General features: G+C 49.3%; 2 protein-coding genes and 1 non-coding gene across 4 annotated transcripts; 1 reads left to right on the top strand and 2 right to left on the bottom strand.

Moving 5' to 3' along the window:
- Positions 1 to 54864: 54864 nt before the first annotated feature.
- NSUN2 (NOP2/Sun RNA methyltransferase 2) lies at positions 54865 to 88490 on the bottom strand. 2 transcript variants are annotated; one of them, XM_061393895.1, is made up of 19 exons: positions 88309 to 88490; positions 88065 to 88222; positions 86646 to 86750; positions 79751 to 79856; positions 76630 to 76701; positions 75775 to 75859; positions 73808 to 74000; positions 71877 to 71951; positions 68675 to 68805; positions 65725 to 65798; positions 65006 to 65136; positions 64580 to 64676; positions 61383 to 61567; positions 61018 to 61110; positions 60154 to 60289; positions 58955 to 59035; positions 58597 to 58735; positions 57526 to 57565; positions 54865 to 55838 (listed from the first exon to the last, which is right to left on the bottom strand). In XM_061393895.1, exons 1-19 carry the CDS (start codon positions 88399 to 88401, stop codon positions 55499 to 55501), a joined length of 2334 nt encoding a protein of 777 aa, XP_061249879.1. In that variant the 5' UTR covers positions 88402 to 88490; the 3' UTR covers positions 54865 to 55498. The 2 variants fall into 2 exon arrangements, with proteins under 2 accessions (XP_061249879.1, XP_061249880.1); XM_061393896.1 differs by lacking the exon at positions 61018 to 61110 and having other exon boundaries at positions 88309 to 88482.
- LOC133233862 (small nucleolar RNA SNORA70) lies at positions 70695 to 70827 on the bottom strand. Its single transcript, XR_009731907.1, has one exon. It is a non-coding gene; the product is annotated as a small nucleolar RNA SNORA70 (small nucleolar RNA).
- Positions 88491 to 88740: 250 nt separating the features above from the next.
- Positions 88741 to 126539, top strand: SRD5A1 (steroid 5 alpha-reductase 1). Its single transcript, XM_061393897.1, has 6 exons — positions 88741 to 88757; positions 89089 to 89442; positions 113729 to 113895; positions 117274 to 117375; positions 119199 to 119349; positions 124441 to 126539. Exons 2-6 carry the CDS (start codon positions 89156 to 89158, stop codon positions 124505 to 124507), a joined length of 774 nt encoding a protein of 257 aa, XP_061249881.1. The 5' UTR covers positions 88741 to 88757; positions 89089 to 89155; the 3' UTR covers positions 124508 to 126539.
- The last annotated feature ends 10379 nt before the right edge of the window (positions 126540 to 136918 follow it).

Here is a 136918-nt window from a genome sequence, read left to right as displayed (position 1 = left end):
GTTATTGCCCTGTGTCACTTAAGCTTTACATTATGCAGATCCTAAAATGCCTTTTAAATCTCTAACTTCAAAGGATACTTCTAGCTACAACAGTCCAAAGTCTACCAGTTTTAAATAATACAGATAATTTTGCAGATAATCTCTTACAGATAATCTCTTCTAGGACCTGGAGGCTCCCAGGGTCTCCCTTCTCACCTGCTGGGGGATTGTGTCCTCTGTCCATCATCCTCAGAGCCCTGGACTTCAACAGCATCCAGGGTCCACCTTTCCCACATTCAAATGGCAGGAATAGAAACCATTCTTAGCAAGTTGATCGTATGGAGCTTGCTCAAATTTACTCCAGAAAGTTAGTGTTGGAAATAAAAGCAAAGGCTCTGACTTCAAATCTTCATGCCAAGTGTTTATTTAATAAACGAACTGGAAAGGGCCTCAGCGGTCACTGGAAATGAATGACCCGGTCATTTAATTTGGTTCAGTCTGCCCCAGGGGAAGTCCTCAGCCTAGAGCCTGTTCCCATCACATGGGGGTTTTGAAACTAGTCTGTCCCAGTGACTTCTCATAATGAAAGGACTCTGCAACATAAGAAGTGTAACCTAAAGACCTCACTTTTCAGAAGGATGTTTCTTAGCCATAGGAAAAAAGTGAAGTCGCTCAGTCATATCCAACTCTCTGTGACCCCATGGACTGTAGCCTAACAGGCTCCTCCGTCCATGGGATTTTCCAAGTAAGAATACTGGAGTGGGTTGCCATTTCCTTCTCCAGGGGAATCTTCCTGACCCAGGGTTCGAACTCGGGTCTCCCGCATTGCAGGCAGAGGCTTTACCATCTGAGCCACCAGTGAAGCTCATTTTAAATTAAATTCAGAGTCCACAGTTCTCATCCAATACATTAAGAAGCTGGGACCTGAGGTGGGAGCCTGGTTATTCTGGTCATGTTTTCCTAGATGTAAAGATATATCTGGTGCTTCCCTGGTGGCTCAGACAGTAAAAAGTATGCCTGCAATGTGGGAGACCCAGGTTCTATCCCTGGGTCAGGAAGATCCCCTGGAGAAGGAAATGACAACCCACTCTAGTATTCTTGTCTGGAGAATCGCATGGACTGAGGAGCCTGGCGGCTACAGTCCGTGGGGTCACAGAGTCAGACACGACTGAGCAGCTAACACTTCCATCTACACTTGTGTTTGATGCATCTGTTGTCTTGGAACATAAAGAATACGTAGATACACCAATAGGCACATAAAATGTAAATAATAGTTTCCCGGCTGCCATAACAGGTCATCACAAGCTGGGTGGATCCAAACAGCAGCAGAATGTATGCTCTAACAGCTCTAGAAGCCAGAAGCCCAAGATCACGGAGCTGGCAAGACCATACTTCCCATCACTGGTCTGGGAAGGTTCCCCTTGCCTCTTCCAGCCTCTGGTGGTTCCTGGGGTCCCCCGGCCGTGGCTACATCTTGCCAATCTCTGCCTCGATCTGTGCCAAAAAGCCCGCTCTGCCTCTTCTTTTCAGGGCACTTGTCATTTTGGGGGGACACACCTAAGTAATCCAGGATGATCTCATCTCAAGATCTTTAATCACACCTGCGAAGACTTTTTCCAATAAGGTTGGGACATGGAAGTAGCTTGTGGTAAGCGGCAGGTATCAACTCGCCCCAGGTGTCACTGCCAGTGATGCTGAAACTGGCACGCCCTCCATGTCCCGGCCTGGCCTGCCCTTGACTCTGGGGCTGAGCCCCCCACCGCTGAGTCTGCAGGTCACGCCATCCAGAGAGCAGCTCCCCCACCACCCACCTTCCACACCAGAAGCCTGAGCAGGGGTCCCTCTTCTCAGTATCCTGGCCCCGGCGTGGAGGGCGGTGGGAGGGATGGGGGGGCCTGAAGCTTCTCCAAGGAGAAGAGGAAGCAGGAGGAAGCCCACCACGGGTCCACTGGATCTGAGGATCTGCAGAAGGTACCTCGGGTCCGCACGTCTCATTAAGAAACCTACCCCCAATTGATTCCCTCGGACAAGTGAGTCACAGCTTCCTAAGGACACCTTTCCCCTTGAGCTGGATTCTCCCCTCTCAGACTCACTCTACGTACTGAACACCTGCGGGCAGCTGAGAGCTGAGTCACCAGCCCACAGCACCCGTTCTGCTGTGGGGTCCGCAGACGCCTCCCCGAAGCCCTGACTCCCCACCCTCCGCCCTCCTGGATGTGAACAGACACGTGTCTTCTGGGACCACAGCACACGCAGCAGAGAAACGGGAGGTATCTCTTCTCCAGGAAGGAGCGCCCCCAGCCCTGCAAATTCATTACCAACAGCTGTCAGGAAATACCGCCGCCCTCAGGGAAGCGACCCGGCCTAGAGCCACAGAGAAAAGCCCCTGCCCTCCTCTGAGCTTCTCTTGGCCACCTTGGGCATCCCTCCGCTCTCTCCACTGGCTGAAGGTTAAGACTGCTCCCAGACGAGTCAGTGTGGGATTTGCCCCCAGCATGAAACTGGAAAAGTAAAAGTGTTAGTCATTTATCATGTCCAACACCTTTCGACCCCACGGACTATATGTAGTTCACCAGGCTCCTCTGTCCATGAAATTCTCCGGGCAAGAATACTGGAGTGGGTCGCCATTCATTTCTCCAAGGGATCTTCAAAACCCAGGGATTGAACCCGGAGACCAAGGAGACCCAGGTTCGATCCCTGGATTGGGAAGATCCCCTGGAGAAGGGAATGGCAACCCACTCCAGTATTCTTGCCCGGAGAATTCCATGGACGTAGGAGCCTGGGTGGCTACAGTCCATGGGGTCAGGAAGAGTCGGACAGGACTGAGCGACTTTCTTTCTCCTACATCGCAGGCGGATTCTTTACCCTCTGAGACACCAGGGGAGCCCTGCACAGAATTGCCCTGTGTTAGTTATCCACCCCCCACCCGCTGCCACAGTGCAGCCCCCACTTGGCTCCATCTGCCAGGCACAAAGCGGATGCTCTAAGGTCTGCTGATGGGTTAACAGAAAGAGAGAGCCTTTTAACTGGAGGGAGGTGGGGGCCAGGGCCCGGACACAGAGAGGCTCAGTGTCGCCCCTTTCTCGGCCGCCGGCTTCGGAACGCCGTGTTCAAACGTGCGGGTGGTTCCGGGCCTTGCTGATCACTTTTTTCTTTCCGAAGCTCATCCAGGCTGGAACTCAATGAGACACCGAGTGGTACACACGTAATAATCAATCTGCCCTCGGATCAGAGTCTCTGCAGGGGTAAGTTGGACCTGGTTCTGACTGTTTCCACCAGAACCGATGACCCTGGAGACCAGGCCTGCTCAGAGCCCTGGGGGAGGATGTGTTGCTACAAAGGATTCGGCGGGTCGGCTAGTGAGATGAGACTGAAGGAGAAATTGGCCCTTCCAATTCCAAACCGAAAACAGAAGACTGCATTTCTCAACCACAAATAGCACATCAACCAGCCAAAGAGGCAGGACCTGTTCAGAAATATCCGTCTACAGTTGACCCTGTAATTTACTTTCTTTGTCGTAGGAAGAGATATATATATTTTTTTTTCCGAAGCTTCCTTCCCTTCCCCATAATTATGAATGTTGGATGGAACTAGGAGATGTACCAATAAAAGATTCCTGTCCTGCCCAGAGGCCTGGTCAGGGTCCCCGTTTCAGCAGGCCCAACAGGACCATCAGAACAAAGAGGCCTCGGCAGGGGGACTTCGTGGGCCAGAGGCATAGAGTTCACATAGATGGGCCCGAACTGCCCACTTGAGCTTCCTAACATGCTATTGGTGTGGGTTCTTTTTCTTCTTATTTTTTTTTTTTCCATTTTGGTAGAGAGGAAAAGCCATATATTCCCTACAGTTTTTTACTTTAAAAAAATATATATGAGAAGGCAGGAATGAAAAGGGAAATTCGTGGTCAGAGTGAGTCCCTGTGAACAAGAAGGGTGGGGCAGAAATAAAAATATTTAAAGTGCTATGGCTAAGGCATAGCATTGGCCTTCCTTGGTGGCTCAGTGGTAAAGAATCCACCTGCAATGCAGGAGATGCGAGTTCGATTGTTAGGTTGGGAAGATCCCCTGGAGAAGGAAATGGCAACCCACTCCAGTATTCTTGCCTAGAGAATCCCATGGACAGAGCAACCTGGCAGGCTACAGTCCATGGGGTCACAAAAGAGGCGGACATGACTTAGCGACTAAAGAACAACAGAGCAGCGGTGAAGCTGGGATTCTTCTTGCTCAGAAAGGACTTGATTTCCCCACAGCCCCAGGGCCCGGCCACCCACCCACCCCGGCCTGCAGACGCCCTGGGCCTCTCAGCAGGACCCTCATGTCACCGGACCACCCTGGGAGTGAGGGTCTCCAAAGAGCCTCCCTGCCTACTCAGGTAGCATCCCAGAATCAGGAGCAGTGGGAGAGGCCATTACAGGAAGGGAGCGGTGAGTGAACCCTGCCTCCAGGCTCCCCCGGAACGTTCCAGAAACAGCAGGCGGCAATTGCAGAGCACAGGGTTTAAGCCAGGCTGGCCACCACCGCTCTTGTTCTCCAGGGACCAGCATGATCAGCCTGAAATGGACGCCACGGTCTCCTCTCCCCATGTGGAAATGTGTCCAGGGGCGCAGCAGAGGCCAGCACAGGGCCTCTGGTTCTGGGGTAACTTTCCCCAATGTTACCCCAGACGCTCACCCCAGGTTGCTTTCCTTCTCACAGTGTCTGTGGGCAGGATTACAGAACCCGGAGTGGGCACCTGTCTCCCCCAGTAGATTTAAAGAGTTACTGAAAGCAGGGTCTGGCTGCTCACGGCTCAAAAGCCGATAAACAGGCCAGGTTGATGGAAGGGAAAACTTGCTTTATTTCAGATGCCGGCAACTGGCAGGTGGGGGGCGGTGGGGAGGGCAGACTTCTGTCCAAAGGCTGAGCCCCCACCCCAAACAATCAGCGGTGACACACAGAAACAGCACAGTCTGCTCTGACGGCCACCTTAAAACTGGCCGTCAGTGGTCTGACCAGCGTCATCTTGATGGTTTTAGGTACAGTTAATCTTCAGTTTCAGGGTCAGTTTATTTCCATTTCTTCAAGGCCAGTTCTCAAAATTATGGCAGCTTATGTCGAGGCTAAGTCTGGGCTCGTGTAGTTAACTCCTTCCACCTGGTGGAGTTTTCGGCATAAGACAGCTCACAGGATATGGCTCAGAATATTATCTACAGCCCTTGAGAAAGAGCTAACTGTCCTTGACTGTGCTTAACGACTACAGTATTATCATTTGGTCTCCTTTGACCATTTTATTTTGTTTCTGCATGTTGTCAAGTCTCTGATTAAACTTACTCTTTGGCTGAAGTTTTTTCACAGATAAAAGTCAGGCTGAGGGCCTGGAGGGCAGGGGCAAGGACCCGCTCTGTTTCAAAACCACTGGACCCTGTCCCCCAAGAGTGTTTCTCGCCAGTGAGATGTCCACCTGATGGGAGATGCCCACCCGTGGCACGTCCACGTTACTGAGTCTTTCTCCATCCCAATGCCAGAATGCGACTGGGACGCCTAGAAGCTTGGAAGAACTGTGCCCCGAGAATCACCTCTGCAAATATCTCCCCCAGCTGACAAGTTGGCCAGCGGCTGGGTGAGCTATGGCTGGAATGCTTATGAGGTTGGCAGACAGCTGGAGTCTGGAGGGAGCACTACTTCCACACGTCACAGGAAGAAGGCTCACAGGCAAAGCCAGGAAGCTGGAGTGCTGGCCCAAGCAAGCGAGGTGAAACTAACCCCACAGCACCGTAAAATCCTGGATCCGGGCTCAACGGATGGAGGCTGAGAGGCCACCTCGGTAATCCACGGAAGAGGAGGACCTGGGGTGGAGCAGGGTGACGCGCTTGCCGCCAGCAGCGCTCATGCAGGCGGCCTCCTTTAGATCTGGTCCACGGCTGGGGACAGCCACTGTGTGGGCGATGCTGGGACCACAAGAAGCAACATGATTCTAATTCCAGACTTGGCATTTCTCTGCTTGACAAAGTCTGGGAGAAGTGAAAACTGGGAAAGTCCTCCCGTTCCAATGGACCTGTGAAGCCTGCGTTTCGTAAATGCTGCTTAAATTGGGTTCATGCTTAGACTTCCCAGGTGGCTCAGACGGTAAAAGCATCTGCCTGCAATGCAGGAGACCAGGGCTTGATCCCTGGGCTGGGAAGATCCCCTGGAGAAGGAAATGGCAACTCACTCCAGTATTCTTGCCTGGAGAATCCCATGGACAGAGGACCCTGGCAAGCTACAGTTCATGGGGTCACAAAGAGTCGGACACAGCTGAGTGACTTCACTTTCTTTCACTTTGGTTAATGTTTAATTGCATAGTGTGGGACTTCCTTGGTGCCCCAGTGGTTAAGAATCTGCCTTGCAATGCAAGGGACACAGGTTCAGTCCCTGGTCTGGAAAGATCCCACATGCCTCGTAGCAGGTAAGACCATGCACCACAACTGCTGAGCCCAAGCTCTGGAGTCCATGCTCTGCAACAGGAGGAGCCACTGCAGTGAGAAGCCTGTGCACAGCCACTAAAGGCTAGCCTCCGCTGTCGGCACCTACAGAGAGTCCCCACGCAGCAGTCAAGACCCAGTATCGCCACAAGTAAATAGATAAATGCACAGTGAACATACAAGAAAGTAAGGATGGTTCTCAGAAGAAACAAATAAGGCGGAACCCCAAGTCCAGCCAGAGACGTGAACAGAGTGAGCCTTGAGGCCAGAGGCTGAGCCTGGACCCTCAGTGGTTCCTGTCCCCAGGGGTGTCCATTTGTCTGGATATGTGGGGACAGGACAGGAGCTCTTAGTGAGATGCCCCCATACTTCGAAGACACTCAAGGACTCAGCTCCAGTTACAGGTGAAGGAGGAAAGCTTGTTTAATTTTGTAAACATTACCATTGCTGGGTATGGATGTGAGAGTTGGACTATAAAGAAAGCTGAGCACTGAAGAATTGATGCTATTGAACTGTGGTGTTGGAGAAGACTCCTCAGAGTCCCTTGGACTGCAAAGAGATCCAACCAGTCCATCCTAAAGGAGATCAGTCCTGGGTGTTCACTGGAAGGACTCATGTTGAAGCTGAAACCCCAATACTTTGGCCGCCTGATGTGAAGAGCTGACTCATTTGAAAAGACCCTGATGCTGGGAAAGATTGAAGGCAAGAGGGGAAGGGGACGACAGAGGATGAGATGGTTGGATGGCATCACCGACTCACTGGACATGAGTTTGAGTCAAGTCCAGGAGTTGGTGATGGACAGGGAGGTCTGGCGTGCTATGGTCCATGGGGTCGCAGAGTCAGACACAACTGAGCAACTGAACTGAACCGAACTGAACTGTTACTGGTTTAGTGACATATAGTAACAGCCTACAACAGAAAGCAAATAAAAGATGATTTTACTAAAAACAAAAAACATATCTTGAGCCTTAGGGAGATTCCATTCCCTTAGGCCCCTTCTGTAGCCGTCATCCATTCCTGGGATTTTGAAAGGCCTCAAGTCCTGGCCATGTTAGGACCAGAAAGTACAAAGATCAGGAAATGCCTGTTTTTGAACCCTTTGCTCCTAGGGCTTGCATTCTACACCCTTCTCTTAAATTTGGTGAGAAAGTCAGTATAGACGGGATTGAGGAAGAGAGATGGTGGCAAACAGGCCGGTGTGGGTTCTAGGAGACACGGTGGAAGGCAGGTTGTTTGTTACGGGACCTGCGGGATTCTCCAGTCAAGCGAGCGTTTAGGATCTCCCAGCAAGGCAGGCATTATGGAGTCAATATTGGGGCAGCATTTGCCAAACTGCACGACAACTGGGAGCAACAGGCCAGGCGGCAGGGACTCACCCTGGACACAAGAGATGAGCTTGGCTCCTGCAGTGGGGAGATGGAAGAGTCCATAGGTCCTGGACACGCAGCATCCTGGTACCTCCATCACAAACGAACCAGTGTTTTAACTAAGAACCACACCTGCCCATTTCTTGAAATGTAAATTGGACCAGACCATCCAAGCAGGTTTGCAATTAGGTCAGCCCCTCTTCTGGGGGGTCCCAAGGTCACTAGGACCTCCTTGGGCCTTAGGTGAGTCCAAGTTGGAAGGAAGGGAACCTCCACCAAGCAAAGAGCAGGAATTAGGGCAAAAGCACAAAGTCTGTAACAGAAAGAGAGAGATGAGTGCCCGCCAGGTGGGTGCACGATGGTGGGGCTGGCGTGGGCACCAGGGGCAGAGGTCAAGAGGGAGCTCTCCCAGAGAGGGTCTCCTCAGGGCTGAGGACCCAGGACCAAGGACCCTTTCCTGGGTCTCTGGGTCCTGCCTCAGCCCACTAAGCGCTGAACAACTGGACGAAGCCTGGTATAGGTTGCACCATCCAACATGGCAGCCGCTTTGGCCAATCTAAACAGATGCTGCAGACTTCAGAGCCTGAGTGCGCCAAGAGGAATGGGAAATGTCCTAACCACAATCTTGATCCCGATTATGTGCTGAAATCGTGTTTTAAAATTTTTACTTGTTTATTTATTTGCCTGCACTGGGTCTTGGCTGCAGCACCCTGGATCTCTGCTGCATCAGGCAGGACCTTCTGTCTCGGTGCACAGGTTCTCTAGCTGTGGCTCAAGGGCTTAGTTCCTCTGAAGTATGTAGGATCTTAGTTCCCCAACGAGGGATTGAACCCATGTTCCTTGCCTTGCAAGGCAGATTCTTCATCACTGGGCCACCGGGGAAGTCCCTGAAATCATATTTTTAGATACATCTGATTAAATAAATAGTTCAAATTAACTTTACCAGTTTATTCTCACTACTTTAGCTATTTCCGACGGACAGCACTGCTCTAAGGCTTGTGGCAGCATCCTGGAGGATGGCCCAAGAATGCCCACCCCCTGGTACCCACGGTCTTGTGTAACCAACCCCCGCTCCCCACCCCACTCACGTGACCGCTTCAAGCCTGGGAACATGGCAACATTGAGGGAAAGTCACTTCCATGACTGGGTTACAAAAGCTGGTGATTCAATTTTGCTGGCCACCTCTCCCTCAGGTTCTGCAGGGGCTCATGTGGCAAGGACTTGAAGGCAGTCCCACCATAGAACTAACCCTGCCCACCACCAGTGAGGTCCTTCTCCATTGCAAGTTAGAGGCGGCTAAGGCCTCACGAACATCTTCATGGCATAAAAGGACCCAGCATAGCCAGGCCTGATTCCCAGCCCCAAGAGAGCGTCATGAAATGAGTGCATGTCGCTTTAAGCCACTAAGAGTGTGCTGAGGCACTCAGTCACGTCCAGCTTATTGTGAGCCCGCGGACGGCAGCCCTCTCCAGGCAAGAACACTGGAGTGGGTTGCCATTTCCTTCCCCAGGGGTTCTTCTCGACCCAGGGATCAAACCCAGGCCTCCTGCATTGCAGGCAGACTCTTTACCATCTGAGCCACCATGGAAGCCCTAAGCCACTAAATTCAAAGCTCACTTGTTACACAGCAACAGCTGACTAATAACAGTCCCCCACCCAACTTCACACGAGAACACAGGTTCCTCCTGTCTCAGGCCTTTGGACTTGCCTGTTCAGGGTTAAATACTCCAGACAAACAGTGCAGATGCAGCTCTGAGCAGGGATAAGTTGGTTCTCTGAGTAGGAGCCAGGCCCAGATGGCACCTTCCTTAGGTGGATTGTGATCCTCGGCCGCAGCTTTGCGGCTGCCCCTCAGCCTCAGGAAAGCTGCCTCTCTGTGAGCCATGGCCCCCTGAGCATCTCTGAGGCCTCAGGCATCACAGTTATAACAAGATGATTAAAGTAAATGAGATGCTCCACCCTGTTTCTAGTTCTCAAGCTCTCAATTACGACTCCCACCTGATGGGCTTGTCTCGAGTCCAGGGGACGTCAGTCCCCACTCTGGTTTCCTCTGCATGCTTGTGGTGCCCTGGAGCAGTGAGGTATTGGGCAGGGGGAAGATCCCGCACCAGTCCAGGGGGGCTGCAGGCTGGCTCTTGCCCGGGGCCCCCAAGGAGCTCCACACAGGCCCAGCGCACCACCCCGGCCAGCAGGCCCTCCAGATGCCCAGCTCGAGTCAGTGGGCCACCATGCTCGAGGGCCTGATCCAGTACACCTGCGAGGTCCCCAGAAAGGACCGTGGGCACACACATCCCTGACATATACTTACACCCCCAACATGCACACACACACACACATACATATACATACACTCCCAACATACGCACACACACACACACACACCCCTGACATACACACACATTCTGACATACACCCTCAACACACACACACACACCCCTGACACACACACACACACCCTTAACATCCATACCCGACATCCACACACACATGGTTCAGATTGTCTGCACCCCAGGCCATCGTGGACATCCCAGGAGTCATTCAATGACACTCAAACCCAAAGGCATCTCCAGGCCTCCCCTGGCACCAGGAGTCTGGCTGCACGCACTGCTGGGGGAAGGTGAAAGGGTGCAGCCTCCTGGGAAAACAGTCCGGCAGCTCCTCAGAGAGTGACACACGGAGCCACCTTGAGACACAGCCAGTGCACACTTGGGTGTACACACGATGGATATGCAACCATAGGCTCACACAAGAAGTTTAACACCACCACCCCATCAGCCACAAGTGAGAACAACCCCGATGTCCACCCAGTGATGAATGAATTTAAAAAGCAGTGGGTCCATACGATGCAATATTAGCCAGCAAAAAGCGGCAGTGAAGTATTGACGATGCCATAACACGGGTGAACTATGAAGACGTTATGGAAACAAACGAGTCTCTGTTTCCTCCAGTCCTGTGGGGAAGTTCTGGGATCAAATCTCGCTGCCCTTCAAAATCAGATTCCCCGGGGATTCCCAGTCCCTTTGTCCGACCCCCAGGCTGGGAAGCCTGTCATGGGGCTCAGAACCTTCCCAGCAGTGCGAGAACTTCTCTGGTATCATTGTTCTCCAGTATGTGGGTCGCCTACCTGGAGGGCATGGGATCTGATTTGAACGCGACTGCGCACCTCCGACCGTCCTGTTGCGGCTTATCCTTTGGCCTTGGACGTGGGGTATCTTTTTTGGCGTGTTCCAGTGTCCTCCTGTTGATGGTGTTGTACAAGCCTGCTTGAGCTCCCCCTGCGGCTGAGGGTCAAGAAGACATCACACCAGCCACGAAAGACCACGTGTAGGATGACTGCATTTGTAGGAAATGTCCAGAATAAGCGAATCTGTAGGGACTGAAAATAGGAGGAGAAGTTGTCAAGGGCTGGGGGAGGATTAGGGAGCCTGAAGGGGTGATGTTTAAAGCTGCAGGATCTCTTTGGGTTGATGAAATATCTAAATTCAATTGCAGTGGTGATGACCACACAGATCTGTGAATGTGCCAAAAATTGCTCGCCTTCGTCAAGGTCCTCAGAGAACAGAGCCAAGAGGGTGTGACTGTAGAGAGGGTTATTTTAAAGAATCTGCTTCACTCCACTGATATAAACATTAATATCAGCCAAGCAGCAACCTCACAGACACAACCACGATAATCTTTGACCACTCACCTAGACACCGTGGTCCAGCTGAGTCAACAGAGAAAACTGTCCAACACACCATCAGATCGTCGTGCACTTTAAATGACAGTCTGTATGGTAAGTGGTTGGAACTCAATGAAGATACTGCTTAAAAAAGACTCTGGCTGCATCTCCCACTGACGTCAGCCCCGGAGTGCTGAGCACACTGTGAGCCAGCCCTCCAGACAGCACCCCACACCCCCGAAACCCTGCTGGCGGTCAAGGGACCGGATGCCAGCCCTCCCACCCAGAGCTCACAGCATCAGTGCCTGCTGTGGCGTGGGCTGGCTCTGCTGTGGAGCCTGTAGAGACCGAAGGGTCGCACATCCAGCTGTGAAAACCCACTGGACATCAGGGCTGGCCGAGGAGGGCCGCTCAGTGGTCAGAGGAGTGTGTGAGAGCCTCTCACGTTGCTCAGGATGATGGTGGGATTTGATGGGGGTGGGAGAGAGGCAGGAAGGCTCTAAGCTCAACCACGTTTTAACCAGAGCCCCACTTCTCCTCTCTTTGATGATGTAAGGATGTTTCTGTAAAATAAGGTTGGAAAATGGTTTTTTCCATATTGGTAGCGCTGCTACCAATATGTGGGGCCGGTGGACAGGAGACGTAGGAGCCCCCCGCTTCACCACTGCAGCTGGGAGCACCAAGGAGGAGCACCAAGGAGGAGCACGTTGTGGTTGCTGTTGTCTATTCACCAAGTCCTGACGCCGTGGCCCATGGACCGCAGCCCGCCGGGGTCCTCTGTCCATAGCATTTCCCAGGCAAGAGTTCTGGTGGTGGTTGTTGTTCAGTCACTTGGTCATGGACAATTCTTTGCGACCCCATGGACTGCAGCCTGCCAGGCTTCCCTGTTCTTCACTGTCTCCTGGCGTTTGCTCAAACTAGTGTCTGCTGAGTCGGTGATGCCATCCAACCATCTCATCCTCTGTCACCTCCTTCTCCTCTGCCTTCAATCTTTCCCAGCATCAGGGTCTTTTCCAGTGAGTCGGCTCTTCCCATTTCCTTCTCCAGGGGATATTCCCAACCCAGGGATCAAACCTGAGTCTCCCGCATTGGCAGGCAGATTCTCTACCTCAGAGCCACCAAGGAAGTTCGTTGATCGTGGTTCCACCTATGATTTCAGGGTAGTCTCTACCCCCAGGGCGATCTCTTAATATCTAACCCCCCATCTCCAATACCCTGGGCATCCTTTGCCCAAAATCAAATCCACAATCTTTCCTAATGTGCTCTTCCCATTGTTTACCCAGCTCTCAAGCATAAAACCCATGTCATCTAAGCCTCCGTCTCTGTTCCTTACACCTCGCACACCAGTTACTCATCAAGAACTGTGTCTTGTGTTACCAGGATGTATCACTGTTAGTCTTAATCTTCCTTCTCCCAGTGTGTTTGCTTTTGGTTCAGCTACATATAACAAAAAACCTCCAAACAACAGAAATTAATTAAGCTTTCATTCTCTTGTACAAAATTAATTCAGAAGTATAGTCTCTGGCAGAAATCCAGACTTAGTTTCTAGCAGTAAAAGTCTGGAGCCTTCACAGTTCAGTTCGGTCGCTCAGTCGTGTCCGACTCTTTGTGACCCCATGGACTGCAGCACGCCAGGCCTCCCTGTCCATCACCAACTCCCAGAGCTTGCTCAAACTCATGTCCATTGAGTCGGTGATGCCATCCAGCCATCTTATCCTCTGTCATCCCCTTCTCCTCTCACCTTCAATCTTTCCCAGCATCGGGGTCTTTTCAAATAAGTCAGTTCTTCACAACAGGTGGCCAAAGTAATGGAGTTTCAGCTTCAGCATCAGTCCTGCCAATGAATATTCAGGACTGATCTCCTTTAGGATGGACTGGTTGGATCTCCTTCCAGTCCAAGGGACTCTCAAGAGTTTTCTCCAGCACCACAGTTAGAAAGCATCAGTTCTCTCCTCCCACCTCCCCAAATTGCCTAAGCTCCCACTGGGTCCAGCCCACCTCTGCTTGTGGTGACCTGGGACATGTGGTCCTTCTGGGATGCTGTCCGTGGGTCTCTGCCTGGTGGAAGGGTCAAGCAGGAGGCTGTGATGGATGGATGGGCCAAGACGGGGCAGGGCTGTCCCTGCTGACCTTCTCCTGGGGTCCCAAGCCAGAAAAGCCGATGGCCCGGCTCCCTCCGGGACTGCTTTTGGCTCTGATGGTCAAGAGGAACCAGTTCCTTCCCGAGACTCCTGAGCGGACGGCCTGGCTCTGGGCAAGTGCGTGCACATCCACCCACTGGGGGCTGGAAGCTGGAGCACGTGGTCTCACCACCCCCACGGGTCTCCCTACCTGGGGCTGCGGCAGGCATCACAGCCTCCACTTGGAGCTGCTGTCACTGCAGAGTGGGCCTTTGGAGAGTATTCAGAGCCAAACACCAGCCCAGGGTGCTTCCTTGTCCTGGACATTTTCCCCCAGAATACCGCATCACCTGGGCTGGCCGGCTCCACTCCTGCCCAAGGATGTGGGGACTTAGTCCTCAAGTTTCCCAGGGCCCCTGAGCAAGCTCTGTCATTCAGTGTCTGGGGACAGATGACAGGTGGGCCCCCCAACCACAGCAGAGGCTCCGTGGGCACCCCCAGGTGGCAAACTTGCAGCCTTAGTGCTCTGTTTTCCTTCGCCGCAGAAACACGTGTGGGCCACAGGCAAGACCCGGGCCCAGCTCTGACCTTCGTGTCTAGGACTGGTTTAACGAAGATGGACAATCACTGGAGGGCACCAGAGGGCAATTTTGTCCCCGTCTTCTAATAGAAAAGAGAAAACGCCAACAGACCTAATCGTGGTGCAGAGCAGAGTCTCATCAGAAATTTACAGACATGAGCTGTTCTCTTCCCCATGCGTGTGGTATCACTTATCAAAGGTCTTTGCAGCACTTTGCTTATGAACAATAGAGAATAACCCCAAACTCTCCCTCCTTCCAGAAAAGAAAACTGGGTTTCTCCCCACCCCAGACTCTTCCAGCATCACCCCCAGGGAGGACAGGATGCTGTGTCCCACTTTCGGGGTGTCTCTTAGCTTCTACCCTGCAGTTCAGCTCCTGAATTTCCCCCATCTTAAAGAGTGCCTCTCAAACCCTATGACACCTGCAAGACAGGTGTGTAGCTCTTTGGAATATAAGGTGGTTAATCTTAAGCGTCAAGTTGACTTGGCCACGGGGTGCTCAGATATTTGGTCAAATGTTATTCTGTGTATGTCTGTGAGGGGGTCGTGGATGAGATGTACATTTAGACTGTTAGAACGGATTAAGCAGATTACCCTCCCTAATGTAGGAGGACCTCACCCAATCAGTCCTGATTGGAACAAAAGGGCTGACCATCCCTGAGGCAAAAGAGAATTCTTCCTGCTTGAGGACCACAGAACTGGGTCATCAATCTTGTCCTGTTCTCAGATTCAAGCTGGAACACTGGCTCTTCCCACGTCTCCAGCCTGTCGACTTACCTGGCAGATCTTGGGGAGTGTCTGCTTTTACGATCATGTGGCCAGTTTCCTACAATAAATCTATGTCGGTATCCACTCACATGCTACTGGTTCCGTTTCTCTGGAGAACTCTGACAAATAGAGAACACAAGCAATTCCTTTGTTTCACGGCCTAAGAGCGGGCTGGGTTGGAACCTTCGGGGCGCTGGTGGGTCCACACTAGCCTCTGAGAGCCCCAGGCCTGGAATGAGGACAGCTCCAGCCTCCTGCTTCTTGATGGTCACCTTTCTGGGCCTCAATGCATGCATGGGAAGAACAGTCCTTTACATCTCTTCATGGCTAATGCTTTCTCTAAGGGTCACAAAGGCTGGACTCTGATCTGTTGTGTCCACTGCTTATTATCAAGCATCTGGCAATATCTGGGGTATATACTTGGTGCCCTGTGAGTAGTTGTTGGATGTTGCATGAGTTGGTGGGATGGATGGATGAAGAGATAGATGGATGGGTGAGTGGACGGATGGGAGGGTGGGTGAATAAAGGGATTAACGGGTGGGTGGGTGGGGGAATAAAGGGATTAACGGGTGGGTGGGTGGGGGAATAAAGGGATAAATGGACGGATGCAGCATGCACAGAAGGAAGGGTGGTTAGAGGGGTGAATGGGGGCCAAGTTGATGGATGAGTGGACGAACAATGTGGTAGCCAGCGTCTGTGTCAACCTGACTGCGTTACAGGACACACAGGTATCTGGTAAACATTGTCTCTTGGTGTGTCTGAGAGACACTTTCCGGAAGACATTAACATTTGAATCTGTGCAGTTTGTGTCACTAATCTCCCCTCTGCCTCTCTGTTCTGGGTGTTTCATGTAGATGGAATCACTCCATACACAACCCTGTGCGTCTGACTTCCCTCTCTGAGCACAGTGCTTTCAAGTTTCATCCACGTTGTATCAAGATCCCCATCCTCTTTGTAGCTGAATGTTCCATCGTGTGAACAGGCCACGTTTTCTCTGTCCACGTGTCCGCTGATGGTTGGCCGGTGGGCGTGTGGGCTCTCCCACCTGCAGGCTGTTGTGAACAGTCGTGCTGCAAACACTGTGCATTGCTGCTCACTTTGCTGCTTTCTAGAGGAAAGTGAAATGTGAAACAGTCTCCCCGTCGCCTCTCGCCCACACCCCCAGGCGCAGGTGATTCAGGGCAGCCCAGTATCCATGTGAACCCTCAGCCTCAGGAGGGCACCGGCGGCGCAAGGGGCAGAGTTTAAGGACAGTGTCCTTGTGGTGGGGTCAGGGCAGCCCGTCTTCCCTGGAAGCCCCCTGGGCATTCCCAGGCTCCACCCCCAGCCCCCCAGATCAAAAGGGGGTTGTCAAGGTTGCCCCAGGAGTCTCAGGGTTAGCCAGGTGAGGCGCCCTGGAAGAGAGGTCCAGGATTTGGGTGGAAAAGCATCTTGTGTCTCTCGGGCATCTGTAGGTGTAACAGGACTTACAGACCCCTAAGTTCTGAGTGAAGAATCTGCCTGCAGAGCAAGAGACCCAGGTTCGATCCCTGGGTCAGGAAGATCCCCTGGAGAAGGGAATGGCAACCCACCCCAGTATTCTTGCCTGGAGAATCCCATGGACAGAGGAGCCTGGTGGGCTACCAGGCTACAGTCCATGGGGTCGCAAAGAGTCGGACACGACTGAACAACTAACGCTGAGTATTCGATGCACACATCTCAAACTCCTTCCTTCCCCTCGCATTAGTCTGAGGTGTTTTCCAGATTCAGCAGGAGAGCACTTTGAAAGCTGCGGGGAATCAAAAGCCTGGGAGGAACGGAACCCCAGAGCCCCTGCCACCACTGGCTCTGCGACACGAATCGGGCTGCCCACCCCCCATCCCAGCCTCCTTCACTGTGCACCACGGGTCACAGACCCAGACTTTTAGAAACATGTCCACACTACGAACGCAATAAGCGAGGTATCGGCAAGCATGTGTATCTCTCATGACTTTGAGAAATGCTAATAAAGTGGCCATGTCCAGGTTATGGCGGGCCAGCTCCAATTTCCAGAGCAGCAGCAGAGGAAAGGAGAGAAAACTTTTATTACAAACTGGAAATTGGAACAGGTAGGAAATTATTTCTCAAAGTCTTCCAAAATGAATATTTTTCCTTTTCTACTGGAGCTGTGAACACAGTTTAGTAAGCTAAGGGAGGAAGTATTCTTCCTGGGAAAACAGCTTTCTTTCGATGCTGTCTTATCATTTCTGTTACTGTTCAGATGCTTAGTCGTGTCCAACCCTTTGCGACCCCGTGAAGTGCAGCACGCAGGGCATCCCAGTCTTTAACTATCTCCCAGAGCTTGCTCAAACCCATGTCCATTGAGTCAGCGATGTTATCCAACCATCTCATCCTCTGCCGTCCCCTTCTCCCCCTGCCCTCAATCTTTCCCAGCATCAGGGTCTTTTCCAATGAGTTGGCTCCTGGCATCAAGTGGCCAAAGTATTGGAGCTTCAATTTCAGCATCAGTCCTTCCAATGAATATTCAAGGTTGATTTCCTTTAGGATTGACTGGTCTGATCACATTGCTGTCCAAGGGACTCTCAAGAGTCTTCTCCAACACCACAGTTCAACAGCGTCAATTTTTAGGTGCTCAGCCTTCTTTGTGGTCCAACTCTCACATCCATACATGACTGCTGGAAAAAACCATAGCTTTGTTGGCAAAGTGATATCTCTGTTTTTTAATATGCTATCGAGGTTTATCAAAAGCTAAATGAAGCCAGAAAGTGGCATGAAAGTCTTTCAGTCATGTCTGACCCTTTGTAACCCCATGGACTATACAGTCCATGGAATTCTGCAGGCCAGAATACTGAAGTGGGCAGCCTTTGCCTTCTGCAGGGGATCTTCCCAACCCAGGGATCGAACCCAGGTCATTGCAGGAGGATTCTCTCCCAGCTGAGCCCCAAGGGAACCTCTGAGGTCATAAAGGCGGAGCCCTAATCTAGGACAGAGCCACCGTAAGAATAGATCAGGTCTCAGACATGCACAGGAGGAAGGCCACGGGAGGACACAGCAGGAAGGTGACCATCTACACACCAAGGAGCGAGGCCTCAGGAGGAACCAGCCCTGCCCGAACCTCCATCTCACACTTCCCGCCTCCAGAGCGGTGAGAGATGAAGCTCTGAGCTGTCAACTCCTGCACCTGCGGTTCTTGATTCCCGCCGAGCCGAGGTGCGAGGCCTGGAGCAGGGCTGGGAGGGTCCACTTGTGGGGCCCTGGCCTTGGGAGCACAGGGCTGGGGCTGCGGGGTGAGGGTCCAGGGACGGGTGCTTGTGGTGGGACGGGAGGATGCTGCATTTTGGGGGTGGGGGTGGGGGTGGGGGGTGGGCGTCACCGACAGGGGAGCGAAAGCAGAAAGGTGGCGACTTTGGCCTCAGGGGGTTTTCCACCCAGGGAGAGGTGAAGGGGAGAGCCGGCCCCCTGCTGGAGCGAGAGCCAGGGAGACCCAGGGGGCAGAGGAGGCTGACACCCCTCAGGAGCCCTGCCTTCCGGGCTCCCCGGGGTTGAGCCCCTGTGCCTGTTCCCGTCCACCAGCACTTCTCCTCTGATGGCACGGGGGTGTCCTTGGGACTCCGTCTGTCCCCCCAGCTCTGCCTTGCCACTGAGCTCCAGGGAGATGACCGCCCGTTGTTCCCACTCCCCCGGGCCTGCCCATTCCATAGCTCGTGTCCTGCCACCCAGCAGGTGCCCATCACGGAAAAGCCAAGCAGAGCCAGGGGTCCCCAGCCACCTGCTCCTCACCCAAGTCTGCTGGATCCCTCCTCTGGCCACCCAGACTCTCGGGCCCCTCACCCAGGTCCGATGGATCCCTTCTCTGGCCACCCAGACTCTCAGGTGGTAACTGAACTTGGGGTCACCTCCATCCCACCCAAGCCATGCCCACCAGTGTGAATGCCTGCTGGGCTGGACTCAAGTATAACCATCACTCTGCTTCTCCTCCTCCCGCTCCCCCACGGGCCTGGGCACTGGGAGCAGAGGTCAAGCCTCTAGGATCACTTTGATCACAGCAGTCAGGGCATCCAGCAAGCTGTCTAGCACCTAAGAGAGGTGCATCAGACAGTTCGGGAGGGGGGGAAAGTGAATAAATCCCCAAGAGAAGCTACAGTTCATTACTTCTAGACAATTCTGAAAACCGTGCATGAGCATTCTGCTGAATATTAACATTTTAATGTTTACATAAATAAAATATTGATTGCTTTATGGCTAAGAGACTTTCAAAGTGTCCAAGAAAACTAAATTCTGAGTGAGCTTTTTAACATTTCACAGTGTGTGTGCATGTGTGCTAAGTCGCTTCCGTTGTGTCCGACTCTTTGAGACCCCATGGACTGTACCCGCCAGGCTCCTCTGTTCATAGGATTCTCCAGGCAAGAAGACTGAAGTGGGTTACCATTCCCTTCTCCAGAGGATTTTCCCAACCCAAGGATCAAAGCTGGGTCTCCTGCTTTGCAGGAGGACTGTTTACCTGATGGCTCAGTTGGTAAAGAATCCTCCTGCAACACAGGAGACCTGGGTTGGGAAGATCCCTTGGAGAAGGGAAAGGCTACCCACTCCAGTATTCTGGCCTGGAGAATTCCATGGACTCTATAGTCCATGGAGTCGCAAAGAGTCGGACACGACTGAGCAGCTTTCACTTTCTTTCATCGTCTGAGCTACCGGGGAAGCCCCAGGACCGGGGGCTCCCAGAAATGCCAGTTCTGGCTGAACCCAAAACGAGCCTCAGCATCCAGGAGCTTCCAGTTAACACCTGGGGCCTGACCTCTCTCCCGCCCAAGCCAGTGACCAGCAGAGATGGATGGAGGGCACCGTCTCCGTGGAGAGGAGGCAGCCCTCCCAGAACCCCACTCCTGTCCGGGAGGGTTTGGGGTAAATCAACGCTGAGAGCAGCTTCATGATCCAGACCCGCCTGCCGCCTCCTGCCTCCTGTTTGAAGCAGGCCCTGGGTCTTGGCAAACTGGGCTGTCCAGACGCTGGGCCTCTGGCCGAGACGAGCTGTTTTTCTAAAGGATCTCGTGGCAGTCCGGGCAGAGATGAAAGAGAACAGCCTTCCTGCAGCCCGGCCTGCCCAGTAACGCTCTGAAGGGCCATTGACACTGAAAATTGCTTGCAAGGTTTCCTCCCACTAAGCCTTCGGGTGCCCTGGTTTCCCCTGGAAATCCCATCAAGGCTCAAGGTCCATGATACCAGGAATACAAGGAGGTGAAACCTGACCCGAACCTGAAATTTGTCCCGACTAGACTCCCACGGGGACCAGTCCCCCACCCCTTCCGTAACTGGTGCACACGTGATGAACTCAATCGTCTGCATAGGAGTTGCTGCATTGGCCCCTGGGCTGAAGTCCCTGCCCGCTGAGTGCTTGGGCCGGCAAGCAGGCGACACTTAGTGGAGGAACCCGGCGGGGTGGGGGAGGAGGTCGTCTCGCTGCTTCTCCCCGGGGCTGTGCAGGGGCTGGTCACCTCCTTCCCACCTTAGCTGAAAGGGGCCCTGGAAACACTGATTTTCTTCAGGGGATTTCAGGTTTTCCTGGGTGGGGAAGGCAGAGGTGAACACTAGACAGACAAACAACAGCTCTGCCCCAAAGGGAGAAGGCCCTTTAGCAGGAAACGGGTGCTTGGTGACTCTGCTGCAGGGGTGGGGTGGGATGGGGGGCAGGCTCCCCATCCCGGGATGGGCGGCAGCGGGTACAGGTGGCATCCTCGGGGTGCAAGTGGAGAACAGCAGGGAAAGCGCAGTTCCTGGTGGCCAGGGCAGCCATGTGCCTTCCCGGGACAGTAATCAGGGTGAGGGCCACAGCGTCCCGACGGGGGGCTGGGGAGCTTGCTGGGCAGGGGGCAGGGGTGGGGAGGTGGGGAATCGATGACTAATACCCTAAGGACGGGCTTCCCCGGTGGCTCAAGGGTAAAGAATCTGCCTGCCAGTGCAGGAGATGGAGTTCGATCCCTGGGTTGGGAAGATCCCCTGGAGAAGGAAACGGCAATCTGCTCTGGTAATCTTGCCTGGGGAATCCAATGGACAGAGGAGCCCAGTGGGCAACAGTCCATGGGGTCACAAAAAGTCAGGAGCAACCAAGCACACAGGCTTGCAACCTAAGGATGAGGGGGTGGTGGAACCCACCCCGGATGAGTGCAGGAAGCCGGCCTGGGGCGCTGAGCCTCTCCTTGGGAGTTGGCGGGGGAAGTCAGTTTCTTACCTGCCAGCCCCACCCCAGGGTCCTCTCCCTCTACAACCTCACTTGTAGGGCTTGCCCTGGTCTCCAAAGTGTCTATTTTCAGACCAAAGCCCCCCGTGTAATCTGTCAGGCCCCAGGGGTGGAGATGGGCAGAGAGCGATACCCACGCCCTCCACACCAAGTCTCGTGGTACATCGTGGTTTCCTGGAGGTAACTGCAGTCAATGCCTGAAGCCCCCTGAGCCAGACTCTACAGTCTCCCTGCAGCTCATCCCTGCTCCATCTGCCCCCGGCCACCACCCTCCCTCGGGTCCCCCCAAGCCCTCCAGCTGGGGGTTTCCCGGCAGAGAGATGGCATTCCCAGGCTGTGCTGACCCCCAGACCCCAGCTGGCACCATCCATCTGTCCAAGGTGCTTGGGGAACACGGGACCTGACGCCCTCCCTGCTTCTCCCCCGTCTCCTGAGTTCATAACGAGGCCTTTGGTGTCACTTTCAGTTTGGCTCGATGATCTAACCGACCACCTGGATACACTGGATTGCTCAACAAGCTCTAGTTTCTCACATCGACCTGGGGCCTCCAACCTCCCACGTTGGGGCAGAGATGCTAGGAGACCAGCTGATGGGGAACCAGCCTCAGGAGGGTGAGTGGGGAGCTTCCTGGGGCGGGCGTGCTCAGTGGTTAAGAGCCTCCTGCCAACGCAGGAGACACGGGGTCCATCCCTGACCCAGGAAGATCCCACGTGCCTCGGGCAGCTAAGCCCGTGCACCACAACTGCTGAGTCTGTGCTCTAGAATCCGGGAGCCCTAAGTATATATCCTAGCTCCCGTCCACAGCAAGAGAAACCCGTACAGCATAACTCAAGTGTAGCCCCCTGCTCGCCCCAACTGGAGAAAAGCTTGCAAGGCGACAAAGACCCAACACAGCCAAAACTAAATACAGTTATTTTTTAAATATAGAAGGGGAGCACTGTGGTCCCAGCTGCCCTGCATTGCAGCCTGAGCTGTTCAACAATAAAAGCTGGAGGAAATTGTCAACTAGTAAGTGTTGCTGAAACTGACATAAGAGCCCCTCCCCTGCCCACCCTGGAATCCGCCCAGTGAGCTGTTTTTGTTATTGTTCAGTTGCTAAAGAAAGATGAGCACCGAAGAACTGATGCTTTCGAACTGTGGTGTTGGAGAAGACTCTTGAGAGTCCCTTGGACTGCAAGGAGATCCAACCAGTCCATCCTCAAGGAAGTCAGTCCTGAATATTCATTGGAAGGACTGATGCTGAAGCTCCAATACTTTGGCCACATGATGTGAAGAACTGACTCATTGGAAAAGACCCTGATGCTGGGAGGTATTGGGGGCAGGAGGAGAAGGGGACGACAGAGGATGAGATGGCTGGATGGCATCACCGACTCAATGGACATGAGTTTGAGTAAACTCTGGGAACTGGTGATGGACAGAGGGGCCTGGTGTTGCACCAAGAGTGCAGCAAAGAGACACGGGGTCGCAGAGAGACTCGATTGAACTGAACTGAACTGAAGTCATATCCAACTCTTTGTGACCCCATGGACTGTAGCCCACCAGGCTCCTCTGTCCCTGGGATTTCCCAGGCAAGAATACTGGAGTCAGTCGCCGTTCCCTTCCCCAAGGGATATTCCGGACCCAGGGATCGAACCTACATCTCATGCTCAGCAGGCAGTTTCTTTACCTCTGAGCCACCAGGGAAGACCGCTGAGCTGTTTACTTCAATACAAATGAGTCGTAGCTCTTAGCAAAACGGCAGGACTCTCCTTTCACCACTTTGAGTCTCTTTTGAGAAATAGCGCCTGCACTGTGGGCCGGAGCAGAGAAGCCAGATCATTTAAGGCATCTTTAAATTTTAAAACTCCCTTTGCAACTGGGCCTGCAGGCTCCTCATAACAAATGCCTCAGAGAGGTGACTCCCTTTGTTCCTTAATACAGTATGCTCTGCTGGGCTCTCTCTTGGAGCAACATGAAACTATCTGCTCAAGGCCCCAATATTTGAGCAGGAACGGGTCGCTTTAATAATTGCTAATTAGATAACTTTAATATAGAATGAAGTCAGAGTGAAACAGAAGGTAAAAGCATGAGTAGAAATGAACGGGGTTAACAGCATTCCTGCAGAACAGTCTTCCAACTGCCCAGCTGGGCAAGAAAAGGCAGTCACTGCAGACTCCTTCAAGAGGGTCAGAGCGCAGTCAGTCAAGAGCAGGGAAGAGAGGGGGCAGTTTAATGCCCAGGAAGGAAGTTCGCTACACGTCAGCAGGGATTTCTTCTTCTGCATACAGAGCACAGACTGCGGCCTCATCTACAGGAAGGTTTAGGGCTTCCCCAGTGGCTTGGTGGTAAAGAATCTATCAGCTATGCAGGAGACACAAGTTTGATCCCTGGGATGGGAAGATCCCCTGGAGGAGGAAATGGCAACCCACTCCAGTGTTCTTGCCTGGGAAATCCCATGGACAGAGGAGCCTGGTGGGCTACAGTCCATGGGGTCGCAAGGAGTGGGACACAACTGAAGTGACTGAGCATGCGTGCATAGGAAGCCTTGGGGACGAAATGCTACTTCTAGTACCAGAAGGACCAATGAAGATATTTCCAGGAAATTCTGACAGCAGCCTGACAGCTCCGTGCAGAGCAGCACAGGATAAAAGGGGCGTTTTCTCGGGGTGGGGGTGATCAGGACTGTCTGGAAGACATTTCCAGCCTCATAACACGTTTCAGTCTTTCTCGATACACACCCGAGTCGAGAATGTCAATCTCGGAAGATGGGTTTGGAAACAGAGGCAAAACCACAAGATTTATAAACTGTGGGTTTGTTCCTGAGCTCCTTGGCATTTGGCAGCACAGCTAAAGTAAGGTTTTGCTCCTCTTTTTCTCTCTTTTCTTGAAAGTTGGACCTCAGATGCACAGAACTGGGGTCCGTGCATAAGCCCAGGTTCAAGTTAGAATGTCATCACTGGCCCATGTACGGCTGTCTTTGTTAGGTGTGTCTGTCTGTCTGTGTTACACACTGAACACCCTGAACTCACCAGCCACCCGCATGAGGCCGTTGCAGATGACTGACACCTCCAGACGTGTCCTTTTCCATGCGTGCTTATTACCACTTCGCCTCTTTCCTCAGATGCAGCTACTGCCTTGCATTTGGGGTTCCTCCTTGGTTGGGGTGGTGCCGGTGGTGGCGGTTTCGTCTCTAAGTCATGTCGATTCTTTAGATCCCATGGACGGTAGCCTGCCTAGCTCCTCTGTCCACGTCATTATTTTGCTTTAAAAAAAACTACTTTGTGGAGTAGGAAATGGCAAGCCACTCCAATATTCTTGCCTGGAAAGTTCCATGGACAGAGGAGCCAGGCAAGCTATGATCCACAGGGTTGAAAAGAGCTGGACATGACTGAGCACACGCATGCACACCCACTCCCCACCTTATTACTAAAAATTAAAAAGAAATCAAACGGGATAGGAGTAGCTTTGGTCATTACATAAAAATGCATTCTTGGTTCAGCCTCCTCATTTTGAAACTCACCTTAGAAAGTACCCCAAAGAGGCAGATATGTGACATTACAACACTTTAATTTGACTTTACAGAAAGACCCGAAATCCAAAGGCCTTCAGAATCTCTGTTAGTGAGCTCATTCGTTTGGCATAGTTACAGCTTCAACATTTGAAGCTTTTCATGGCAAGGAAGTTCCCTCTGTGTTACTTGGTATGAGGTAAGAGGCTAGCATGAATATGGAATTACCAAGTGGAAAGTTGAATTTCCCCCAGGTAATGGCACCCCACTCCAGTACTCTTGCCTGGAAAATCCAATGGATGGAGGAGCCTGGTGGGCTGCAGTCCATGGGGTTGCTAGGAGTCAGACACGACTGAGCGACTTCACTTTCACTTGTCACTTTCATGCATTGGAGAAGGAAATGGCAACCCATTCCAGTGTTCTTGCCTGGAGAATCCCAGGGACAGGGGAGCCTGGTGGGCTGCCGTCTATGGGGTCGCACAGAGGCGGACATGACTGAAGCGACTTAGCAGCAGCAGCAGACAATGCTTTCTACTCTCTAGTACAGTTATAAGGGAGAACTGGCCACAGAAACTTCTGGGTTAGTGGGCTTCTGCATTATTATGAGTAGAGATTTAAAAAAAACACTTTATTGAGGTATGAATTCATTTATTGTATAGTTCACCCTTTAAAGTGTCCAGCTGAATGAGATTTATTGTATTCACAGATTAGAGCAACCATCACCACTGTCATCTTCAGAACTTTTTCATCACCTGAAGAAGGAATCTGGGGGAATTCCCTGGGGGTCCAGTGATTAGGACTTGGTGCTCTCGTTGTGGGGGTCCAGGTTCAATGTCTGGTCAGGATTTAAGATCCTGCAACCCACTTGGCACTGCCAAAAAAAAAAAAAAAGGAAATCCTTTTAGCTGTTACCCTCCTATTCCCCTGCAGCTGCCCCGTCCAGTCCTAAGTGACCGCTAATACCATCTTAGTCTATGGGTTTCCCTATTTTGAACTTTCATAGGAATGGAACCATATGGAGTGTAGTCTTCTGTGACTGTTTTCTTTCCCTTAGCATGATGTTTTCAATATTCATCCATGTTGTTGCGTGTATCAGTACTTCACTCTTTTTTATGAGTGAATCATATTCCATTGTGTGGATATCCTATCTTTTATCTGTTCATCTGTTGATGGACATTTGAATGTTGCCACCTTTTGACTATTAGAAATAATACTGCTATGAACATTCATGTACAAAAAATAAAAAATACTCTGACTTCCACACGGAGTCCTAAATATTGTGTAGCTGTGCATTTTAAAAATTATATAAAAGGCTCTCTTACTATATGAAGTCTCTGGCGCTTGCTTTTTCATGGAACCTTACGCTTCCTCGAGGCATCATGTTTTGTGGGGTTTTGGGGGAGGGTTTTTTGTCTGTTTGCCTGATAGCTGTTAATCTTTGGCCGCACCACATAGCATGAAGGCAATCTTCGTTCCCTGACCAGGAATCGAGCCCAAGTCCCCTGCGGCGGTCCATTTCTCTGGACCGCTAGCCATCAAGCTTCCACTGTGGCTGCTCCTCATTCCTTTGTACCCTGGGCAGTAGTTTAGTGTGAGTGGACTCCAGTTTGTACAGGCCGTTGGGATGCTTCCAGTTTGTTGCTACTAGAAACAGGATTGCACATTCTTGTTCATGACTTGTTAAACACACTTTCGGGCAGCTCTCTTTTTTTTTCTTTCTTACTGTGTTGTTTTCCTTTTCTTTTTTTTTTTTTGTTTGTTTCCTTTTTTGTGCAAGTGAATCTCTTGATGCTTCCTAGGACTGGAATTGCCAGATTGTAGGGTAGACTAACTCTTGCCTGGAAAATCCCATGGACGGAGGAGCCTGGTAGGCTGTAGTCCATGGGGTCTCTGAGGGTTGGACACGACTGAGCGACTTCACTTTCACTTTTCACTTTCATGCATTGGAAAAGGAAATGGCAACCCACTCCAGTGTTCTTGCCTGGAGAACCCCAGGGGTGGCAGAGCCTGGTAGGCTGCCATCTATGGGGTCGCACAGAGTCGGACACAACTGATGTGACTTGGCAACAGCAGCAGCAGCAGCAGGGTAGATTAATGTCCAAATTTACACGATTGATTTCCCAAATGATGGTAGCGGTAGCAATTTACACTCCCACCAACAACATGTATATTCTCAGTCTGCTTTCTTTCTAATACTTGGTGCTATCAGACTTCATAATTTTGCCAAACATGGGTGTGCAATGCTATCTCACTACACGACAGGCACTTCCCTGATTTCTTAAGACATCTGTCATCTCCTTACAGTTTTTATTGGCTCCCTATATTTCCTCTTCTCTGAAAGGCCTGTTCATATCTTTCACTCACTTTTTAAATCAGTTATCTTTTTCTTATTCATTTCTTAAAAAAAAAAATTATCCTTTTATTTTTTTCTTTTGGCCAAGCCCCAAGGCATTCGAGATCTTAGTTCCCCAACCAGGGATGGAAGCTGTGGCCCCTGCAGTGGAAGCACGGAGTCTTAACCACTGGACCATCAGAGAAGTTCCTCTTATTAATTTCTAGAAGTTTGTTTTATAGTCTGGGTCAGTTACATGTGCTACCAACACCATCTTTAATCTAGCTTGCCAAATTCACCAATATTTCATATTGGTTGCCTGGCTTTCAGTACATTGTTTAAGAAAACTTTTTTTCTACCCCAGGTTAAGAAAAAATAACCACCTACATGTTCTCATTAAGAATTTTAAAGTGTTGTTGTTCCTGTGATAAGATGTGTACATGCTCATTCGTGTCTGACTCTTTGTGACCCCGTGGACTGTAGCCCACCAGGCTCCTCTGTCCATGGAGTTCTCCAGGCAAGAATACTGGAGTGGGCTGCCATGCCCTCCTCCAGGGCATCTTCAAGAGCCAGGGACTGAACCCACATCTCCTGTGTCCCCTGCAGGACAGGAGGGTTCGTTACCACTGTGCCACGTGGGAAGCCCTTTGATGCTGCTACTTTTGATCATAGTAAAGTGTATGATGTGAGGTAGGGATCTGAATCTGACTCTTTGCGACCCCATGGACTGCAGCACGCCAGGCCTCCCTGTCCATCACCAACTCCTGGAGTTCACTCAAACTCATGTCCATTGAGTCGGTGATGCCATCCAGCCATCTCATCCTCTGTCGTCCCCTTCTCCTCCCGCCTTCAATCTTTCCCAGCATCAAGGTCTTTTCCAATGAATCAGTTTAATGTCGTAGTTTCATGATTATACATGCCCGCTAGGCAAACCCTCCCCCGTCCTTACTTCTATTTAGAATACACATGGCTCTTTCTTAGTCCTTTGATCATCACTGCACATATTAGAAACCCAGTATTGAGTTCATGAAAACCCTGTTGTGATTCTGAATGGAGTTGCCTTAAATCTAGAGGTCTATCTGGAGAGAATTCATATTTTTGAGCTGTTATGTTTTCCTGTTCATGAACAGAAAGTATTCAGCCACACCTTTGGTCCTTCTTTAAGGATCTTCTGTACAGACTGTATGCAAATGAATTTTAAAAATGATTTCTCAGATTTGTTCTAAAGAAACATCAGATTTTTTTTACTATAAATTTTTTGCTATTCACTTTTGAAAATCAATTTTATACCTAGTCACCTTGCTGAACACCTAATTTTTCTAGTAATTTATAGATTTTTGTTATTGCTGTAGATAATCATATTTATAAGCAATGATATAAATATAAATATTTGCATATTTGTAAATAATGACAAATTTATCTTTTTCTATCCTCTGCCATTGATTCCTTTTTATATGTAATGTCAATAAGAAGCATAAAGATACGTGTCAGCCTTGCCTCATTGATTTTAAAGTGGATGCATCCATGTTTCATCATTATAATGATTCATTATGTATATTTAGGTACACTTCATCGAGTGAACAACACTAAAACTAACCCTAATTACTATTTCAATGAGAAATTTTTATTTTTCCATCATGAACGATTAATTTTATAAGATGCTTTTTCTAACTTCTAATGAAATAATTTTCTCTCTCAAAACAGTGACATTTTCAGATTATCTAACATTAAATCTTCCTTATATTTGTAGGAAATTCCTAGGTATTGGTTATTATCATTTCTATACATTTAGAGGTTCAATTTGCTAGTAATCTTTAAGGGATCCATCTTCATAAGTGCGATGGCCCAGCAATTTGGCTTTCATATACTATCCTTGGTTTCAAGGTCGCACCTGGCTTATAAAATGAACAATGGCTAGTTCTGTCAAATAAATTAATTTTCTATCTCCCCTGGTTGACATTCTCAAGCTAACGTGGCCAGCTCAGTAAGCAAGTAAGCAAGACGGGAAGTTCAAAAAGAGGTGAGAGGAGCATTTTAACAAGTTATTAAGATATAAACAAGCACATGTTTTATAAAGACAGCTTATTTCAGAGTTTCTCAACCTTGGCTGCAAATTAGGGTCACCTGGAGAGCTTTAAAACAACGCCTATGACAGGCACACCCTCACCAATTAGACTCGAATCTCTGAGGTTAAGCCCATTGTATTCACTAAAGCCCTTTCAAGTAAGTGTAGCCGTGGCCAGGATTGGAAACACTGACACTTAAGAATCTGGATTTTCCTTTCCGTGAGGCAGCCTCACAGATGTTCATCTTATTAAGAGGTGAGTCCATTAAGGTATCAACCACTGAGAGTTTGCTGGCATTTTCCGAGCGGTGGCATGGGTGCTGATCACAACATAAACAACACAGACTCTCGCCAACTCGTGGTGAATAAACTATGGTTCTTTTATTCAGTGAGGCCAGCCAAAGAAAGTTCTACGGAGATGTTAGTGATCTGGAGTTCACGCTGATTATGAAATAGGAGGTACTGACCATGACATTGCATAACATATTTAGAGATAAGAAAAAGTTGTGTGGATAAGCAACAAATAAACTCATTAATTGCTAATTGTTGAGAGTAGGAATTGTTTCAGCTTGTTTTTATGGGTTTCTTTTTTTTCACCGGAGGCAGTCTAAAATGCATCAGATGTTCTTGCTGCTACTGCTGCTAAGTCGCTTCAGTTGTGTCCGATCTGTGCGACCCCAGAGACGGCAGCCCACCAGGCTCCCCCGTCCCTGGGATTCTCCAGGCAGGAACACTGGAGTGGGTTGCCATTTCCTTCTCCAATGCATGAAAGTGACAAGTGAAAGTGAAGTCGCTTAGTCATGTCTGACTCTTAGTGACCCCATGGACTGCAGCCCACCAGGCTCCTCCATCCATGGGATTTTCAGATGTTCTTAGGCAAAAGGAAAAATAACCATAAATGCAAAAGATGAGACAGTTACATGGTAGCTTATTTTATTGAAGACACTTTCCTTTCAGGGACAGATCCACTCCTGTTATTACTAGCTCCAGCTTCTGTGCGTGGTGCACATACACTCAGGAAGGGAGTGATGTCAAGCTGGCATAAAACCACGACCCCCAAGTTCAGGTGCAGCCCCTTCTCTGGGCTCCTGTCTCCCTCTCTGAGGACCTGCTGCTGCTTCAGAATCCCCAGATGTCCTGTTGGCCCAAGTCCTTGCCAAGTAGCCATGGGGGGATTCAGACTTCATCATGGCCACACAATCTTTGAATCCAGGCCAGCCCCTTGCGCAAATTGCTAAACCTTCTCAAGGCTGTTTGTCATCTGCACACAGACACACAATGGGACAAACTCAAATGTTTCTAACAAAGTCCCTGTTGGATCAAAAACATTCAGCCAATTTGAAAAGACCCCGATGCCGGGAAAGATTGAAAGTTGGAGGAGAAGGGGACAACAGAGGATGAGATGGTTGGATGGCATCACTGACTCAATGGACATGAGTTTGAGTAAACTCTGGGAGTTGGTGATGGACAGAGAAGCCTGGCATGCTACAAAATGTCAAGTGTTATTACAATGGGGCTTCCCAGGTGGCGCTAGTGATAAAGAATCTGCCTGCTACTGCAGGAGACCCAAGAGACAGGGTTTTGATCCCCGGGTTGAGAAGATCCCCTGGAGAAGAAATGGCACCCTACTCCAGTATTCTTGTCTGGAGAATCCCGTGGACAGAGGAGCCTGGCGGGCTACAGTCCATGGGGTCACAATGAGTTGGACATGACTGACTAAGCACCTTATTACAATATTTGTTGATGATGCAAGATTAAACCTCAGCATTTCCCAGGAGGCAGAGGACAGCAAGCACATTCTGAAGGACAGCAGCATGGACCAGCCTCAGCATCGGGAGGGCCAGGGAGAGAGGCTGCTGTGCAGAGGGGAGGGCGTGGCTGGAAGGATGGGCTCTGGGGAGGACGGATGGGTGGGCTGCTGTGGAAGGACCAGGGCCACCTCTGCTCACACCATCAGGCCCTTGCCACGTGCCCCCTCCATTGGCCCATCAGACTTCCAACCTCTCACTCCAGGAAGGGCTCAGTCCCTTGGTGTGCTCACCTGATTAGGCCAGGCCCACCGGGCTCCCCTGCCTTTTGATTAACTCAAGATCAAGTGCTCAGTAACCTTTTCACAGGCACAATATTCCATCATAGTCACAGTTTCTGCCTGCAATCTGGGGGTGGATTATAAAGCACAAGACCACCAGGGGATGGGAATCTTGGGGTAATTTTAGAGTTCTGCTGTGGCACATGCCCACGTGTATTAGAAGGCCCGCTAAAATAGGATTTAGCCTATGATACCCAGGTGGTACCCTTGTGGCTCTCCGCTTGGCTTGAGGAGCCTCCTGGGGAAGAAGGTTTTACTGTGAGACACAGAAGGAATGAAGAAGTGGGTCTTTACCCTTCTGCAGCGCCCAGCCGGCTTTGAAGACCTCAGGGGCATCATCTGCAAGACACAGGCAGCTGGAACGTGGGGGCTGCCCTGTCTCTCTGTGAAAAGGAGCCCCTTGTGGTTCTCAATTAGCTGTGCTTACTGGCTTCACAGTCTGCTGCCTAGACTTGAAGGTATAAAACTGGGTCACAGGAAATGATTTCGGGCCTGCGAAACAGTTATCTCTGTCGGCCAGCCTGTCTGTGCTCTGGATGCTGTCAGAGCTAGGAGGGGGGTGGACGGTGGTCTTCACCTAGGCTGTCCGTGAGAGCCACGGCAGACAGCTAGGAAACTGGGGCCTGGGCCCCCTCCACCCGGATGGATCACAGCACATTCTCCTGTGTGATCTCAGCGCTGCTCAGGGGTGCTAATGGGCAGCCTGCGGGGAGAACCACTAGACTGGGGAATCACTTTGGGAACAGGTCCTAATAAGACAACAATTAGCATTCAAACTGCTCTCGCTGGAAGGGGATTTGGCCTGTTAGAGCAGAACCGGCACCACGCAGTGCATGGGAAAGCAGCTTGGAGAGAACCTGGCTTTGTGCCGTGGGAGATGGGCAACTTGTTTCCGGGACGTCCAGGGTCAGAGGAGGGTTCACGGGCCAGAGACCAGCAGCAGAGCCGTCGGGAGCTGTGGGCTCCTGGGTGCGTCCAGCGGCCACAGGACGGGTCCGGAAAGGGCTCGGATCCTGGCTGGGTTTTCCTTGTTTTTTTTAAAAAAAAAAAAACTGGAACACAACAGGATTCAATGCTGTGGTCTTGTGCTGTTCAGGTAAGAAAATTGTATCTTGGTGCTTTAGAGAAGACACACCTTTTTCTCCGGGAATTAATGAATAAAATCATGTCTCGGGGTTGCTTTAAAATCATCTGGGGCAGGTGTAGGGGTGTTTCTGTGTGTGTGTGTTTGTCTGGGCAGGTGCAAGTGTATATGCGTGTGTGTGTGTGTGTGTGTGTGTGTGTGTGTGTGTGTGTGTCTGGGGCAGGTGTAGAGGGGTGTGCTTGTGTGATCTGTAGACAAAACAAGATAAGGCCCGAAGTGACCTCGGAGTTGAGCGCTGGTTCCCTGCAGAAGGTTCATCATACCATTCACCCCACTTCTGTACATTCGAAATTTTCTAGAATAAAAAGTTAACAAAATTAAGTTTAACTGATGAACCAAAAGACAGAAGAATAACATACCAATTAAAACTTTCAAAGTATGTTAGGAAGAAGCAGCGGAGCCCTGTGGCTGAGTGAGAAGGCCCCGGAGCCCTGACCTTGGAGACCCCTGCCTGGTGACCTGTCACCACGTGGGGGCCCGAGCAGGGCTGGGTGCTGCCGCCTCGGCTCCCGCCGGGAGACTGCGCTCCAGCCAGGCCCGACCGCCCAGAGCTCCAACGGCAGGGCCAGGCCTGCAGCGCTTCCACCCCGACGGGAGACTGCGTCTGGGGAGGCCCGTCCGCCCAGAGCTCCGACCGCAAGGCCAGGCCTGCGCGCTTCCGCCCCTGGGCGCCGAAGTGAGCCGCACAGACACGTGCCTGGAGAAGCGCTGGGCCTTCACAGAACCAAAACCCAGCCAGCCAATCTCTTCTGCTGCTTCCAGGCCTGGTCAGGCCCTCGCAGAAGACACGGCTCCCTGGACATCCCCGCTTCCCGAGGATGGAAACGCTGAACAGGGTGGAGATGCTGAGACAGCGGGACTGAGGCAGGGGAGCAGGCCACCAGCAGGCCAGCCCGAGTCTGCGAGGTCTGGGCCAGGGCCGCCGGTGTCTCTCCAGGAGGCGCCCTGCGGACCAGGCGTGAGTCACGTTAGGGGTGCTGAAGGGGTCTCTGGGCGGTCCTCCCCCTCTGAGCACACCGCGTGGCGCTGGGCACGTAAGGGTACGTGGTGGAAGGAAAGAAGGAAGGGAAGAAGGATGGATGGACGGAAGAAGGGAGAGAGGAGGGGGACGGGAAGGGAGGAGGGGAGCAGGGCTCCTTAGAGGAAGGCACGGCATCGTCCACACTGGAGACCTTCTATAGAAGACAGACACCATTCAGGATTTGGACAGCTGAAATGCAGTATTGAAAATGCAGGACTCAAGCCCATCCAGGAAGAGTGAACCTCGAAGGGGCTGGAAGGATCACTCAGAACTTATAATACAAGTAGAGCTCTGGCCCACAGCCCGATGCAACCAGCCCCGGAACCAAGCCCTCATCTGCAGTGAGCTGTCCCAGAAGCCGCCTGCAGGATCCACACCGACCATCTGGGGAGCAAACATAATCCCTGTGACCCTCAGCCCCACGTGCACAGCAGCTGACGAGTAACTGGCGGCTGCCCTTTTTTTTTTTTTTTTTTTTTTTTCCGCCCTTTCCTACTTAAGCCCAGCCAGAGAAAGCCAGCCGTGCTCCCCTGACCAGTCACACTGGTCCCCTGCCTCCGGCTCTGAGCAGCAGCCTGTGCTTTGCTCACGCACTTCTGCAGCCCTCACCCAGACCCCTCCTCCGGGCCCTGCCCTGCTGGCCGCGTGCCCCCTTCCTCCCCTGTTGCTGCTCTGCGGGTCACACACTGTCTGCCCCTCGCTCCGACCTCTGGGGCATCCCCTCAAAGCCCCTCTGTCTCCCCGCTTCCCCACCGCCCTGACTACCCAGTCCAGTTCCTTCTTCCCCCCCTTGCTGTTCCCTGGACCGAAGTTACCAGATAAAATAGAGATGGGAGTCAACTTTGGATTCCAGAGAAACAAGAAGTAATTTTTTAATATACATATATCCCAAATATTGCATGGGACAAACGTATGCTTAAAAATAGACAGTCATGCCTCATTTTATTGCACTCCTCAGATGTTGCATTTTTAACAAATTGAAGGGTTGTAGCCCTGCGTTGAGAAAGTCTATTGGCACTGTTTTTCCCACAGCATTATTTTTAAATTAAGGGATGTGCATTTTTCAGGCATAACTGCAATTGCACACTTAGACCACGGTATAATGTAAATATAAACGTACATGCACTGGAAAACCAAAAAATGTGTGTGACTCACGTTATTGCCACGCTTGTCTTATTGCAGTGGTCTGGAACGGAGCCCCGATGTCTCTGAGGTGTGTCTGTATGCATGGGGTTTGTCTGATGGTCAGATTTGACCAGGGGTCCTGTATTCTTACTTTCCGAGGCTGGTGAGCCCGCCTTGTGCTCCCCCCGCTGGCCATTCACGCATCCCTCCTCCAGCCCAGTGATGACTTAGGTCAAGAATGAAAAGGCCTCTAGCAGCAGGGCCTATGCTCCCGAGTGTTTCAAACAAGGAAGCGGAGACTTTGGGCTCTGACTACACAGAGGAAGGCCGGGGAGGCGAGCCCCGTGCCAGAAGCCACAGGAATAGCACCATCTCTGCACCCACCTGCCCGCCCACCCCCGCAAGCCGGGGAGAGGGCCCTGCTGGCTGCTGGAACCACACACTCACACACGTGTCATGAATGATCCTCCAGTCGACACCGTGTGGTCATGTTTCCACACATTGCAGATGGGGACGCCGGCCTCATAGCAGGGCTGGACCCTTGCTCGGGCACCTCATCCAGGTGACACCAGGCGGCACACACAGCTCCCTGCTGGCCCTGACATCACAGCTGTGAGCTGGGAACAGGGGAGGAGGGAGGATCCTGACGAGAAGAGAGGCTCCGAGAAGAGATGCTCCGAAATGCAAGCGCATCCTTCAGCTCACCTGCCAACAGTTACCTCTGTGCCTGGAACACGCGTGCTTTGATTAGAACCACACTTGGAGATGCAGGCAAGTAACTTAGGACCCCCAGGTGACACCTTTTGGGTAGAAGGGATATCCCAGAGCTTATGCCAGGGCTGTTGCCCAGTTTTGCATCTCATCTCAGGCTTCCTCCAGCACCTGCTTCCCAGCTGACTGTCTCTCTGATCCTCAAATGCCCATTAAACCAGCTTCACCTCCCGGTCGCTCTCCTCGCTGCCAAGTTCTAAGAATCATCAGTAATGATGTGATCAGCAGTGGTTATCCATGGTCACTCCACACTTGTCTCAGAATCACACTTTGAAGTTTTTGAAATTACACTTGGATGGACCCCATGATGGCATGCTTGTGCCAACCAGGTTTTTTATATGCAGCAAATCAAGCCATGTTTCAAAAAAAAAAAAAACACATACAGTAAAGGTCTGAAGCTAAATTATTCTATCAGTTCAGTTCAGTCACTCAGTCGTGTCCGACTCTTCGCAACCGCGTGGACTGCAGCACGCCAGGCCTCCCCGTCCATCACCAACTCCCAAAGCTTGCTCCAGCTGGTGTCCATCGAGTCTGATGCCATCCAACCATCTCATCCTCTGTCATCCCCTTAGGCAGGACCCTAGTCCCATACTGGGAGCTCTAGTCTCATGACCTAATCACCCCCCAAAGGCCCCATCTCCAAACACCATCATTTTAGGGACGAGGGTTTCAACACATAAGTTCCGGAAGTACACAAACATTCAGCCCAAAGCAATTGTATTACTTTTGTGTTCTATCCATTTTTAGCAAGTAATACACACAGGACAAAATTTCAAAGTATTCAATGCATTCCCCTCTGATTCCCATCCCCCCACACACTTGTTATTCTGGACACAAGCACATTGGCAAGTTCCATGGTCATCCTCCAGAGATGTCCATGTAAAGGGGGAAGGGCTGGCAGGAAGAGCTGCCTGGCACAAGCTGGCAGGGCCATTGTACACCTTACTTTTCTGCACTTCGTGAGGTGTGCTAGAGATGGGTGCGTGTGTGTGTGTGTTCAGCTGCTCAGTCGTGTCTGACTCTTTGCAGCCCCAAGAACTGCAGCCCGCCAGGCTCCCCTGTCCATGGGATTCTCCAGGCAAGAAGACTGGAGTAGGTTGCCATGCCCTCCTCCAGGGGATCTCGACCCAGGGCTCTAACCCGCATCTCTTGCGTCTCCTGCATTGGCAGGCGGGTTCTTTACCGCTAGTACCACCTGGGAAGCCTGAGTCTTCTGCCTTGGAGGCAGATTTTTTACCGCCTGAGCCATCAGGGAGCCTCACGTTAGAGACACACAACAGTAGATATAGAGCTGCCTTATTCTTTGAACAAGTCTTATTCCTTGGAGGACACACAACAATCTATTTAACTGACCCCTACTTAGCAGCTGGTTTCCAATCCTTTGCTCTGACCATAGTAATGAATGGTATGGTAATTAATGGTAATGCCATGGTAATTAATATGAATACACACCTTTTTCCCCACTTACCAAAATATTTTATTGGATAAGTTCCTGGAAGGATAATTCCCAAGTCAACGTGTATAGGGATTTTGGACTTCCCTGGTGGTCTAGTGGTTAAGAATCTGCCTGCCTGTGCAGGGGACAGAGGTTCGATCCCTGGTCCGGGGAAGATCCCACATGCCACAGAACAACTAAGCTCCTGCACCACAACCGCTGAGCCAGGACTCTAGAGTCCAGGCTTTACAGCAAGAGGAGAAGCCAGCACAGAGAGGCCTCACGCCGCAACCAAGAGTAGCCAGCCCCCTGCTCGCGTCAACTAGAGGAAGCCTGGGCAGCCACAGAGACCCAGTAGAGTCGAAAGGAAATAGATCTCTTTAAAAGGGTACAGGAAAAAAAAATAAAAGGGTACAGGAATTTTAAATTTGACAGGGGCGGTCCAGCGACCATCCAGAGGACTGAATGTGCACCCCCTCAGCAGGACGTCAGGGCGCGTTAGCAACAGTGTTTGGGGAAAGACAAGCTACCCCATTGCTTCGGTTCACATTCCAAGACTGGGCACATTCCACATGCTTGCTGGCTATTAGTATCTATAGATTTCTACTTATTTCTCTGCTTGGTCATCTTTTCCTTTTGATTTGGAGGCCATTTATTAATGAAACTAGCCCTTTGATTCGGTATGCCAGTTTATCTTTTGTCTTGACTATTTTACAGGTTTTTTTGGTTTTTTCCCCATACAGGGGATCTTTATGTAGCTGGATTTCTGAATCTTTGCTTTCATGTTTATGAGTATTGGGTCGTATTTTTTAAAACCCCCAAGTCTGTAAAAATCAACTGAGCTTTAAATGCCCCCTGCATACACACACACACACAGACACTCACCACACACATTCACACTGTATTCAATGTAAGTCTACTGCAGTCACATTGCTTAATATCCAACAATGGAATCACCGATCATTAGACTGAAGGGAGATCAAAGGTCAACAGGTCTGGCCCCCTGTTTCCATAGGGAGGGAACTGAGGCCCATGGGGTGACGGTCACCATCTGCAGTCCCACGGGCAGCTGGCCATGCGGCTGGGTGAGCAGAGGCCACAGGGAACCCACCCTCAGTCTCCCCAGGATCCTGCCCAGATAGGATCCTGGGGAACCAGGAGAAGACCTGGGGTGTGGCTGCCGTTTATACACTTCAATTTGGTTTCTGGGTGAAATTCAATTGATATTTAAATCATGCAGTGCCTGGACTGGGGACTTTGGCAGGAGTTTCAAGATACAGATAAAATCCCAGGAAACAAAGAGGAGACATGCTTTTCCTGCCAACCCTTTTTCTGGAGGATAAAAACACGCATTCTTGAAACACCCATCCTGCCGTGTTCTTCCCTGGAAGAAAGACACATGGGCCAGGACAGGGTGAGGAGCTCAGAAGAGAACCAGTCTGCTCACCCGCAGCCAGAGCTGGGAGGGGGCCAGTGGAAGGGGGAGCATGGACCTGAAAGCTCTTTTGGACTCTGGGACCCAGCCCAGTTAAGTTCAGTTCAGTCTCTCAGTCGTGTCTGACTCTTTGTGACCCCATGGACTGCAGCACACCACGTCTCCTTGTCCATCACCAACTCCCGGAGTTCACCCAAACCCATGTCCATTGAGTCTGTGATGCCATCCAACCATCTCATCCTCTGTCGTCCCTTTCTCCTCCTGCCTTCAGTCTTTCCCAGCATCAGTGTCTTTTCTAATGAGTCAGCTCTTTGCATCAGTTGGCCAGAGTATTAGAGTTTCAGCTTCAACATCAGTCCTTCCAATGAATATCCAGGATTGATCTCCTTTAGGATGGACTGGTTGGATCTCCTTGCAGTCCAAGGGACTGTCAAGAGTCCTCTCCAACACCACAGTTCAAAAGCATCAATTCTTCGGCGCTCAGCTTTCTTTATAGTCCAACTCTCACATCTATACATGACTACTGGAAAAACCATAGTCTTGACTAGACGGACCTTCGTTGGCAAAGTAACCCAGTAACTCTTCTCACCTAAGTGAAGCCCCAGCCTTGTCTATAAAATAGAGTTATTCATTACCCATCCCCAGGGGCCGATCACGTCCTAATGCCTCTAAATCAAAGAGCGTTGCTCGCTAACTGTCTTACGTGGGTGTGCTCAATCATGTCCGACTCTCTGCAGCCCCATGGACTGCAGCTGCCAGGCTCCTCTGTCCAGGGGGATTCTCCAGGCAGGAATACTGGAGTGGGGTGCCATTTCCTCCTCCAGGGGATCTTCTCCATGACTCAGGGATGGAACCTGTGTCTCTCATGTCTCCTGCATTGGCAGGCGGATTCTTTACCACCTGGGAAACATGATCTCAAGTAGGTTCCTGTGCCCTTCAGCTCCACTGCAATTCCTGGGCGCCCAGGACTCAGAGGGTGGGCCCAGCACCCCAACTCCATGAAGGGAGGGCAGAGCCACCCCCATTGGGAGCTCAGGCCTCTAGTGACCCTCCCTGGACCTGCTTCCACCAGGCAAAGAGGAAACTGGGATGGGAGACTGGAAACGGGGGAGGGAAGGTTTGTTCAGAGGCCAGCGTCAACCACTGGCCCGATCTTTATTAGTCACGGCATCAAGGTGCCCTGTAGCCTGGAGGCTGTCCCTGTTCTGCAGGAGTTTTAGCCCATACAAGAACTGGTGCCCTTCTAAATCAGAGCTAGGCCAGTCCCAGACAGCAGACACTGGTCCATTACGGAAGGAGCCTCAGGATGCCCCCCGGGATGCCCTCGCCCACCCCGCCCCGGTGCAAAGGTCATTAACCCACTCCTGGCACGCACCAGGGGCCGCTAACAGCATCCAGACGGGGTCCCGCCTCCAATCCAGCCTCCAATTTGCGGTGACTCAGAGGTGCCCCCTGCTGTCCCCTGGCTGACAGCCTGGGAGCTGTGCCAGCCGGCAAGCCACCACGGGCCACAAGGTGCACTCACCAGTGCTGGGTGGGCATCAGGGCAGCCCCCGGGCCAGAACGTCACTTGTTTCTGGAGACATAGGCTGAGAGGAGGGGGTCTCTGCACGTCAGGCATGGCAGGGACCCCCAGGCAGCACGTTTCAGAGAAAACTTTGCCCTTCCTGTAGGCACCTCCTGCTGCCCCTTCCAGACGGTGAGAGACTCAATCCCTAGGCAGGTTGATAAGAAGTCCGGGGTCCCCCAGGAGGAGAAAGGGGTCTGGGGCTCCCAAGGAGGAGATAGGGGTCTGGAATTCTCAAGGAGGAGGAAAGGACAAACGTTCTTTTTCTACATTCCTTAGTAAGGATTATATAACAATCATGCATCCCGCTTGAGGACATGTTTCTCCCTCCTGAAAACCTTCTGACTAATCCTGCTACTTTAAAATGTATATTATGGGAGTAGGTCTAGTAAGATCTTTACAACCTTGAGACATCCTTTTGACTTACTGTAATAACTAATTTAAAAAGGATATAGCTCCCTTGCTAACACTAGCGAGGGGGCACTCTCCGCCCCCCTTCTGATGTCTGTGTCAGAAGCTTTCCCTGTCCCTCTCATACTTTAATAAAACTCTGCTACACAAAAGCTCTTGAGCGATCAAGCCTGGTCCCTGGTCCCGAAGCTAAATCTTCTTCGGAGGTCGCGAATCCGACACTGTTCACCGTAAGCTATCAACAGCAAAGGGGGAGAGGTGGTCAATGGCTCAGGGAAGCCTGAGACCTACCCAGACTCAGGTGCTGCAGCTCCAGGGGGAGTTTTAAAGCCCTCTGGCTGAACTTAACAGCTCTCCCCTCACTCCCTCTCCTGGAGGTATTGATACTCTGCCTGTTCTGGCGATGGGGATGGGGTGACAGAGTGGGGAGTGCAGGCTGGGAGGAAGAGTCTTCTGCATAGCTCCACCTGCCAAGATTCAGATGAGCTTCATTTTCTGCAATTAATGATTTTTTTCACGTTCTTTGCATCGTGTTACAAGTGTAAATGCATATTCATAACACTGAATTTTTGTCATCGTTTTTCAGTTGCTCAGTCGTGTCCAACTCTCTGTGACCCCACGGACTGCAGCACGCCAGGCTTTCCTGTCCATCACCAACTTCCAGAGTTTGCTCAAACTCATGTCCATTGAGTCGGTGATGCCATCCAACCATCTCATCCTCTGTCGTCCCCTTCTCCTCCCACCTTCAATCTTTCCCAGCATCGGGGTCTTTTCCAATGAGTCCATTCTCACATCAGGTGGCCAAAGTATTGGAGCTTCAGCTTCAGCATCAGTCCTTCCAATGAATACTCAGGACTGGTCTCCTTTAGGATGAACTGGTTGGAGAGTCCAAAGGACTCTCAAGAATCTTCTCCAGCACCACAGTCCAAAAGCATCAGTTCTTCAGTGCTCAGCCTTTTTTATGGTCCAACTCTCATAGGCTGAATAGATAACTACATCCCCACGTGAATCCATGGGGAGTCTCTCCCCCTCTATGTGTCACCCTGGTGAGTCAGGGGAGAAACCCCAGCTCTGACTCTGGGTAGAGCCCTCTGAGAGCTCCCTCTATAACCTCATCCTGAACATGTCAGGCAATGATGCCCCCTGGTAGCCTGTCTCTAGGACTTCCCAGGTGGCACTAGTGGTAAAGAACCCGCTTGCCAGTGCAGGAGACAGAAGAGACACAGGTTTGATCCCTGGGTCGGGAAGATCCCCTGGAGGAGGAAATGGCAACCCACTCCAGGACCCTTGCCTGGAGAATCCCATGGACAGGGAAGCCTGGTGAGCTTCGGTCCATGGGGTCGCAAAGAGTCGGACACGACTGAGTGACTTAGTACAACCTGTCTCCGTGTGAAAGACTTACAGACCCTCAGCCGGTTTCAGCTCAGATGGACGGGGGACCGCGTCGGGGCTGCCCGCCAGGTAGATGCTTCCCAAGCACCGCCTGGTTCAGGCTCCTTGAATCTCATGATAGACTGGTGCCCCAGGGCAGGGGGCCGGGGGCTTGTCTAGCCCCTTCCCTGAGTCCTGTGACCAACTGGGCAGAGACCACCCCCCCCCAACACACATAGATGAGCAGAGGGCCAGCCTCAGTTCCCCCCCCACCCCCGTACATCCACCAGGCCCCGGGGAGGGAGGGGGCTCCCGGTCCTGGTGAAGCTTCTGTCCAGAGGTCCAGATGGATGGAGCCAAGCAAGCGAGCTGAGCTGCCAGAGGGCAGATGGCAGGACAGGAGTCAGAGCCGCCGGGGGGGTCTACACTCCAGGTGATCGTGTGGGTGGGACCTTGAGGCTTCAGCAGGTGGGAGGGCTCGGCAGAGGGCTCGGACGCTGGCTGACACCTGCCGGCATCGCTGGGGGTTTTGCTCTGATTCCTCATGCATTATCGTTCCTGGAGAGTCCCATGGACAGAGGAGCCTGGCAGGCTACTGTCCACGGGTTGCAGAGGGTCGGACACGGTTGAAGCGACAGAGCACACACACACATGATGCTAGTGAAGACCTCTACCGAGATGGCCACTTCTGGGGGGTCACAGCCAGCCAGGGAGAGGCTGAACTCCTCCCCCGAAAACACACCTGGCCACCGTCCAGAACCGTGAGAGGATGGGGAAGACCCCTGTCCACCTGACTCCCGGGCCCAAGTCCTGGAGCTGTCAAATCCCCCGAGATCCACGCACCTGACTCAGGCCTTACTCAGCCCGAGTCACGTGCGGTGCCCACAACACAGCCTCCCCTTGAGTCAGAGCGGAGCCCAGGGGACGCCCGCCTGCACACACCCGTTTCCCACCGCCGTCACCCCCAGACGTAATTACTCCTCCAGTTCTGGTCGCTTCAGTGAGTGAAAGACTGGAATTCCTGGACACCGCAAGCTTGAGTTTGTGCTCAGTTGCACAGCTGTGTCTGACTCTGCGACGCCATGGACTCCCCGCCAGGCTCCTCTGTCCACAGGCTTCTCCAGGCAAGAATACTGGGGTGGATTGCCATTCCCTTCTCCAAGGGATCTTCCCGACCCAGGCCTCTGGGTCTCCTGCATTTCAGGTGGATTCGTTAGCATCTGAGCCACCTGGGAAGCCCTCGTTGTTACTCTCACGTCTCATTTTTCAAGTCTGAGCGGGGCTGTTCAGGGGCTCATGTACGTCTTTTTCTGTAAATGACCTGTGTCTCTCCTTTCTCTACTTTTCTCTCAAATTGTTCTCTTTTTCTTACTGATTTGAAGACACTGTTTGTAGAGCACGGGTGTGATGTGCTGGCCATTACATATATGGCAAATACTTGCTCCCAATGTGTCCTTCTGTAAAAATCTTTATGATGTCTTTCGTCTTTATAAAATCAGTAAGCTACTTAATCGAGTTTTTAATATCTTTCTAGTTCATCCTTTTGAATTTTCATACATAGATAATTATCTGACCTGCAATAAAGGCAGGTCAATTCTTCTCTTGGTCTCACTGTACCGACCAGGACTGCTGATGTGAACTGAGACAATAGTGAGCAATATGTTCGTTGATTCTAGTTCCTAATATTTTTACCATTAAGTACAATGCTTGATTTATGATTTCTGATAAGTATCCTTTTATCAAGTTAAATAAGTTTCCTTTTATTCTTAGCTTATTGCCATTTTTGAAGAAATAAGTCTTGAATTTCATTCTTCTCCTTTAAGCACTTAATATTCCTTTTGATTCCTTATGTAACTATGTATACATTCATGTATAATTTAAATATATACATTCATACATAATTTATTTTATAAATATATAACATAAATGTAAATAGGTATATACAACTATATATACATATATATGCACTATATGTATATATAATATGTATATTATATGTGTGTATATAATGTAGATACACATACTATATGTGTATGTAAATATATAACATGTAAACTTATAATAACTAACATCTGCAGTATTTATATATGTAATCATAGAGAGACTATAAATCCTTGTGCCCCATGACTACGTCACAGTGGGCCTCTTATTTTAATTCCCTGCTTGTCTGGTCTCTTCCCATTCACTGTAGCCATGTATTGGCAGCTGGGTTTTCCATCCTGTTTTCTGTTTGACCATTTGACTGGGGCAACGTTCTGGCTGTTTCTATGAAACGACTTTAGCACGGAACTCGGGGGACTCCTGAAGCCTGGCAAAGCTCGCCTGGCAGCCTCCCTGGGCCTCTCCTTGGGGCGAGGGGTGGGTGCACCTCCACTGGTCTTCCCCTCTGTCTGCGGCTGTTACTCCTGCTTCTGTCTCTCTCCTTTTCTCGGAACGGTGCCGGTGTTTTTATTCCTGCGTGCTTTCATTCACCCGCGTCTTCAAATCTCAGGCACAAAAGGAGCTGGGTGTGTCCTTGTACACTTCCGAGCCTGTCCCATTGTGCTACCGGCTTCACTCACTGTCTCTTTCTTCCGTGAGCAGTGACTACAGAGGCGCCTGTTTCACTGGTCTTTCCAAAGGCTTCTGAATGACCAGTCACCGCTCGTGAGCATGCGTTCTGTTTCATTACTTTGTGTTTGTTCAGGGTGCTAACTGATACTCACATCCCTGTGTTTCACTTCCGATAGATGCTGTTATTAAAATGTTTTAATATAACTGTGGGTTTGTCAGTTTCTTCTCCTGTTTGTAATACTTTTTGCATTTTCAGTATTTTGTTGTAAGGTTAAAGGCTGCTATATGTCCTTGGTATATTATGCCTTTTATAAATATAAAATATATGAAGCATTACTGTTTTTCCCATTTAATGTGTCTTCCAATGAATTGTTTTGATATCAATATCAAGATACATGGGCTCACAATAGAGTTGGACATGACTTGGTAATGATGGATCAGAAACAACCCAAGCATCTATTTATATGTTCAGTTCAGTCGCTCAATTGTGTCCAACTCTTTGTGACCCCATGGACTGCAGCACACCAGGCTTCCCTGTCCATCACCAACTCCCGGAGCTTGCTCAAACTCATGCCCATTGAGTCGGTGATGCCATCCAACCATCTTATCCTCTGTTGTCCCCTTCTCTTCCTGCCTTCAGTCTTGCCCAGCATCAGGGTCTTTTCCAATGAGTCAGCTCTTTGCATCAGGTGGCCAAAGTATTGGAGTTTCAGCTTCAGCATCGGTCCTTCCAATGAATATTCAGGACTGACTTCCTTTAGGATGGACTGGTTGGATCTCCTTGCAGTACAAGTGACTCTCAAGAGTCTTCTCCAACACCACAGTTCAAAAGCATCAATTCTTCGGCGCTCAGCTTTCTTCACAGTCCAACTCTCACATCCATACATGACCACTGGAAAAACCATAGCTTTGATTAGACACAGCTTTGTTGGCAAAGTAAGGTATCTGCTTTTTAATATGCTGTCTAGATGGGTTTGGCTAAGCGGGGGGTGGATCCTCTGCCCTTTAAGAAAGAAACGAAGCTCTGATGTACTGGTAGGAAATAATTTCCAAGCTGTGCTATTAAATAAAAACAAATGCTAGGAGCAGAACATTCTGTATATAAGTCATATTATTACTTGTATAAACCTTCTTGGAAAGCTAAGTCATGTCCAGCTGCTTGCAACCCCATGGACTAAAGCCCGCCAGGCTCCTCTGTGCATGGGATTTTCCAGGCCAGAATACTGGTGTGGGTAGCCATTCATTACCCCTCCAGGGAATCTCCCTGACCCAGGGATCGAACCCACATTTCCTGCTTGGCAGGCAGATTCTTTACCATTGAGCCACCAAGGAAGCCTTATTTGTACAGAAGGGAGAAAACACTGGGTTGGCAAAAAAAAAATCAGGTTTTTCCATAACATCGTACAGAAAAACCCAAATGAACCTTTTGCCCAACCCAATACCCACCTGGAATCTCTCTGGAAGGATATACAGAAAATTACCGATGCTCGTGGCTGCTACAGAGAACGGGGCCAGGTGAGGATGGAAGAAGGCATCCTGTGGATCTGAACCTCCCAAATACCAAATTCTGAGTATTGGGCTCTTTCAAACAACACTAAAACAAACACCCACACCTCCATCTTTCATGAACACTTGCCTGTGTCCGTCTCATTTCAGTTTTGGGGACTGTTTTGTGTTTTCTGTTTCTTGTGTTTCCTTGTTATTGCTGTTCTTTTTTCCCTTTCCCCTCCTTCCTTAGACTGATGGAATTTTGTTACCTTTTCCCTCTAGCGGATGGGAAGTCAGTTCCCACTTGTGCCTCTCTAGCGTGTTGACAAAGACGGTTCAGGGTGTCGGGATGCACCCTGCTCTGCTCGGGCAGGCAGTCCAGCCCTGCTTCCTTCCTTGGGCCTTGGGTCCAAACTTCCCTGTGTGAAAATCTCCCCCGGGCTCTGTTTCCCAGGGGACCTGACTACACCACGCATTTGCCGAATCGGCCTTAGAGTTGATGGAACTGTGACCTCTCTCCCAAGCAGGACAGGTCCTCAGGACACCCCGACCTTCCTCCCTTGCAGGACGTGATTTGCTGAAATCATCCAGAAGCAGAGTCCTGTGTGCGTCTGCATTTACATGTACTTTTTGGCTTCGCCTCTCCAAAGACTGGGTCATGCAAATGGCTCAATGCTAATAATGAAGGATGATCGGTTATTAACAGGTGTATCAGACTGGATGTGAATATCTTTTGTTGAACTTATCCCCATTCATTTCCCTTCTTTGGATGCTGTTGTAAATAAATACAAAATTGCAAATTATACTATAGCTTGAGGTTTCAAAAAACTGTTGCTTGTTTACAGAAATAGGATAAAGTTTTCTACATTGGTCATAGTATTGTTACTTTATTGAATTAACTTAGCTCTGCAGTTGTTACTTTGGCTTTTTGATGATTACTTAAAGTTTTCTATGTATATGATTAAGTATGCTTTTGCAAATAAAAAAATAAATTTTATTTCTTAAAAAAATAATGTCATCATAGTATCATAAAACCAGTTTAATTTTTTTCTTAAAAAAAGGCATGTCTGAATGCTGGCGCTGACTGTGTCCCATTAGTGCACGTTCTGGACACTTTATACTGTTTGCACTTGTCACTGTTTAAAACTGGCTGAAATATTTAGACACTTTGTTATTGGAAAATGCTATTTATTGCAACAAAAATCCACCTGGAGAAACAAACCACAGATATTTAATTTTATTTTAAAAAGTATAGTCGTTCTCCTGACACCAACAACAATCTTAACAATATTCTAATCAGAACACAAATTTGCATGATTTCACAGGTGCTCAGATACTTTTAATGCAAGGCTCATATTTTTCAGGTTTTAGGAGTCTTTCATTCATGACCTTCAAACAGTCTTCGATGGTAAATGGTTTGACTTTGAGGGTGGAAGGAGCTGGTAATGGAAACCAGTTTGAAACCAGAGTGGGGTTAGTGGGGCTTCCTTGGTGGCCCAGTGGCTAAGCCTCCACGCCCCCAGTGTGGGGGACCCAGGTTTGACCCCTGGTCAGGAAACAGGATCCCACATGCTGCACCTAAGGCCCTGCGTAGCCAAGTAAGTAAAAAATTTTTAAATGGGGTCCATTACGCCATCCCTATTTCCTGCCAAAACCAGTTCCTGAGGTGCTCCCCTTGACATGAAACACCCCCTCCCCGAGCCTGCAAAAAAGAGGTAAGAGCAGGATCCCTGGAGCCAGGCGACAGGTGCTGGGTGGTCCCCTTGCTTTGCCTCCGCATCTGACAGCATTACTCACTCCCGAGACCGAGGACAGAGCCTGTAAGCAAGGCCACGGTTTAAGCTGCCTGCCCGTCTCCCAGGTGATCTGTCTGCCCTGTGCGTGTGTACTGAGTTACTCAGTCACGTCCGACTCTTTTGCGACCCCATGGACTGTAGCCCGCCAGGCTCCTCTGTCTGGGATTTTCCAGGCAAGATTACTGGAGTGTGTTGCCATTTCCTTCTCCAAGAGGATCTTCCTCACACAGAGGTCAAACCGTTTCCTGCACTGCAGGCAGATTTTGCACCACTGAATCACCTGGAAAGCCCCTGTCTGCTTTGATTGAAGGTTTTATCCAAGAGCGAAAAGAAACACTGACTTAGCAGTGAATGCCTAAGAAGCTAAAAAAAAAATCAGCCTCCACCTTGAAACACTTGCTGTCCCACACTGTTTCAGCTTCAGTCTTATCAGGTAGGTGGGTGCCGTCACTCCGTCCATTTCACAGATGAGGAAACGGAGGCTGAGAGATGTTAAGAAGCTGGCCCAAGGTCACACAGTCAGTTGTCTCTAAGTGACTGTATCAGTTATCTGCCACTGTGTAACAAATCACCCCAGAATTTATTTACATTTACTGTCTCATGGCTTCTGTGAGTCAGGATGCCGGATCTGGGCTGGGTCTCCAGCTGCAAAGCGTGAGGGTCTAGTCATCTCAAGACTTGACTCTGGAAGGCCCTGCATCCGGGCCCCCCACCCCACCCCGCACGGCTGCTGGCAGCATTCACTGCCAGGTGAGTGGCTGCCAGGGTGGAGGTGTGCGGGGAAGAGCTGACCTGGTGGGACTGAGATCGCTGACCTCAACAAGGCCTGCACTCTGGGCTGCACTCCAGGAACTTGGATTTCACAAGTGTCTCCTCCTGCCCTGCTCGAGCTGACGGGGAGGGTGTATGCAGATGGTGACTTGAACACCTGCTTTCCTTGTGGAAGGCTGTGATTTTGAACGAGCCAGGCAGGGGTTCAGTTCAGTTACTCAGTCGTGTTCGACTCTTTGTGACCCCATGAACCGCAGCACACCAGGCCTCCCTGTCCATCACCAGCTCCTGGAGTCCACCCAAACCCATGTCCATTGTGTCAGTGATGCCATCCAACCATCTCATCCTCTGTCATCCCCTTCTCCTCCTGCCCTCACCCAGCATCAGGGTCTTTTCAAATGACTCAGCTCTCCACATCAGGTGGCCAAAGTATTGGAGTTTCAGCTTCAGCATCAGTCCCTCCAGTGAACACCCAGGACTGATCTCCTTTACGATGGACTGGTTGGATCTCCTTGCAGTCCAAGGGACTCTCAAGAGTCTTCTCCAACACGACAGTTCAAAAGCATCAATTCTTCTGCGCTCAGCTTTCTTTGTAGTCCAACTCTCACATGCATACATGACCACTGGAAAAACCGGTGGAGGTACTCTGGTACCAACCCTGGTCATGGGGTATCTGATGACCTTCCTGGTGACATATGTGTCACAACTGGCTGGATGATTTGGGGCGTGCTGTGCTCCTTCACCAGGAGAGGACTCTTGACTTCCTCCCACAATTTCAATGGCATCAAGTGTTCCTCTGTTGTTGCTGTTTAGTGGCTCAGCCATGTCTGACTCTTCACAACTCCATGGACTGCAGCATGCCAGCCTTGCCCATCCGTCACCATCTCCCAGAGTTTGCTCAGTGGTTAGGGATCATTCATTTCACCGGCGCCCTGGCCATGGATGTTACGGCCTTTCTGGTTTTCTGTTGTAAACAGTGTGGCATCAATGATGTAGACACATCGTTTTGCTCATTTGCAAGCGCAGCAAGTGGACTCGCTGGGTTGAAGTTATGTATGTTGTCATTGTCTTTTTAGGAAATTTATTTTATCCGTCTTCTCAAAGACGGATTCCACAGTTCAAAGGAAACAGACGCTTTTAAGCTTTAAGCCTTGCTCTCAGTGGCAGCCAAGCAGCCATTATTTCTGGACGTGTGGGTCTCATTCAGCCACGCCCACTACGTACTCAGGGGAGGGTTTGTGTCTGGAAGAGAAACCTGTCTTAGGCCAGCTCTGTCTTTTCTCCTTCAACACTCCTTTCAGAGCAGAAACTCCTCACCAGAATGTTGACTAGAATTGGAAAGAAACCTTCAGTGGAGCATTCATGTGAGAAACACCCTTGTTAACGTTTATTTTTGGTTTTAAGGGGTCTCATCAGGCTTAGTCACACACCGCCATCACCGAACCTTTTTTTAAAGTCTTTATTGACTTTGTTACAATACTGCTTCTGTTTCCTGTTTCTTGGCTGCGAGGCTTGTGGGATCTTCGCTCCCCGACCAGGGATCGAATCCGCAGGCCTTGCACTGATTGGAAGGCAAAGTCTTAACCCACTGGACCCCCAGGGGGGGTCCCCAACTTTTTTAATAAAAGGGACTCTTTTAAAGAAGCTTTCTCCTCCCTGGAAAGTCTGTGCTTCTTCCTGTTTTTTTTTCTTATTTTTTTTTTCCCTGCTTGCTTTGATCTCTGTGTTGGATGCCGGCGGCGGTTTCTGAGGCCTGGGACTCCCAGGCTGCCCCCTCTGCGCTATTCGAGGGCTCCAAGGTGTATCAGCTACACGGCTGGGGTGACATGCCAGTTCTGAGGGCGACTCCAGAGGTGCCAGCTCTGGGGAACCCCGAGGCCAGGAACCCTAGATCTTTCCTCTGGAGCTGGACAGGTTCCAGAGAAGAGTCTTCCACGGGGAGACTGTCTGCCCCGAACATTCAGGAGCCGAGGGAAGGGCCGCATGTGGCTGGCTTCTCGGTTCTTCTCATCGCGGGCTTAGCGCTTCCCTCCGGATTCTCTTCTTACTACCTGTCTGCCTGCTTTCCAGCTTCTGAAACCGTGTTGCTTCTGCACTGCCCTCTCTTTTGCTTTTGTTTGTTAAAATACGGTTACTGTAGTTTTTTCTAGCGTTTGGGGGAGGGGGCGCTGTGAAATTAGATGTCTGGATTCAACCCATGCCTCAAACTAGGCAAACTCTTCTAATTTCCTGTGCTTTGAGAAAAGTGCTCACGTTTACATCTGACAGAAGCAGCTCAGAGGTTTTAAATAGGCTTCATTTTAAAAGAAGCCAGAAAACACACACTCAGGTATCACATTTGTACCTCCGGAGGTCTACTCTTCTCTGGCAGCTTTGAAAAGCAGCTGAAATCATGAAAACATGGTCACTGAAAAGCAGCCAGCGCAGCCAGCCCTTGAAAGGGGAGGTGTCTTGAGATGCTGCTCCTGTGGCTCCCACGCGTTTTTAAAAATTGGAATCCTGGGGACTTCCCTGGTGGTCCGGGGGTTAAGGATCTGCCTTCCAATGCAGGGGACACGGGTTCAGTCCCTGGTCGGGGAAGTAAGACCCCACAGGGCGTGGGGCAACTCTGGAGCCGGCAGGGCACACGGGACCCACCTGCTGTGGCAAAGGCCTCGCAGGCTGCACTATGATCAGATGCAGCCAACAAATACTTGAAAAACTGGAATCCCAGCTTTGTCGCTCACGCTGTGTGGTATCTGGTAATTACTTAATTCTTTGCTGCAGTTTCCTTACCTGTAAGTAGGGGTAATAATAAGCCCCCCTCCCTTCGGTTGCTGTATTGAATGAGTCACGTATCAGTTATCGATTCCTCATGTCAGGGCTCCACTCATCCAATCATCGTCCTCACCTGGGCCCTTGAGACAGTTCTGCCAGTAGAGGGCACCAGAGAGGCACTGCGGGAAGGAGAGGTCCTAACTTCCAAGATTCTGGAGCCAGGGAGACCCGGCGCCAGGCTCCTGCAGTGTGTAATGGCCAGCGGCCTCCCGCGGCCACTAGCCGTCCCCAGCACCCCAGGAGCCAGGCTTCCAGCAAGTTCCACAAGTGCAAAGACACAGCTACATTCCTGCTATTCAGTGAGCTGTGGTGGCCCCCTCCCCAGCAAACCCCCAGGTGAGGAATGGTAAATTCTTCCTAAGGTGCTCTGGCTCCCAGCAGCCTTCTCTCGTTTTACCAGCTAGCCCCTCATTACTCCAACCTCGCTACAGTCGGCAGTTCTTCCGTTTCCCAGCTCACATGACTGGTTTCTCCTGGTCATATCTGACTGACACGGGTCAGTATGACTGAGTCACTTAAATATCACTGGCAAAGGCCAGTCACTGCCCTGTTCAATAACTGCAATTACCTAGGCCTGGTGTGCCGATACTGCGGCCACCTGATGCGAAGAACTGACTCACTGAAAAGACCCTGACGCTGCGAAAGATTGAAGGCGGGAGAAGGGACGACAGAGGATGAGATGGTTGGATGGCAGCACCGACTCGATGGACACGAGTTTGAGTAAACTCCGGGAGTTGGCGATGGACAGGGAGGCCTGGAGTGCTGCAGTCCATGGGGTCGCAAAGAGTTGGACACGACTGAGCGACTGAACTGAGATGAACTGGTTTGCTTATGTGTCAAATTGGGAAGAGATCTAAATACTCAAGGGCGCTTTGCTGACTGAATGAGCCCACGGTTAACTATGATGCAGTGTGAATACAACTGGGTTTGAACCTTGAACCCAGGCCTCTACAGATCATAACTACTCAAAATGTCAAGTTCCTCAACTGAACAAATGCTGGGATTCTTTATTGCAAAGAAAACAGTAAGAGTTCTAACTTGTCTTTACAGGGTCAGCCCTGTACAAGCTAAGGTTATATAAACCATTGGTCCTCCACCTGCCTCCCTGTCAGACCACAGTGGGTGTAGATTCTAGCCCAGCCATGAGAAATATCCTCTGATAAGTAGGGCTAGGGTTTTGCATTTTTTTAATTTATTTTCATTTCGAGGATAATCGCTTTACAGTGTTGTGTTGGTTTCTGCCGTGTGACCCCCCATCTTAAGCCTCTCTGCCACCCCCTACCCGTTTTTTAAAGAAGCTCTAGAGGAGAAACTTTCTAAACTAGGAGCTGCCCGTTCCCTGTGGTTGGTGCTGACATTCATGCTGGCACTGGCCGGCAGGGACCTTCGGGGAAGAGGGTCAGAGGATGGCGGCTGTGGCCCTGGCACAGTCAGTGGGAACTGGAAGGGCCAGCGTGTGAGGCTTTCAGCCCAAGAAGGAATCAGTCTCTTCAAACATTGAACAAACACAAACAGTGAGGAAATTCAGGGCTCTGCGGCCTACGTGGGAGGAGAGAGGGTAAACGTGGACGGGGGCTACAGGAGAACCCAGGGGCGGGTTGAAATTAGAGGTCCCGGTGTGACAGGGTTTTAAACAATGTACAGGTAACGCACAACACAGTGCATGCTCGCAGAGCCACGTTGATTTCCTAGTTCTCTCTGCTGAGAGGGTTTATGAGAAACAGCACCCCAGCAGCAGTGAGCACTCCTAATACCAGACCTTGGTTTCTAACGACCAGATTCCATTGCAAGGATAAAGCGACCCGGGGGAGACTCCACATGACAGATACACGAGGGACGTCACAATTAGAAGCAGGTCCCGGCAGCCACAACTGGGACAATGACAGTAATGCACCTTCCTGAACAAAACAGGAATCCTTGAGTTCATGATACAAATAAATGAATAAGGAAGCAAACAGGGGACAAGAAAAAACGTTTAATAGCCCTAGTCCAAGCTATGGCTATTTTAGTAGTAATGTATAGGTGTGAGAGCTGGACTACAGAGAAAGCTGAGTGCCGAAAATTTGATGCTTTTGAACTGTGATGTTGGAGAAGACTCTTGAGAGTCCCTTGGACTGCAAGGAGATCCAACCAGTCCATCCTAAGGAGATCAGTCCTGAATATTCATTGGAAGGACTGATGCTGAAGCTGAAGCTTCAACACTTTGGCCACCTGATGCAAAGGGTTGACTCATTGGAAAAGACCCTGATGCTGGCAAAGACTGAAGGCGGGAGAAGGGGACAGTTCAAAAGCATCTAATTTTCGGCACTCAGCTTTCTCTATAGTCCAACTCTCACACCTGTACATTACTACTAAAATAGCCATAGCTTGGACTAGGGCTATTAAACATTTTTTCTTGTCCCGTTTGCTTCCTTATTCATTTATTTGTATCATGAACTCAAGGATTCCTGTTTTGTTCAGGAAGGTGTATTACTGTCATTGTCCCAGTTTTGGCTGCCGGGACCTGCTTCTAATTGTGACGTCCCTCGTGTATCTGTCATGTGGAGTCTCCCCCGGGTCGCTTTATCCTTGCAATGGGATCTGGTTGTTAGAAACCAAGGTCTGGTATTAGGAGTGCTCACTGCTGCTGGGGTGCTGTTTCTCATAAACCCTCTCAGCAGAGAGAACTAGGAAATCAACGTGACTGTGCGAGCACACACGGTGTTATGCGTTACCTGTACATTGTTTAAAACCCTGTCACACCGGGACCTCTAGTTTCAACCCGCCCCTGGGTTCTCCTGTAGCCCCCGTCCACGTTTACCCTCTCTCCTCCCACGTAGGCCGCAGAGCCCTGAATTTCCTCACTGTTTGTGTTTGTTCAACATTTGAAGGGACCGCATCACCGACTCAATGGACATGAGTTTGAGCAAACTCCAGGAGTTGGTGGTGGACAGGGAGGCCTGGCATGCTGCAGTCCATGGAGTCGCAAAGAGTCAAACACGACTGAGCAACTGAACTGAACTGATGGTAAAAAACCGGTTCAGGAAAAACTACCAAGAGTAATTAAAGTCTGATAAGGAAGAGGGAAGAAATGGGCAGGCAGCTTTAACCTCAGTAAAACTTAACTAGGAAAATCTGTAAGATCACTTCAGGCATTATGGACATTTTTAACATTAATTCTTCCAACCCACGAGCATGGAGTATCTTTCCATTTATTTGCGTCTTCAATTTCTCTCATCCATGTCTTAACAGTTTTCAATGCACAGAATTGTCATGTAAGGTATCTCACATTAAGGAACTGTTACTGTCTTTGGTGTCAAGTTACTGAGCTTATTTTTTAAAGAGAAAAACGGTCCTTATCTTTTGAATTGTTAGAAACGACCTACTTCAAAACAACAGAAAAAGGTGGGAAATAAGCAGAGCACTAAGACGACTGTGCGCACTGTGAAAGCCGTTGGGGATGGGAGTGTTCACCGTACCGTAATCTTTTTAAAATTGACTGCCTTGAAAAGCGGCGTCCCCAGCACCCAGAGCTCCGCCTGGCACCCGGCAGGGACTCAGTTAACGGATTAACTGACACGGCCAGGCGGCACCTGCCGGGCGAGCGCAGTGCCCCAAGGAGCAGGCCGGCAGGGCTCAGTCCCCAGGCTGCTAAGAGGCCCTTCTCAGCCGAGCCAGACTCACTGTGCTGCAGCGTCAACACCGCCCTCTAGAGGATAAAAGGTGACGTAGGCAAGTCCTCTCAAGTGCTCTCACGCCCAACCTTGGACTTCATTAAAGAGCTGAACTTCCCCTGCGGCTCAGACGGTAAAGAATCTGCCTGCAACGCAAGAGACACAGGTTCGATCCCTGGGTCGGGAAGATCCCCTGCAGAAGGGAATGGCTACCCACTCCAGTGTTCTTGCCTGGAGAATACCATGGACGGGGGAGCCTGGCGGGCTGCAGTCATGACCGAGTGACTTCATGTCTTCACATTAACATTCCCTCCACCAGCTAAGAAGCTTCTAACACTTCCATTTGCCCCAAGTCTGTTCCTTCTACCACACGAAGTGGAGTACAACTTGAATCACACACATACATGTTTTCATTAATAATTCTTTATTTAAACTTTCCAAGGATCCCAAACCCCATTTAAAAATTATTTAATTGCAGAGCATTCCAATCAAAGCACACGAAACCCTCATAACTAGTATCACAACTCACAATAAGCTCTTACTGTGAGATAAAGTTTGTTTTACCCTTTATTACAAAGGCACAGGAAGTCATCTGACACTCCAGATGTTAACCCCACCGCATACTAACGTCACACTCATGTGCAACTCAATACAATTGTTAAAGCTGACAGTAGTCTTCCAATGACCTGGAAGGAGTGACAGATTCTCTCTATAAATAACACTTAAAAAGAGGTTCTGGGCCTTAAGACCGATACAGGCGTAACAAAGGGGACCTGAAACTTCCTGCCAGGGCAGCTGCATTTCGTGGCAGAGTAAGACTTCGAATGATCCAAGTCTGTTCCCGGCAACAGGCACAGCGGATCAACTTTGCTGAAGATACAAAGTGAGCACTTACTAACAAGCTACAAAGATACTTTCTGTCAGCTCCACGTGAAGGCAGTCCTGGGATCATTCCGAGACCAGGCCTCCTGTCAGCTCCGTCTTCACAGGCACGTCCTAGATCTGGTCTTCGGGGCAACCCCGGCGGGGCCCCCGCGGCTCACCGGGGCAGGCCAGCCTCCGCCGGGTCCCCGCCTGAGGAGGCGTCCGGGCCGGCCTCTTGCTCAGCACCGGCCCCGACTTCCGGCTCCGCGGGGCTGCCCGCACCCGGCCCGTGTTCCGGCTCCGCGGGGCTGGCCGCACCCGGCCCGTCTTCCGGCTCCGCGGGGCTGGCCGCACCGGGCGCCGCAGCGGCGCCCTCTCGCTTCTTTCCCACCGGCACCTCCAGCCCCATCATGCGCAGGTAGTGCAGCCGCTCGTTCCTGGGCACGAAAGTCCGCACGGAGGCCTTGCCGCGCCAGCCGCACAGCACGATGGGGCACTGCAGCGTGTCCGGCTTCCTGCGCACAGAGCGGCTCCCGGTTAGCGGTCCTCGTCTGCTCACGGCAGCCTCAGAGGCCAGCGCAGACGACCGCGCCCACAGCCACCCCCAAGCCGGTCTGCCCTCCTACGGGCGTCCCTCCTCCCGACTCGAATACCGCCAAGGCCCTCAGGCTGGCCAGTGTCTCCCTCTACAAACTCGCGGGCGAGCCCCCAAGTCTGCAGACGTCCAGCACTCTCACCGTGAGCATCTGCAGGCACCTGCGCCCTCTCAAGTCTGAAGGCCTATCCCTACGCGTCCCTGCCTACTGACCGACAAGGCACGCAGCCCTGTCCCTCACAGCCCATCCGGACACACGAGCACACCGAGGCCCCCAGAGGCTGGATGACACGGCCCGGAGCCGGGATGGCAGGGGCTCAGGGTCGGGGACCAGGGCACCCGCCCTCCCCACACTCGAGGCTCCCGGCAATGCGGTCTGGGTCCGCACCCCTGACAACACCGCCCCGACGCGCCGGCCTGTCCTAGGGAGGAGGGCGCTGACGGTCGGTGCCACTTGGGTGCCCCTTACCCAGCACGGTGCCTGTCACAGTGGGCCACACGCACTGTGTTTAGCTCCTTTCGCAGGAGACTCTGGTCTAGTTTTTGAGCTCCTAAAGGCCTTGTTAAGTAAACACATGTCCCAAGCCCACTGGCGACAGGCATCAGTGATGCAGGCGGAGCAAGAACCAAACAAGGGTTTAAGTAATAACTAAGAAAAAACAAACAGAAAAAGATGAGAAAGGCCTGAACCAGTAAGAAAAACCACTAAAAGAGAAAGACAGAAATCTATCGGACCTTTCTATTTTTTTAGAACGATTTTAGTTGACTAAAAAAACGATGAAAGAAAAACCTAACACAATTCTCATACTCCAGTTTTCTTCCTTAAAAAAAAAAACATCTAATTCCTGAAGCTCTTTTCACCTCAGTACTTCAACTGGCAGAAACCAGCGTACATGGAACACTGAACCCACACCTTAAAACTGCCCATTTTAAATTTTCTGTGAGCCGCCCAAATACTAATATCTTAAAACTGACCTGCCCCCTCCACCCTGGGCAGTGCAGAGCCCCCTGAGGCCAGGCCCCGCCGCTGGCCCCACCTCAGGGGCTGGGCCCCCAGCTTCCCTCCCACCACCCAGAGGCAGGCCAAGGCCCGCCTCGGGATGAGCTGCCCAAACCGCTCTCCAGCCCAGGGCCTGTTCTCTCTCCTCTTCGGGAGGCAGCGTTTTGTCAGAGGCAGCTGCTGAGTGGGAACCAGCTGGGGTGCAGATGCTGACTCGGCCACCCCCACCCCGCTGAGGGCCCCGGGCCGGCACTCAAGTCCCCTGTCCCGTTTCTGGCAAGTGCGGACCACCCGGAACCACACCCTCCTGTGAGGGGTGTCACTGAGCGGTGGTCCTGGGGGCCATGGCGGCTGGCACGGCCGCCCCCACGGGCAGGGCAACAGCACCGGACACGGCCGGCAGGCGTGGGAGAACGCAGCCTCTCTTAACGGCCCGTCTTTACACCGACCCTTCGCTTTATCCTCTGAACAAACATGCACAGGTGCTTCATAAAGAGGATCGTCACGGTGACACCCGGGAACACTGCAGTTCTGAAAGGCTTCTAAGACACAACCCTGCCCTCTCCCACAGAACGCGGAGGCTTCAAGGGCGGAGCATCTCACTTACGTGGGGTCCGGCTCATACTTCAGGACGACGCTGCCCTTGGCTGGAAGAGAAACAGACACCGCTGCTTGAGCCCTCCGGGCCCAGATGCCTCTGCTGCCCTCGTTCACGGGCCCAGAGGAGAGAACCTAGATGCTAGGTCTCAGGGGTCTCGGAGGAGGCCAGAGGCCTTTCTTTAGAAGCCCACCAGGCTGCCCCACACCAGGTACCAAGTGGGGCCGTGGAGACAGTGGAGTCAGAGCGCTCAGGGATTCGGCCGCTCTGCAAGGCTCTTTCGGGCGCAGGGAGATGGGGATTAACCACTGCTTAATTCTCAAAACGCAAGATTAAAAAGATAATTGGTCCAACTCCCAGAAACAGCGGGAAAGAACATATAAAAATTGTCAAAATCATACTGCAATCATCTAAAGGCAGGATTAAAAGGAAAAAAACAAAACTGACTCCAAGCAGTTCCCTTATCCTTGACGACAACCCCCACGGTGAACGCGGTTCCACCCGAGGAGTCGAGCGAGGGGAGGCCGCGGGGTGCCTGCGCGACTTTAATACTGCGTCTATACCGTCTCCCTCTAACCGAGCCAGAAACGCGGGTTCAGCGATAAAGAAGGAAGCGAGAACAGAAAGCAAATGCAATTAGAATCCCCGGCAGCCCTATTTCCATTCTGAGCTGAAAACCTCACTAGAGAGATGTAGGGTGGAAGGCTGGGAGACAGGAAAGCCCGGCTGAGCCCGACGCGCCCTGCAGCGCGGGGGGCTGGCCAAGACGCCAAACGAACCACATCCTGTGCTGGCTGCCCTCCTGGGCCTCGGCTTCCCCGCCCACAGATCCCCACCCCATCTGCCGGCCCCACACCTGCACAGGCTGGCGCGAGGAGCGGGCCGGGGAGAGCGGGGACTAATCCCCCATCGGCGTGCGGGGACTACCGCCTCCGTCCCTCAGATCCCTCGGCAGGTGGACGCAGGCCCTGAGAACCGAGCCTCAGCGTGCAGAACACGGAGGCGAGAAAGGCCCAGCAGGCAGGAGCGCCGAGCCGCCCCAGGGGAGGACGGGCTGCATCTTCGCGTCAGGCCGCTTACCCATGTCCTTGACCTGGCTGTAGGCCTCGCTGCTGAGCTTCCTAAAGAACGGGTTTTCCTGGGTTAACAGAACTTGGACGTCTTCTATTGATACGGTGATGATTCTTGAGTTAATAAACGGATACAACGTATATATTCCCTGGGGGATACAGAGACCCATCACCGTGATGACCAGTGTGAGGCGGTGCCCGGGGTCTGCCCCCTCAGCACGGCCCCTACCCGGGGGTGGGGGGACCCCGGTGACACGGGGGTCGCACAGGCAGACATACCCCCCAGCCCAGGAGAGCTCAGAAACCACGAGAGCTCCCGCTGGAGGCAGAAACCAGGCCGGCTCAGAAACACCTGTCCATGGCCTCACCTCCTGTGCCAACCGGAAAGCACAGTCGAACTCTTCACCGCTGTTATTTCGACACCAGACTTTAATCCCGGTGTTAATGACCTGTGATGGAAAACACAGATGAAACAAACGCATGAAAGCGGAAGTCAGAAAAATCAATGGGAATACTCCCTTCCGTCAGCCCCCGAGGAGACAAAGCTGTCAGCAGCTGCTCAAAGAAGGGAAGAAGTGGCCGCCACGGTCCTCTGACTAAAACAGACACTCTCTCAGCCTGACTGAAGTCCTCAAGCGGTTCTGCTTTACGTGGCTTATACTAACACTTAGCACACGTGTGTGTATGCGCTCAGTTGCGAAGTCCTGTCCGACTTTTTGAGACCCCATGGACTGTATTCTGCCAGGCTCCTCTGACCATGGATTTCCCAGCCAAGAATACTGGAGTGGGTTGCCATTTCCTTTTCCAGAGGATCTTTCTGCCCCAGGGATCAAAGCCATGTCTCCCGCATTGGCAGGTGGATTTTTTTTTTTTACCACTGAGCCACCAGGGAAGCCCAATAATTAGCACTTAAATAAGACACTAAAACTAGGAAACTCTGAGAACACAAGAAATGCATGTGGTCCACGGGCCATCAGGAGCAAGGGTGCCATCACCCTGGAAACCCCGGTGGGCCCCTGGGAAAGGACAGTGCCGAGCCCTGTCCTGAGAATATGTGACGCCCAGGACCTCCAGACCACACGGAGGTAGGCCGTGTGAAACAAACAGGCGAGAGGGAAATGAGCTGGGAACACAGTTCAGCAAGTAAATGCAGGCCCTAAAGGCTACCGTTAAGAACACACGAAACCAAGGCCCACAGAGCAGCAGGCAGGCCCCGGTGCCCCACGACACAGATGGCGGGAAGGACGCGGCCGGACGGCCTGCACCCAATGGCGGCTCTGAGACCCCTGGGCGGGCGGCCCGCACCCACTGGTGGCTCTGAGACCCCCAGAAGGGCGGCCCGCGCCCACTGGTGGCTCTGAGACCCCCAGAAGGGCGGCCCGCGCCCACTGGTGGCTCTGAGACCCCCAGAAGGGCGGCCCGTGCCCACTGGTGGCTCTGAGACCCCTAGGCAGGCGACCTGCGACCACTGGCGGCTCTGAGACCCCCGGGTGGGCAGCTGAGCCCTGGCCCCTCCAACAAAGCGGGAGCAGCGAGAAAGGACGGCCCTCCGTGGCCGGGACCCCACCTTCATCCTCTCGCTGTTGTTCAGCAGCACGTTTCTCAGCTCCTTGGACACCATGTAGAGCTGCCTCTTCTTTCCTTCCGTGGTACGGGTTAACAGATTCGTCTTTGGGAACGAGGGATCCAAAGCATAAAACTTCCTGTTAAAGAGACACAGCTGGTTACGAGGGTTCAGCTCAAACATGACGCCGGCCTTGTGGCGTCCCGCCCCTGCATGGTCTAATGTCTCATGCTCGTGTGGTTCAGGGCCGGGGGCTCTGCCCTGGACGCCCACTGTCTAACCCTAACGTCCCCCGCTTGGCCTGCACCTCCTGGATCCAGGACCTGCGTTCACAGGCACAGCGTCTCCCCCAAATTCCAACAACACACCTGAGAACACTCCCCCTTCACGGACATTTTAGGAGGGATTTTCACAAACACAGGCAAAGGACCAGTCATCTACAGGACAGCATATGTGAGCGCTTTGGTTCACAGACGCTAAATTTAACCGACAAGGAAGAAGTGAACCCGACAGATATCCTGAGCACCTTTCCCCTGTGATCGACCCAGAAACCCCACCCGACCAACCCTCCCTAACCGGCAGCAAGGTGGGGCGCCCTGGCCATGGACCCCCACCGAGGGCTTCCCACTCGGGCCCCCAGTCCAGAGTCCCCATCTCCGTCATCTCTGCCTTCAGGGGTCCAGCATTCTCTGATTACTGCTCACCTTAAACTGAGGGTTTGCTAAACACCCTCTAAAGCTTCCCCCAGCTCTCACAGGCAATTAAAAAGGAGCTAAAAGAACAACTATGGTTACACGTGACCCCGTGTGCATTTAACCCCACGGTAAACATAAACAAGGAATTGTAACAGGCCGAACGAATCCTTACTGGATAGGTGGAAACAGCGGGTCGTCTTCGGGAATAAACACAAAGGGATCTTCCTTAAACCCAAACAGCTTCATTTTCTTGGATGGAGGAGGGCTGAGGCGGGTATGGGATGAGGGCATCTGTCAGCAAGGGGTCGCAGTAGTCCCTCCAGCCCAATACTCCCCGCAGCCCCACCCCGCCCTGCAGGGACGCGGGTCTCTTCCTTGCGGAGGACGATCCGAGGCGTCCATCCCCTGCGGTTATCAGCCCTGGGGCCCACACAGCCAGGACCTGCTCGCCCCTGCGAAGCCGCCACCCGGACCCTGCTGAACCCCGAGGGCTGGGCAGACGCTGGGGCGCGAGGGCCACGACGCAGTGGTCCTCACCCGCACACGCCGTCCCTCTTACTCCCACTGCTGTCCATGTTCTCCGCTCTCTCCACTGCTCCTGTGTCGCTGATGCCAGGTGCCAGCTTGCTCTCCAGCTCCGAGGTGTCGGAGGTGCAGCCCGCCATGGGCTCCACAGGGCTTGGGAGGACGGGGGCCCGCGGCTCTGCCAGCTCACCCTGCAGCTGGACAGGGACACGCTCGTTAACACTGGGACAGCAACCGCCTCTGTCCTGACACAGGCAGGGAAGATTCCAGGGCCACAAAACCCACCCAAACGAATACAGCAATTCACATGCAAAAGACAGACAACAGGATTCTTTAAAAAAGTATTTTAAATCTGCTATTATAAGCAGAATTCATGGGCACAGAGTCTAGTTTTAACTTCCTGTTTCTTAGCGGGGGCCAGCAACACCGGCCTGTCTTCACCCAGAAATTCTGCCAGGCATCTGCTCTGTGCGGTGAGTCACATGCTTCCAGACACGCTACACAGGGCCGAGAAGAAAGACAAGGACTCAGAGAGGAGAGTGGAAACGCTCCAGGGCCCAACGGAAGAAAGATGAAGTGCACCTCCCACGATGGAGGGACCACTTGCCGAAAAATGAGCAAAGTGTCTTACTGCCGTTAACTTTTTACGTATACCTTATGTAAGATCTTAGACAACAAAAGATCGCGTGACACACAGCACAGGGCCTACTGGTAACAACGCTGCTTATATACTTCAAACTTGCTATGAGAGACCTTAAAAGCTCTCACCTTGGGAAAAGACACCCCACAACCAGGTGTATGTGCACGGAATCACCCTGGTGCCCCTGAGCCGACACGATGGTCTGTGTCCATTACATCTCAACTTGGTAACCTTCTTTAAAACTGTACATCCTTTCTAACAAGTCACCAGGCTGGTAAAAGTGGTATTTCCCAACCCTTATGAAGTGAGTTTACAAATCAGGTTATGTACACGGGAAAGTCCAACACATCTGTCAGGTTCACAAAGCTATTAAGCGGACAGGCTGGTAAGGTTCTGTAACGCTGTGCAACACTGCCTCCCAGAAACGTGGTCTAATTGTAAAAGAAAAAGGCAAACAAAGAACAAACCCCCAAATCCTCTGCCAAGGTTAGCAAGGCTGTGTGTCCTTTCCACCCCGCCCCTCAAGTCTGGAAACCGCCTGCTTTCCAGAGCCCCCTTCCCGCGCCCCTTGACCCAGGAAGCTCCTTCTGTTGGGCGCAATGCTGAGATCTGACCCGGCGCCCTCACAATGACACCAACAGCACTCTGTCCGCATGCCTCTCCCCGGCCCCAGCTCCAGCAGCGTTCACACTCTGCATCGCTTCAACGGGACAATGGCGTCCTGAAGACCGAGGCCCCCAGTCTTATCACGTGGCCCCAGCAGCGCCATGCTAGGTGGGCTCACGAGTGCTCTGACCAGGTCAAATGTGACCAGTGCAAAGTAAGATGGATCTCAGAGTGCAAAATTCACAGTTTTTAAGTCTCAGAACGAAAGCATACAAACTACTTCATTAGTAACATTGTGACTGCATGAAAATCACATGTAATGTAAGGCAACAGTTGCAAGATGATTCAGTTGCAGACGAGGTCGGCGTTCACATGTTGAGCGCCTGGCTGTGAGCTCCACGCCTCCTCTCCTGACGGGGACCAAGGGCTGTGAGAGGCAGGAGCCCCGCCTCCAGGGGACCCTCTCCAGCCTCACAAGCCCCAGGACGACTGCTCGGAAGCGCCGCGTCACCTCGCCATGAGGCTGTGCCTGCAGGCATCTACCTGGATGAGCCATACCCTAGAGAATGGTTGGCTTCTGTTTCTCCAAAGGCTATAAGCACCACCGGTCCTCATCTTCCCACACGGACCCGAAGAAATTAGAGCCCCGCTGACAGTGACCCCAGGCCCCAGTCCACGGCAACAGGAGGCATGCTGATGGACGAGCTATCAAGTCCCACCGCACGCTGACAAAGGGGGGTACCGCGCTTCACACCACAAGCCTGAGTTAAGACTCAGAGGCTGCCCTCGGGGTTCCCTGGTGGCTAGGGGTAAAGAATTCACCCGCCAGGGGTTCGGGGAGACCCCACAGGCCTCCGAGCAACTGAGCCCGCGGGCCACGATTACTGAGCCTGCGAGCCACAACTCACAAGCCCATGCACACTTCCTGGAGCCTGTGCTCCTCGACAAGAGAACCCGCTGCAAAGAGACGCCCCCATACCGTGACTAGAGAAAAGCCTTCATGGCAAAGACGGCCCAGCACAGCCAAAAACAAATAAATAAAATTATTTAAAAAAAATAAAAGAGCAGCAGCTGCCCTCTCCCCACCTCTCTGCCTCATGGCCTCCCTCACACAACCCTGGGGGCGGCTGAGGTTCATTATGACGGATCAGCCCTGCCCACGTCCACCTGAGGCAGGCCTGGACAGCCTGGCATTGCCCCTCACGGCCAAGGGGAAGGCTGCCGGCCTGCAGCTGGCAGAGCTGTCCCAGCTGAAAACCACCCGTGGGAACACAGGGCTCAGACACCACCAGCAGGGATTCTGACTGAGCCACAGAGCAGTCTTCACGCCTCTTCAAGTTTTATTAAAGAAGCAAGTTGAAGATGCAGAAGGAAGGTGTGTGTGTGTTAAGTCGCTCGGTCACGTCCGACTCTGCAGTCCGTGTCTACTCCAAGGACCATAGCCCATGCAATTCCCAAACTCCACCTTTTCCACTTCCCTTATAAGGTGGCTCAGCTGGTAAAGAATCCGCCTGCAATGCGGGAGAGACCTGGGTTCCATCCCTGAGTTGGGAAGATCCCCTGGAGAAGGGAAAGGCCACCCACTCCAGTATTCTTGGGCTTCCCTGTGGCTTAGCTGGTAAAGAATCTGCCTGCAATGTGGGAGACCTGAGTTCAATCCCTGGGTTGGGAAGATGCCCTGGAGAAGGGAAAGGCTACCCACTCCAGTATTTTGGCCTGGAGAATTTCATGGATGGTACAGTCCATGGGGTCACAAAGAGTCAGACACAACTGAGCGACTTTAATTAAAAGTTTTAAGAAATTGGTGCTTTTTGGAAAACTCAAAAATATAAGGACACCATCACCACCACACACACAAGAACACCCGACTGCCCTCCACCCTGCAAACATGCTCCGGGGTCAGCTCCTCCTCACCCGTTAGCAAGGCCACACAGCACGCTCTGCTGTCCCGGGAGACGCTTACCTTTGGAGGACGCTTATTCCACGGCATCGAAGCCTTCTTCACCAACACCGCCACAAAGAAGCCTCCAGTGTTCTGATGATGTGGTAATATTCTAAGACTGAAAAAGCACACGCATACACAACTTACCCTGTTTAACTGATCCAAAATACAATCTCATAACACAATATATTACTCACAATACAACACACAACCCTCACTGAGAGAACGGCAGTGTGTCACCTGTAAGGAGTTGATAACGCAATGTCTAGAACATCGCCATTTACGTTCACACCGGTTTGTTTAAGTTTACAACACAGCTGCTTGCTACCAGCAGCTAGGAGACACTGAGAACCTTACTTGCTGAAAAGTTCAGGACCAAAAGTTCAGCCAAGGGCACAGCACAGCCCATGCAGGAAACGCCCGAGACGCATCTCCCAGGAAACTCACCACCGCTCCAGGTGCATGGCCTGGAGCTTCTCGGGGTCCTTCGGGGGGAACATGGTCGGCCGGATCTGGGTGTGTCTGTTGTGGGGGACATCGTCCCAGGATGTGAACCACTGCCCATCTTTCGTCATCACCTGCAGGGCCAGAGGGTTGGGACTCAACGACCAGCCCATCTGAGAGCAGGGAAAGCCAGAGGAGGGGGTGGGGAAGCTCTCAAGAGATGGCACGTCTCATTTCTCCCTCAAGAGAGGAGTACGGTTTGCAAGGAAAGAAATGACACCATCTTTTATTCCATGAACCAGGACACTCATTCTATGAGGTGGCATTTTCATTTTCCAAGCGGGTTATTTTTTCTCTCTTTCTTTTATAAAACCAGCCTCAGACCGTTCCTGGGCTAACACTGAGAAGTGAATTGCTTCCTACTGGAAACAAAGCTTGGAATCCCAGCCAATTAAAAGGGAAGAAAGCAAAGCTATACTTGTACATAAACAAAGCTGACTTGTGATTACAGAATAAAGGCAGGAGAACTTCCACTGCCAGAAATATTTGTATAAACGTACTGTTTGTCATTAAACATAATTCTGAAACTGATTCTAAGTTGCATAATCAAATGAACCATTTATTCAAGTTACCCTAGAGTGGATGCTTTAAAATTCTCACGACTCTAAGAGGCCTAGTAAGTTGACCCGCCCTTTTGAGCCAGAGTCCTGGCGGGAGACTACCTTCCACTGCGAGAGCCCAGGCACCCACTTCAGTCCTGGCAACTCTGAAGACACGTCGGCGAGCTCCAAAGCACCTGCGGGTCAACAGCAAAACAAAAACTCCCGTTATCCCAGTGAAAGGAAACAGCTGTAAAAGATCGCACACTCTAAGATCCTGTTTACAGACTGTCCCGGGAGGCCAGACCCACCCAGACAGAGCAGATCAGAGACTTCTGGGGTGGGTCAAGGACTGACCGTAAATGAGCTCTTCTCCACAGCGTAGCATCAAGAGTCACTCAAGCCCACGGACCCGCACACTTAGAGCAAGTGCTGCCACGTGGGTGAAGGGCAGCACGGGAGCTGCTGCAGGAATCAGCTGCAGAGTCCATGCTGCGCCCGAGGCGCGGCCACGCGGGCGGCCTAGAAACGCACACAGGGCGGGACCCTGCGCTCGGCCGGCTCCTGGTCTCCAGTCACACCAAGGAATGACCTGCGTCTGCACGCCTTTATCTCGAACAAACATACCGATCCAAAAAGCAACACGATGAAACTGTGGACATTTTTAAACATTCAGCTTCAGGTCCAAGCTGGTTTTCTAAAACGGCCATCAGGACGACAGCCCCCTTCTAAAGCGGTGTTCATAGGAGCGCCATTACAAGAAGCTCTACTCTGGGGCCGTTACAGGAAACCTCTCAGATGAACTACCCACCACAACCCACGGACAGATCCATGGACAGCCTCACAAAAAGGAAAATCCAACACAGCTCCGTGGAAGCTGTGAAAAACGCAGGGCTCATGAAAACAAAGCCGAAGAACCCCCAAGGCGGAGGTCCGACAGGGAGAAACGTCGACAAAAGCGTCACGCCGGCCGCCACGGGGCATCCAGACATCCCGGCTCCTAAACACGACACCCGTAACAGTGCAAACACGGAAGCTGGTTTTCTCAGTCCAACGCTGCCCGGGCTCAGCGGTGACTCTCTGCTAGCATCTGGGTCAGAAGCGAGCACTGACTGAACGCCTACTGGCCACCTATCCCCTCTGCTGGGTCTGAGGACGTTCAGGTGGGGGCCCCACCCCTGCAGTTAAGATCCCCAGCAAATGCAGAGGACAAGACCCAGCAAAAGTCACTGTCTGATGAAGCCATGTCTACACACACGCCTCTGATGGAGCATGGGAATGAGACACCCACGATGTGGTCTGGAGCAACCACGTGCAAAGAGACAGCTGTGACAGCAAAACGCAGACGGAAGACCCACCTGCCCAGTGGGAGGGTGCTCAGGGAACAGGACTCTCAGTTACTGTCAAATTACATCACCCGTGACCTTTCTCTTTACCGGCCTTCTGAAATAGAGCACCACCAAAAGTGTGGAGCTTTTCCATATGGAAAACATGACACAGAAATCAAGTCTCAGATAAGTGTAGTGAAACAAAATACGACACAGGAAATTCAAACTGAAAGGACCGCAAAGGTGAGAACAGGAGGGCTGACCTCACAGCACAGGCCTTTCAGCCACTGAGAAGAATGTAACAGAAGCTGAGACAGTCGTGGACACCATCTCAGGAAATGCACACCAGTTTCAGGATCTACATTTCAACCTACTTCATACGCAAGTAGCATTCTATTCAGGAGATGTAATTAGTTTTAAATTTCCCACTATTTGCTTTAAGGAGAATTTGATGGAAAAGATTAACATTTCAGCAAAAACATAAAAGGAGAAATATTTGACATGAAAACATGAAACGTTATGTCTGGTCCCTCAGCGTAAAACAGTGTGGTAAGACCTCCCTCCCATTGGGATGGTTAATAGTCAAGAAAGCAGAAAATGGCGAGTGCTGGTGAGGATGCAGAGGAGCTGGAAAACCTGTGCACTGTTGGTAGAGACATAAAATGGTGCGGCTGCTGTGGAAAAAGCATTGTGGGTCCTCAACAAATAAACACAGGATCACCACAGGCTGCAGCAATTTCACTCACGTATACACCCAAAAGAACTGAGAGCAGGGTCTTTCAAGAGTCGCTGGTATAGCCAGGTGCAAAGCAGCGTTATCACAGCAACTAAAACGTGGAAGCGACCCAAGTGTCACCGACAGATCAATGAATGAACAAAGTACAGTCTAAACATACAATGAGTATCTTCAGCCTTAAAAACGAGGGAAATTCTGAGAGTATATCATCTAACATGAATAAACTTTGGGGACATGATCCTAAATAAGCCGGTCGGTCACACAAAAAAATGCTGCAGAATTCCGCTCAGAGGCGATACCTAGAGCAGTCACACACAGAGACGGAAAATACAGCAGGGAGGGCTGGGGCGGGGGGATATGGGGGAGCTGCTCAAAGGGCCTAGAAGTTCATTTGCAAGATCAAGAGCTCGGGAGCCTGGCTACACAACGGAGTGAACGCAGTTACGCTGGTGAACTGCATGTTTTAAATTAACTGTATAATTTCAAATTACATGTGTTTTACCACAATTAAAACTTTTAAAAAATGCAACGGTGTGGTAAGGGATCTGATACCACCTTTCAAACTTATAGAAAGAAAACAGGCAAAACTCATTTCTCATGGAAAATGACAAATTCATTACAGAAGCATGTCTGTAATCAGGGCTACCTCATTTTGAGGATTCCCGAGTGGCGCTAGTGGCAGAGACCCTGCCTGTCAATGCCGGAGACATAAGAGAGGTGGGCTTGTCTGGGACGTTCCCCTGGAGGAGGGCACTGCAACCCACTCCAGTATTCGTGCCTGGAGAATCCCATGGACAGAGAAGCCTGGCGGGCTACAGTCCATAGGCTTGAAAAGAGGCGGACCCGACTGAAGCGACTTGACAAGCACACATACACCTCATTGTAGGGTTTATGGACTAATCATACAAGCTAATGTCCGTGAACAAAGTTAGAAAAAGTCTACAGGAGAATGCACCACAGCAATAAAGGTTCTGAAATACATTTTCCTAAAGATCCATCACGCACTTACCTTCACTCTTTTCCAGTAGAGACGCTATGACGGCTTCATCCTCGATGGGATTCAGCGAACACGTAGAGTACACCATCCTGCCCCCCTCCACTAGCTGCTCAGCACCCCGTGTTGCGATCCGTAGCTGTAAACTGAGGGCCAGATACTAGGTTACTTTACGACAAGCACAACCATACAGCACACGCATCACAGGCCCTACTAGAGCAGGTATTCATTAGTTTAGGACAGACTTGCTGGCTCAGACGGTAAAGCATCTGCCTACAATGCAGGAGACCCGGCTTCGATCCCTGGGTTGGGAAGATCCCCTGGAGAAGGAAATGGCAATCCACTCCAGTATTCTTGCCTAGAAAATCCCATGGACAGAGGAGCCTGGTTGGCTACTGTCCATGGGGTTGCAAAGAGTCAGACACAACTGAGCGACTTCACTATGACAGACCTACAACAAAATACAAAACACTCTCTGTAAAATGAACAACGCTCATTATTATACCTTTTAAGGTTCTAAAGGAAGTCAGTGTAAGCCTATTTAAGGTGCTTCGTGCTGATTAAAAACAAGAGTCCCAAGTCCTGCATTGTCCCTCCTCCCCTTGCCACTGGTAACCACCAGTCTGCTCCCCGTATCTGTGAGCCTGATTTCCACCTGTGACAGTCACGAGCTTGCTGTAGTTTTTAGACCCCACATGTAAGTGGCATCAGGTGGCACTTTATCTGTCTGGCTTACTTCACCTCATATGATCATCGCTAAGCCCATCCATGTTGCTACAAACAGCACTATTTCATTATTTTTAATGCATCCCAATATAGTTCTGAGGTAAAATTATGGAGAGAATTTGGGAAACCAACTGAATTATTACAAAACTTTCCCTTTTCAAAATGACAGTGAAATTAATAAAACCGGGAGGTTGAGGGGACAGAAGATACCAGGAACGTATCTGTAGAAATCCTTCATCTCCCATGCGGGGAGCAACCAATACCCATAAACCCAGAATGTGCCATTCACAAAAATAGTGTCTCCAATCTTTTAAAAGACTTTCCTTTTGTTCATAAGGCTCTTCACAGAAGAAATACCTTTTTGAATACCAGGATTTTCAACATAACTCCATTAAAAAAAAAATTTTTCAACATAACTCCATTTTCTGTTCCCCTGTGAAAGTAAATCACATCTTCTAAGTCTACGTGACACGCTTCATTTAAAAGTGAATTCTGTGCACTCACTCATTTTCACTTTAGTTCTGGCTGCGCTAGGTCTCTGTTGCAGAGCACAGGCTCTACGCTCGAGACCTCCAGCAGCTGCGGCTCACAGGCTCAGCTGCCCCAAGGCACGTGGGATCTTCCCAGACCAGGGGTCAAACCCACGTCCCCCGCGTGCGCAGGTAGATTCTTCATCACTGGGCCACCAGGGAGGTCCAATGTGATGCGATTAATACGCTTAAGCTACATTGGGTGTGTATATGTGTATGCAGATGGCATCCTCTAAGTGTTGACTATGACTATTTTAGATGACCTCTGTAATCCTGATACTAATCTATATTATCTAAATTTATTACTTCACTATTCTGATAATTGAAAAACAAACAAAGTATCTGTAAACAGTGTTGATACTAACCTATGTTATCTAAATTTATTACTTAACTATATCAATTCAGTGCTTCATATGAAACATGAATTTAGGTTTAGAATACACCAACTGCTAATAGAAAGAAATATCATGTATTTGTACGGTCTTTTTAATAGTGAAATTTTCCTAATATATTGAATTCAGTTGTTAGCTTTATGCTTTGCTCATTCACATGTTGGGAAAGGTTAACAGAACAGTAACAACATTGCTTATGAAAGTGAAAGTGAAGTTTCTCAGTCAATTCTTTGCGACCCCATGGACTGTAGCCTACCAGGCTCCTCTGTCCATGGGATTCTCCAGGCAAGGGTTCTGGAGTGGGTTGCCATTTCCTTCTCCAGGGGATCCTCCCAACCCAGGGATAGACTGGGGACAGCAGGCCAGTCATGAATGCCCACTTGAAAGAGTTGTCTCCAAGGTCCCTTAGGGCAGCCTGTACAGGGAACAGGTGCACACACTCCCAAGGAGGCTGCCGTCTACAGCCACTGCACACTGGGCCCCCACGGGGAAAGGGCACAGTCGGCTTAACTGGCTGCAAAAACAACGCTGCTTATAGATACTTTTTTTTACTTTCATTATTTTTTCTGCACCAGTGGATTTTGGTTTTTTTCTCAATTATCAGAATATTTAAGTAATAAATTTGGATAATGTAGATAAGTATCAACATTGTTTACAGATACTTTTTTTTAACTTTCATTAATTTTTTTTTCTGTACCAGCGAATTTTGCTCCCCCCCCAATTATCACAGTAGTTAAGCAATAAATTTAGATAATATGGATTAGTATCAGGATTATAAAAATATTCTTTAGGATACTCTAGATCAGGGCTTCACAGGTGGTGCTTCAATGGTACAGATCCGCCTGTCAATGAAGGAGACTTAGGTTTGATCCCTGGGTGGGGAAAATATCCCAGGGAAGGAAATGGCAACCCACTCCAGTATTCTTGCCTGGAAAAACCCCATGGACAGAGGAGCCTGGTGGCCTGTAGTCCACAGAGTTGCAAAGAGCTGGACACAACCGAGCAACTGAGCACACACATGCGCACACTCTAGGTCACCCACAGTTCTGTATCTGTGATTCTGATGTTAAATGAGATAAAAAGCCAAAGCTCTGTGGACACTACAATTTAAAAAATCCCTATGCACAGGAAACACTACAATACATGAGGAATTATAAAATATATCTGAGTTATAAGACTGCCTTTTTCCTTTCAGTTTTAAGAACTTTTCAAAAAATTTTTTAAAGATAGCCATAAATATTTCTGAGATCAGATGTTAAAAGGTAAAATAATTCAACACGAAGAACTGAAAACAGAGAGGAGAAAGATTAGTAAGAAACGGTCTTTTCATGGACAACATGTTTAGAAAATAAAAGGCATTTTCGATACATGCATACCTGAAATGTATACAATTTCATGTCCTACTCTTGAAAGGTTTCAGAACCAACTCCTGACAAATATGCAGACTCAAGAAGGCAGCTCCGAGGCTTGCATCAGCCAGCTGAAGCTCTGCACGCTCAGGGATTCGACCGTAAGCCTTCACTCACCTCCTCGTCGCCCAGGGCCACCAGGGAGGTGCAGCTGACTTACCCGTGCAGCTGCAGGCTGTTCAAGGCGCTCCACTTCTTCCAGACGTCGACGTTTTTTCTCATTGTGCCATCTCCACTGCAAAGAAAGGGATTTAAGAACTTAAAACTCTGTACCACAGGATGACTGGAGCTTAATAATCCATGCTAAAGGGTATTATGAGTACCACTTAGAAAACAATCTAATTCTCACAAGCCCCAATAAACTTCCTATTTCTGTTTGGAGGACACTCTAATGCATTAAACTTTCTAATCATATTTCAATTTTAATTCAACAAGGAAATAAAAGATCTGAGTAGGAAACCTCACTCGACAAAGAGACAGTAATTTGCTTCCATTTAAGAGAAATACCATCAAAACACCATCTCCAGACCTAGGAAAGAACTCTGAACATAGATAACAATCTGATCCTACTACTTAGAAACTTGCTGATCAACAGCAGCATTTTAATCAGAATTACATGAATAATGATAAACTTATAAAGGACTTCCTCAGCAAATTCAGTAAGCCAATTTAATTTCTCTACCACGAGTGTTCTCTGTATCAATTAAACATTTTTGAAATTTCTACTCCTATTTAACAGAAATCATTTCCATGTAAATTTCATAATACAGTTGACCAATTAAGGCTTTTTGTCCGGGTCTAATTTTGAACCCCAGATTTTTTGGAGGAATTCCTGTGTCTGCTGGCTTTCCCTGTAAAACGTAATTTTCACTGTGGGTCTAGTCACATGTCCTTGAGGTGAAGGCTCTGCAGGGTGGAAATGTCCTGTGAGATATCACGGCTTTCAAATGACATCCCCTGCTGTACTGTGGGGACTACAATTATGACTGCCGCAGCTTACAACTCAGAGGGCACATCATGGGCACAGTGTTGTATCTCTGATCACAAGAACACAGGGAGCACAACCCAGTGCTCCGTGAACACCTAGAGGGGTGGGAGACGGAGGGAGGGGACGGTGTACACCCGCCGAAGCTGAGTCACGGGAATGTATGGCAGAGGCCAGCACACGTGGTAAAGCAATTATCCTCCAATTTAAAAAAAGAGAGAGGATAAAAAAACCACAGGAGTGGGAAAACATCTAATCCAAAAGAAAACTAAAAACCTGCAATCTGAGATAAAAAAAAACAAAAACGAATGCAGCTCATGACCTATTTCAACTTTTCTGAAGGAGAATTCTTCCGGGTGTTTGACACACAGTAATACCGCCACCGAGCTCTGCCACCAGCAGTAAAACTACCATTTGTTTAAACAAGACAGGACTTGGTAACAATGCATCCCACTTAAACGCTGCCTTTAGAGCTAACAAAGCACGATGGAGGGTTTGGTAGAACAGTCTGGCCAAGTCACGTGCCCAGAGAGACAAGTTTGACGTCCACGTCTACGGCACTGTCTCCGGGAGCTTAGCCACTTTACTTTTACTCCTTCCTTTCTGGAAAAACACAGTAATTCAGCTATACCTTGAAATTCTCTTATCAGTAAACTCTACAAAAATCTAACGTAATAAATATCGAAGAAAGATATGTGTACAAATGCATGAGTTCGCCAACCTTCACGGAACCCTTGGATGTCCTACTCAGGATTCACCGGGTGTTAACACCGATTATTACGCTGTGACACTGTATCTACACTCCCCGCAAGCAGGCGCTGAATGAACACTCACACCTCACTCCCAGCACAGTGCCCACAACAAGGCCCTAGTGATATCACTGCTCTCCGCTATCGTCTTCATGTTCCCTTTCAAGACCATTAAAACCGCCCCTCTCTGATCTCCTTCAGTTTATCACTAAAACTGTTTCTATTTTCTGATTTAGGCTCACACTGCCTCTCTCTTCAAACCAGCTGTGACAGATTCACTACCCACGTGCAGCTTCACTTTAGACTCTGATTTGCTTTCTCGTGGGGACGCTGGGCTTCCCGGCCTCCTGACGGTACCTGCAAGGGACATCACAGAGGATGCGGTCGTAGAAGAGGATCTCCTTCCTGCCGTTGACGTCCACCTGCAGGCGCGGGATGCAGGACGCGTCGTGGTTGACCACCATGATGCAGGGGCTGCCCAGCCGCTTGGCCTGGTGCACCAGCAGGTAGCACCGCCTGTTGTCCACGTCGTTGGCGATGACAAAGCCCTCTGCGAGCGCAAAGGCGGCGTCGGGTTAAAGGCAGCGGACAGGGGGCCGCGCTCGCCCCCAGGCTGGCAGGTGGGACCAGCAACCCAGCCTCAGACTTGCCGGAACTGGGGCCGCGGTCCAGGAGAAGGAAGTGGGCGGCTTGGCAGGGGTTTCAAGTCCCTTAAAATGTCAAATCTTCAAAATTCATCTTGCCAACAGTTCCTCACTTTGGACGGCTTATTCTGCCCAAACTAGCTTTTCTACCATTGACTATTAACAAAAAAAGGGAGAGTGAGGAGAGAAAGACGTGGAAACTAAGAGAGTCTCCTGACAAGTGTTTAAAATAGGCCACACGTGCTGGGGCTCCACTATAGACCCTGAGAGTCAGCTCCCAGAGTGAGGTGGGGACTGAGGCTCCTGAGGGTCCACTTGCCGAGGAGGCTCGGACCTTTGCCATCGACCTCATGTCCTCCAAGTTCAAGACGGAAGCCTCGTTTCCTATGTGGAGCCTGGAAACGTCACGTAACTCACCTACCAGACGCTGGTGGGATTTGAACCTGGGGAGTCTGACAGTGGCTCTAAACTACATCCTCCCGCCTCTCACACAGGTACTAACCGTCAGAAGAGAACCAAAACCCCAATGTGAGACGGGGACTCCCGAAAATTCAAACTGACATCAACCTATTGGGGCCCCCCTTGGGGTCTGGTGGTTAAGACTCCGCCTCGCCATGCAGGGAACGTGGGTCCAAACCCTGGTGGGAGACCTGAGATCCCACACGCTGGGGGTCAACTCCTGGGCCGAGCACCAGGGCGAGGGCAGGCTCGCCGCGATGAGAGATCCCGCATGATGTAACCAGGGTGCGAAGCAGCCAGAGATTTTCACCAGGCAGATTAAAAAAAAAATCTACCTACTGTGGCTTCTAAAAGAAAACAACACGTGCTTTTACAGAAACCACGCGTGATGCTAAACTGAAGGCCCCTCTCCACGGGGCACACGAGGGCACAGGTGACGGGGTCAGGCACAGCACCCAGCTCTACTTTCAGAGACAGGGAACCCAGCTGCCTGACTCCTCCTGTACAGACAGTCAATTCCTAGGCAGGCTGATAAGAAGTCCCGGGTACCCAGGGAGGAAAAAGGGGTCTGGAATTCTCAAGGAGGAGGAAAGGATAAACACCTTTTCTTTTTTTCTCTACATTCCTTAGTCTTAATCACGTAAAACTAAGTTTGTTTTTTTTTTCTTTAAGCCCGAAACTGATGATTACACAACAAACAACCCAGTTTAAACTCTGTCCTAGGAATTAAATAACAACAATCCTGCGTGAGGACAGTTTCCCCTTCCTGAAAACCTTCTGACCAATCCTGGTATCTTAGAATGTACATCATGGGAGTGGGTCTGGTGGGACCTTTCTATTGTTAAGTTCTAATTCTTTTATCCTAAAATGTAAATTGTGGGAGTGGGTCTGGTAAAATTTTTACAACATTGAGGCATTCTTTCAATTTACTGTAATAACTAATTTAAAAAGTATATAGCTCCCTTGCTAACACTAGCGAGGGGGCACTCTCCGCCCCTCTTCTGATGTCTGTGTCAGAAGCTTTCCCTGTCCCTTTCATACTTTAATAAAACTCTGCTACACAAAAGCTCTTGAGCAACCAAGCCTGGTCCCTGGTCCCGAAGCTACATCTTCTTCGGAGATCACATCGTTCACCGTAAGCTATCACTGTCTTTGCTCTTTCCCTCATCCACCACCCACCAGAGCAGCACCCCCACCCCCAGACCCTGGCCCCACACATACCTGGGAAGGGAACGTTCATGTCCGCATGCAGCATTTCAATCAACTGTGTGGTCTTTGACCCTGGAGCTGCACACATATCTAAGATCTAGTGAAAAGCAAGAAAACGTTTGATGTTTTTCTTTATATAAATCAACTATCCTACATCTAACTTAGAACAATTTAAAATTATTTTTCATTTCTACTTTAGGACCTAAGCCCATTTATTTCTAAGATAAATCTATGGCATATGTTCTATTTAATTTATCGGGATGCCCTAATCTATATTGCCCCCAAACCACAGAAGGAGAAAGATACTCGCTCCACAGGAAACAGGAACAAAAACGGCACTAGAAACCGGCAGAAAAATACACTCAGGGATGACGAGTGAAGATACTAAATGCAAAAAGCATTGTAACAGAACACTAGGGGGCAGAGTTCGCTGGGTTCCAATCTCAGTTTGGCCCCTGACAACTAACTTCTAACTTTAAGCCAATTACCTCCGTTTTTCTTTGCCTCCTTTCTCTCGTCTGGAAAAACAGGGACAGTGATAGCATCTGCCCTCACAGGGATGTGTGTGCAATAAAGAATTAATTCACAAAAAGAACAAAGAACCATGGTTGGCATTCAACAAGCCCTCGGTATGGGTTCACTGTGAATTCAACCTGACTGAGTCAGAGACAATGAAGATAATCTCAACAGCAAGTAAAAAAACTGAGCTGTAAAAATTGCAAAAAGAACCTAAAGCAAAATACATATTATTTTCCACTTCACCCAAAGTGAAAAGGAAAAATAAATAATGAACCACATTAAGATAAAAGGTCTCAACAAAACAGAGAGAGATGAATACCAGCATTTTCCACGTAAGGCTCAGAGTACCTTATGGTGAGGGTGGGCATTCAGCAACAGCGGTGGAATCATGCTGACGGCTTCCTGACGGCTGATGTTTCCCTTGGAAAATAAAATTGTTAAAAATCAGCAACGGCATTAAAAAAACAGCAGAAAAAATTAATATTGGCCATTATTTCCAATGCATTAAGAAAACACTGTATAACCATACACAGAACACCAAATTTAGTACTATCGCATATACAGCAAGTAAGACCGATGTTTCTACTAGTGGATAAATGGCCACTATCAAAAGACAGTAATCCCATCAGAATGACATTCAGTTCAGTTCAGTCGCTCAGTCGTGTCCAACTCTTTGCGACCGCATTGCCTGCAGCACGCCAGGCCTCCCTGTCCAGAACCAACTCCCGGAGTTTACCTAAACTCATGTCCATTGAGTCAGTGATGTCATCCAGCCATCTCATCCTCTGTCATCCCCTTCTCCTCCCACCTTCAATCTTTCCCAGCATCAGGGTCTTTTCCATCAGGTGGCCAAAGTATTGGAGTTTCAACTTCCGCATCAGTCCTTCCAATGAGTATTCAGGACTGAGCTCCTTTAGGATGGACTGGTTGGATCTCCTTGCAGTCCAAGGGACTCTCAAGAGTCTTCTCCAACACCACAGTTCAAAAGCATCAATTCTTCGGTGCTCAGCCTTCTTTACAGTCCAACTCTCACATCCATACATGACCACAGGAAAAACCACAGCCTTGACTAGACGGACCTTTGTTGGCAAAGTAATGTCTCTGCTTTTGAATATGCTATCTAGGTTGGTCATAACTTTCCTTCCAAGGAGTAAGCGTCTTTTAATTTCATGGCTGCAGTCACCATCTGTAGTGATTTTGGAGCCCAGAAAAATAAAGTCTGACACTGTTTCCACTGTTTCCCCATCCATTTCCCATGAAGTGGTGGGACCAGATGCCATGATCTTTGTTTTCTGAATGTTGAGCTTTAAGCCAACTTTTTCACTCTCCACTTTCACTTTCATCAAGAGGCTTTTGAGTTCCTCTTCACTTTCTGCCATAAGGGTGGTGTCATCTGCATATCTGAGGTTATTGATATTTCTCCTGGCAATCTTGATTCCAGCTTGTGTTTCTTCCAGTCCAGCGTTTCTCATGATGTACTCTGCATATAAGTTAAATAAGCAGGGTGACAATATACAGCCTTGATGTACTCCTTTTCCTATTTGGAACCAGTCTGTTGTTCCATGTCTAGTTCTAACTGTTGCTTCCCGATCTGCATACAAATTTCTGAAGAGGCAGGTCAGGTGGTCTGGTATTCCCATCTCTTTAAGAATTTTCCACAGTTTGTTGTGATCCACACAGTCAAAGGCTTTGGCATAGTCAATAAAGCAGAAATAGATGTTTTTCTGGAACTCTCTTGCTTTTTCGATGATCCAACGGATGTTAGCAATCTGATCTCTGGTTCCTCTGCCTTTTCTAAAACCAGCTTGAACATCTGGAAGTTCACGGTTCACGTATTGTTGAAGCCTGGCTTGGAGAATTTTGAGCATTACTTTACTAGCGTGAAATGAGTGCAATTGTGCGGTACTTTGAGCATTCTTTGGCATGTCTTTGGCATTAATGTCAGAATGACATTAGCTTGTTAGAAACTCAAGTACAACATGCACAGAGGACAGAAAGCCCCCTAGAAGTGTCCCCTCACAGCTGAAACCGTAACTTCTACTTCCTGGTTCTCCCGTCTCCAGGAGCAGCCCACACCTGCTCTGTATTCCTGGACACCACCCCGTCAACCACTGCCTCCTTGCCTCAGTGGAAGGCAGACAACAACTAAACCTCCACACTAATCCGCCATCCTCCAGACCTTCACCCTTGGGTCAGGACATCTGTTCACGTGTTCGACTGTTCAAAGATTCTTTGCAAAATCCAGCACCTGTGACACTCACAACTCTATTTTAACAGCTTAGGACTGAATGCCCAAGAAAAAGCCAAAAACTGTCAGCTACCAGGAGGCTTCTGCTCCTTGACAACCTGGGCTTCCTGTCTGAACTGCCACCCTGCACTCGTCAGTCACCTCACATGGACGCAGGATGACGAACGCTCTGCTCAAGTGCAAATCTGCACTTTCGCCGACGGTTCACACACCCCTGGAGATTAAACGCCAAGCCAGAGAAGCGCTTTCTGCACAAGTCTGCGCCAACAAGGGGGCACAGGCAGTGCCCAGCACCCTGTGCTGCTCTACACGGCGGGAGTGGGAAACCAGGCCAACAGGCCTGCCTACCAGCTCACCCGAGTGGACAGGAAGCCTGAGAGCACGCAGCTGTGGACTGAGCAGATCAGAACTGAGAGAGGTGAAGCGCTTCTAAACTGGCTGTGGCTTCAAGGCAAGAATCATGGGAAGCAAACAGTCCCGCCAGGCGGACAGAGAAGCTCAGGGCAACAAGGATACAAAACCATGTGGTGGCAGTCGGGGGTCCTGGGCCCAGCAAAGGAGGCTAGAGAACAGGAAGGGGAGCTTCCGATGCCGCGGGTGAAACAGAAAGGAAACCGCAACACTGCCGACGCCCGTCGCTCGCGGGCGCTCACTCAGTCACGCACTGCGTGCGGGGGCAGTTGTTTGCTGGGGAAGATGTGGTGCTAAAGGTAAGAAGCTTAGTGACTGAACGGCAATCAGGGGGCGGCTGAGGAACCAGGGGGCAAAGACCATGTCGTTTTATGAGAACCAAGTCTGTCACATTTAGATGGTGTTCTTCTGTTTGGCAAAGGTGGAGTACAGCACTTTAATTAAAATAAAGACAGCCATAAACACCCGTCACCTTCTCTCCAAGGAAGGCACCCGGCATGTGCAGCCCAAAAGGACACGAAAGCAGACGGAATACGCTCCAACGTGAGGGCCGGGAACAGAGTGCCGGGCCCAGCCGTGGCTGCAGCGAGCGACACAGAAGCCACCCGGACAACCGTGCCGGCACCCCCGGGACTCTGCGTGACCAGAGGCGCTACTAATACCTACATTACCAGATGTTACAGGGGCGCTCACAGTGAGTTCAGGGTGCTTTTCTATCTACCTAATCACTGCCAGTGGCAAGCGTGGTTGAAATAAAACTGCGATACTAAGGCTTCAAGGAAACCAGCAAGCCTGAAGTCATCTACTCACAGATTCAGTTTCGCTGACCAGAAACTGGTGAAACTTTTCCAGCTGTGGAGACTTTCTCAAGATTTTTCGACTTAAATTTGTGTGCCAGGCAAGTTCTTCAGGATACCTGACCGAAAGGAAAGTAAAACACGTAAGGGTCACGCGTGCTAAAGCGGGCTCTTCACAGCGCCTTCATCACACAGCTCATGGGCCGAGTGAGACGCCCAGCCGTGTGCTGGCTGCTCACACCCCTGCCCCGTCCTCCAAGGACGAGCAGCAGGACACGGAGGCTCGCCGAGACGGGGCCCCGGCCCTGGGCGCTGAGGGACACGGCACGGGACGGGACTGAGGAGCTGTGCCGGTGAATGGCCGAGGGCAGAGGCAACAGGGAGAGCTGATGGCCCCACTCTCCACCGTGGGAACCTGAGGGCACACAGCCCAGGAAAAGGCAGATGACGACAGGCTACAGTGCGGCTCACACAGAAGGGAAATAAGGCTGCGGGGCAGCTATCAGCACGTCCGACGTTTGATTACAGTATTTGGGTTTTTTACTGTATTTTTCACTATTTCTCAAACCAAGCAGTCCAATAATATTGTGAAATGTTCTATATACCCCCAAACCTTGGAAATCAAACATTTATTAATCTGAGGTCCCAGGCTGATGTTTATACAGACCGAAGAACAGAGCCTCTCCTGCCGTCTATGTAAACATACTTGAACAGTGTGTGAACGATGCCATCACAGATGAGGAAGTGTGTGGTTTCTTCATCATCCCGTGCGCCTGTCTAGCCACTCAAGTCCAGCCGCATGGGTCAGTACATGGACAGGACACGTGGGGCCATGCTCAGCGTCACACGGCACTCGGCGACAAACCTTACCGCACTTAGTGTTAACTCTGAGCCATAACGATGAGCTCAATTTAACAATAGGGCTCACAATGTGCCATGGGTCACACCACAGCTAAGGCGAAAGCCGTGAAAATGGAACGGAATGTTTGAAAAACACCACGTTTGCTTTGAAAATCCGAGTGACTATCTGACAGAGACAAACTGAGGCTTAAGATCTGAAGAAGCTGCTCAACTGTCATTTTATCACGAGCTAGTCTGATGAGTGCTTTCCACCAAATTATGAAGATTAAACTGGCTGAACCTGTTCATGGCCACCCTCAAAATGTCCTGGAACTTTGGTTTCTATTTCTTATGCTTGCTTCCCTCTTCAATATTTAACCTGTTTCAAAAATACAAAACGAAAGTGCAATCATACTTATTACACAATTTTAATAAGTGTTTAGCTTTAAATACTCCCTGTGGCCTCACTAGAGGTGAACGGCAGGGATTCCTGTGGGTTGGCTCTAGCTGTGTAACTGAACAGAACCTGCCGCCCCTCTACAACCTTTGTGTGTATTTATGTGCTTGTGCTCCATCATGTCCAGCTCTTTGCGGCCTCGTGGACTGCAGCCCGTCAAGCTCCTCTGTCCCTGGGATTTCCCAGGCAAGAATACAAGCCTTTGGTGATAGCCAAACATCTGCTTTCATAAGATTCCTGGCAAACGGAATTGTCTGTGATCAACAACAGCACACGTGCCAGTAACTACCTTATCAAACCACCAAACGTCACTAATTTGAATGCTGCCTGCCGTTACTTATTGTACAAAGCTGAATTTTCATTTTCTAATAGACAGCAGAATTCTAACTACCGCACAATTGCACTCATCTCACACGCTAGTAAAGTAATGCTCAAAATTCGCCAAGCCAGGCTTCAGCAATATGTTAACCATGAACTTTCTGATGTTCAAGCTGGTTTTAGAAAAGGCAGAGGAACCAGAGATCAAATTGCCAACATCTGCTGGATCATGGAAAAAGCAAGAGTTCCAGAAAAACATCTATTTCTGCTTTATTGACTATGCCAAAGCCTTTGACTGTGTGGATCACAACAAACTGTGGAAAATTTTTAAAGAGATGGGAATACCAGACCACCTGACCTACCTCTTCAGAAATGTGTATGCAGGTCAGGAAGCAACAGTTAGAACTGGACATGGAACAACAGACTGGTTCCAAATAGGAAAAGGAGTACATCAAGGCTGTATATTGTCACCCTGCTTATTTAACTTATATGCAGAGTACATCATGAGAAACGCTGGACTGGAAGAAACACAAACTGGAATCAAGATTGCTGGGAGAAATATCAATAACCTCAGATATGCAGATGACACCACCCTTATGGCAGAAAGTGAAGAGGAACTCAAAAGCCTCTTGATGAAAGTGAAAGTGGAGAGTGAAAAAGTTGGCTTAAAGCTCAACATTCAGAAAACGAAGATCATGGCATCTGGTCCCATCACTTCATGGCAAATAGATGGGGAAACAGTGGAAACAGTGTCAGACTTTATTTTTCTGGGCTCCAAAATCACTGCAGATGGTGACTGCAGCCATGAAATTAAAAGACGCTTACTCCTTGGAAGGAAAGTTATGACCAACCTAGATAGCATACTCAAAAGCAGAGACATTACTTTGCCAACAAAGGTTCGTCTAGTCAAGGCTATGGTTTTTCCTGTGGTCATGTATGGATGTGAGAGTTAGACTGTGAAGAAGGCTGAGTGCCGAAGAATTGATGCTTTTGAACTGTGGTGTTGGAGAAGACTCTTGAGAGTCCCTTGGACTGCAAGGAGATCCAACCAGTCCATTCTAAAGGAGATCAGCCCTGGGATTTCTTTGGAAGGAATGATGCTAAAGCTGAAACTCCAGTACTTTGGCCACCTCATGTGAAGAGTTGACTCATTGGACAAGACTCTGATGCTGGGAGGGATTGGGGGCAGGAGGAGAAGGGGACGACAGAGGATGAGATGGCTGGATGGCATCACTGACTTGATGGATATGAGTCTCAGTGAACTCCGGGAGCTGGTGATGGACAGTGAGGCCTGGCGTGCTGCGATTCACGGGGTCGCAAAGAGTCGGACAGGACTGAGCTACTGATCTGAATAGAGAGCAGACTCGAGGTATAACTTGAGAGGAATATTTCTTTATGTGCTTTATTGGTTAAGTTTCTACTAGTTAAAAATGTAAACTTGTTATTACAAGAATAAAATCTGACTGTTAAGTTATAATTACGAAAGCTTTTCATCTTATGAGAAAATTATTTAACTTTCAAAGAGTTAACTACAAAGACAGACTGAGTTCAAAAGTCTCTCTCTATATATAACCTCTAGGATAACTCATCATCCACTCAATGAAAAGAACATAAACAGAATGACAATAAGGTGCATTTGCAACAACTCACTGTCAAAACAAGGCCTTATAAAAAACGCTTTAACCCCTCGCAATTCCCAGTCTATGAAAGGTAAGAAAAAAAATGAAATCTGCACACGCTGTAAATCCTATATATGACATTCCTTCTAGAAAACCTGGTCCCCCAAAATACTTCTCCTACATTACATCCCACTATGTCTCAAAAAGTTAAAAGACTATTAAGATCTATTTCTGCAATTTCCACAATATAAAGAACCACCAGAAAGTATTTTATGTTTCTGCTTTATTTACTGATTTATGGGTATCCCACACCTGACCAGTGAATTTGATTTAATGTTTATAGAATAAAACTGTCTCACAGTTGTCACTGATAACGAAAAAAGGGTGAGTATTAGGAACTCGCATCTTACATGTTGCTCAGACCCTTCATCTATGTTCAGAAAACTGGATGAAACAGTATTGTGAAGAGAAGGCCCGGCTGTTACTGGGGTGACTCCTTGCATTCTTCACCCACAGAATACCTGCAGGGCCTTTCCAAGAGGTCTGGAATTGACTGGTCCTGCCCTGAGATCCAAAGTTCAACAATCAAGAGTGAAAAATAGCCTTTAAACATTCAATGGGCCAAGTAAACCAAAGGCCCACTGTAGTTTGCAGAAAACAATAAAAATAGACTAATTCCGTATGGGTTGGGACAGTGGAAGAAAACCACCAGGACAGCCCAGAGAGACACCCCTTCCCCAGGGGACCGGCTCACCAGCTCCTCTTTCTGCCCAGAGGCAGAGAACCCGCAGAGGCAGCCGCATCTGAAAAGCTGAACTTCTGGACACAGGGTGGAAGGAATAAACGTTTCCAGGTGACTGTGTGAGGCAGCAAAAGCAGGAAAGATTATGCATAGAAATGTGCAAAGACAATCCTAAACCTGCTTTTGAAAACATCAAACACACCAACTTCGAGCACCGGGGCCATCCCCCAAATCTCCACATCATGGCACAGGCCAAGAGCCGAGTGCACACCCCAGTGACTGAGAGGGGGGCCCACGCGTCACGTGACGGCCGCCGCGCTCGCTGATGCTGCAGACACAGCAGGGGAGACACCTTCCTTACCTGCTGGCCTCAGCGACCTTTTCCTGTTCTCTAACAGTCAAGCTTCTAGACTCTGATTAAAACTGTTTAACAAAAAAGCCATCATGGAATTTTTTGGTGTATTATTCCTGTATACCAGAAATGCGCTCTGAAATGGTAACATTTGGTTTTGATCTGATTTAAGCATCTGGCCACTCAGTTCTCATTCCACCGTGGATTCTGTGCACATCTGTGATATGGACACTGAACATCCAAATGGCCAACAAAAGAATGAAAAGCAAGCAAACGCACGGACCAGGAACAATGAAAACCTCAATTTGGCTTGTGATGAACAAAGGTTGGCCAAAAAGAAAAGATACATCAAACACTTGAACAGTCAAAACTTCAAAAGCTGTCAAGAAACGCTGCTTAAATTCATCTTCTCAAGCAGAAAGTGAAGAGGAACTAGAGTGCCTTGATGAGGGTCAAAGGAGAGTGAAAAAGCCGGCTTAAAACTCAACATTCAAAAAACAAAGATCATGACATCCAGTCCCATCACTCCGTGGCATACAGAAGGGGAAAATGTGGAAACAGTGACAGACTTTATTTTCCTGGTCTCCAAAATCACTGCAGACAGTGACTGCAAGCATGAAATTCAAAGACACCTGCTCCTTGGAAGAAAAGCTATGACAAACCTGGACAGTGTATTAAAAGCAGAGACATCACTTTGCCAACAAAGGTCCATCTAGTCAAAGCTATGGTTTTTCCAGTAGTCAGTATGGATCTGAGAGTTGGACCATAAAGAAGGCTGGGGTCCAAAGAACCAATGCTTTCAAATAGTATCACTAGCTCAATGGACAAGTATCTGAGCAAATTCCAGGAGATGGCGAAGAACAGGGAAGCCTGGTGTGACATAGTTCATGGGGTCACAGAGTCAGATGCGACTGAACAACAAACTGCCAGACAATGATGGTTAAATTCACCTTTTTATGGTAATCATTTAAAATGTGCTGTTGTCCTTTTGTAAGAATTCTCAGTACCTTAAAGTTGATAATCTGCAATGTGCAACTGTTAACAACTTCTTGACTTCCACAGCCCAGGCTGTGAGACTATTCACAGTCCCTTGGACTGCACACAGATCCAATCAGTCCATCCTCAAAGAAATCAGTCCTGAATGATCATTGGAAGGACTGATGCTGACGCTGAAACTCCAATCCTCTGGCCACCTGATGCAAAGAATGGACTCACTGGAAAAGACCCTGATGCTGGGAAAGATTGAAGGCGGGAGAAGGGGGCGACAGAAGATGAGATGGTTGGATGGCATCTCTTGACTCAATGGACACCAGTTTGAGTAAACTCCAGGAGTTGGTGATGGACAGGGAAGCCTGGCGTGCTGCAGTCCATGGGGTCACAAAGAGTCAGACGAGACTGGGCTGAGCTGAGCTGAACTGATGGCCCAGGCCTTGGCACGACCACGGTTTGTGCCTGACTCTCTGGGCCATTCACGAGACAGACGGGACTGCTTTCACACGCCTAAACTGGATCAAGACACACAAATGAGCCACGAGACACCGACAGGACAGCGAGGATAAAAGGAGGGTGAGCATGGGCCCTGGAGACAGAGACAGACAGGACAGCTAATGCAGCCCCTGCTGAGTCTTTGCTGGGCGAGGAGCAGCAAATTAATGGTGTGATTAATAGTCATGGGAATCCCACTCATCTTGTGGGATTTTGGGTGATCTTGTGACTTTGGGTGATGTCGAGGAGTTTGAAATGGAGGCGCAGGGGCCAATGTGAACCTCCATGAGGACTGTTTGGAAACATCCGCCGTTTGGTAACGTCTCAGAAAGACACCGTGGGAACAGAAGGGGCGACTGATAGAGAGGAGGTCTCAGATTATCACTGTTAAGACATCCACTGTCGGGACGCTTTAAAACACTGAGACGGGGGCTTGAAGGTTCACTGTCAAAGGACCTGATGCTGCAAGATGGAGGAACTGTTTCACAGACAGACGCCACTGGAGGCGCTGTCAGAGCAGACGGGGACTTCCAGCTCACACTTGTCCCAAGGCCCACCTGCTGGCAGGGGACCGACACTCATGCCGAGTCGCCTCCTCCATCACCCCCTTTCCTTTCCTTCTCTGCGTGACTAACTTTTGTTGTGCAGTGTGTTCGTATGCAATAAACCAAGCAATTAGCAAAATGAAATGCTAGCTACACTCCATGTGTGTCCCAGCCTCTGACTCTTACCTGGTCTTATGCCTGGGCCCTGCAAAAAAACATTAAGTCTGCAACAGTTCTGACATGAAGACAAGGGGTTTAGGTAGAAATGGTGGAAATGGTAACATCGAGGAAGAAGAGAAGCTGGACTGACTTGGAAAAACCGACGGAAATCAAGACTCCAACACACAGCGCTGCAAGTCACAAAGGAAAGCCTGCACGCATGTGAAGCAACAGCGGAAAAAGCACCGGGAGTAAGAACAGGAAAATGTCTTGAAAGCACATTTAGGTTCCTTCGTGCCAAAATCAAACGGGTTACCAAGAAATAAATTCAAGCGACAAAGATTAAAATCCTAGAGACATATCCAACAGAATGAAGCCGTGTTATACCTACCAACTCAAGGGCTGTGGAACTTCAACTTTCTGCCCATCCACCTCCAGGTCCTCCAGTTCCTTGAAATACTTGTTCTTTAAGCAATGGAGAATCTCTTTTGCATGGCTATCAAAAAAATTTTTTTTAAGTTTCAAATCAATCTGGAAAGCTAATTCAATAAACCTTATCTCTTTATAAACCCAAGATTGTGTTTTGTAATAAAAGCCATCCTTGTGTGCCAAGTGAAGACATTCTTTCATTACTACCATTTTACTGTATTCTTTCAAAGCTTAAACAATCCTTGTCCTTTAATCCCTAAAAGGTGAAAAACTACATTCAATACTATTCTATCCCTTCTCTCCTAAACATTCCTCGAGTTCCATCTTCACTTTCAGGTCCTCTTCAAAAGGTACAACTGCAACCATATCCTTAAACTTACACACTAAAGGTTCGTAAGGAAGAAACAACTTGATTAAATGACATCTCTAAGCTCATTTCGAAGAAGACCACCGAAACAGGATATGGCCACAACAGTCCTAAAGGCCATTTTGCCCAGTAGAGGCACATCAAAGGACTAATACAGCCCACAGCAGGGACGGTCCCTGGCGGTCCAGTGGTTAAAATTCTATTTTTTTCCAATGTAGGGAGTGCAGGTCTGATCCCTAGTCTGAGAACTAAAATCCCACATGCCATGGGCCGAGGCCAAAATATTCGTAATAAACATTTTTAATAAGTTAAATAACGCACAGTAAACTTTAGACATCACAAAGTGAAAATCCACAACATGTAACAGACTCCCCACCCTGAAATTGCACATAAAAAGGGATGAAGCACAGCTGAACCTGCAGGGGACGCTTGAAACTTAGCTTTAATTTCCACCCATCATTCCAGTGCCCCCTCCTCCACTTATTCCCTACTTCCATGGATAAATACCCTGCTCAACAGCTGACGGGAAAAGAGCTGATCCCTGCCTCCTGTCTCCTTGCTTGACTATCCTGTAGTAAAGCCTTTTCGCTTTCTGCAAGATTGTTGCCCCCGTATTTGGTCTTTTCATTGTGCAGCTTACAATAAGCCCACGTGCTCAGTTACACGACTCAAAAAAAAAAAAAAAATTAAGAGAGAGAACACCAGAAGCTTCACTTAAAACTCCCTAACGTCACAGGTTCTCATGTGTTCCAAAGGGTGGGGGATCGTCAATGGGCCCCCAAGAGTCAAATGCTTCTCATCTTGCACACTCGTTTCTGATTCTAACCTCCCAACTTGCCAGGTCCTCCTCCCCGTACTCCGTTGGGACACCCGTGCTCCCTCCTCTCAAGGCCTCCAGGCTCTAGCATCCACACCGCTGACGTGTGCTTCTTGGGAGAAATACATTTCCGTTTTAAACCCGGGGCATTCTAAACCCCAACTCCCCGAGAAATGTGAAAGGCACGACCCCCTTACCTCTTGTAACCAGTAATTCTTAAAGTGGCCGGGAGAGGCTCCCTGAGCGCTCCCATGAACTGGTCCCACTCGCCCTCGGGCACGATCTTGAGCTCCTGGTAGTAGTGCTCGAACAGCTTGTTCTCCTTGACGATCTCGGGGTAGCCGCCTTCCCAGCCCTGAGGAGTGAGAGAAACTTGGCACCCGGGGCCGCGAAGCCGCCCCGCAGGCCTCGGGCCCCGGCCCGCCCTCCCCCGGGTCCTACCGCCCCATTGCGCTTTCCGCCGTCCTCCGCGCTCCCGGGCCGCTGCTGCTGCTGCTGCTGCTGGAGCCGCCGGCCCCGCGACCGCCGCCCCATGGCCCACGCGGCCGCGCACGCCTCCCGCACAACTCGACCCGCCACCGTCGGCCGCAAGCACTTCCGGGCTGCAGCTCGAGGACCCCGCGGGTCAGCACATGCGCCTCCCCGGGACCTGCAGGGAGGGAGGGACCTGCAGGAGCGCAAGGATTTCCGCGCCAGCTCAGGCAGCGATGCGGGCAGCCCGAGGTCGCGCGTGCGCACCGCGGCGACGACGCTCGGTGAGGGCCCGGAGTGGGGCGGGGGGGGGGGGGCTTAGTGGGCGGGACTCTAGGGGCGTGGGCGGGGCGGGCGGGCGTCCCGCCCCGTCCCCGGCGCCCAACCACGACTAGGTAGACGGTCTGGGAGTGCCCGGAGTGGGCGGGGGTCTAGAGGGCGGGGCCTGGTGGGCGGGGCTATAGGCGCGTGGGCGGGGCGGGGCGGGGCGGGGCGGGTCCGCAGCGAGCACCCAAGACTGGTGAGACAGTCGGGGAGGACCTGGAGTGGGCGGGGTTCTGGCCGTGTGGGCGTGGCGGGCGGGCGCCCCGGGCGTCCCACCTCGTCCCCGGCGCGCACCCAGGACTAGGGAGACGGGTGGCGTGTGGCTCCGGGGCCGCCCGCACGGGGCGGATCCGGGCCCAGGCTTTGGCCGCGAACCCCGGCCTCAGGTAACCGCGCCTCCCGCCCCCCACCCCACCCCGCCCGCAGCCGCCGCCGCCCTATATGTGGCCCAACGCAGCACCCGGGCCATGGAGCACGCCTGCCGTCGCCCACCATGGAGCTGGCCGAGCGGTTCCTGCTGGACGCGCTCGCCTACCTGGAATGCGCCCTGGGCGTCGTGTGCTACGTGCTGCTGAAGCTGGTGGGCTCGCCCTACGGGCGCTACGCGTCGTCCGGCTCTGCCTTCGGGCTGCCGGCGCGGGCCGCCTGGACTGTGCAGGAGCTGCCCTCGCTGGCCCTGCCGCTCCTCGCGTGCGCGGGCGCAGGCGCGCCGGCCGAGCGCCTCAACCGCTGGCCCAACTGCATCCTCCTGGCCATGTTCCTCGTCCACTATGCGCAACGGTAAGAGCGGGCGGCCCCGCGCTTCCCCCAGCCGCCCCTGGTGCGCCCTCTTCTCCCCGCCGCCCCTGGTTGATGCGCCCCCTTCCCCCCGCCGCCCCTGGTGCACCGCCCTCTTGCCACCCCGGGCCGGCTCCCTGCACCTGTACACCAGGTCCTGGCGCCCTCTCCTTCGCCCCTGCTCTCTCCCCCAGCGCCCTCTTGCTACTTTTCTAGTTCCGTGTGCACTCTTTGTTTAGGGTGGAGGATTGTTCCCCCCAATCAGATGATCACTTGCACCTTAGTCTGGTTTCCAATTACTGAATGGGTCACGTTCAGGGACTTTCTCCTCTACAATATAGGCAGGTGCCTCCAGCACTGTGAAAGTAGCCTTCCAAGAAATAAGCGGTAAACACACCTAAGGTCTTTAAGCTAACTTACAGATGTTTGGTTTTTGTGAAGAAGGCTCAATGGCTGTGTCTGTACTCTTCAGGTCTGTAACAAGTTCGGACTCTCTCCAGGTCTTAGGCTTTGGCTTTTGCACAGCTTAAGGGCTTCCCTGGTGGCTCATCTGGTAAAGAATCTGCCTGCATTGCAGGAGACCTGGGTTCGATTCTTGGGTGGGGAAGACCCCCTGGAGAAGGGAATGGCAACCCACTCCAGTATTCTTGCCTGGAGAATCCACGCGGACAGAAGAGCCTGATGGGCTACAGTCCATAGCGTCGCAAAGGGTCGGACACAACTGAGCAACTAACATTTTCACACTTTTGCATAGCTAAACCAAATAGCTGCTCGAAAGCTTAAAATCAAAATTTGAAAATTTGTATTCAGACTTCTTAAGGCTGCCCAGTGTTAAAAGGGATGTTCTCTACACATCAGGGACCTGATCTCAACTTCTTTGAGAGCGTGGGCAGATTACTTGATCTCTCTGGTTGTGGGTCCCACCTTAGGACACCCACTTCACAGAGCAGTAGAAGAAGTCAGTGCGGGTGTCTCTGAGCCTCTCTTGAATCCCTGGGCAGCTGCATCCCAGTCTGCTTTTAAGTTTTAAGCAGACACTGGGAATGGGCAGTCAGTGTTCCACGAAGTCTTTCTGAGTGCTCTGTACCTGACAGTCCTAGAGAATTCCCGTAAGCAAACTCAGTAACAGACTCATCAGTGCATTTCCCAGTCACATCTGACTCTTTGCGACCCCATGGACTGTAGCCCGCAAGGCTCCTCTGTCCATAAATTCTCCAGGCAAGAATACTGGAGTGGGTAGCCATTCCCGTCTCCAGGGAATCTTCCCGACCCAGGGGCTGAACCCAGGTCTCCTGCATTGCGGGCAGATTCTTTACCGTCTGAGCCACCAGGGAAGCCCAAGTTTGCCATAAATCCGTACCAAAGCAGGGAGCCACAGCACCTAAATCTGGCCAATAGTTTCATTCATGAAGAGAGGAAACCTCTACAGCAAGGGTGCCACCCACAGTTGCTCATATTATTGTACACATAGCCCGTGTGATTTGGGGACATTTAAATTTTCCAAACTTTCCAACTTAAGCAAACTCCAGGAGATGGTGAATGACAGGGATGCCTGGTGTTCGGCAGTCCATTGGTTGCAAAGAGTCAGACTTGACTGAGCAACTAAACAATGACAAGTTTTCCAAATAGAAGAGATAAACATCTTCCATTCTACCCAAGCAGCTAATTTATTCAACGGTCATTTGACCTAAGTCAGTGAGCACTGTCGACTAAAAAAAGATGTACAACTTGAGAGTTGCAAGTTAAGTTTTATTTGGGGCAAAATGAAGACTGTGACCTGGGAGGCAGCATCTCAGAGAGCTCTGAGAGACTGCTCCAAAGCGGCAGTGGGGGAAAGTCAATATGTAAGGTTTTGGTGAAGGGGGAGTTCAATGCCATGAAGCACTCATGTTACAAAAGGTTTTTGTTAGTCATGAGGATCTGATGTCACCATGAAGGGATTTAGTGCTTTCTCTAAGATATGAGAAGATGCAAAGATTGAGATCATAAAATCTGTTCCTAAAAACATCCAACTATCTAAAGACCTTTCCCTCTAGATCCTCTGGAGCACAGAGTGCCTCACTCCACCTCGAACTCCCTCAGGGGTTGTTGAAGGTCAACAGCTGTAGCAGCCTGGGGTTCAATTTCCCTGCAGGCAGATGGCAGTGATCTTCGTAAGTGCCAATTTGTAGTTGACATGGCCCTCTTATGGTCATAAATCCAGGCATACATTGAGGGGCATTTCATAACCATTTTGTCCTGCCTTGCTGGGAAGGCTCATTCCCAGTTGTGAAGAAGGTTTTTGCTGATAAGCCACTCAGTGTGCCATTACCGGACTAGATCTTAGCAGTCAAAGATGTCGGGACACCTGTCTTCTAGTTATGGTCCAGGAAAGGATTCCCTCTTGTTGCATGAAAATACCTACAGTTACACTATTACAATCATTGATCGTATACTGAGCTATACATTTGATCAGCTGCTTCAACTCTAATCCTCATTTTCATTAGAGGCTTAGTCATACACCTGGTAATACAAGAAATAATAATCTTGTGAAAGAAGCAAAATGCAAATGGTATAGTTAATAACATTAGTGGAATTAAAAGTAAATAGTTTAGCCATGAACCTCCCGCAGCAAACCAGTTTTTTTTTTTAAAAGATCATCAAGACTAGGGAATGGGTCACTGAAAGCAGAAATCTGACTTTTCATATGGTTCACCAAATGTGTTATTTTAGAGAATTCATCAGGTATAAAAACGTAGGATTCAGTTTGAATTATGGCACAGGTGCCTCCCTGAAATGCTGTAAGGATGTCAAGGGCCATGCAGTTGTGTAGAACTGCCTTTTTCATCAGAGAGATCTCAGAATTCAGTAGGCTAATAGCCCGATTACTATCATTTAAAGCTTATGAAAGTTGTTAAGGCTTCAGTTCAGTTCAGTTCAGTCGCTCAGTCGTGTCCGACTCTTTGCGATCCCATGAATCGCAGCACTCCAGGCCTCCCTGTCCATCACCAACTCCTGGAGTTCACTCAAACTCATGTCCATTGAGTCGGTGATGCCATCCAGCCATCTCATCCTCTGTCGTCCCCTTCTCCTCCTGCCCCCAATCCCTCCTATCATCAGGGTCTTTTCCAATGAGTCAACTCTTCACATGAGGTGGCCAAAGTATTGGAGTTTCAGCTTTAGCATCAGTCCTTCCAATGAACACCCAGGACTGATCTCCTTTAGGATGGACTGGCTGGACCTCCTTGCAGTCCAAGGGACTCTCAAGAGTCTTCTTTAACACCACAGTTCAAAAGCATCAATTCTTCGGCTCTCAGCTTTCTTCACAGTCCAACTCTCACATCCATACATGACCACTGGAAAAACCATGGCCTTGACTAGACGGACATTCATTGGCAAAGTAATATTTCTGCTTTTGAATATGCTATCTAGGTTGGTCATAACTTTCCTTCCAAGGAGTAAGCGTCTTTTAATTTCATGGCTGCAGTCACCATCTGCAGTGATTTTGGAGCCCAAAAACATAAAGTCTGACACTGTTTCCACTGTTTCCCCATCTATTTGCCATGAAGTGATGGAACCAGATGCCATGATCTTCATTTTCTGAATGTTGAGCTTTAAGCCAACTTTTTCACTCTCCACTTTGACTTTCATCAAGAAGCTTTTGAGTTCCTCTTCACTTTCTGCCATAAGAGTGGTGTCATCTGCATATCTGAGGTTATTGATATTTCTCCTGGCAGTCTTGATTCCAGCTTGTGCTTCTTCCAGCCCAGCGTTTCTCATGATGTACTCTGCGTATAAGTTAAATAAGCAGGGTGACAATATACAGCCTTGCTGTGCTCCTTTTCCTATTTGGAACCAGTCTGTTGTACCATGTCCAGTTCTGACTGTTGCTTCCTGACCTGCATATAGGTTTCTCAAGAGGCAATCAGGTGGTCTGGTATTCCCATCTCTTTCAGAATTTCCCACAGTTGATTGTGATCCACACAGTCAAAGGCTTTGGCATAGTCAATAAAGCAGAAATAGATGTTTTTCTGGAACTCTCTTGCTTTTTCCATGATCCAGAGGATGTTGGCAATTTGATCTCTGGTTCTTCTGCCTTTTCTAAAACCAGCTTGAACATTTGGAAGTTCATGGTTCATGTGAACTTCCAAATGTTGGAGAATTTTGAGCATTACTTTACTAGTGTGTGAGATGAGTGCAATTGTGCAGTAGTTTGAGCATTCTTTGGCATTGCCTTTCTTTGGGATTGGAATGAAAACTGACCTTTTCCAGTCCCGTGGCCACTGCTGAGTTTTCCAAATTTGCTGGCATATTGAGTGCAGCACTTTCACAGCATCATCTTTCAGGATTTTAGATATGGCCAATTACATCCTCTAAGGCAATGGCACCCCACTCCAGTACTCTTGCCTGGAAAATCCCATGGATGGAGGAGCCTGGTAGGCTGCAGTCCATGAGGTCACTAAGAGTCGGACACAACTGAGCGACTTCACTTTCACTTTTCACTTTCATGCATTGGAGAAGGAAATGGCAGCCCACTCCAGTGTTCTTGCCTGGAGAATCCCAGGGACAGGGGAGCCTGGTAGGCTGCCATCTATGGGGTCTCACAGAGTCGGACACAATGGAAGCGACTTAGCAGCAGCAGCAGCAGCCCCATTGAAGGCGTGCATGCACACGTGCGCACACACACACAGTAGCTGCTGAACGGTCATACCAGTAGGATACAGATCGGTAGACTGTACAATGGTACAATGTACATTGTACAGATCGGTACAATGGTAGATTCGTTGGGGTTACCTCTAATTTGTTAACATGTATGACCTTAAGTTCATGGGAATCCCAGGCTACACCTTCGTATTCATCCCTGTAGATGTGATGGCCATAAATTAGTCCGACGAACCCACAGAGTTCCATACCAATCACTCTCTCTAACAGTAATGATAGACATAGTTCATAAAGCACCCAGTCTTGTTTCAAAATTACTAGGTTGATCATTTTTAGTATGATTTAACCCTTCCCAACATAGAGGGGCTTTTAAACTAAAATGACCATAGCCTGGTATTAACCATAAGGATCCAACCCATAACTGTGAGAGTTTTCCTTTTAATAGATGAGAGGTTAATTTTTTATAGAGACTTAGCTCATCACTCTGACTGAGTTTGAATGACCCTAAGAGAAAACTTAAGTGTATGGCCAGCATCTGCTGGGGCTGCTGCTGCTGCTGCTAAGTTGCTTCCATTGTGTCCGACTCTGTGCGACCCCAGAGACTACAGCCCACTAGGCTCCCCCGTCCCTGGGATTCTCCAGGCAAGGACACTGGAGTGGCTAGCACCAGAGCAGATATTATTAAATGGCCATGTGAGAGGATCCCATCTAGTAATATCGTGAATAGATGAAACAGGACTGAACATTCATCTAAAATAAATTTCCTAGTGGGTATCCAGTCAGAGCCCTAGAGAGCAGAAATCCACCAAAGTAACCCAGAAGTACTAGACACAGGTAATTGGCTACAACCCAACAATTGGATTGAGTTTTAAACTAGCATAGACTCATGTCCATGATAGAAAGCATTTGATTGATAGGCATAGGTCCAAGGAATCAAGAAAACGTTATAAATGATCATACAAGTCAGATGAGCATCTTGGGCAAGCTGCCTACTTCTGATGTCCTCTTCTTCTTGCCCTAGTGGAGTGTAATTTCCTCTATTTGAGCATTGTTTTAAGGTGAGTTGGGATTTGCCTGGTGGCAAAGATGGTAAAGTGTCTGCCTGCAATGTGGGAGACCTGGGTTCGATCCCTGGGTTGGGAAGATCCCCTGGAGAAGGAAATGGCAACCTACTCCAGTACTCTTGCCTGGAAAATTCCACGGACAGAGGATCCTGGTAGGATATAGTCCATGAGATCACAAAGAGTCAGACACGACTGAGTGACTTCACTTGAACATCACTTGAGGTCAGCAGGCATCTCTATCAACCAGTCCAGCTTAGGGGCTTTTGGAAGTGGGAGTTAACCCAAGAGTCAATTTCCCTTTGGTTTCACTGGGCATGAGCTAGTTTAGAGTACGTGATAGAAAGGTCCTTCCATCCAGGTTGGAGAAAGTTCCTTAAACTATGTCTTCTTCCAATCTTGGTTGCAGGTCATGCGTGAGGCATCTGATCTTTATCCAAAGACAGATTACTAAGATAAGCTTCAGAAACAAACCTAGAGTGTCCTTTAATAATTCAATTAAATTTTACATTAATATACCCTAACAACAAAGAACTATCCAGAAAGTAAGTCTGAGTAGAAACAGACCTCCATTAACAAGCTGGGATTTAACATTCATTGGAACATCTCTTTCTCCCTAAAATCACCATCATTTTTACCAAATTAACACCTGTTTGTCATATAGGTCTGGTCTCAATAACTTGGCCTGATGACTTATATAACCATAATTGATCATAGACTTTTTTGCTTTGCTGAGACTTTTATGGAGTCTCAGATTGAACTTTTAAAATAAAACCTTTCAGGGCTAGGAAGAAGAAAAAAGAAGTTGCTCAGTTGTGTCTGACTCTCTGCGACCCCATGGACTATAGCCTACCAGGTTCCACCATCCATGGGATTTTCCAGGCAAGAATACTGGAGTGGGTTGCTATTTCCTTCTCCAGGAGATCTTCTCAACGCAGGGATTAAACCCGCATCCCCGGCATCGCAGGCAGATACTTTGCCAAAGGCTTATCACAGATTTTGCCTAGTCAGATCATCAGTCGCTCAGTTGTGTCTGACTCTTTGCGACCCCATGAATCGCAGCACGCCAGGCCTCCCTGTCCATCACTAACTCCCGGAGTTCACGGAGACTCACGTCCATGGAGTCAGTGATGCCATCCAGCCATCTCATCCTCTGTCGTCCCCTTCTCCTCCTGCCCCCAATCCCTCCCAGCATCAGAGTCTTTTCCAATGAGTCAACTCTTCACATGGGGTGGCCAAAGTATTGGAGTTTCAGCTTTAGCATCATTCCTTCCAAAGAAATCCCAGGGCTGATCTCCTTCAGAATGGACTGGTTGGATCTCCTTGCAGTCCAAGGGACTCTCAAGAGTCTTCTCCAACACCACAGTTCAAAAGCATCAATTCTTCGGTGCTCAGCTTTCTTCACAGTCCAACTCTTACATCCATACATGACCACTGGAAAAACCATAGCCTTGACTAGACAGACCTTTGTTGGCAAAGTAATGTCTCTGCTTTTCAATATGCTATCTAGTAATAAATGTTTCAAAATCGTATTTTATTTGGAAAATGACTTAGCTATTCAATAGACTTCCAACACTTAGTTAAGTACAATCGTTAGAAGTTCAAGTTACCCCAGTCTGCAGAGACTATTTTAGACAGACATTCCTAAAGCATAATTATTCTTGAGTCTATCTAAAGGTTCATATCTCATTTGCATTTTGAAGAAGTTTTTTGACTTGAGAGAATTTCCTTGCTGACAAACTTGTAACACATATAATAATATTTAACTTCTGTTAAACCTAGGTAAAACGAAAATATGCTGCTTAATGCTAATTACTCTTACACATGTCTACATTATTTAGATCAACAAACAAACATTAATATCAGTTATTTAATGCTGAATATTTCCAAGTTCACATGAACCTGAAATTCATTTAGGTTAATTTCTCTTGTGGTAGAATTATTTGAATTGTACACGCCCACTTTTTTTTTTTCAAAGCCAATAACATTAAACGTCATTTACACACTGATCTCAGCAATCAGCGATATTATCCAAAATACAAAGATGCACACTGAGACCTACATTTATCCAAATAAATGGAAAACAAAGTCATGTTTTCCAAACTTAGTTATGAATCAGATATCACGATACAAAACACACTAATTGTAAAAATGGTTGGAGTAAGATTTGAAAAGGCTTTGTTCCCCTTTTTTTCTTTTGGTTTCAGGAATTAGAGATGGTCTAGATAAGTGATCCAGAGAGCTCTGGTCTAAAGGTATGGGAGGAATTATTTCCTCATAGCAAGAATTCTTAGATAACTTTGTTCATCAAGCTTTCTCTGGAGTCTAAAGAATATTGTGAGCACATTGTCAAAAATTGTGTTTTTCTATGATCATAGTTTTATAGCCAAACTTTAGACCAGGTATGCTCAGCTTGGCCCTGATAATAAGGGCCGATTGGTCCCAGCAGGGATTGTGCCTCTGGGGAAGTGGGGGCCTCCGTTTGATCAGCCCCAAGCTGTTAATTATGGAAGGAAGCGGACAAGAACAGGAGTGCACGATGGACTGAGAGCTCGTCCCAAAGCATCCCGCCAGTCGGGAGACGTCTGTCGCCCCTGCTTTGTTGGGGCTCTGCCAGCCAGCCCAGACTGAGTAAGAAGGGATGTGTGAATCCAACCTGAGTCAGATGGTTGTGGGAGAAACACAAACCACGGGACTTGGGATACGTGCTTGGGAGATGCAAGCCCGAGTAGCTTGGTGGTCGTCTGCCGAGGCCCTGGGCTGGGTTGTGGGCTGACCCTGCCCTAAGGGAGCATTAGCATCATTAAGAACCAGAGCCAGGTGGAGGGGCTTCCCATGGTCTGTGGGAAGGGGTGTCTGCCTGCATGTTTTTATAATCTTCCTTTAGCACACCTTGTCTGAGGATCCACTGACTCCCTGCTCATTGGTGGGCTTGTAGATGGAGGCAAGACGTTCTCTGAAGACATCAGTGAGGATGAGAGAAACTCTTGTATTTTTGCTGAGTACAAAGGCAGAATCAACAGGATCAACAGGACCTCTGTGGAGGACAGCCGGGGACGGCGGGGCAGGCCTGCCTAGGAACGAGGCAGGGACAGCTGTCAGACAGAGCACACCAAGGCCCTGACCCTGGGGATGGACAAGGATGTTTGTAGGCATTTTTTTTTATCCATGGCAAACCGCGTCATTATGCCAGTGGCCCTTGCATAGGGTCAGCGCGGAGGTCAGCTGTTGATCTCAGGCCTCTGAGTCCAGAGGGCACTGTCCACACCTTGTCACATCACCTTGGGTTTTATTTGTATGCAGAGTGTGACCTTTCACCTGCTCACCCCAGGCACATGTGTGCTGGAAATGAGCAACTTTCGGTTATCAGGTCTGCTCAGAGCCTCTCCACGCCGGGGTCCTGGGGTGGTGCCCTCAACCCTGTCTCAGCTCGTGTTCTGCTTTCTGTCAATCCAAGCAGCGACTCAGTGTGACCCGAACCCAGGGCGCCTGTGTCACTGATTCCCACTGGGCAGTCAGTGAGCGACTCACTGCATCATTTCTTCATCAGCCCCTCCGTGTAACGGTAGTCACAAACCCAAGTCCCACTGGAGCGCAAAGCTGTTTATTTGCCACTGGGGCCCCCAGTTACCACCTTTACCCTGAGGCCACAGAGGAAGGGGGCCAAACACTCCCTACCCCACCCCCAAGTCCCAGAGTGCGGACTCTCAAACACCCACTGCAAGGCATGTGCTCAGCCAGGTCTGTGACCCGGTGGGATCGTGGTTCTGTTGTCATCCCTCATGGTAGCACCTCAAAGCATGTCACCTGCTTGAGGTTCAGCTTCCCTCCTGCTGGAATCCATCAGTGACCTGGGGAAAGCCTTGGTCAGCCTCTCTTTTAAATGTGTCATAAGGGAATTCCAGGGATTCCCTGGTGGCTGAGACGGTCAAGAATCCACTTGCAACGCAGAAGACCTGGGTTCAATCCCTGGGTCGGGAAGATCCACTGGAGAAGGAAATGGCAACCCACTCCAGTATTCTGGCCTTGGAAATCCCATGGACAGAGGAGCCTGGTTAGCTACAGTCCACAGGGTCGCAAAGAGTCGGACACTGAGCAGCTAACACTCAACACACAAGGGGCTTCCCAGATGGCACTAGTGGTAAAGAACTCGGCTGCCAACGTAGGAAACAAGGTTTGATCCCTGGGTCCAGAAGGTCCCTTGGAGAAGGAAATGACAACCAGTTCTAGGATTCTTACCTGGATAATCCCATGAACTTCTCTGATAGCTTTGCTTGCAATGCAGGAGACCTGGGTTTGATTCCTGGATTGGGAAGAACTGCTGGAGAAGGGATAGGCTACCCACTGCAGTATTCTTGGGCTTCCCTTGTGGCTCAGCTTCCACTGTACAATCATAAGGGATTTGAATCAGGTCATACCTGAATGGTCTAGTGGTTTTCCCTACTTTCTTCAATTTAAGTCTGAATTTGGCAATAAGGAGTTCATGATCTGAGCCACAGTCAGCTCCCGGTGTTGTTTTTGCTGACTGTATAGATCTTTTCCATCTTTGGCTGCAAAGAATATAGTCAGTCCGATTCCAGCATTGGCCATTTGGTGATGTCCGTGTGTAGAGTCTTCTCTTGTGTTGTTGGAAGAGGGTGTTTGCTATGATTAGTGCGTTCTCTTGGCAAAACTCTATTAGCCTTAGCCCTGATTCCTTCTCTACTCCAAGGCCAAATTTGCCTGTTACTCCAAGTGTTTCTTGACTTCCTACTTTTGCATTCCAGTCCCTTATAATGAAAAGGACATCTTTTTTGGGTGTTAGTTCTAGAAGGTCTTGTAGGTCTTCAGAACCATTTAACTTGAATTTCTTCAGCATTACTGGTTGGGGCATAGACTTGGATTACTGTGATATTGAATGATTTGCTTTGGAAATGAACAGAGATCATTCTGTCGTTTTTGAGATTGTATCCAAGTACTGCATTTCGGACTCTTTTGTTGACCATGATGGCTACTCCATTTCTTCTGAGGGATTCTTGCCCACAGTAGTAGATATAATGGTCATCTGAGTTAAATTTACCCATTGCAGTCTATTTTAGTTCGCTGATTCCTAAAATGTTGACATTCACTCCTGCCATCTCCTGTTTGACCACTTCCAATTTGCCTTGATTCATGGACCTAACGTTCCAGGTTCCTATGCAGTGTTGCTCTTTACAGCATCGGATCTTGCTTCTATCACCAGTCACATCCACAACTGGGTGTTGTTTTTCACTTTGGCTCTGTCTCTTCATTCCTTCTGGAGTTATTTCTCCACTGACCTCCAGCAGCATATTGGGCACCTACCGCCCTGGGGAGTTCATCTTTCAGTGTCCTATCTTTTTGGCTTTTCATACTGTTCATGGTTTACCATCCCCTTCTCCACTGGACCACGTTTTGTCAGAACTTCCACCATGACCTGTCCCTCTTGGGTGGCCCCAGAGGGCATGGCTTAGTTTCATTGAGGTGGACAAGGCTGTGGTCCATGTGATCAGATCGGTTAGCTTCCTGTGGTTGTGGTTTTCAGTCTGTCTGCCCTCTGATGGAGAAGGATAAGAGGCTGATGGAAGCTCCCTGATGGGAGACACTGACTGAGGGGGAAACTGGGTCTTGTTCTGATGGGCAGGGCCATGCTCAGTAAATCTTTAATCCCATGTTCTGTTGATGGGAGGGGCTGTGTTCCCTCCCTGTTCTTTGACCAACCTTTGGTGGAGGTAATGAAGACAGTGGTGACCTCCTTCAAAAGGTCCCATGATGCACTGCTGCACTCAGTGCCCCCGACCCTGCAGCAGGCCACCACCAACCCACGCCTCCGCCAGAGACTCCTGCAAAGTCTGGGTCAGTCTCTTGTGAGGTCACTGTTCCTTTCTCTTGGGTCCTGTTGTGTACAAGCTTTTCCCTTATGCAGTGGAAGTGACAAATAGATTTGAAGGATTAGATCTGATAGACAGAGTGCCTGAGGAACTATAGACAGAGGTTCATGACATTGTACAGGAGGCGGTGATCAAGACCATTCTCAAGAAAAAGACATGCAAAAAGGCAAAATGGTTGTCTGAGGAGGCCTTACAAACAGCTATGAAAAGAAGAGAAGCAAAAGGCAAAAGAGAGAAGGAAAGATATACCCATTTGAATGCAGAGTTCCAAAGAATAGCCAGGAGAGATAAGAAAGCCTTCCTCAGTGATCAATGCAAAGAAATAGAGGAAAGCAATAGAATGGGAAAGACTAGAGACCTCTTCAAGAAAATTAGAGATACCAAGGGAACATTTCATGCAAAGATGGGCACAATGAAGGACAGAAATGGTATGGACCTAACAGAAGCAGAAGATATTAAGAAGAGGTGGCAAGAATACACAGAAGAACCATACAAGAGAGCTTCAAGACCCAGATAATCATGATGGGGTGGTCACTCACCTAGAGCCAGACATCCTGAATGCAAAGTCAAGTGGGCCATAGGAAGCATCACTACAAACAAAGCTAGTGGAGGTGATGGAATTCCAGTTGAGCTCTTTCAAATCCTCAAAGATGATGCTGTGACAACTGCTCCACGCAATATGCCAGCAAATTTGGAAAACTCAGCAGTGGCCACAGGACTGAAAAAGGTCCATTTTCATTCCAATCCTAAACAAAGGCAATGTCAAAGAATGCTCAAACTACTGCACAACTGCACTCATCTCACACGCTAGCAAAGTAATGCTCAAAATTGTCCAAGCAAGGCTTCAATAGTCCATGAACCGTGAACTTCCAGATGTTCAAGCTGGATTTAGAAAAGGCAGAGGAACCAGAGATCAAATTGTCAACATCCGTTGGATCATCGAAAAAACAAGAGAATACCAGAAGAACATCTACTGCCCTACTGACTGCTCCAAAGCAGTCAGTGTGGATCACAACTGACTCTGTGGATCACAACCAACTGTGAAAATTCTTAAAGCAATGGGAATACCAGATACCTGACCTACCTCCTGAGAAATCTATATACAGGTCAGGAAGCAACAGTTAGAACTGGACATGGAACAACAGACTGATTCCAAATAGGGAAAGGAGTACATCAAGGCTGTATATTGTCACCCTGCTTATTTAACTTATATGCAAAATACATCATGAGAAATGCTGGACTGGATGAAGCACAAGCTGGAATCAAGATTGCTGGGAGAAATATCAATAACCTCAGATATACAGATGACACCACCTTTATGGCAGAAAGTGAAGAGGAACTAAAGAGCCTCTTGATGAAAGTGAAAGAGGAGAGTGAAAAAGTTGGTATAAAACTCAACATTCAGAAACTAAGATTATGGCATCTGATCCCATTACTTCATGGTAAATAGATGGGGAAATAGTGAGAGACTTTATTTTTCTGGGCTCCAAAATCACTGCAGATGATGACTGCAGCCATGAAATTAAAAGATGCTTGCTCCTTGAAAGAAAAGTTATGATCAACCAAGACAGCATGTTAAAAAGCAGAGACTTTACTTTGCCAACAAAGGTCCGTCTAGTCAAAGCTATGGTTTTTCCAGTAGTCGTATATGGATGTGAGAGTTGGACTGTAAAGGAAGCTGAGCACAGAAGAATTGATGCTTTTGAACTGTGGTGTTGGAGAAGACTCTTGTTCAGTTTTCTTGCTATAAAAAATAACGCAATCATTCAGCAAATGACTTGACCCTCGAAATAGAAGCAATTGGACATCATCTCCCAGGGCAGCTTCTAAGGTAACTAACCCAAGTTTGAGGAACACTTAAGTAGCCAACTTGGGTGATCTGGCAGTACCTTAGGTAATGGTGGGCTTCCTCCGTGGCTCAGTGACGGGAAATCCGCCTGCAACACTGGAGACGCAGGTTCAATTCCTGGGTCAGGAAGATACCCTGGAGGAGTAGATGGCAACCCACTCCAGTATTCTTGCCTGGAGGATCCCAGGAACAGAGGAGCTTGCTGGGCTATGGTCCACGGGCCATAAAGTCAGACATGACTGAGCATGCATCTACTTATCTACTTACTAGGAAATGGCAGATCTAACCATTTTCAAATGTTTAAATGAGAATTGTTGTTAATTTTAATAATTACTGGCTTCACTTCTTTCTCAACAATCTGACATCACTGTAATCTACAACACTTCTAGATTTGGATCAGTTCCTTTTGCTTATCCTTCCTTCTGTAAAAAGAAAGGAATTTAGTGATTACAGTGATTAAACTGCAATAAAGCTACATACTTAAACAAGGGTTTTGCCCTTTCAAGGTGAGGCTGCAAACACAAAGAATACTGTGCTGTCGGTCACTCTGTGAAAAGTGAAAGTGAAGTCGCTCAGTCGTGTCCAACTCTTTGCAACCCCGTGGACTGTAGCCCACCAGGCTCCTCCGTCCATGAGATTCTCCAGGCAAGAATACTGGAGTGGGTTGCCATTTCCTTCTCCAGGAGATCTTTCTGACCCAGGGATCGAACCCAGGTCTTCCGCATTGCAGGCAGACGCTTTAACCTCTGAGCCACCAGGGAAGCAGTCTGGGCCAAGACTGGATTTGGCTTCTTCGAAGTTTTCTTGAAATGCTGCTTTTAATAACAGATAGTATGAGTTTTCTAGTAGCAGAAAGTGAAGAGGAACTAGAGTCTCTTGATATGGGTTAAAGAGGAAAGTGAAAAAGCTAGCTTAAAACTCAGCGTTCAAAAAACTAAGATCATGGCATCTGGTCCCATCAGTTCATGGCAAATAGATGGAGAAAAGGGGGACACAGTGACAAATTTTTTCTTGGGCTCCAAAATCACTGTGGATGGGGACTGTAGCCATGAAATTAAAAGACACCTGCTCCTTGGAAGGAAAGCTATGACAAACCTAGACAGCATATTAAAAAGCAGAGATGTCACTTGGTCAACAAAATGTTCATATAGTCAAAGCTATGGTTTTTCCAGTAGTCACTTAGGGATATGGGAGTTGGACCATAAAGAAGGCTGAGCACTTAAGAATTGATGCTTTTGAACTGTGGTATTGGAGAAGACTCCTGAGAGTCCCTTGGATTGCAAGGAGATCAAACCAGTCACTCTGTACTTTGGCATAAAAGTTTTCCACACGGCAAAGGCCGAGGATCTGGTGTGCCCTTCTCGTTCTCCAGTTTTCTGCTGTGTTCTCATTTTATACGTGCCTTGTTCTTGCATGCATGCTTAGTCACTCAGTCATGTCTGAGTCTTTGTGACCCTATGGACTGTAGCCCACAGGTTCCTCTGTCTTTTTTTAGGATCTTTTTTTAATTTAAGTCATTCAGTCCTATCCGACTCTCTGCAACCCCATGAACTCTCCAGGCCAGAATACTGGAGCCTTTCCCTTCTCCAGGGGATCTTCCCAACCCAGGGATCGAACCCAGGTCTCCTACACTGCAGGCGGACTCTTTACCAGCTGAGCCACAGTTCAGTTCAGTCGCTCAGTCATGTCTGACTCCTTGCGACCCCATGGACTGCAGCATGCCACACTTCCCTATCCATCACCGACTCCCGGAGTTTACCCAAACCCATGTCCATTGAGTTGGTGATGCCATCCAGCCTCTGTCGTCCCCTTCTCCTCCCGCCTTCAGTCTTTCCCAGCATCAGGGGCTTTTCCAATGAGTCACTTCTTCACATCAGGTGGCACAAGTATTGGAGCTTCAGCTTCAGCATCAGTCCTTCCAATGAATATTCAGGCTGATCTCCTTTAGGATGGACTGGTTGGATCTCCTTGCAGTTCAAGGGGCTCTCAAGAGTCTTCTCCAACACCACAGTTCAAAGGCATCCATTCTTCAGCGCTCAGCCTTCTTTATATGAGCTGTTGGTTTCAATGATATTGTGTTGGTTCCCACCAAACATCAGCATGAATCAGCCGTGGGTAGCATATGTCCCCTCCTCCTTGAACCTCCCTCCCACCTCTCCTCATCCCACCCCTCTTGGTTGTCACAGAGCCCCAGTTTGAGTTCCCTGAGTCACACAGCAAGTTCCCATGGGCTGTGTATTTTACACATGGCAGTGTACATGTATCCGCGTTACTCTCTGCACGCAGCCCGCCCTCTCCTGCCCCCACCCCCGTCCCGTCTGTAATTCTGTTCTCTGTATCTGTGTCTCCACTGCTGCCTTTGATTTTGCCCGAGTCTTTCAGGTTCCAAGAAATCAGATTTCTCCTTGCCACTCATCAGGTCTCTTCTGAATGTGTTAGGGATCAGGGCTTAAAATACACGTCTACGTATTGTGTGCAGGAGCACCTGTGGTTGAGACACATGCTCCTTGTGGAAAACTTACATAAAGTGCGGAAGAATTTAAGGAAACAAAAGTAAACCCACCTAGAATTCCACCCCTCGGATAACACTGGTAGTATTTTGAAATATCTCTTTCCCATCCCCGCCACTGTTTTTTTTTAAATATAGACCATTTTATTTTAAGTCTTTGTTGACTTTGCTACACTGTCTCTTCTGTTTTATGTTTTGGGTTTTTTGCCCCCAGGCATGTGGGATCTTAGTTCCCCGACCAGGGATCAAACCTGCACCCTTTGCATTAGAAAGTGAGGTCCTAATCACTGGGTCACCAGGGAAGTCCCTCCTTCATTGTTTTTTTATAAGTTTTGGATCATTTTTTCTCAAGTAGTCACGATAACAACACGGATATATAAGCACACAAAATCGTATATCCCGCTTCCATCAATTCACATAAGTATTGTCCTAGCTTAGTAGAAATATAAAGATATAAAGATGACTTCTAAAGCCTAATGTGCTGCAGCATGAGTAGACAGAGACAGCCCTGCCTGGTCCTGCTCCTGGCTGGCCCCTCGGGATGCGGTGGCTGACACACCAGGGATGTTGCCATGGAGGGGGCCACCTCCTGCTGTCTCCCTCCATCATCACCCAGGAGAGAGTTCCGCCGTGTTCCCCTGAGCCTCTGGTCCTCATCTTTTCATCAGGTTAAGAGTAATGGTTCTGACATGTTAAAAAAGGCATCTGTAGGATTAGGGATTATGGAGACCATTCTGTCAGAAACTATGAGAACTCCTCTTCTGCTAAGTGTGTAAACTCACCCCCAAAAGGAGGTGGACTGCAAGCTGCCCCGAGCCATCAAAGCACCACGGAGATTCCAGCATCTCAGAGATTTAGGTTTACCTGGTCATCAAGCACGCCCGTGTTCCTGATTGCCTTACAAACACCAACTTTATGGAAAGGCCATATTCTTTCTTGACAAGGAACAGAAAGAAAGTGAGCAAGCTGTAACACAATGAGGAATGAAGTGTCAGGTGTAATCCCACACCCGTCCTGATGATGCAGGAAACAGGATTTCTTCCCAGCTCCTCAGGACCTGGCGGTTGTGTATGCAGAAGAGGAAATGGCTTTATACCCTGGTTTCTCCAAAGATGCGCTTCACGGTTTCTCAAGACATGATTTCTGTGCTAAGGAATTTTCAGTCTCTGACTTACGCCTGTTTTCCAGGAGGGGTGCTGTTCGTGTCCCAAAGGCAATGGTGAGAGCAAGGTGGTGTGTGAGATTGTTTGAACCCAAACACGCTCCATAACGAGGGGACCTAGGTTCCAGACCTGGCTCCTGGCAGGAGCTGTGTCTGCCCAGCAGAGGCGCCCGCCTCCCCTCCTGTCTGAGCCTGGACCTTCCCCTGGATAAACAGCTGGGGTCACCACCAACTTTGAGCTGCTCTTGTCCCTCCAAAGTCTGGAGGGAGGTTCAGGAAAAGCCGTGTCCAGAGGCTGCCCCTTTGGCGCAAGGCAAAGGAAAACGCTGCTGACAGCAGCTGCATGGCTTTCCAAGGAAAAGAAATAACCCAGAAGGAGAAAGACCACCCAGAAGATGCCAGGAGTGGGCAGGGCGCTCCCCTCTGGAAGGCGTGTCGCATCTGAGTGTCCAGACGCTGAAGACCCGGGCCTCGGCCTGTGAGCCAGGGCGGCCAGTCCCGGGGTCGTTCTCAGCCTCTGGGGAAGGAGAGGGTGGGGAGGACAATCTCAGCTCCCTGCTGGAGGTCTGTGGGCCTGGGTGGCATTGCTTGGGACAGTTTGTTCCAACCTCCTGGTTTTGTGGACATCAGGGTCCCTGCTGAGCCCTCCAAGGACAGAGAGCAACAGAAGAGACTGTCAGCCTAAGGCCCTGTCTCCAGTCCTGGCCCCTTTCGTGACATCTCACGTGAGACCAAGAGAGAGAAATCCCCTCCCCAGGTCGTTTGTGACCGGCTCCCACAGGCACAGAGGTCAGGGCACCCTTCCAGGCCATCCGGGGAACAGCACAGGTGTGTGCAGTCTGCACCGGCCACCGGCCAGCCCCAGACCGCAGTGGCTGTCCGAAAGCCAAGTGCTGGGGCCGCAGGCAAGAGTGCTTTCTAAGAAAACCCAGTTAACATGTCCAGATTAGATCTGCTGTTGTGATCTGGACTAAGGACTATGAACTTCCCTGGAAAGGGCCAAGTGTGTCTGCCCAGCTTTCTGGCCCAAAGGGCAAAGGAAGATCCTTGGTGTCGGAATTGGTAACTGAAGAGGAAACAGACGTTCACAGAAATTGTGTCGAGAGAATTCAAAATATAATAACACCTCGATGCAGTTTTGGTAATAGAGGTGTAATGAGAAGAATGGGATTCTTTTTTGTTGTTGCTGGGGAATAAAATTTAACTCGTGGCTTCCCTGGAGGCTCAGTGGTAAAGAATCCACTAGCAATGCAGGTGAGGGATCAATCCCTGGGTGGGGAAGGTCCTCTGGAGAAGGAAATGGCCACCCACTCCAGTACTCTTACCTGGGAAATCCCAAGGACAGAGGAACCTGGCAGGCTGCAGTCCATGGGGTCACGAACAGTCAGACATGACTTAGTGACTAAACAACAATAACAACAACAAATTGGTGGCATAAGAAAGTGAAAGTGTTAGTTGCCCAACTGTGTCCAACTCTTTGCAACCCCATGGACTGTAGCCCACCAGGCTCCTCCGTCCATGGAATTCTCCAGGCAGGAATACTGGAGTGGGTTGTCAGTCACTTCTTCAGAGGATCTTCCCAAGCCAGGGATCAAATCCGGGCCTCCCACATTGCAGGCAGATTCTTTACTGTCTGAGCCACCAGGGAAGCTGGTATAAGAAATGGCTTAAAGGCCTTCAATTTTCACAAGCTTTGTAAATTTGTACCTTGTCTATCGCACACATTTTTACCACCGTGAGTTACAGATTCCCGCACAGATTGCACTGCACTGAGCCAGTCGGTTGCTCAACTTCTTTGGAAGGAGCCTCACCTTTAGTTGTTCCCCACAGACTGTATGCAGCAGCCTACCCCAGCCTTTTCAGCATCACGGACCAGTTCCATGAAGGACAGTTTCTTGGCAGACCGGGATGATTCAAGCACAGTAGGGCTCAAGCTATTATGAGAATCTAAAGGCACCGCTGTGGAGAAGGCGATGGCGCCCCACTCCAGCACTCTTGCCTGGGAAATCCCATGGACGGAGGAGCCTGGTAGGCTGCAGTCCATGGGATCACGAAGACTCGGACATGACTTCACTTTCACTTTTCACTTTCATGTATTGGAGGAGGTCATGGCAGCCCACTCCAGTATTCTCGCCTGGAGAATCCCACGGCCAGAGGAGCCTGGCGGGGCTACACAGTCCGTGGGGTCGCACAGAGTCGGACACAGCTGAGAACGCACGTGCACGCTGTAACAAAACAGCCCACGCTCCACTTAGCGTCAAAGCGCGAAGTGCCCAACAGCGGTCCTCGTTCTGACGCGGTGGGCGGGTTTGCAGACCCCGGCACCACGTGACAGAACACCGAGCTCAGCGAGCCCTGTGCAAACAGATGAGATCGCCACACGCATGGCCTGTCGCGCCCCCGAACTCCCTCCAGGCAAGACGTTAACAGAGGCCCGTGGCCGCCTTCCAGGACAGCTTTATTTACGGACACTGAAATCTGAATTTTGTACGATTTTCATGTGTCATGGAATAGTCTTTTGATTCCCCCCCGCCCCCCGCCGCCCACCCAACACACACACTATTTACAAATGTAAAAAGCGTTCTTAGCTCCCAGGCTGTAGACAGCGGGTGGAGGTCTGGACTCGGCCCGGCGGCTGTGTTTGCCGACACCTGATCCACACTCACACTGGTGTCACAGAACGTCAGTGACCCAGGAGACCGGTCAGGAAGGCAAAACGAGGCAGCTCTGGGCTCCACCTTTACGGCGTGCCCGCCAGTAGCTCAGACGGTAAAGCGTCGGCCTCCAATGCAGGAGACCAGGGTTCGATCCCTGGGTCGGGGAGATCCCCTGGAGAAGGAAATAGCCACCTACTCTAGTATTCTTGCCTGGAGAATCCCATGGACGGAGGAGCCTGGTGGGCTGTAGTCCATGGGATCGGAAAGAGTCAGACACAACTGAGAGCTAACACACACACAGCCAGTGTTTGCCCATGCAGAATTGGAAACCAGAGGGGAGAAATCTTCAGGTTACAGAGTTACAGAGGTCTTCACCTCCGCAGCGTTTCCTCAGACTTGGCCCTTCAGCACTGCATACGTCTATAACCTAGAGATGTGTGGCGACTAACCTAGAAATTTGCCTTCAGCTGTAGTTTTTTTTTCTTTTTTTGGCCTGACCACGCCGCATGGGAGATTTTAGTCCCCTACCCAGGGATTGAACCCGTGCCCCCTGCAGTGGAAGGTGAAGTCTTAACAATTGGACTTCCAGGGAAGGCCCCTTCAGCCACCTTTTGCTGCTGCTGCTAAGTGGCTTCAGTCGTGTCTGACTCTGTGTGACCCCATAGACGGCGGCCCAGCAGGCTCCGCCATCCCTGAAATTCTCCAGGCAAGAACACTGGAGTCGGTTGCCATTTCCTTCTCAACCACTTTTTAGGACCTGGTTTTTCTACTCTGAGCTTCCTGGGTTTTTTTCCTCCACTTCGGATCGTGCATCCCTGTTAGCCCGTGTTGAACTCTGCGTGGATTCTGCTCAGGTCAGCCATCCCAGACTCTCAGGACCTGAGCACTCTGCATTTCTGCGGGCATGTATCTAAACCCAGCCCACACCCCCTGCATCCCCCACCAGTCTTATTTCCTGCTCACTTTTCTTCCCTCCGTGTTTCTCCAAACTTGGAATTCTAGTATTTTCTCAGTTGGTCCTGCAGTTTCTTTCCTGGAAAATTCCTTGAGACCGTAGCTTCCCGAGAAGTTTGTTTTCCCCAACTTTCTCACCATACAGTCCCCTTCCTGCTTTCCCAAGGCTCGGGAATCCCCTGAGCTGACTTGGGGAATGAGATCGCTTATTCCTGGTGCTTCTCAAGTCTGGGCCCTCGGGGACAGGCTGAGAACCGGTCTGTCTTGTCATCAGCCGCTTCCTCTGGCTCTAACACAGGGCCCTCTGCCCTGGCTGAGAATCTGGGAGGAGCAGAAAGGCGCCATGGCAACGGTGCCCGGTCGCGACCCCTCAGAACCCCTGCCTGTTTCTGAGGGAGCCTGTGCCGGGACCCGCAGTCAAGACCCAGCCCTGGTCTTGCAGTGTCACTGTTTGCATTCGCCTGCGTCCCAGTGCCAGTCAACTTGCACCAGCGTCAGCCCGGGTAGGAGCCACGGTTCCCCGACGCAGAGGGAATGGCTCTTCTTTCTGTGTACCACACAGCACGTGGGCTGCCCCCGCGGCTCAGCGGTAAAGAATCTGCCTGCAAATGCAGGAGATGTGGGTTTGAGCCCTGGGATGGGAAGATTCCCTGAGGAGGAAATGGCAGCCCGCTCCAGCCTTCTTGCCTGGAGAATTCCATGGACAGAGGAGCCTGCAGAGAGCATCAAAAAGAGTTGGATACAGTTGAGCACGCATGTACCTTGGGACACAGCGTGTGGATTCTTATTACCCACCCAGGGAGCAAACCTGCACCCCCCTGCGTTGGAAACGTGGAGTTGTTACCACTGGGCCACCAGGAAAGTCCCTCCCTGTTCTTTTTGAGGGGCTTGTGAAGGGGGCCACAGAGGACCAGATGGTTGGATGACATCACCGACTCAGTGGACATGAGTTTGAGTAAACTGTGGGAGTTGGTGACGGACAGGGAGGCCTGGCGTGCTGCCGTCTGTGGGGTCACAAAGAGCGGCTGAGCTGTCAGCACTGTGGTTTCCAGGCAAATAGCTGCCCCACTCGTGGTGTCATCGCCTGATGGATGCTTCCCGTCCAGCTCATGCTTTGCCCTAAACTTACACAAGGTCTCTGGGGGAAGCGGCTGAACAAGATGAGAACCTGCTTGTGATTCCTGGGAAAGCTCTCCCGAGATGCTGAGTGAAACTGTTGGGGAGAGAATGCCTTGAGGATGTGACTTCGCAGTACTGTTATTGTGCTCTGACTGTTAACAGTCGTTTGTGTTTTTACCCTGGAGCAGAGGGCCAAAACGGAAACTATAAGTGTGCACATTTTCCCGTTTTAAGCTGTCATTTACGTAAATCAACTTCCATTTGATCAGTTTTGGTGACTGGATCCGGTTGTGTGGTCATCACCACAACCCAGAGGTATAGGACGTCGCATCCCCATATGTGCCCTTTGTGCTTCTTTGCTGCTGATCCCTTCCCCTGGCTCTAGTTTTGGCTTTTCTAGAATTCCTTGCATCTGAATTCTTTTTCCTTGATATAAAGTTGTCACTTTCTTCTTTGGTCAGTTTTGGTCACCTTTGTCTTTTAAGAATTTTGTCTGCTTCATCCGTGTTGTCAAATTTGTTGGCATAAAGCTGTTGAAATCGTTTCTTATTATCGTCTTAAGGGCTATAGGCTATGTAGTGATGACCCCCTTTTAAATATATGACGCATTGATTTTAAAGAGAAAATTCACACACAACATAAAGTTTTACATCTTGTTTTTTTCCTATATTTCTAGCTTCTTGTCCTTTTAATTTCTGTCTTTAAACTTCTACTGATGTACACTAAGGGCTTCCCAGGTGGCGCAGTGGTAAAGAATCCTCTTGCGAATGCAGGAGGCACAGGAGACAAGGGTTCGATCCCTGGGAAGGGAAGATCCCCTGGAGAAGGAAATGGCAACCCACTCCAGCATTCTTATCTGGGAATGCTATGGACAGAAGAGCCTGGTGGGCTGCAGTCCACGGGGTTGCAAAGACTCGGACACAACTGAGCAGCTAAGCAACAGTGTCCACCTAAACCAAGGCAGTACAACCAGAGAGCACAGAATCCACTGCAGTGCAGGAGACCCAGGCTCCACCCCTGCGTCGGGAAGATCCCATGGAGAAGGAAATGGCAACCCACTCCAGCATGCCTGCCTGGAGAATCCCACGGACAGAGGAGCCTGGCGGGCTGCAGCCCATGGGATCACAAAGAGTCAGACGGGGCTGAGCAACCCTAACACTGTTGTTCAGTCATTAAGTCACATCTGACTCTTTATGACCCCATGGACTGCAGCACGCCAGGCTTCCCTGTCCTTCACTATCTCCCTGAGCTTGCTCAGACTCATGTCCACTGAGTCAGTGATACCATCCAACCATCTCGTCCTCCCCTTCTCCTCCTGCCCTCAATCTTTCCCAGCATCACAATCTTTTCCAGTGAGTCAGCTCTTCGTATCAGGTGGCCAAAGTGTACTTAAACTCAGCCACTCACTAGCCCATGACCTTAAGCAGATGACTGGGGCACGCTGAGTCTTAACCGTGTCCTCTGTCAAGTGTGGTGACAGTGACTCTGTGCAGGGAGCTGGGAGGCCTTGCCCGTGGTGGGCACTAGGGAGATGACAGCCATCGCCATGGTGACAGATAAAGTAACGGTGGCCCTCAAATTCAAACACCTTGGACCAGACTGTCACTGGTGTCAGGAGGATGGGACCTTCCGTTCTCTCTCATTCCGTGCATCTGTTTCACACTCTGTATAACTAGAACCCTGAACTTTTGCACAGTGGTGTACATTATTGAAACACAGTTAATTCTTTAACTAGAAATTCTGCTTTCAACAGATATAGTACATCTGTGCAAGTATTCCTAAGAATGACTTTTATATAAAAATCAAGATTAAAAATCCAAGGCACTTAAAGCAGAGCTTCTCAATCTGTTTCTCATTATAGCACACAAGGTACATGACACATATAATCTGACAAGAAGGCTCCCTGGGAAGACATAGCTGTTCCGGAGCACTGGCCTCCCCAGATCCTGCCCCGATCAGCTGGAGGGCTTAGGCAGCACTGCTCTGGCACACCTGTAATTCGGTGCTGAGCTCCTCTAGTTGGAAAACTCTGCAAGACATCTGGGACAATTAGAGATAATAGTAATAGAATAGCCAGTAAGTGAAAGGCGCTCAGTCATGTCCCACTGTTTGCGATCCCATGGATTGTAGCCTGCCAGGCTCCTCTGTCCATGGGATTCTCCAGGCAAGAGTACTGGAGTGGGTTGCTATGCCCTCCTCCAGGGGATCTTCCCAACCCAGGGATCGAACCCTGGTCTCCTGCATTGCAGGTAGATTCTTCACCGTCTGAGCCACCATGGAAGCCCAAGAGCCAGTTGAGGAAATATCTAATCGTTGCTGCAAGAAGAAAATAAAGAAAATCTTCATGCTTAAAAAGAAAAAAAAAAGTTTAAGACATTAAAGGAGAATTGCTGACATTAGATTCTTTATCATTGTTGCTTTAAAAAATATACATTTCTTGTCTCTGAAGGAGCTTGGTTTTCCCATTTCTGATCCGAGGAGGGAAGCCCATGCCGCTGTATGCCTTCCTATTGGCGTTCATTTTCTGCACCTATAACGGCTACCTGCAGAGCAGGTACCTGAGTCAATACGCAGTGTACGCGGACGACTGGCTCAGCGACCCCCGGTTTCTAACAGGTGAGTGTCCTCAGTGACGCCTCCCGTCCCTGTGACCTTCAGCTCGGTGTTCACCTTCTGGTAGGGTCCAGTTAGAAAGCACACGCGTCTTGAGAGAACAGAGTCTGTAAAGGCCCCTTGACCTAGGCCAGGGGGCTGAGCACTGGTGGGATGGAGGGTCAGGCTGTCCCCGTGACGCAGGCGCCCTGCTCTCTCACCCACTCAAGCGCCGAAAGCACAGATACCTGTTCTTAAGGTGACCTAAAAATAGCAACAAGCTGCAGCAGACTGAGCAAGGCACTGAGACTGAGGCCACTTGGGCACTAACGGGCCGTGTAATCTAAGACTGTCATCAAACCTCCTACAGTTTCTTCTGGAAAGCGAGAGAAAGTCGGTCATCTTCAGCGAGGCAGATAGACTTTAAACTCCGAGGTTTATGAGGTTTTTGAAAATTTTTTTTATTTTTATCAGTTAATATAAAGTAGCACATTTTCCAGGCTTCCCTGGTGGTGGCTCAGACAGTAATGAATCTTCCCACAATGCAGGAGACCCGGGTTCCATCCCAGGGTCAGGAAGATTCCCTGGAGGGAGGAATGGCAATCTGTGCCAGTATTCTTGCCTGGAGAATCCCATGGACAGAGGCCCTGACGGACCACAGTCCTTGGGGTCGCAGAGTCAGACACAGCTGAGCGACTAACACTTTGACTTTCCTAGTACATTTTCCAGTTCTAATTATAACCTTACAATTTCTAAAAACAAAAATGGTAAAAAAAAGTCATCAAAAATATTTGCAAGGATGTTAAAAATATGTACTTTGGGGGCTCTTGTCTATAAGGAAAGTTCTATATGCTTGCCCTCCTAATGTTTAGAAATTCTAGCACATTCAGTTATAGCTTTCTCCCAAGGTAGCTAGTGGGCTTCCCGGGTGGTGCAGTGGTAAAGAATCTGCCTACCCATGCCAGAGATGTGAGTTCGATCCCTGGGTCAGGAAGATCCCCTGGAGAGGGAAATGGCTACCTGCTCCAGTATTCTTGCCTGGAAAATTCCATGGAGAGAGGACCCTGGCAGGGAGGGGAGGGGGAAGAGTCCCATTCAGGGAGTTGCGATAAGTTGGACACAACGGAGCCACTGAGCACACACACACGCACACGGGTAGCTCCTAAGAGTCCATCAACTTTTCAAATTGCCCTAAAGCCCTTTAAACTATATAAAGTAACCTTAGGACTTCCCTGGTGGGCCAGTGCAGGGGACATAAGTTTGATCCCTAATCTGGGAAGATTTCACTTGCCTGAGACCAGCTAAGCTGGTGTGTCCTAGAGACCGTGGTCTGCACCAGGAGAAGCCATTGCAGTGAGGAGCCGGAGCACCGTACCTAGAGAGTCGCCCCCGCTCCTCACGACCAGGGAAAGCCACGTGCAGGAGTGAGGGCCTAGCACAGCCAGAAACAAATTAAAAAATAGAGTGACCCTCCATTTCTCCTTTTTTTTTTGCTCCACATCTATGAATTGGTCATAATAGAGAAAACTTAACGTTTAAACTCCCAGATGGCACTAGTGGTACAGACCCCGCCTGCCAGCGGAGGAGACGTAAGGGACGCTGGCTCAATCCCAGGGAAGGGAGGATCCCCCAGAGGAGGGCCTGGCAATGCACTCCAGTGTTCTTGCCTGGGAAACTCCATGGACAGGGGAGCCTGGTGGGCACAGTCCACGGGGTCGCAGAGTTGGACATGACTGAGCGACCTAGCACACACCCACGCCAGCTCCACAATCTGTGCCTCCACGGAATACCAGACTGAGCTGTTGTATTTGCACCCTGCCCCCAAACACGGTCTTGATTTACCTGCTCTCTATCTGATTTTCTTCTGCCCCAGTTGTCAGAAGGAAGAAGGAAACAACAGGCTTGGCCCATTGCCAGGAATTGCACCCACGCCTCTGCCTTCTGAGGTTCCGAGAAGGGCCGAAGTTAGGTCCTCGTCACCTGAGGGAGGAAAGGTCAGGGGGTGAATCAGGCGGCCCCAGACCTTGCCCGAGTCACAGCAGAGCAGTGGCTTCACCAGCCCCTACGAGTAGGCAACCAAGGACAGAGAAAGGGAATGTTTTTCTTTTTTAACTAAAAGGTAACAGTTTTCAATGTTTATTTGGGTGGCTTGGATGGTGAAGACACTGCCTGCAGTTCAGGAGACCTGGGTTCAGTCCCTGGAGGCAAGAAGTCCCCTGGAGAAGGGCATGGCTTCCCACTCCAGTAGCTGTGCCTCGGGAATCCCGTGGACCGAGGAGCCTGTGGGCTGCAGTCCGTGGGTCAGCAAAGAGTCAGAGACAGTTGAGCAGCTAAGCCTACTCCTACTTGAGGTTCTCATGGGAATTGCTTCTGGGATGGATTGTTTGAAAATTGTTGATGAACAGCAACAAAACAAAAGAATTCTTTGGCCTGTGCATTTAAGTGTCATTTGAAGTAGTTCTGCAGGTAGGCCTTGTCCCCTGCAAACCCTCTGAAGCTGGTCTAAAGTTTAAGACATTCAGGAAATTATATATAGACTTCTTAACTTCTCCACGATTGAATAGGAAGAATTGAAATGAGAGCATATGTCATTGAGAAACAATGCAAACTTTTAACTGATAAAAAACCTCTGAAGTCATTTAAGAATCGGAGAGAAAGTGTTCAGATATATCAGGACTGATATAGATATATCAGGAATATCTACCCAGAGCCAGGCAGCTGGCAATTGACAGTTTTGTTGAGAGTTGAGGACACGAACAGACCCATGAATGCCAAATGATGAGCGAGCAGGAAATGAGTAGGGGAGAGGTGTGGATCTACATTAAATCGTTACATAAAATTATAGAGAAATGAGGACCAGCTCTCAGCTTCTGGGAACCACCCCCTCGACGGCCTGAGTGCAGTCCGCCCTGGTAAAGCACACGCTGGGGACTCCCTGCCCCATGTCTGCCCATGGCGGGGGGGCGGTGCCGTGCTTCAGACAGTGTCTGTGGCGTCACATAAACTTGGTGGGCCAACCCACGGACGATGACAACTCTGTGGGCCGACCCACGATGACAATATCTTTTCCTAGAAAAGAGGCTTGTGCTTCAGTCATATTTCTAGTCATCCCAGTCATCCTAAAAACATAGATTGTGACCATCAGATAAAGCTATTTTAAATAAATTGGGTAATTCAGTAGTGTTTTTAGAAGCACAAAGCCCTATCTCACAACACCTATAAGTCATCTTTCTAAATAAAGCACAGTATTTATTTCCATGATTTTTACTATTGGTCAAGGCTTGTATGTTATGCCTCTAATGATATTGTGAAGGATTACAATAATACTGTTCATTCACACTTGGGCTTGTGAATTCTGTGGCTTAGTTACCATAATACCCTTGTATGTTTTATCTTGTTTAGGTTCTGCCTTATGGTTGATAGGCATGCTGATTAACATCCACTCAGATCATGTCCTGAGGAACCTCAGGAAACCAGGGGAAACTGGCTATAAAATACCAAGAGGTATGTACTGAAAATGGGGAATTTATTCTAAAATTGACTGCCTGGAGAATTCCATGGACAGAGCAGCCTGGTGGGCTACGGTCCATCAGGCTGCAAAGAGTCGGGTGCGACTGAAGCGACTTAGCACGAGTTCCACGATCGCGTGGCATGACGCCTCGCTGCTTTGGTTTTGCCGGAGCTCGTAGCTGAAGCACGCTGCTCGTCGCTCAGGTTTCCGGTGCGCCGCTACTACCCGTAGGAGCAGTGACTGATCGTTGTTTTATTAAAGTGATAGAAGAACCAGTTCTGACTAATGGAAGCAAAAAGGAAATTCTAGTTATATCTGTGTTTGGAAAGAGCGTATGAGTGAGAATTTATGGTCTACGAGGGGTGTCCATCACTTCCTTTCTTGCCATAGATTAGAATTGATACCTTGAGTGACCCTCTTTCCAAAACACTTTAATATGTTGAGTAAAATTTGTAAATGCATCAGTATGGTATCAAGAGCAGACGTGATCATCAGAGGGCAAAATCTAAGTGAGGGCTAAAGCCCCGAGTGCATCTTGGTTGAATCGGTGACTACCCGCTGTCCCTCAGGCTGGCTTGTAGCCCAAATACGTGCCACTTGCCTGATCTGAGAAACCATCCAGCCACGAATTAGGATCCTTGTGATCCTGGGGGTGGTGGGCTCACACCCACGATCGAGGCAAACCTAGATTCCCAGAGAACCTGCCTTCCACGCAGGCCTCGAGAGCCCAGCAGACCCTATACCGCGGGAGAATTGCCACAGTCAGAGGTTGCAGAGCCCATGAGGAACAGATCCCCATGAGCAAGGGCGTCATTGATGTGAGCGATCTCAGAGCTTAGAATTCAGGTACAGGTTATAAACTTTCATATTTAAAACTTAAATATTTAAACCATAAAGGGATTGAAAGTATGAGTAAAGGAGTAGCATACTATAAAAAGAACTAAATAGATATAGAAGTTAAAAAACAACAGAGCTTCTAAAAAAATTTTTTTAATCAGTTGGTAAAGCTAAAAACTCAAAGAGCAGCAGTGAACAGCACAAATGGTAGCACTCAGGCTGGAATCCTTGTGTTATCTTCCTGGAAACCGTACAGAAATAACAGTGGAACAAATAACCAGAAAACCCCATGAGCCTCAAATTGCTTAAGCTATGGCCCTGGGGTTATCCTTGCAGTGTGCCGCTGTGGTCTCTGGCCCGAGCTCCTTCCAGCCCAGCCCCACTCCCAGCCCCCTCACCCTGCTCTGCCCCTTGAGTCCCCCGAACCCTCCCTGGGGCGTAATAGCCCAGATGTGGAGCAAGCGGTCTCATCCATGGAGCATCCCACATCCTTAGAAGAAGGTCTGGCCTGTCGTGTAGACTTGATGCATCTGGGAAGACTTGATGAGTGAATACACAAGTGAATCTGCCCTTGAAAATTAGTATTTCCTTCCCTTTTTTGTCCAGGGGTTCCTAGAAGTCCCTCTTAACCAGACTAACACTGTTAGTCTGTGCTCCCCAGCCCTGTTTAAGTTTTGTCAGCTTGACTCGTTAGCTACTGAAGCAACATACTGAAGTATGTTAAAGCCATAGCATTTTTATAGTCAGATAAACAGGTGAATGTTGATACAGGCATGCAGGTACTACCAGAAGTTGTAGTATGAAATAGTAAAGCTGGTCTTATTGGAGGTGTCTCATCGATACAAGTTCTGTAAAGGTCATATTTTTCCAGAGTTGGTTTTTATGTTGTCCCTGCAGGTATCCACAGGTCTCTCTTCAGTCAAGGTTTCGTTAGGCATTGTTTTTTAGTAAACGTGCTGCTGGCTCTGTTTTCTCCTAGGGGGCTTGTTTGAATACATATCTGCAGCCAACTACTTCGGAGAAGTCGTGGAGTGGTGCGGCTATGCCCTCGCCAGCTGGTCCATTCAGGGCTGGGCTTTTGCTGTGTTCACCTTCTGCGTCCTGTTCACCAGGGCTCAGCAACATCACAAGTATGTTCAAAAACATGTTCGGCATTTTTAATTTGTTCTCTGATCTCCGCAGAGCAATCCTCAGGTTAGATTTTAGAAGCATTCATACTAATTTGTCAAATCCCAGTTTATACCAGGCGTTAGCTAGACAAAAGGGCTCTCCTGGTGGTTCATACATTACAGAATCTGCCTGCAATTCGAGAAAGCCGGCCTTGATCCCTGGGTCAGGAAGATCCCCTGGAGGAGGAAGTGGCAGCCCACTCCAGTATTCTCGCCTGGAGAATTCCACAAACAGAGAATCGTGGCAGGCTACAGTCTATGGGGTCACAAAGAGTCAGACACGACTGAGTGACTAACACTTCTAGCTACATTAAAACAGAAAAGCACAAATGTCTGAAGAAATGCCTAGCTGTAATCGTCAGGCATGTGTCAGCATCCTTGTTGGCTTTGCCCTGTTCTGGCATCTTTGATATGCTATGGCTGGGCTCCATGGTCAAGTTCAATGTCTGGCAGGGGATTCAGGGTCTGCTGTGGACTCGCCCATGACAGTGGGGGATGCTGACCAGGCAGCAGTAGTTGGAAGAGTCGGCATCGTGCCCTGGCAAGAGTCCCGTCCCATAGGTGTGCCCCACCACCCGGGCCTGGGGTCCCCAATGGGCTCTAGGTTACCGTGCCCCAAAATCACATCATTTCACATCATTTTCCAGAGTGTGGGGCCTCGGCCTTTATCAGATCCCCGAAAAGGCCTGTGATGCATTGGACCATCAACATAAAAAACAATGGGTGTTAAAGATGAGGTGATCTTGAAGGCCATCTGCCCAGTCTAACAGGTGGGAAACCGAGGCTCGGGGAACAAAGCCTCGGGCAGGTTGGAAGTCACGTGTCCTGCGACTGGAGAGCTCCCAGACTGGCTCAGCATCGGGACAGTCCCCCTGATGCCACAGCGATGCTGGGTGTTTGGCATGTGTCGGATTGTGTCCTGACCCTGGGAGTGGAGTCTGTGCGGATGGGGCTGGTTCGGCTGAGGTGGCGCTGGAGTGGGGCCCAAGGACTGGTGTCCTTATGAAGAAGGGAAACCTGAACACAGACAGACACACAGAGAGAAGATGGCCAGCAGCAGACAGACACAGAGGGAAGCTGGAGGCCGAGAATGCAGCGATGCCGTCCCGGACCGGGGCACCCAGAGGCAGCCAGGAGCTGGGAGAGGCAGGACGGACTGTCCCCCGGGGCCGGGGAGGGAGCGTGCTCCTGCCCGCGCCCAGATGGTGGGCTTCTGGCTGCCAGGCGGTGAGAACAGACGTGCTGTCATTTCAGGCCCCAGGTTTGTGGCTGTGTGTCGCAGCAGCCCTGGGAAGCTGACACACCAGCCCTTCTGGGATGCAGTGTCCACGGGGCCGTGAGCACAGGCAGGGAGTCTGAGACGCTCGGTTTTCTCCTCTGCTGGTTGTTCCCTGCCACCTCAGGCCTACGAAACATTTTGCCCAGAACCAGAAAGATCCATGCTTTCCACAGGCCTGGCTGAAACCATTTATTATCATCTCTTTAGACTAAAAATATCTAACGTCTTCGAAAATACATTAAAAAAAAAATTAGATTCTTGGAACAACAGTGTATTTTGTAAGACTTCGATAAAGATCTGTGATTTGTTTACACTTGGAAAGTGTTTACTCACCCATCAGTGACCCGTCCTTGGCAGAGGAATGCTTCTGGAAGAGAGATTGGGAACACGAAGCTTTTCATGAGCTAGAAACACACAGACACACAAACGCTTACAGGGTTATTCCGCATTCAGCAGAAAGGCAGTGAGACGTCAGTTCAGCCTCGACAGTAATAAATTCAAGACAAAGAAGTGATATCCAGCCCTGCTTAGTGTCACATAAACTTTGATTCTAGGGGTAGAAAAATGAACGAGAAAAGTAATAGAAATATGCTGCTTGTCCTTTTAAAAGTGTCTATGGCTGGATGAATCACAAGCTGGAATCATCTTGTGGGAGAAATATCAACAGCCTCAGATAGGCAGATGTTACCATTCTAATGGAAGGAAGTGAAGAGGAACTAAAGAGCGTCTTGATGAGGGTGAAAGAGGAGAGTGAAAAAGCTGGGTTAAAACTCAACATTCAGAAAACTAAGATTGTGGCAGCCTGTTCCACCAGTTCATGGCAAATAGAAGGGGGAAAGTGGAAGCAGTGACAGACTTTATTTTCTTGAGCTCCAAAATCACTGTGGACAGTGAGACTGCAGCCATGAAATTCAAAGACCGTTGTTCCTTGGAAGGAAAGCTATGACAAACCTGGACAGCGTATTAAAAGCAGAAATATCACTTTGCTGACAGAGGTCTGTGTAGTCAAAGCTGTGATTTTTCCAGTAGTCATGAACTGGATGTGAGAGTTAGACCATTAAGAAGGCTAAACACTGAAGAATGGATGCTTTTGAACTGTGGTGTTGGAGAAGACTCTTGAGAGTCCCTTGGACTGCAAGGAGATCCAACCAGTCCACGCTAAAGGAAGTCAGTCCTGAATATTCACTGGGAGGACTGATGATGAAGCTGCAGCTCCAATATTTGGCCTCCTGAGGCAAAGAGCCAACTCTTTGGAAAAGACCCTGATACTAGGAAAGATTAAGGGCAAGAGTAAAGGGGGTGATTGAGAATGAGATGGTTGCATGGCATCACCGACTCAATGGATATGAGTTGAGCAGACGCCGGGAGGTAGTGAAGGCCAGGGAAGCCTGGTATGCTGCCATGCATGGGATCACAAAGAATCAGACACAACTGAGCGACTGAACAAGAAAACACATGTATAAAATGTGTATGTGTATATATGTGTGTGTGTGTGTGTATGCTGTACAGCATGAGTGATCTTAGTGGATCTCAATTCTCTGACCAGGGGTCAAACCCGTGCCCCCTGCAGCGGAAGCACAGAGTGTTAAGCATTGGACTACTGGAAGACTCCTTGTAAGCAGGGCTCCAGCCTCTGGGATCTGATGCCTGGTGATGTGAGGTGGCGCTGATGGAATAATAAAAGAATAATAAAAGAAAATAAAGTACACAATGTATATAATGTGCTTGAAGCATCCTGAAACCATTCCCCTGACCTGGTCTTTGGACAAACCGTCTTCCACGAAACCAGCCTCTAGTGCCAAAAAGTTTGGTAACCTCTGCTTTGAAGTCTTTTCTTGAGGTGGATTTGAGGTCTCAGTGGTTGAACAAAGTAGAACAGCTTCCTGGGCCACACAGTGCTTGGAGCTGTCCCGAGGGCTGTGCAGGTGAGGCTGTCCTTGTTGACTTTGGACTGCCGCTCGCCTTCACTCTTGCCCTTCCGAGGCCGCTGTCCCCAGTCCCCGGGCAGGGTCGGGAGAGGGACTCACCTCCTGCCCTCCTGGCCTGGTGTCTGCCCTGCTGAGCCATGGGAGGCTCTTAGGAACCAGCTGGTTTGTGTCCTGGATCCCGAGCAGGATGTCTTAGTCCATTCAGGCTGCTGTAACAAACATGCCATAAACCAGGGCCTTATAAACAAGGGACATCTGTTTCTCCCAGTTCTAGAGGCAGCAAATCTGAGATCTGGATGCCACCAGCAGGGCCAGTTCTGGGGGAGGCCCTCGGCTGGGTCGCGGATGGCGCCTACTTGCTGTAAACTCATAAGGCGGGAAGAGGGAGGGGCTCTGGGGCCCCTTTAATCAGGGCACTGACTCCACTCTTGAGGCTCCACCCTCATCACCCCCCGAAGGCCTCACGTCCTAATACGATCATCACCTTGGGCCTTAGGTTTTTAACACGACTCTGCAGGGTTCACATTCAAACTGTAGCACAGGCCAACATGAGTCAACACGTGGATGGTGCACGTACTCGGCTCCACTGCTGTGTGTAACCCCTCTTGTCTCCAGGCACATCGCTGGTCTGGAAAAGTCCATGGTCACCATGGCCTCAACCTTCTTGTCTCAGACACCATCACTGATCTGGAAGTCCATGGTTGCTATGGTCTCCCAGGGGGCTCAAGTGGTAAACAGTCCACCTGCCAATGCAGGAGATGCAAGAGATGTGGATTTGATCCCTGGGTTGGGAAGATCCCTTAGAGAAGGAAATGGCAACCCACTCCAGTATTCCTGCCTGGGAAATCCCATGGACAGAGGAGCCTGGCGGGCTACAGTCCACAGAGGCACAAAGAGTCGGAGATGACTGAGCATGCACACACACACGTGTCAGGGGAGGGGATGCTTCATCCAAGAATCTAAAATCAACAGGGTTTTACTGACTCACTTCCTGGTTGTTGTCTTCATATATTTCTGCCATCTTTATAACAGGTATATTTCATATATTTCTGCCATCTCTGAAAATAATAGCTAATCATTTTCCATCATTGTTTTCAGTCTGTTTAACCTTCATTGTGCTCCGGGAAGCTCCCTTTTTCCCTCTATTTCTCCATTTTGTCCGATTGTTTTTTCATCTTTACTCCATCCACTTAGCTGCAACCCTTTCCACAATGAGTGAGTGTGCCTTGGTTGACTTCATTTATAGTCAAAACTGAAAATGCCTCTTTGAGTGCAGGGCCACATTATGAATGACCCCTGTTGCATATTCCTAGATTTGTTTGGAGAGTTGCCCGGCCCATAGCTGTGTGCTCTTGCCACAGACCCTGGGCCCTAGTTCTCCTCCGAGGACTGGAGAAAACTCTCAGAGTCACCAAACCATAGTCAGGACACACCTACTCGGTTCCCCTCCCCTCCCCCAGTCTGTCTGCTTCTATGGTCTGCTAAGGTAGCCCTCCAGTATCCTGATCCGTGTGTTTATCACATGCCTATAACTTTCCTTGCCAGTATAAAGGTGAATTATAGGTGTCACGTCTGCTCGAATCATGCTGTACCATCAGATGTGGATAGATATTCATGATACTGACAAAGTCAAGCTGTGTACCTGAGATGCCAGAATTTTTATTACTCTTTTTTGATTGGAGTCTGTTTCTTTATCAATGCTGTGTTCATTTCTACTGTTTTATTAGTACTTTTGAAAAGGTCAGGATCCCTTTACGAGGAGACTATTGTCCATTTTGTTAGCATCTGTCAAACGTTTTAGTGAGAAAAGTAACTTTTTTAACGTATTTTTTTGGCTTGTTTCAGGTGGTACCATGAGAAATTTGAAGATTATCCAAAATTCAGAAAAATCATGATTCCATTTTTGGTTTAAGTTTGTCATCAGTGGAATTATCTTTGACTTGAAGCTTTTCAGTGATGTTTCTCTTGGGACCATGTAAATGAACTGATGTCTCTGTAATTTTTCTGGTACTTCACTGTTTTAAGATTTGCTCTAGGACTTTTTTCCCCTAGCAAATGTGTAAGCTGCCTAATAACAGTCTAATCAAACTGAAATCACAGACTAAAGTATGACGCTGGCCACCAACCAGGTCAGGTTCTGAACTCCTCTGATTTGGGGTCTGCTTCCATGGAGTGGGGCTTGGTGGCTCAAATGGGAAAGAATCCGCCTGCAGTGCAGGAGACCTGGGTTCCGTCCGTGGGTTGGGAACATCCCCTGGCCAAGGGAATGGCAACCCACTCCAATATTCTTGGCTGGAGAATCCCATGGACAGAGGAGCCTGGAGGGCTACAGTCCATCGGGTCGCAGAGAGTCGGACGTGACTGAGCGACTGATACTTTCACTTTTCACTTTCACTTTCCATGAACTGAAACATTTCTGTAGCCCTTACACAACCTCTACAGCATGAGTTTAAGGTCAAAGGTGACATCCACCTCCCCCCACCAGAGGTATGTTCTATCTTCATGTCCCTCATCCCACCAGATCAGACAGTTCTGGGTACCCACGGTGTACCCACAGCCTCTCACAATTGGGTGCTGGGCGGGCAGAGAAGTTGGGCCTGGAGAGGCCCAGTGGAGGCTGCTACCAAAGGCCTCTGGCACCTGCTTCAGCCTGGTCCACCAGGTGACCTCACTGGGAGGCAGGGGGCCAGGGGCATTCTTCAGGAACAGGCCGCTGTATCCCCCGCAGGAGGACTTCTGGTGGCCTTGGGCTGAGGGCATGAAGGTGCCCCAGCCAGCCCTCCCCTCATGTCCTTCACCAGGCGCTGCTGGCCTGGGATGGCTTTCCTTCCTCCTTTGAGGGAGAACTAGAATTTTTTCAGGCACTTTTTTTTTTTAAGTACTTTTCAAGATTGCACACCTGCAACTTGAAGCAGAATTTCTTATTCTCGATGCTCCTAACTCTACAGAGATCAATGGCAGTAATAACATTGACTAAGTATTGCCAGATATGTCAAAGGAGCCTCCCCTTTGGAAGGCTGTTGAGTCTCTGCCGCGAAAATGTAATGAACACGGTGAAGACCCCCTCCTCTCCTCTGTTGCTTCTGCATTTGCAGAGCTGGGAACTGGAACAGGGGTGAGTGGAAAGAGTTCCTGTTCGCTTATGATTGCTGACCATGCTGAGTGACGGGGGGACTCCAAGACGCACGATGTGGTGTCTTATGCATTCTTCAGCTGCCGCCTCCTGGCAGGGAGCACGCCCTCTGGCCCCTGCTCTCTGGGCCCCTGGGCACCCCATCGGATCAGCCCCCCTCTCCCCTTCTCCTGGTTCACCTTCCCAAGCAGGGGCTCCCTCCGCATGAGTTTTCATGTAGAAACTGTATTCTTGGTATTAGCGGTTTGTTACAGTCTCTTAGGGTTTTCGAAAAGCTTTTCCTGATGTGGTTGTCCTTCATTTTAACTAAAACTGGAATGCTTTTGCAGGGAACTTTTATGATCAGATAAACTCTGTGCTTCATTTTAACTAAAACTGGAATGTTCCTGCAGGGAAACTTTATGATCAAATAAACTTTGAACCTTTTTCTGACTGAATAACAACTTGAAACTATGAAACAGTAAATATTTAGAGTGTCGTCTGGAAAACTCAGAAATCTGAGCAAGCCTTAACTGATTTGGGCCCTGGGTCCTGGAAGGCGTACCTGGCCAAGAAGAGGCTTGTCTGGGAGTCAGAGAGGCCCACTGGGGATTCTGCGTCTGTTGGTGCTCCTTTTTTGTGATCCAGAATTTGGAGTTCAGTGGGGATCTGACGCGCAGTCCCTGCCTCACTGGCACGCACTGTGTCTGACACAGGAACAGATCTCAGTCTGCTTCGTCTGCCTGTCTTCCAATTGCTAGACACTAACATAGCATGTTATGACAGTTCGTTATTGTGTTCAATATAAAAATAAAGGAGATTAATAAAATTACATTGAAGGCTCAGTCATTTTGTTACTCTTCTGTGTGGACAATTCTTCACACTAGAAGTTCAGACGGTAAACGTGAGTTTCAGCCCTGCAGTCTCCTTCCCACTCATATTAGCATTTCACGTGTGTGTGTGTGTGTTAGTCGCTCGGTCGTGTCCGACTCTTTGTGACACTATGGACTGTAGCCTGCCACGCTCCTCCGTCCATGGGATTCTCCAGGCAAGAATACTAGAGTGGGTTGCCATTTCCTTCTCCAGGGGATCTTCCCGACCCAGGAATCGAACTCCAGTCTCCTGCATTGCAGGCAGATTCTTGACAGTCTGAGCCACGAGTTAAGCCCTTACATTTCAGAGTGCCCAATATTTTTTGTCTCGTGATAGAGCTGTGTAACATTATTTATATAAATTTTATGCATTTCTGCTAGGGTTATTTTTAGATATTTTATTCTTTCTTGTGAATGAGACTATGTCCCCAAATACATTTTAGAACCAGGATGAATGAAAGGTATTCACAGTAATAAAGAATCCACCTGCTAATGCAGGAGACACAGGAGACTCAGCTTCAGTCCCTGGATCAGGAAGATGCCGTGGAGAAAGGAATGGCTACCCACTCCAGTATTCATGTCTAGAGAAGCTCATGGACTGAGGAGCCAGGCGAGCTATATAGTCTGTGGGGTCACAGAGAGTTGAACGTGACTGAGCATACACACCCACACACTGATGCTTCTGTATTTGTCACATCCAGCCATGCTTTTTAGTTTAGTTACTAAGTCATGCTGGACTCTTGGTGACCCCGTAAGACGGCAGCACTGCAAACTTCCCTGTCCTTCACTGTCTCCTGGAGTTTGCTCAGTCTCATCCAACCATGCTGCTAAGAGTATTTTAAGAATTCCAGCTTTTTGTTGTCATTAATCTCAGGTTCTCCAGCTTCGCAACATACCATTCTCAGATACCTAGTTAGCTAGTTAGCTAGTTAGCTCTTGTTTTGCAGTATTTGAAGCTGTTGGTACTGGTGTTGTCTGCTGCTTATATTAGCAACAAATTCAAAAGGAGGATTAAATCATAGAGGTGATTGCTATGATTTTTGCATAATCTTAACAGGAACTCCTAACTCAGAATTATTATTTTGATCACTTTTATTTTCTTGTGTGGTTATTGTTCTGTTTTCTGCTTTAGCCATTGGGATCATGTCTTTGCTGTTTCTGTTCATTTTCTGTTTACTAAGATTTTCTTTTTTTTTAATATATTTATTTTATTGTATTTTTTAACTTTATAATATTGTATTGGTTTTGCCATACATCAACATGAATCCACCACGGGTGTACACGTGCTCCCCATCCTGAACCCCCCTCCCACCTGCCTCTCTGTACCATCCCTCTGGGTCGTCCCAGTGCACCAGCCCCAAGCATCCAGAATCGTGCATCGAACCTGGACTGGCGACTCATTTCATATACGATATACATGTTTCAATGCCATTCTCCCAAATCATCCCACCCTCTCCCTCTCCCACAGAGTCCAAAAGACTGTTCCATACATCAGTGTCTCTTTTGCTGTCTCATACACAGGGTCATCGTTACCATCTTTCTAAATTCCATATATATGCGTTAGTATACTGTATTGGTGTTTTTCTTTCTGGCTTACTGCACTCTGTATAACTCCAGTTAGATTTTCAAATTCACTTCGCACAGATGAGAAAGGAAGACAAGGATTTCCCAGCCGGTGTAGAGGAGATGACAGGCTAAGACTAGGTTCACGTGGACATTCTGATCTTGCAGCTCTTCACTGGTTGCTCTCAATGCTTATCTTTTTTTGTCTGTTTTACTCTAGCTTTTTATGTATTTATCTATTCTTGGTTGTGCTGTGTCTCTGGTTGCAGCATGCGGTCTTTCCTGAGCTTCAGTGCTCAGGCTTCTCATTACGGTGGCCTCTCTTGTTCGGGAGCACGGAGCTCCGGCCTCAGGAGCCGTGAGGCACGCGTGTGGAGTCTTCCCAGGCCAGGATCGAACCCAGTGGCCCCCACTTTGCAAGGCGGATTCTTCACCACTGGACTATCACAGAAGCCCTGATCTAAATGCTTTTGGAAAACCAGTCTTTTTGCTTGCAGTGGTGCTTTTTACTTTTCAACCGTTTGGGGGAATTTTATTTAAACTTTTTTTTTGTTCTTTTCCCATGTGTGGGTGTACTGGAGATATTTATCCGTGCAATTTCTCCTTTGAGGAATCTGAGTTTTCCTTTGTAGCCTCAAACCTTTTTTTATAAAATACAACATCATTTTAAACATTGGTGCCATTCGCTCTGTGGTTAATTCAGATACAGTATTTATACTCTTAGCATTCTCTGCAACCTTTTCTTCCAGATCACGTTTTCATTTTACTTCAAACAGTTCTTGCTCTGTGTTTTGATGCTGTTGTTTTTCATAGTTTTCCACTCTATAATCTGTACCTGCTATCAGTATAAGATAATCTACCTGCTTCATGCTTTTTGCCTTAACTCTGCTGCTGCTGCTGCTAAGTCGCTTCAGTCGTGTCCGACTCTGTGCGACCCCATAGACGGCAGCCCACCAGGCTCCCCCATCCCTGGGATTCTCCAGGCAAGAACACTGGAGTGGGCTGCCATTTCCTTCTTCAATGCATGAAAGTGAACAGTGAAAGTGAAGTCGCTCAGTCATGTCCGACTCTTCGTAACCCCATAGACTGCAGCCTACCAGGCTCCTCCATCCATGGGATTTTCCAGGCAAGAGTACTGGAGTGGGTTGCCATTGCCTTCTCCGTGCCTTAACTCTGCTCTGATAAAAAGATGGCCACAAAGCTCTTTTTGTTGATAAGTTCATCTGGCATTTCTTTGCCTGTCTCCTCATTCCAAGTTTTAAAAATCTTTTGTTTCAGTTACCTTTACCAACCTAACAAATGGACTTTGCCACTTAAAGCTCAAATTCTTTTACTAACTGAAATGTTCTTTTACACTGAAATGTTCTTTTATCATATTTTATGCTTTTATTGCTTGTTTTCAGCTTTTGTTTACTTTCTATAGTGATCTGGAAAGGAGAGTTCTTTTTTTTTTTTTTTTTTAAGCATCCTTAGAAATGGTTTGGGGCTTCCCTGGTGTCTCAGCAGGTAGAGAATCCACATGCATTGCAGGAGACACAGGAGATTCAGGTTCGATCCCTGGGTCAAGAAGATCCCCTGGAGGAGGAAATGGCAACCCACTCTGATATTCTTGCCTAGAAAGTTCCATGGACAAAGGAGCCTGGCGGGGTACAATCCAAAGGGTCACAGAGAGCTGGGCACGACTGAGCACTAAGCGTCCAAGGAATGGTTTTATATTTTTAGGAGTACACTTAGAAGTTCCCAGTTAAATATGATAAGCTGAACATATGCTTTTACTTTGCTCTGCCACATTTTGACCCCCATTACAGTCCCTGTGAAGGAGTTTAAGGATTGGGGTTGGCCCCGTCAGGAGAATGAGATTGAGTCATTGCAGCATATCCACAGCACGTGTGGGAGTGGAGACAGGTAGAAGCAAGTAGAGGTGCTGTGATATGCACGCATGCTCAGTCACTTCAGTCGTGTCTGACTCTTTGAGACCCCGTGGACGGTAACCCACCAGGCTCCTCTGTCCATGGGGATTCTCCAGGCAAGAACACTGGAGTGGGTTGCCATGCCCACCTCCAAGGGATCTTTCTGACCTAGGGATCGAGACCACTTCTCCCACATCTCCTGCCTTGGCAGGCGTGTTCTTTACCACTTGTGCCACCTGGGGCTGTGATGGTGGTCGTCCCTAAATGCCAGAGCTGATGGGAGGGTGGAGGGCCAACTGCATAGAACGGGTAACAGTGCCTGCTCCCCCCGCTCCTCGTAAAGAGGACGCAAAGCCCAGAAATCGGCTCTGTGCCCATCCCCAGGGGAGAAGCATGGTGGGGGCAGGGCTGGGAGGCCTCTCCAGGGAGAGCCAGAGCAAATAGATGCTTGCATGCTAGGAAAAAAGGCCTCCACGTTTGGGTCTTCAGGAACCATTGCATGTAGCGTGGTGGTTGTCACCTTCTGCCTCGGGCTGCGTGGGAACCTGCACGGGGTGGTATTGCCCGTTAGTGACAGCTCCTGCTCTGCTTTTCTGGTCCTTTTTTAAAGGTGTGAACTGATGACCAAGAATCACCAGATACTTAGAAAAGTCCCTGTCATGAAAAGCAAACAGCTCTGGAGAAAACCTCATTGCAGAAACAAAAGGGAAATGTTTTTTATTTGGTTTTGTTTTTTTTTAATTGTGACATCTGGGCAACTCAGCGTGCATAGATGAGTGGACATGTGTGGGACGGTTATCGTGCACTGAAATGTGACTCAGCGCCGTGAAGGGGTGGGTGGCTGATGGAGGCTGACAAACCACATCCGATGGACGTTTTATATCCAGATATGTCAAGACCTCTCAAATCTCAATAATATTTTAAATATTTTTTAATGGGAAGAAGGTTCGAACGGCCACTTCCCCAAAGAATATGTACAAATGGCAAAACGCACATGCAAAGATGCTTACCCTCTTCCGTCACTAGGAAAACACCAGTCAAGCCGCAATGAGATACCACTACCCACCTCTTGGAATATCTGAAATTAAAAAGGATGACCAACCAAAGCTTGGCAAGCAGGCGGAGGCCCAGGAACCCTCACAAACTGCTAGTGGGAATGGGGGACGATCTAACCACCTTGGGAAGCACTGTGACAGCTTGTTAAAAAGTTAAACATACGCTTCATGCATGATTCAAACAGTTCACTCCTAGGCATTTACTCAAGAAATAAAAAAATAAATAAATATCTATACAAAAACTTTTACATGAATGTTCACAGCAGTTTTATTTATAATACCAAAAACTAGAAACAATACAATTGTCCACCAACAGATGAATGGTTTAGACATATTGTTGTGTGGCCATACAATGGAATACTACCCTGTACTAAAAAGGAATACAGTATGAATCTCCACAACAGCATGAATATATCTCAGAATCATTTTGCTTGCTGAAAGAAGCCAGTAAATGAGTGCCAACTTCAATGTGTGCAGATAGACATTTGCCTGGGAATGCAGGCAGGGGATGGAGTCTTACAAAAGGGCATAAGGGAATCTTTGGGGTTGATTGTGTGAAGAGTCCACAGCTGGATGCATCAAATTATACACTCTAAGTATATGCAGTTCATTGTATGTCCCTTACATCTCAAGCTTAAAAAATATATTATTACACTCACAAGACAATATGTGAAAATGAAATTATTGGAGAACAGTGAATCTAGTAACTCAGAAAATGAGAATTTGATAGAAGAGGTAGAAGGTTACATCAAGGTTGTCCTAGAAAATATAACTGAAGACCAAGAACAGGGCAACACAGCACCATGTAGGAGGCCCCACATTTGATTGTACATTTGAAACTAGGGGAACTCGGACTAGACAGGAAGCCGGGGTTAGCTTTCTGGTGAAGCGAGGAAGCAAGGGGAAAACAACCACCAGAGAGTGATAAGGAGTTTCAAGTTGAGAGGGAAACACAGAGCAGTGTATCTTGGAGAACAGTGGGCAATGGAAGTATAAACACGGATTGGACACCCAGAAGTCCTTGACTGTGAGCAAGATGTCTGATCTTCAAAGACAAGAGAGACTGGAACTCAGCCAGGAATCGAAAAGACTTCAGTGTTCCAGAATGGGTACTTTTTCTTCTTTGTTTTAAACATCTAAAGCAAATACATCACATCTATTTTTCAAGTATTAATACTCATGCTGGGTGGCTATATTTTACTTTGTGGTTTTATGTGTTCTTTTATATTTTCGTTAAACAAGAAAAGAATACAGAAGTGGACAGGGGAGTCTGGATGGTGAGGAAAGTGAAGTCAAGATGCTGTGAAGAGGAAAGAAGGCGGGCAGTAATCGCTGCTTGTCTTGAGTCAGACCCCCAGTGCACAAGGAGACTCCCAGGACCATGGAGAGCTCCCTGCAGGCAACTGTTCTGTTCCTAGGACAGAGGGTCTCACACTTTCTTTTGTTGCCATCTTTTTTGGGGGATTAGAGGCAGCACAGGTTGCTGAGAGCGCTTTTGAGATTTGATGACAGTTCTTGCACACTGAATGAAGGAGTTTAATGGGTGGCAGACACTGTATCGATGTATCCCCAGGGAGAAAAACCAAGATGAGGTGACTCAGTACATCTCTCAAGCACTGAATTAGACAAGGGGGTTAAAAGGCACAGGCTTCCCAGGTGGCTCAGTGGTAAAGAACCTGCCAGCCAATGCAGGAAATGCAAGATGAGCAATTGATCCCAGGTGGGGAAGACGTCCTAGAGTAGAAAATGGCAACCCACCCCACAATTCTTGCCTGGGAAATCCCATGGATAGAGGAGCCTGGTGGGCTACAGTCCATGGGGCTGTAAAGAGTCAGGCATGACTCAGCAACTGAATACACGCGTAAAAGGCACAGTACAGTTTTTAAAGTAATTTTATGAGTTTATTATTTTGGGTGCGCTGGGTCTTTGATGCTTTGCATGGGCTTTCTCTAGTTGCAGCACGTGTGGGCTACTCTTCCTCGTGGTGCTCAGGCTTCTCACTGTGGAGGCTTCTCTTGCTTCAGAGCACGGGCTCTAGGCACTAGGGCTTCAGGAGTTGCCGCACTTGGGCTCAGGAGTTGTGGCTCTCAGTCTATAAAGCAGGGGCTCAGGAGTTGGGGCACATGGGCTTAGCTGTTCTGCAGCATGGGGATCTTCCTGGACCAGGGATCGAACCCATGTCTCCTGTATTGGCAGGTGGATTGCTATCCACTGTGCCACCGGGGAAGTCCCACAATGCAGTTTTAACCCCAGCAGATCTGGGGTCTCGTGTGAACCCCATACCGCAGGTCTGGTGCAGAAGGAAAATACAAGGCAATGTTTGCGTTATGAGAAATGGAGAAGAACAGAGGGCCCTCAATCTGCTCAGAGAATATAGCATTTTTTTTTTAATTCAGGGAGAAATAGTCTGGGCCGAGCCCATACCCTTAGAGGCCAGAGGACTGAAGGGCAAGGAAGCTTCTGGGACCAAATTTAGTCCAAAGTTGGTGGAAATAAAGTGAGAAAGGGGGAGTAGGGAGGGGCTGGGATAACACAGGAGAGGAGCATACGAAGAGGACATGCACCAGCCAAAGGACAAAAGTCCCGTCGTTCAGGGCCCACCGGAGGTGTCTGAGTGGGAGAGGGACCACGTTGGACCTGGGGGCTGCCGTGGTTTCTCCATCGCAGTAAGCCGGACGCAGAGGAGATGGCAGGAGCCGGAGATGGCTGGGCAGTCAGGAGGAGAGGAGAGGAGGATCTGCCCCAGACAAATGTGGAGGTGGGGATGAGAATGATGAACATCGACGAGTGGAAGATGAAAGGCTAGTGGTTTTGAATTTTCTTTCTTTAATTTTTTTCTTTGGCCATGGCTCACAGCTTGAGAAATCTTAGTGCCCTGACCAGGGATGGAACCCGGGTCCCTGCACACTGAGTCCTGACCACTGGATGGCGAGGAAAGTCCCATGAAAGGCTGCATTTTAAAGGAAACCACAAATATACCCCCACACATGTGATAGAAAGGCTCTAGTTAAAATCTGACCATGCCAAGTGTCAGGAAGGACTTGAAGCAACTCAGAGTCACACGCACCTGACCGGTGGGAATAGAAACTGTCAAGACCACGTTAGAGGAAAAGCAATTTCCTTCCTTTCTTTTTTCTCTTTCTCTCTCTCCTCACCCTACCCCTTTTTTCATTTCTTCCTTTTGTTCTTATGTTGCTTTTCTATTTCCCTTCCATTTTTTCCCCCTCTTCTTTTTGGATTGTCAAATATTTAATGTTAACTAAAGACCAAACATCTCACTTTTTTTAAGACTTTTTTCAGTTTTGGCTGTGCTGAGTCTTTGTCCTGCGTGTGGGCTTTCTCTAGTTAAGGTGTGCAGGCTTCCCACTGCGGCTGCTTCTCTTCTTGGGAAGCACGAGCTCCAGAGTTCAGGCTCAGTGGCTGTGGCACATGGGCTTAGCTGCTCCTTGGCATGTGGGGTCTTCCTAGACCAGGGATCAAACCCATGTGCCCTGCAGCGCAGGGTGAATTCTTAACCACTGGACCACCAGAGAAGCCCAGTCTTATGTTTAATCACTGTTTGGTAATGAACAGCAAGCCCTGTTGGCCCACCACATACCATCTGTCTAAATATAAAAAACACCTTGTAACATACCCTTAGTCTCAATTCTGAGTTTGAAAGTTAAGCTGAATTTTAGGAAATGTTGACTATAAACAGTAATTGAACTTCTTAAATTTTTTCCTTGTTCTTTGTGAAGACCATTCACAGTGCAAATTTAGTAAACACACACTTGCACATTTTAGAAGTTATGTTCCTAATACTTACCTTGCCTAAAAGACTTAAAATTAGTGAAGGCTTTCCTTCATTGTCAAAGCTCAGAAGTCTTCATCCCATGGCATGCTGAATTAAAAACGTGATACTAAAGGACTTGGAAATCATTTATCACACACTACAACCATAATACCATAAGAGACTCCAGTCCAAGTTGGCAGGCAAAACATAATTTAAATTTAAGGTCCTGTATTTAAAAAGAAAATACATTTTCAATTTGGATAAATAACAACAATTCCATTTTCAAAGGCTCGGCACCACCACAGGGGACAGAATGCTCACGCAAGCACCATTATTCACAGTGTCCTGTTCTTTCTAGAGCTTTGAGGCCAGTCAAGTAGTAAATAAGAATGAACATTTTTCTCTGTGAGATTCAGAAGTTGTAACTTATTTATCTCCCTCCATTAAATAGTGCTCCATTTTCTCCTAATCATTTAAAACTGGGACTGCTCAATGTGGAGCTCCTCCAAGCACAATGCAAACTGGTTTGACCAGACAGAAGCAGACATTTACCAAGAAGATAATCTTCATTAACAGCACTTAAGGTCCTGTATTTAAAAAGAAAACAGCATTTAACCCTCTTTTTTTTCTTTATTAAAAAAGCTAGTCCAAAAATGATCTTATCCTGTAAAGACACATCTCTTCCAAACCACAGGAAAAGAGAGAGGAGTAATTTTCTATTTTATTTTAACGTGTGCCCTTACAGTTCCTCACAAAATCACTCTCTGATGCACCAGAAAAGCGTTTGCAGATTGTGTTATGGGGATGATGGTGTATGAGGCTGTCAGACACATATTCAACAACACCAGGAGGCTGATTGTTAACATGCTGAAATTATTCAGACATCAAATGGGTGATTGCTCATTATTTACACAGAAGGCTGATTCAGCAACCACCTCATTCAAGGTCCAGAGGGTTAACCCTTCTTCTCTACTTTCTGCAGGCCAATCTTCCTCTGATAAAATCTTATGCCTTATTAGGATAGAAATCTCTGGCATTTTCCCAAGTGTTTTCTGAAAGCACGCTATGCTAAGTCACTTCAGTTGTGTTCGACTCTGTGCGACCCCATAGACGGCAGCCCACCAGGCTCCCCCGTCCCTGGGATTCTCCAGGTAAGAACACTGGAGTGGGCTGCCATTTCCTTCTCCAATGCATGAAAGTGAAAAGTGAAAGTGAAGTCGATCAGTCGTGTCCGACTCTTGGCGACCCCATGGATTGCAGCCTAACAGGCTCCTCCGTCCATAGGATTTTCCAAGCAAGAGTACTGGAGTGGGGTGCCATTGCCTTCTCCGGAAAGCATGCTAACAGCCCATAAACAGAGACGGCAACCTCAAGTGTTCCATCCACCTCAGGCTGATCAATGCCCTGGGAGCTGGGTGCCAAGGGTTACGTGTGCACACAGCATGGCCTTCCTGGCTTACATTATATCCACTCCACCTCCCAACAGCGCTGCCCCAGGGGCTCATCCATCAAGATCCACCTGAAGACCTGGTAGGGAACCTGGGACGGAGTCAGGGCTCAAAACACACTTGTTAGATGAACAAAACAACTCCCACATTGCTTGTCACTCAACACGAAAGCCAAGGTAGAAAAGCTCCATGCTGAAGAGAAAGCCTGGACGGGATGACATGGACCAAAGGACCGGAAACTCGTGTCCTGCAGGGGGTTTGTGGCTTTCACACGGACAACCTGGACCCTGTGCCTTTCGCCGCCTCTGGCTGGAGGTCACTCAAGTTTATTGCTAAACACAGCTGGCCTGAGTATTTTCAGACCTGTAACAGTCTTGGAAGCCTGCACTCTCGGAAGCAAGTGAGGGCGTGCACACGGCAACCTGTGGGGTGTCCCCTGGGGTCCTTCTTTGACAGAAGCAACTTTCAGAAGCTGCAACACCTCCCTGGGCCAGCTTGGGGTTCACATGTTTGCCTCTTTGGTCTGTTACTTGACCTTATTCTCAAAGTGCTAGCTCAGCCCCAACTAGCGTCACTAACGAGATTAGGGGT

The sequence above is a fragment of the Bos javanicus genome, chromosome 20 (genome assembly GCF_032452875.1).
Source record: "Bos javanicus breed banteng chromosome 20, ARS-OSU_banteng_1.0, whole genome shotgun sequence".
Lineage (NCBI taxonomy): Eukaryota > Metazoa > Chordata > Mammalia > Artiodactyla > Bovidae > Bos > Bos javanicus.
This window is presented reverse-complemented; position numbering and strand designations above follow the sequence as displayed.

Coding starts and splice junctions, on each gene's coding strand:
- NSUN2 (XM_061393895.1), bottom strand. CDS start 88,401: ATGGGGCGGCGGTCGCGGGGCCGGCGGCTCCAGCAGCAGCAGCAGCAG. Junction 71,952..73,807: donor CTCTGTGATGTCCCTTGCAG/GTACCGTCAGGA, acceptor CTTTCTTTGCAG/TGGAGATGGCACAATGAGAA. Junction 58,736..58,954: donor CTTTCCGGTTGGCACAGGAG/GTGAGGCCATGG, acceptor TGTATCCCCCAG/GGAATATATACGTTGTATCC.
- SRD5A1 (XM_061393897.1), top strand. CDS start 89,156: ATGGAGCTGGCCGAGCGGTTCCTGCTGGACGCGCTCGCCTACCTGGAA. Junction 113,896..117,273: donor CGACCCCCGGTTTCTAACAG/GTGAGTGTCCTC, acceptor TATCTTGTTTAG/GTTCTGCCTTATGGTTGATA. Junction 119,350..124,440: donor AGGGCTCAGCAACATCACAA/GTATGTTCAAAA, acceptor GGCTTGTTTCAG/GTGGTACCATGAGAAATTTG.